We start from the raw sequence: 143,133 nt of genomic DNA, 5'->3' as shown, positions 1-143,133 counted from the left end.
AAAGAGAACTCTAAACCAAAGCTGGTTCACTATTTTGTGACGTTTTAGTTGACCTAATAAAAAGCATTGTCCTATTTATATTTTGCAATCGTTTGGTGATAGCTTAAGCCTTAACATATACCGGTAAGAGTGACAAGGAAGGTGTGTTTTTCAAGATTTTGTTTTTTGTTTTGTTTTTTGGTAGTCCTCAGGACACAACCGAAGTGTCTTTTAAAACATAAATCAATCTGTATAAGTATATTTGAGTCTCTGTAGGTACAGACAGATTGATTTATTTTTTAAAAGAGCCTTCGGTTGTGTCTCGAGGACTTGGATTCGGAGGTATCTAAAATTAACTCAACATGTACAGCTGTGTTTCTCAAACTTTAGGTCACCATGCCCTAATGGGGAGGTCAGTGGCAAATCACATACTTTCCATGTAGAAGGCCCCAAGGTCACATCTCCTGCTAAACGATCCCAAGCAGCAGGCTGGGAATATCTGCCAGATAGCATGTTAGGTTGTTTTTAGGCAACTTCTTAGAATAAATTAGCTGAGTGGGTGCCTAGGAGTCTCAATTCAAAACACACTAGGCCTTAATGAAAATAACTAATACCCCCACACCTTATCTCTAAGCCTTCCCTTGATGCCAGTAATAATAAGCTTATATATTCTCCCTACAGAGGAAAGTACACCTGGCACCGTCATTAAACAGCTTCCAGCGAATGCCAAAGACTTACCTGTTTACCCTGACTTTTGACACTCGAGGTGTATGTTTTTGGGACCCACCTGGGACCTTAGGGTGAAGGGTGGATGGTGAAGAAGAAGAAGAAGAAGAAGAAGAAGAAGAAGAAGAAGAAGAAGAAGAAATCTGAACAAGTATAAGGAAGCTCCTTATAGGTTTCTGTTCTACTAAAACATTTTGTGCCCCATCTACACATCATGGTTTGCACCTTCTCTCAATCTGCCTTGTATTGCTTCACTTCCAGTCTAAGTGGCCCACGGCAGTCAGGGACTTGGCAGTCTCATTCTGGCAGGAGGGAACTGATTGTTTCTGAGACACGAAAGTGGCTTTAGAAAAAAAGTTTTGCTTCCTATGCCCCACACATACCTTTATCCTGTCTTGTGGTTGCTTTGAGTGCAGTGTGAAAAACCTGCTTACCCAAAAGCGATGCAGAAACCTGCTCACCCAATACAAAAGTGGGACGAGTGTACTTACAACAGGCATCAATCCCGCTTTTTACACCGCTTTCAACTTTCTAAAAGCAATTGCTGCCTTTGTTTCCAACCTCACACTAATACTGTGTACAGGTGGTTTTTTTTTTGTTTTTTTTTTGGAACATGGTCTGGCTGTTTGAGGCCCACTAATGTAACCTCCAAGTGTCATCGGAATTCCTGCAGCTGGTCCGTGGAGGCTGCTTCCCTTTGGGGCAGGAGGCAGGGAGGATGACAGGTGGTGGCGCCAGAGCCAACGACGGGCAGAGCCAGCGAGTTCTAGTTTTGTACCCATCACCCTGCTGAGTTCCACAAGGGCAAAACAGAGACCAAGGGGGAGGAAGGGGACAGGCATTGCCACCCCCTGGGCTGGTGGTAAGCAAGAAGGCAGGCAGATGAGGGGTGACTGAGGGTGGAATGAGTTTGATGGGGCAGTGAAGAAGAGTTTGGATTTGATATCCCTCTTTATCACTACCTGAAGGAGTCTCAAAGCGGCTAACATTCTCCTTTCCCTTCCTCCCCCACAACAAACACTCTGTGAGGTGAGTGGGGCTGAGAGACTTCAGAGAAGTGTGACTAGCCCAAGGTCACCCAGCAGCTGCATGTGGAGGAGCGGAGACCCGAACCCGGTTCCCCAGATAACGAGTCTACCGCTCTTAACCACTACGCCACACTGGCTCTCTTCACCCAAATGGACACAGTGCCCTCTTCACCCAAATGGACCAGCCTCTACTGACACACACACACACACACACACACACGGAAGGACCAAGAATGGGTGAGGCTGCAAGGTGCTCACCAGCACCACATTTGTGGACCCCAGAAGTAGACAATACTAGGCTAGATGGACAAAGAACCTGATCTGGTATAAGCTGGGTTCCTGTGTTTCCAACAACATGGGAGCATCCATTTTTAAACCATTTTTCTGTTCCCACATTTGTCACCCACCAGCAGCTTGTTTCATCTATCAGGCGCGACGTCCCAGGTGTCCCCTGACAACCTGTTTGGCAGAGGACTACCATGAACCTGGGGAGGTTGTGGAGCCAATGTGGTGTAGTGGTTAAGAGCGGCAGACTCGTAATCTGGGGAACCGGGTTCGCGTCTCCGCTCCTCCACATGCAGCTGCTGGGTGACCTTGGGCTAGTCACACTTCTTTGAAGTCTCTCAGCCCCACTCACCTCACAGAGTGTTTGTTGTGGGGGAGGAAGGGAGAGGAGAATGTTAGCCGCTTTGAGACTCCTTCGGGTAGTGATAAAGCGGGATATCAAATCCAAACTCCTCCTCCTGCTCCTCCTCCTCCTCTTCTCCGGTTTTTTAAAGCAGAGGTTGGATGACCATCCGCCACGCATTCCTGCATTGTGTGTGTGTGTGGGGGGGTGGACTGGATGACCCTCAAGCCAAGATCCAACTCTATGATTCTATGAAGCCTCAAGATATGCTGTGGTTCAGCAGTGGAGCATCTGCTTTGCAAGTAGGAGGTCCCAGGTTCAATCCCTGGCAATTCCATGCAGGTCTGGGAGAGACTCCCTGGCTGAAACCCTGGACAGCCACTGCCAGTCACTGTTGATAACACTGAGTTATCAATCAATGGTCTGACTTTAGTATAAGGCAGCTTCCTATGTCCCTATAAGTCCTGGGTGGAGTGGTGATGTTAAGGGGGAAGTCTAGGGGGCCTGAGCCCTAGGTCTTTTCCCCTAGATCTCCTTCCCCTTCTCTCTTTAAAAAAACACACACATTCTTGCATATACAGATGATACTCGAAAAATTAGAATATCGTGGAAAGTTAGTCATGTCCATTAATTTCAGTGAGTCAACCATGACTCCTCTTGGTTTGAACCCAATGAAAGTGATGCTGATGCTGATGCTGATAATGAATATCACATCAACGAAAGAACTGCCAATGTTAACTACAATTCATTTTATGAATGTGACATACCAAAGGGAGTAGCTGCATAACAGGAGGAGGTCCTTTCAGTGGCTCAGGCCAGCCCAATTAGATGAAACTTACAGGTGAAACTCGAAAAATTAGAATATCGTGGAAAGGTTCATTTCTCTCAGTAATTCAACTTAAAAGGTGAAACTAATATATGAGATAGACTCATGACATGCAAAGCAAGATATTTCAAGCCTTTATTTGTTATAATTGTGATGATTATAGCGTACAGCTGATAAGAACCCCAAATTAACAATCTCAGCTTCGGGGTTTTCATCAGCTGTATGCCATAATCATCACAATTATAACAAACAAAGACTTGACATATCTCGCTTTGCATGTCATGAGTCTATCTCATATATTAAAACTCAAGTAGCTAATGAAAACAATTGCTTACATAAATAGACTTTTCAACGATAGTCTAATTTTTCGACTTTCACCTGCATATTTGCTTACAGAAATCCACTTGTACAATAACGCATGCACATTTTATTCAAGTTTTATTTAAATTTGTCATGGGCCAATACGCTGAGCTGGTTAAGTACCTACCTAGCAATGCCCCTGCTTGGGGGGGGGATTGTTGGAGGTGTATTTGACTAGAAGAACATGATAGGAATCAAATCCCAATTCTCTTTTAGGCAGTGCTTTTTTTCCTAGAAAAATAGGTGCCGGTACTCACCATGAAGCGATTACAGTAAGTGCCACACTTTTTAAACAACGAAAAGGAAAAAAAGTGCTGGTACTGTGTACCCCTGGGGGGGGGGGGGGAAGGCACTGTTTTTAGGCATTATTAATTCTAGGTCCCTTCAGATTTCCTTTTTATAGCATATCCATGATGATTTGTGTTCATGGAACTACAGAGGATTCCTATGGGATCCCATTTCCAATGCTTTCCCCCCTGCACAAGGCAGCCACAACTTCCTGCCGAAATGCTGGAACTTTTCATGCCACATGCTTTTGTTGTGCTGTAGCCCCTCCGGACGACAACAACATCGTAGCAGTGGAGAAGCATTGCGGACTGAACCCGCCACTAACACACGGTTACTGTGTCGAGAACATGCTGCAGAATACACCCGCAATAAAACAGCAGTCTGGAGGGTCTCTGTGGGTGGCGTTAATTTTCGGATAACTTGTTATTTTAGGACATAACTTGTTATTTTATGGACATAAATCTGATATCAGGAATCACAAGACAGAGAAACCAGTAGGAGAACACTTCAATCTCCCAGGACATTCTATAAAAGATCTCAAAGTAGCTGTCTTAATACAAAGAAATTTCAGAAATAGACTGGAAAGAGAAGTGGCTGAATTGCAACTAATCACCAAACTTAAAACCATGGAGAAACCTGGTTTGAACAAAGACATTGGATTCTTATCTCATTATACATAACATAGCCATCTTTAGCCATCTCACCCCTTGCCTTTCCCTGCAAGACTAATTGCAGCCGTTTAGAGTCGTCAACAGGTTTTCCACACCCATCAGCTGATCACCCATTCCCACCACCCTTCTGAGTAATACCCCTCCCCACTCCCTCACTATATTTAAGGATCTGGTGACTTCTGTTTCAGTGTATCTGAAGAAGTGTGCGTGCACACGAAAGCTCATACCAAGAACAAACTCAGTTGGTCTCTAAGGTGCTACTGGAAAGAATTCTCTGTTTTGTTTCGACTATGGCAGACCAACACGGCTACCCACCTGTAATTGTTATTTTAGGACATGGTGGCATAGGACTGTTTTCAAGAGTTGGCTTGCACATATAGAGCCTGGCATAGTGTAGGGACTAAGAGACGGAGCCATGAACCAGGAAGTCTGTCCCAGCTTGAATCTCTATGAACACACTGTACTTTAAGTAAGCCCTTAAGAAAGCCGTTCCCACTAAGCCTTGGGTACCTGCACACACACACAGAGACACAGAATTATAGAACCACTTGTTTACTAGATGACATGAAATATAGGAACACTGCACTCACCAGTGGCATTGCACAAATGCACTTGATTTAAACTTTCTAAATAGCGGGTGGCGATGTGGTCTAAACCACAGAGTCTAGGGCTTGCCGATCAGAAGGTTGGCGGTTCGAATCCCCGCAACGGAATGAGCTCCTGTTGCTCCGTCCCTGCTCCTGCCCACCTAGCAGTTTGAAAGCACATCAAAGTGCAAATAGATAAATAGGTACCACTCTGGTGGAAAGGTAAACGGCGTTTCTGTGTGATGCTCTGGTTCGCCAGAAGCGGCTTAGTCATGCTGGCCACATGACCAGAAGCTGTACGCCGGCTCCCTCGGCCAATAAAGCGAGATGAGCGCCGCAACCCCAGAGTCGTCCGCGACTGGACCTAACGGTCAGGGGTCCCTTTACATTTACCTTAAACAGCGTCCAGGCAGAATTTGCAGAAATCATGTCTGGGAAAACCAGGGCGTATGGCAACCCATGTCAGAAGTGTTCATTTTATTTTATTGCGAATCTCCTAAAAAATAGCTCCAAAACTTAAAAAAAAAGAAAATTGGCTCAACAGCTTTTGTGCACGGATGTTCACTTTTTGAAATACGGCAACCCTAGGTTGTAAATAATGTCTGGGTTCGACTGCAGCAAAAAACAACATGTACAAAATGCTTGTCCATGCGTCTGCGAGTTCTGTTCTTTATGCATTTCTGTGCATAGCACCACCTTGCGGCCAACCAGTCACATAGCTTTGTAGTGTCACGCAGCTTTATGGTACCGGTATGTGTGTGTGCTTGGGAGGGGATTTTGTGCCTCCCTGTGTCCTTTACTCAGATCCCAGGCTTTCCTTTCCCTCCACGGTTTTGTAAACCTTGCAGATGGCCATCATCTCTCATTATTCAATCCTTGGAAAGCGCTGCTCAGGATGTTGGATTTCTTTTGGATAGGTATATATGCCCAGAGCTTTGCCTTGGCTGCAAAGCAAACTCTGAGGGCTCTTAACAGTTCTTGTTTAGGAATACTGTTTGAATAAATATCGCCACTTAGCAGCTGTTTGTGTCTGGTGGTTCAACTGTCCCCCAGCTGTGTGAGAAGGCAAGCATTAGGAATGTTAATCCTTTCAAAACATCTTGTCAGCAAGAAGAATGTGCCTTTTCATGTAAGCATTGCAGCAAATTTGTCTGGTATTTATGAGGGGCTGGAGAGTTTCCCAAACAAAAACCTTGGCCTTTCAGAAACTTTAGGCCAGACGGGAACCTAATTCTCACACCTCCAGCATCACAAGCAAGTGGGCAGTGTGTAAATCAGCTCCTTCTGTGGCAACTATATTCTTTCTGTTGGGTTGCGGGGCGGACTCTACGATTAGTATTCTAAGAATTCTTGGGCGAAAAATATGAGCAGGGGGTGCTAGAATTCTTTCCCTCAACGCTTTACCATTTAAATGCATCTTTTAAGATTTTGAGAAACTGTTTTAAATTTATTACCGGATGGAATTCCTCTGTGGAGTTCTGAATTTGCCCTCTCCCTTGCGTGAAAAATGAAAAGAGAGGTGTGAGGGCAAAACACCTGCTAAACTTGGGTAGGAATCTGAGATGTCAGAGATTTGGGCTGCAATTGTATGCACACTTAGGGCATTTCCAGACTGCCGTTCTTTTCAGGTAGGGTTCGGTCACATCCTTGGAAATTTAGGTTGTGCAATTATAGTTGTTTTGGTGCTGCTGTGCAACAAACTGACCTCCCTTAAAGCTCGGACTTCTTTGACGACAGGGAAATGTACTGGAAAGTGTGGGATAATGCTTCCTTTGATGCAACAGTCATGTTAAAGGTAAAGGTAAAGGGACCCCTGACCATTAGGTCCAGTCGTGTCCGACTCTGGGGCTGCGGCGCTCATCTCGCTCTATAGGCCAAGGGAGCCGGCGTTTGTCCGCAGACAGCTTCCGGGTCATGTGGCCAGCATGACAAAACCGCTTTCTGGCGAACCAGAGCAGCGCACAGAAACGCCGTTTACCTTCCCGCCAGAGCGGTCCCTATTTATCTACTTGCACTTTGACATGCTTTCGAACTGCTAGGTCATGTTACTTCCCCCTAAACAAATCAGAATGGATGCTCATTAAATAGCCAACATTGTCTAATCTTCCTTCAAACAAATAAGGATGAATGCTCCATAAACAGGTCATTTGGAAGCGCCTTGATCTCAGAATTACTCCCACAGGGTTCTGTGAGCGCACTGTACCCCTTAAAGGTAAGGGTAAAGGGACCCCTGACCGTTACGTCCAGCCATGGACGACTCTGTGGTTGCAGCACTCATCTCACTTTAGTGGCCGAGGGAGCCGGTATACAGCTTCTGGGTCATGTGGCCAGCATGACTAAGCCGCTTCTGGCAAACCAGAGCAGCGCGCGGAAACACCGTTTACCTTCCTGCCGGAGTGGTACCTATTTATCTACTTTCACTTTGATGTGCTTTCGAAATGCTAGGTTGGCAGGAGCAGGGACCAAACAACAGGAGCTCACCCCGTCGTGGGGATTCGAACCGCCAACCTTCTGATCGGCAAGCCCTAGGCTCTGGTTTAGACCTAACTAGGCTACAATTTTCACCACCCTTAACAAAGTACAGCTCCCGTGGTTCTTTGGGAGAAGCCATGTGCTTTAAATGTTGGTGTGTACTCAGGCCTGGTCTTTGGCTGTGTACACACCTCCATTTACTCTGCATCCAGTGTGCTCCCAACACTGGTTTTGGAGGTGGTCTGCATGCGATTAGCCACAGTCCATACCTATTGTGCATTTTTGTGTGTGCTCCTGACAAGGGAGGTACAGGAGGTGCTGACATGAGAAAGGACCTTTTAAGTGGTGACTCCCCATTTATGGAATACTCTCCCCAGGCCTGATTTTATTTATCCAGGCCTTCAGCCATTAGTTTAGGAGGCACTTAGGTATGTGTATGGCCTCTATTTTGAGCCCATCCATTTATGCAGGGGTCGCTAGCCCTCAAACCAAACATGGCTCACTAGCCCTCTGTAGCCTATTGGTCTGCTTTCAGGTATGGGGCAGGTGAGGGTGGTATTTCAAAGGAACAACAGGGAGCTTAAAGATCCCGGTTGTTCCTTGGATCCAGGAAGGCACGCTCCTTTCTGCCCATCAGCTGATGAAAGGATTGGACCATGTCTTCAATCCTGTCCCTGCCGAGCATCTCTTTCAGACCACTGATATTTGAAGGGGAGATGCAGGGAGGCGTTGGGTGCTGAAATACCTTTGTAAGCAGCCCTGTGGGGGGAATGTTTTCAAAGGGAAGCATAATCTGACATAAGGTGATAAAACAGGTCAGCTTTGGCTTGCCAGGGTTGAGGGAGATTAAAAAAAAAAAGCTTTAGTTCTCTGGACAGAAAAGGGTCCCTGATCTGGTTCTGTGGGTTGGATGTGTCCTTTTTCATATGTATCCTTTCGGATCAGCATTTTAGGTCCTTGTTTCATTGCTGCCCTTATGTGTGGCTTCAGGGACGTAGCCAGGATCAAAACTAGGGGGGGGGGGGCAAGCCATCGTCGTTCAGGTTGTGACATTTCAGGACGGAAAGGCGAATGAAACCAAAATTTTAGGAAAATTATATATAATTATAGCAGTGCTTTATCACGGTAGTTATTACAATTATTTGCTTGATTTCTTTTAATTTTTATTCTAGTTACATTTCTTATACCAGGGGTGGCCAACTCCCAAGAGACTGATCTACTTTCAGCAGTGATCTACCCCTGTTTTTTGTCATTCAGCTCAAAGTTGTTGACCTTTTTTGGGGATGAGGAATGCCCCGTTTTTTAGGGGTTCAGTTCGTTTTTAGATTACTGACCACATTATGTAAACAACAAACAAAAACAGCTTCAAAAAACAGAAAAACTCCCCCCCCCAAACAGAAAGCCCCAAATGGCTGAAAAACTCAGTTTCCCAGGATCCTCAGCCCTCGCAAAGGAACTACTCAACATGCAAGGGAACTCAGTTTCCAAAGCTCCCTTGCAACGATCAGCCGGCGCAACACACACACACATAGTGTTGGCCAAGAGCTCAATTGTTATTGAGATTTTGGGAGGGGGAGAAAGACCAGTAGCTGAGCTTTTTTAGGAGAGCTTTTTTTTCCTTTTAGGCTGCCGATAACCATTTAATTATTATTTTTTTGCTTCAGGGGGACAGCTGCCCCCCCCTGCCCCCCTGGGTACGCCTATGCATGGCTTTAAATTTCCTTTTTCCTCCATTTCTGTCCTTGCCTTCTAAGTCGCTTTGAGACACTTCTGCGCGAAAAGCGACAAATGAATATAAAATAATGATAAACATTCTCCGAGCGCACCCATTTGGGCTGATGGGAGGAGCAGTTTTCAAGCTCCTCTGCTAGACGCTTCCAGAGACAAGGCTCACACACAAAGCCACCAGAGCTGCTGGACCTGAATCACTAGCAACTTCATTGATGTGAATATCGGGGTGGAGAGGGAGGGAGGGAGGGAGAGAGAGAGAGAGAGAGAGAGAGAGAGAGATGGCCTTCAGGGCAAAGCCGTGGAGGCCAGGAATGTAGCAAGGGGGGCAGTGGGGCGCCCTGTGTTCCATAATGGAGGGGGTGACAAATTATCAAGGAACATTTTTGGGGGGGGGGAATTGGAATTTTTTTTTTTTTAATTTTATTTTAAATGCCTGCTCCGAAGGTCTTATCTTACTATACTAGGGATTATATAGCTATATATGAAATTTCATGCATATCGGTTAATATATTGACCCTCCTCCACCAAAATAGCTGTTCACTTGGCTGTTTTCCTATGTCATGGAGGCTGAAATTTCAGTTCAGAGAACACTTACTGTTCCCAACCCTAACTCTGTGGAAAGCCATCTAATTAGACTTTAATTTGATTTTGAGATGTTTTTAGGAGGTAATTTAATTATTGTTTGATTTTATACCAATGTTATGTATCTGATGTTAGCCACCCTGATCCCGACTTTGGCCGGGGAGGATGGAATATAAATAAAAGTTTTTTTATTATTATTACTTGTTATTATTCCTTTGTAAGAAAATATGAAATAACGTAAAACCATTTTTGCGGGTGGGGGGGAATCAATAGGGGGGTTGACAAGAAATTTTCCGCACCGGGTACCACCTGACCTTCCCATGCCTGGGAGGGGGGGTGTGACAAAAATTTTTTTGCCCCCGGGTACCAATTTACCTTGCTACGCCCCTGGTGGAAGCTGCTCTATTAGGGCGAACAAGACCCTGCCCTACAAACCTCTGTCTGCCCTCAGCCAGTTCCCACCTGCTTATGTACATCCAGTCCACTAGGGGGCACTGCCAGTCAGCTTCCCCCTCCTTAGCCTCCTTGCAGAACTCAGCAGGGAGCATAATGGGGGCAAGAGTAGAATTAGTTGGCTTCTGCCTGCCACTGGCTCTGGCTCCACCTCATCTTGGCCTTCCTACCTTCCGCCCCACCAGTCTCACTGGTTGCCAGCCAGCACGGCGGAAAAGGAAGCTGCGTTCGCTGAGTGACAAGTGTTCTGGCCCAGCCCTGTATGAGTGATGGAGCTGCAGATCTGACGCTTGAATAATCGAGGGTGCGCTCTGCCTTAGTTTCCCCCCTTACGTTTTGAATCAGCATACACATTTCAGCCAACGGTGGCATTTCCACGTCGATAATACCCACCACTGTATAATTTCCATTTGTTGGGTTTTAACTTCCAGAATTTTCCTCCCTCCCCCTTTTCTTCTTCTTTTGCTCTCTTACATTGGTGATTGTGTGCATCTGACTCGGCCTCTCCTTGGCCAGGCTAACTGTTCCAGGGCCAGTTAACTGCATTTCCAGATGGTATTAACTGCTGGGACTGGAAGCGTTCACACAGTTTTTTTCCGTAGTGGGGATATCCCTAAGAAAAAAAGAAATCCCTCCCTTTCTCCTGGGAAACTTCCTGCAGTCGGGCACATAGCCAGAAACTTGGGAAGCAGCTGTGTAGACAAGCCTGCAGCAGAGCAGGGATGGCTAACCTTTTCTGGTGGCTTGAGGGCCACAATTACCCTTGGGTGTGGTCACCCCACATTTCCTCTCTCTCCCATGCAGGGCGCATGTGAACACACAGCACCCTTCCCACCCTAGATGCTCCATGCAGATCAACTGAAGGTGGATGCTACTGCCCCCTCCTTGCCTATCAAATCATTGATGGCTGGGAAAAGGGATGCTTTGCATTAGGGCATTGGGTGGAGAGCTTTAAATCTCTCTGCACAGCCTTGCATAGCTGCCAAGTCTCCCTTTTCTGCGGGAAACTCCCTTATCCCAAGCCGTTTCCCGCTGCTATCCCTTATTGTTGATATCCCTTAAATTTTCCTTATTTACGGGAAGGAGAGTTGGAGTCTGGGGACTCCTTGGGTCCCTGCATTTCTCAGCCCTGCCTGCCTGCCTACCTACCTCACAGGACTGTTGTGGGGATTAAATGAGGACAAGGACCAGGGAGCTCCTTGGAGAAAAAGGTGGAATATAAATACCTAATAACAAACAGACAGACAGACAGATATATAAAGAAGAAGATAAAATAGACGAATGTTTCTCAGCAACAGGTGCTCAGATTAAGCATTGCTGCCCCTAACTGGAGGCAGGACAGAGCAGAGCCAACCTGGCCAGAAGCCATCAGTGGTCCTCTCCTCCTGCATGAATTTGCCTAATCCTTTTCTAAAGCCATCCAAGTTGGTGGCCATTGCTGCTCCCTGTGGCAGGGAGTTCCAGAGGTTAAGCGTGTGCTGCGTGAATAAGTGCTTTCTTTCCTCTGCCCCGATTTCTCTTTTCTGGTGCAAATTAATTTGTAGCCTGGGGGGATTACCGCGGCGTGGACTGTCCCTGAGAACCGTAGACTGACCCCGGGACAGGTGAGGGTGCTGATCCCTTATTTTAAAATCCGAAACTTGACAGCTATGCAGCCTTGTGCCATGCCTACTTTAACCCCCCCCCCCCCCCGTTTTTGCTACCACCACCACCAAAACCAGTGAGATCTTGTGGGGCCAAACACATTTACCGGTACTCGGTAGTTCAAGTCAGACCCCTAATCCTACTGTCAAGAGAATGCTTTCATTTTACTAGTGTGGTTGAGTCACTGCTAGAATCTGAAGGTCGGCAGCAAAGCTTTTCTCATGTAAATTTCCCAATTAAAAACGAAATGTCAGAATATATTGCAAAGGCTGTAGGTATTTGGATAGGTATTAGGCTGCAATCCTATATCCATTTATCTGGCAGAAAGCTCCATTAAGCTCCTTGGGACACTGAAGACACACTGGTTTAAGCGTCATTCCTTCGCCCAGACAATCATGGGAATTGTAAAGAGTAAAAGCGGTTGTGCTGGTCCATAAAAAATCCACAGGCAGGCAGCATCTTAGGACCAGCCAAACTAGCAAGCAAGTGTTTCAGTTCTTATGAGTTCTCCAAGAGGCTGGATGTTAAAGCAGGAAGAAGGGAACAGGCTTGATGTTAAATACATGCTAAAGTCTGGTCAGTTTCAAAACAAGCTAACATTAAACCACATGTTATGAAGCTATATTGTTAAACAAGCCAGAGTTTGTTATAAATCCACAACCCCTGGTTTGCACGCAGCAAGCCAAGAGTCATTGACAATTAAAAGAAAAACTGCTGAAATTATCATCCCTACAGTGTGGAAGATTTACTGTGATATGAGAATATGGCAATTCTTTCCTCTTCCTTCTCTTCCTCTAATCCTGCTAAACCCTGGTTTAATGTGACATGAGAATGCAGCCACTCTCTCTCTCTTCTGTTCCTTTACCTCAGCCTCTTCGTATTTGATTAAAAAAAAAAGCAAGCAAATGTTCTGATACTACTTTTTCAATCAGGCTTCAGTAAAGCTGTGACTCACTAGTAGGTCCAAGTCCACTGGCTGAAGAGCAACAATCTGTAATAACTTCAAAACAAAATGTGCCATCAAATGCCAACAGTGCCCTTCAGCTCTCTATACCAGACAAACAGGCCAAACCCTACACCAAAGGGTAAATGGACATAAATCTGACATCAGGAATCACAAGACAGAGAAACCAGTAGGAGAACACTTCAATCTCCCAAGACATTCTATACAAGATCTCAAAGTAGCTGTCTTATTACAAAAGAATTTCAGAAATAGACTGGAAAGAGTTGTTGTTGAATTGCAGCTTATTATCAAACTTAAAACCATGCAGAGACCTGGTCTGAATAGAGACATTGGATTCTTATCTTATTGAAACAAAATTAAAAATTAAAAAAATCCTTCCAGTAGCACCTTAGAGACCAACTAAGTTTGTTATTGATATGAGCTTTCTTCTGCATGCACACTTCTTCAGATACTATTTTTAGCCATCTCACCCCTTGCTTTTTCCTGTAAGACCAATTGCAGTCGTTAACAGTCGTCAACAGGTTTACCACACCCATCAGCCAATCACCCATTCCCACCACCCTTCTGAGTAATACCCCTCCCCACCCTCTCACTATATATAAGGGTCTGGTGACTTCTGTTTCAGTGTATCTGTAGAAGTGTGCATGCACACGAAAGCTCATACCAAGAACAAACTTAGTTGGTCTCTAAGGTGCTACTGGAAGGATTTTTTTAAATTTTGTTTCGACTGTGGCAGACCAAAACAGCTACCTACCTGTAACTTGTAATATCTTCATTTGTGTTGTGTTGGTTTCCCTAAAAGTGACCAGCTGTTAATGTATGAATGAAAGCTTGTCTTCTGATAAAGGGATTTGTCTCACTCAGACGCATACTGGTACTGAAGCTCTTTGGGTTCACGGCAACATTTTGACATGGATACAGAAGAGGAAAAACTACTTTTGCCATTCCAGTGGTATCAGCAGGTTGCAATTTATTGTGCCAGTGTTCAGAGGCCTATGAATGTCATGTTGGAAAGAATGCATAGTAGTACTGACCCAGTACGGACCATTTTCTCCCTTGGAAAGTACATAGGGCAGGAGGCAGAGTCTGGAAAAGTGCTTGCTTGCTTCCTCTTTCAAGGCTTAGATTAATTCTACTGGATCGGACGTTGACCCAGATCTTTTGGGAAAGTGAAGGATTCACACACTTCCTTCCTTTGTCTCTGTTTCTGGGAGGTGGTGGTGGTGGGGATGGTCTGGGAAGGGAGAGAGAAGTGACCTGAAGGGTTGGTGCCAACAGCAGTTGGTCCGAAATCCAAACATGCCCATGGGCCTAAGAAAGCTGGTGACTCTGCCCCTCCACCCCACATTTCTTCCCATTCATAATTTGCTTACTGCAACAACATCTCTAAACTGAAGGCACCAGCTAACCTCAGTTCTGAGGGCATGTCACTTCAAGGTTCCCAGTTTTACTACCACAGTGACCAATGAGAATATTGCAAAACTTAAAATTGGTGCCAAACTTGCTGTTTTCGCTTGCTGGAAAATAAATAGCACGACACCGTAGGAGCAATTCTGCCACCTAACGGACAGTCCAAAAATTGCTTTCAAAATAATTGGGGGGGGGGGGCTATTGGGCACATGGCTGGATTTCCATTTGGTTCGGTGTAGTGGTTAAGAGCGGTAGACTCGTAAAAGAGCAGCAGACTCGTAATCTGGGGAACTGGGTTTGCGTCTCCGCTCCTCCACATGTAGCAGCTGGGTGACCTTGGGCTAGTCACACTTCTTTGAAGTCTCTCAGCCCCACTCACCCCACAGAGTGTTTGTTGTGGGGGAGGAAGGGAAAGGAGAATGTTAGCCGCTTTGAGACTCCTTCGGGTATCAAATCCAAACTTCTTCTTCTTCTTCTTCTTCTTCTTCTTCTTCTTCTTCTTCTTCTTCTTCTTCTTCTTCTTCTTCTTCTGGCTAAGAGGCACGTTCAATAATGATACAACCATGCAGCGAGAAGACCACCTTTTCTCTTAAGTTTTTATTCAGCTCCTAGCCAAAAGATGTTTCCTCAAAGGGCAATGGTGGCTGGAAAAGTTTGTTTCATCTGCTTTTGAAGACTATTGACGGCTTCACTGGGAGTTAAGACTGAAACCACTGGACCATTGGAATATGGGGGGGGGAGTAGATGATTTGTAGAGGAAGTGATGATGCTTTTAAGCAGCGATGGGGAACCTCAAATATACTACCCCCCGGCCTCTCCTTGAGACTCTCCCCAGGTCACACCTGCTATCTGTCATGGGCTTGTGACACCAACCAGGATGAGGTGGCAGGTAGGGTTGGTGGTACAGAAACAGAGTGACTTGGATCCTCACCCTGCCTCTTAAGAAAGATGTTCTGGGGTAGTTGAGGAGCTGTTGGCCAATTGGCTGGCCAGCACTACACAGGATCCTTTGGAATGATACTTTTATTTAATGAGTGAAATGACTGTAAGAATCCTTTATGTCAGGCATAGGCAAACTCGGCCCACCAGATGTTTTGGGACTACAACTCCCATGATCCCTAGCTAACAGGACCAGTGGTCAGGGATGATGGGAGTTGTAGTCCCAAAACATCTGGAGGGCCGAGTTTGCCCATGCCTGCTTTATGTTAACAGGTTATTGGACTTCTGGATGGGGTGCGAAATTCCTTTTGTTGTTACTCCTCCTCCTTGTATTATTTTCTGCAGGAGAGGGGTGTGTGTCAGAAAAAAGTTCCCTGCCCCTGCTTTAGAGACTAGCATGGACTAGGGGCACCCATATTCAACTTGTACATTAGTAAATAAACCCTGTAACAGGGGTGCCAATTTGAAAAGAATATTGTGGGGGCCTAAGTAAACCCTGCCCTGCATAACTGATCACATGATGCAGTGCACACACACCATTTGAATGGGAATGCTCATCAACTTTGTGGGGGCCTGGCCCCCTCAAATATTTTATTATGGGGGCTGAAGCCCCCATGACCCCTAGGAGTTGGCTCCCATGCTCTGTAATATTCCAGTGCCGCCTTCTCACAATAAAATGGACCTTGTAGTTAACTCGCCTGAACTTCCTGCTACGTTAGGGAAGTGGAGAGCTCGGAAATAAAATTATTGATACAGTAATAGTGTGCACTATGTACTGCCCCAAAAGTTTTGAAAGGCTTCGTATTTAATTTTTTCGTATTTAATTTTCTACTCAGAAGTTGGTCTTATTTAATTTAATAGGGCTAATGGGACTAGAATCACAGCTTTATTGCGTATACAGCCTTTGCAGCCTTTAAAAAGGTTCTTATTTCCTGAATCCAGCAATTTATTAAAGCTAGATCCAACAAGGAGTGCAAGAAAATGGACCTTGAAGTTGAATGCCCTTGAAAATTACTACTTTTCAGGCCAGTAGAGAGCTGCGCAAGAAAATCAGCATCATAATCCTAACAATCACCGTCATCATAGCAGCACAATCACTATAAGTTGTCCAAAAGGTAAAAAGGTAAAGGTAAAGGACCCCTGACAGTTAAGTCCAGTCACGGACAACTCTGGGGTTGCGGCGCTCATCTTGCTTTACAGGCCGAGGGAGCTGGCATTTGTCTGCGGACAGTTTTTCTGGGTCATGCGGCCAGCATGACTAAGCCGCTTCTGGCGAAACCAGAGCAGCAGACTGAAACACTGTTTACCTTCCCGCCGGAGCGGTACCTATTTATCTACTTGCACTTTGACGTGGTTTCGAACTGCTAGGTTGGCAGGAGCTGAGACCGAGCAATGGGAGCTCACCCCGACACGGGGATTCAAACTGCCGACTTTCTGATCAGCAAGCCCTAGGCTCAGTGGTTTAGACCACAGCGCCACCCACATCCCTCCCAAAAGTTAAAAAGGCCCCTTTTAATATTTACCCTGCAATCCTGTTCATGTCTGTTCCATTCAGTTCAATGGAGCTCACTCCCAGGCAAGTGGGGCTAGGATTGCAGCCTTACTGCATATATTATTACAGCCTTTGAAAAGGCTCTTATTTCTTGAATCCAGCAATTTATTAGAACTAGATGCAACAGAAAAAGCAGATGTGCAAATGATTCATGCACCTCCTTTTGTCAGTGATGTTGTCGTGGCCAAAGAAAGAAGTCATGCGCCTCCCCCAGTGAAGAGAAGATGCAGTAACATGTTGCGTATCCCAACTTCCCTTTTTCATTGTTGCACCAGAAGTACACAGGGCAAATGAACTGAACATTATGACTAAAAACTAAATACAGGGGGTTGGGGAATTCAGGGGTGCTTTTTAATATATCAGCTAAATTTAGGGTGGGGAAGAAGAAGAAGAGTTTGGATTTGATATCCCGCTTTATCACTACCCGAAGGAGTCTCAAAGCGGCTAACAATCTCCTTTCCCTTCCTCCCCCACAACAAACACTCTGTGAGGCGAGTGGGGCTGAGAGACTTCAGAGAAGTGTGACTAGCCCAAGGTCACCCAGCAGCTGCATGTGGAGGAACGGGGACGCAAACCCGGTTCACCAGATTACGAGTCTACTGCTCTTAACTGCTACACCACACTGGCTCTCCAAAGACTGGCGGATCACCCAAAAAAAAAAAAAAAAAAGAGCTCAACAACTAACTTTGGTCTCTTTTTTTAAAAAAAGCTCTGCCCCAGGTGCTGGTAGTGCTACACCACTGAGTTAAACTAACCCCTTTTGTGTGACACACCTGACACACTAATGTTGCGGCACACTGTTTGGAAAGCTCTGTCCTATACCAAATGTATAATATTAATGAGCAAGATTCAGACTGCTATGGGAGAGGATGTGTGGCATTTTTATCTTTGGTTGTTACAATGCCTGTCACAAATTACTATACTGCAGTGTGGAGTGCTTCTGCCCTTTTCCAGGATACTCCATTTCATTTCCGCATCCTATTGTTTCCTTACTCTACCCCACCCTGTGAGTCAATCAGCAATCCATTGCTACTGAACATGCTCGGGCCCAGAGTGCTTTAAATGTATGTTGCGGGTGGGACCAAAGGGGTCACCAGCTGTGTCTTGCACAACTGGAACTTGTAACCATTCCAAGAGGGTGCTTAGACATACAGCAGTGCCAACTTGAATAAACTATTGGAGGGGCCCGGGTGAGCCCTGCCCTGCATAATCCATCACATGACATGGCACATGCATACTGCTTGAATGGCAATGCCCATCAGCTCTGGGTGTGTGTGCCCCCCTCAAATATTTTATCGGGGTGCAGGTGGGGCGAAGGGACCTCGGCTCTTAGAAGCTGGCTCCTATGTACACATAAAAGGTATACCAAAAATGGTAAGAAATGTTATTTTATTACAGCTGCCCGATTTGACACAACAAAAACATGGCAGCGCAACCATGGATAAAATCTCCACCCCATATTAAAGGTGTGATTTGGGATGATTTCTTAGGAAAGTGGCTCCCATTACTGCAATGGGATAGCTCAGTGGGTGGAGTGTGAGTCTCTTAATCTCAGGATCATCTATTAATTTCAGGATCGTGACACTCCGTGGGCGACAACGTACAGAAATAGAAAGCGATGGGCAGGCCTCCGGCCTGCCCATCACTTTCTATTTTTGTACGTTGTCGCCCACGGAGCGCAACTATGCTCAAATTGACAAAGAGACATGTCCATTCCCTCTGATGCAGATCTGATATATATATAATGGGGGGGGGGGGGTTTGCACATGTGCCCATCAAGCTGTGTGTGGGAATTATCCCTCTGTGTGTGGTGCTGTCAGGAGGGGGTCGTGCAAATGCTGTGCGTTGTGCAGAATGGAAATATTTAGGTGCGATGTTCTATGCATGGATGCAGCTTGTAGAGGGGAAATTCCAGAGGGCGAGGGAGCATGGGTCCGCTGTGGGGAGCGGAGCGCATTTCTTGCGCACGGGTGCCTGCCTGCAGAAGGGATTTGTGCTGCTGTAGCCTTATTGCAGGCCTTTCCGTTAACCTTGGGTTCTTTGTTGCACCCGGGGGGGTGAGGGAGGAAGGAGTCAAAAAAAGACACTGAGGATTTGAAATAGAGAAAGAGTTTTTATTCCTGTCATTTAGAATGGCAGGAAGGCACCCGCGTGATAATTCACAGCGAACTGCCCCGAGCATCAGTTGCATACAGTTTATATAATCTTCAAACCCCTCTTTCCCCCTCCCCAGGAATCTGCTTCTTGCACGTCACACCATTAGTACCATCCTTGAAAATTCCTGTTCTTACAATCTTATCTTTAGGCCAAAAGGTCACTTAGGTTGAGTTCGTTCCTGGTGCCTGCCTGTCTCCTTGAGTGGGCCCCTCTTGATCTATTCCTTTCCTGGCTTAATATGCCAGTAAGGAATGCACTACTAATCAAGGTTCATATCTATCAGAAAAGGTTTCATCTAAACAGGTTACAGAAAAGCTTTTACTTAAAGGGTTTCAGCCTTGAGTTCATTATTGGGTGAAAATTCCTGCCTCACACTCTTATCTCAAAGTGGGGGTTAAGCAGCCCCTGGCTGCCCCTGGTACCTCCCGCCTTTCCCTAAGAATTATCCTGTCTCTGGCTGTCTGGCAACTCTCACATCCCTCGGCCAGGAATTCCTGTGCCATCCAGGGAAGGGGGCGCTCCAGCGAAGGGGCGCTTTTCATTGACTAATGATATGCCAGAGAGGTATGCACTAAGAGAATAAGTTGCACAAAGACAGAGCTTACAGTAAAAGCTAAATATTATGCCAATAACATAGAAATATTAAAAAGGCCATGCAAATAGTATCAAATAAAAGCCAGGCAAATAGTATCAAATAAAAGGGGCTACAGACAAAAGCCAAAGTTTTACAAACTCAGGTAAAGCCTAAATACCATTTATAGAGAGGCTAGGAATGCTACACATCAGTAGAAGCTACATGTCAAATAAAAGAACTTAAAAAGCATTAGAGAGAGAGAGACAAAGAATCTCAGTTTAATAAGGCTTAAAAAGGGAGAGAAGGAAGATCAGTTAAAAGGACTTAATTGCATAGAGAAGAAGGTAAAAGCATAGAGAAGAAGGTTAGTTGCATAGAGAAGAAGGTAAAACTTACATAGAAGAAAGAAGATCAAACTATCCAGGGGAGGCTTCCAGAACTCCAGTTATTCAGAGAAGGCTTTCCGTCTAAATATCAGTTAAAAAGACTGACTTTCAGCTCAGAAAACTGAGAACTCCAGAGTAAGTTGAAAAACTCCTATTCAGAAAAAAAGCTTGCGTCTGTATACTGACTTTCACAGAATAACTGAAAGCTCCAGTTATTCAGGGGGGCCTCCTCGTTCAACTCAGAGCCAGGTATGAGATAAGGAGAGGAGAGAGAGAAGGAGAAAGGGGGAGGAAGCCCCCTCCCTTAGCTGCCCGCTTCTGGATTAACAGTATGTCAGTAAAGAATGCATTAGCAGACAAGCTCTTAGCTAAAAACTTCCCCCCCCCAACTTATACAGAGAGAGAGAAAGCTAACCAAGAAAGCTTGGTTACAAACAGACTTATAAACTTATAAACTAGAGAATTAAAACTCTCCCTCTTCATTCCCTCCTCTTCTTTTGGACAGCCTTACGGCTCGTCCTTGGGAAATGACCGATATTCTCTAGCAAGGGCAATAAGCTGTAGAATCCATGACACAACTTTGTGAATCATTATATGCACACATTGCATTAAGCAGGGAATACAGAAGCGTAAAAGCAATAAAACAGCAAGGGGACTTTCTAATATAATGAAAATACCCCTGAATCATCCTAGATTGGTTAACCTATCTGTAACTGGTCAACACAAATTAAGGCAATACAATCGTCCGGTCCTCCCATTCAGTGTTCTTTTCTTCCCTTTCTTCTATAGGCGTGCGCAGGGCCAATGGCTCCCGGTGCATTGGCAGCAGGCCTTTGTTGCCTCTGGAGACCGTGCTCTGACCCACTCCCGGTGGGGTCAGAGACAGGGTTTCTCTGGATCTTCAGCTTCTAGGGATATTCCGGCACACTGCGGCAGATTCACTTTCTGCATGAGCAGGGAGACACCTCATCCACTTAGATTTCAGAGCCGCTGCATAGGGATAAACTGGCTTATCAAAACTACACGGCGTGCATTAGAGGGTTTTCCTGTTAAAAGAATAGAAGACACGTGACAGAGATAATATCTGCACTTGGAGGGTACGATCGATAATGGCCACACCTCAGTCCTTCTACCTGTTTGAGGTAAGCTAGAATACTCTAAACAAATAAGGATGGCCTCCCATACACTCACAAGGTAAAGCTGACCATGTCAGATCACTATCTCCTCGAAATACAATGTTCTTCCGCAATGATTATCCCATAGCTCCACCCCTTGATCTTACATGGTCTACTCTTTGGCCCAGGGAAATAATTTGGTTCATTTTCCCAATCCATGCAAACACTCTAAACTTAGAATACACACAAATATAAACAAATACACAATACCACATATTTTTAGCCATTTCCCATCTATATTGATATTCAAGATAATATGTCTTCTATCTGTTAATACCTTCAGCACTTCCACTTGAATATCACATTCCAATCTTCATAGATGTGCAGTAGGGTAGATCTTGCCCTTAATGTCTATTGCTGCTGTCTAATCATATTGATTAGTTAATATTTTATTATAACCTTTATATCTTGAATCAACACACCAGCTTCCTGCAATATTTATCATTTCAAGATGACCACCTAAAAATGCCAGTTTATTATCCAGAACTTTTAAACCCATAGCATTAATAACTCCAACTCCTGCAAATCAGATTGATATATAAATATATAAGTTATATATTCTTATCCATTCGTTAACCCTTCAGTCATCCCACAGGGGATTGATTCCATTCCATAATACCAAATTTTATAATAGTTGATACCTTTATTAGACAAATATCCATACACTGAAAGGTAACATTCTATTATTATTATTATTATTATTATTATTATTATTATTATTATTATTATTCAGCCCAGTTTAGCATAAAACTCTGCTGATGTCAAGGAACAGAAAGATACAATCTCTCCCAGATAAGCTCCATTTCCTATCCCAATTATATTATCGGTTCCAACAGCTATATCAGAGATTAACTTTCCCTCCTCTTCTGTTTGCCTGCATCCAAACAGACTGGAGAGTCCGTGTCAGCTAAGACACAATGCCTCCATCACCTGTGGATGACAGGTGTATTCAATTACTCAGAAATCTGCTTTACACCTGAATCATGCCCAGCTGGATCTTGGTACAATCCGCCTGTATGAGCAATGAGAATCTGCAAATCCCGCCCAGGGACATTATTACCCACTCTTCAATAAAAAACAAAACATGGGAGAGAGACTGCACTTTGTGACGTATGCATGTCTCCTGAAACCACCAGCCCATTGTTGATCCTCAGGAGAACTTAGGGTAGGATCTGCAAACAGGACAGTAGGGAATAAGTTTGACAGACTTGGGTTGCCAGACAGAACTTGGCCTATTTATTTCGCTTCAGAGCCATCAATAGGTCGCTCTCATCATCTCACGCTGCGTGGCGGCCAGCTTAGGAAGGTTGCCAACTCCGCACAACAGTGTTTCATTTGGACAATGGAGTTAAAACCTCGATGTGCTCATTCAAAGGGTGACAATTTTCAGGGTTCTTTTAGGTAACAACAAATTATGGACAGGGCAATAGGGAGAGCCCCTGTCTATTTAAAACAGTCTTTGAAGGGTTTGCTATATCTTACCACCTCTGAAATATCAGAGCCATCTCCAGACTCCTCTCATCGTCCCATGCTTCCACAGCAGCAGCTTGGCAGGCCGCCAACTCCTTGCCGGGCCACCAGCTCCTCTCCATGGTGCCTTGTTTGGGCGATGGAGTCACCCCTGAGATGTGCTCTGCAACCTGGGCACGGCGGGTGGTGAAGCACACTTCAAATCTGTAGGAGATAAATATTGCCTTCAATGTGCACACACATTCTCTTTGCCATCATCTTTTTTTCTTCCAATCATTCCAAATTTCTGCCCCCTTTTCTCCTGAGGTTCAAAATTTCCCAAATCCTCACAGTGTCAGGGCTCCTGTTGCAATTACTGCTTGCCACGAGCCCTTCCTATTCTGCTTTTAACATTCCTTTTTTTCTTTATTCCACATACTATATCTTCAAAAACTTCCTAGATAAACTTAAGACCTGGGATATAAAATAAAACTTTTCCTCTAATCAACCTTTAGTGAAGATCATCAGCCTGCTTAGAAGACATATCACCTCCCCTCAAGCCGGTAGGAGAGCCAATTCCCTTCCAAGGTTTGCTGCTGTGAAGAGAATTTTTTTTTTTTTTTGCTCTTTAAAAATGAGGCTTTTTGCTTTTTTTTTTTTAAAAAATGAGGCTTTTCTGTTTCCCCCGCTCCCCCTCCTTTCCATTCCTGCTAGCAAGCTTTTGTTAGAGATTGTGGCGATCTCCCTGCCACATTCCTTTAGTGAGCACGTTACTCCTTTATAACTTAACAAATGTCAATTAAGAAACAAACAAGGACTGTATTAGCTTCAAAAACAAACAAACAAACAAGCAGCCCTCCTTTCAATGCAAAACACACTCACATTCACCTAAACCTTGCAGAGAAATAGACTTTTACAGCCTGTTCTATTGAATATACAAGCCTTGGCATACAAACAGTTTATAAAACACACTCACCAAACCCTAGGTTCAAACAGATTCCTCGAAAGGAAGCAGGACATAAAAACAAAACATATACAAAGGGACTGTCACTGTGCAGACACACGTCAATTTCAAATCCCTCTGAGAAAGCTGCTGTTGTGCAGCCACATATACAAAAAAACCAATGGACAAGACAAAGGTCAACTTACAAGGATAAAAAGGAGATTGGGGAAAGCCAACCCCCCTTCATACACAGAGATAGAGCTTTGCAGGAGGGTTGACTTTAATGAAAATAAATCTTCTCTCCTCTATCCCAGCTCTTCACTGAGACCCGAAGTTCTGTCTTCGACGCAAAACACAGTTGTGTTAAGGCAAAGAGAGAAAGGAAAAACAAACAAACAAACCCACACACACAGAGAGAGCCTGCAGCAACTTAGCCCCCTTTTGGCTAATTCCTGCTGGCACACACACAGTATGAATGATCACTAATTATTGGAGGGGTTGTGAGGCCCCCCCTTCTTCTTCTTCCCTCTTGCTTAGATTGTTATGTAAGAGGGGCTTCATGACAAAATAAAAACTAGAAATGAGAAACACAACACAATAGGTAAACAGGTGCAACTTGCTTCCAAAGTCAAAGAAACACACAACCAGAAGGTGTAAGTTGTCGTGGAGGTTTCAAAGACCATGCTCCCACAACAACGTGCACACAGATAGCCTGGCAGCCCGTAGCTCTCCCCCCTTCCAAGGCAGGGTCTGGGAATTTGATGGGGATGCGGGAACAAGCAGGTATACTGCTTGCTTTGGGGACACACAGTTCTATTCACACACTCTCTAAGGAGGTGGCAGCCCTCCCTTTTCACTTACTTAATGCCAAACGCTTGGGGCTGCCCTCTGCACCCCCTGTTCTGAATGAAATGCAAGCCTCAAACAGAAAAGAAACCTCCATAATTTTTGCAAAAAGCAATAAGGAGACAATGCAAGCCACACAGAAAGCAGAATAAAACTGAGAAGGGTGGGGGCAGATGCCACCTGCCACCCCAATCATTCACAGAGATCTGGAAGAAATAGGAGGAAAGGCAGGTGCCACCTGCACCCCCCACTCACTCACACACACATTGAGAGGAAAAGGAGGAGGAGGAGGAGGAGGGCAAGAGGACAGGCAATCCCTGTCCACTAGACAACTGGAGAAAAAAATTTCCCCTCTTTCCAAGGATAACACTTGGAAAGAAAGCATGGAAATAATCTCTCCCGTCCCAGTTTTTCACTGGAACCTACACACAGAGGCAACAGAAATTCACCCAGATAGGCTAATCTCCTAGAAACCCGCACAGACCCACACATAAAAAAAATTCATTTCACAAGGCATACTGGATTAGCAGTCAAAACAGCCTCTTGTGGCATCACTGCAGACACAGACAGACTCATACAAAATCACACAGCATGGCATCTTTGAGACACAGACAGGCACATACACACACAAGAGGAAATTCACAATATCATAACATTATTACAAATCATAAATTTTTACACAGCAACAAAAATTCCAATTGACCTGGGACACTCCCCCCACCTAACCAAATTTCTCTCACGCCCACATTCACATTAAAGACCAACATTTCGCCTTGCCAGTGACTCTGAGTCCTAGCGTCTCATTCACTCAAACCATTCATTGGAGTGTCCCCATACACCCATTCACTTGAACAAAGTAAACCTCCCCTCTATTCCCTTCTTCCCAAAAACCAGCGGCATTTGCTGCACACTGCTGGCCCTGGCGGCACGCCATGTGCTCACTGCCAGGTTAAAGGCGGCACTCACTGCTCACTGCCTTTGTGGGGTTGATCAAGCCCCGTACCTCCCAACCTCTGGAGCTTACCTTTTCCCTCCAGATTTCCCCCCTGTGCGGCCGCTCTCTTTCTCTCATCTCTTGCAGCGTCTCCACTCAAGAACGGAGTGGCTGGCTCCTCCTACAAACTGGTAGGTGCGCGCAGGAGCGCCAAGCCGAACTGAGCTGTTCGCCTTGCAGAGATGCCTCAGACCTAGTCCCTCAACCCCGGGGAACGCCAAATCCCGGACGAGCCCCCAGGAAAATGTAGCCTTATTGCAGGCCTTTCCGTTAACCTTGGGTTCTTTGTTGCACCCGGGGGGGTGAGGGAGGAAGGAGTCAAAAAAAGACACTGAGGATTTGAAATAGAGAAAGAGTTTTTATTCCTGTCATTTAGAATGGCAGGAAGGCACCCGCGTGATAATTCACAGCGAACTGCCCCGAGCATCAGTTGCATACAGTTTATATAATCTTCAAACCCCTCTTTCCCCCTCCCCAGGAATCTGCTTCTTGCACGTCACACCATTAGTACCATCCTTGAAAATTCCTGTTCTTACAATCTTATCTTTAGGCCAAAAGGTCACTTAGGTTGAGTTCGTTCCTGGTGCCTGCCTGTCTCCTTGAGTGGGCCCCTCTTGATCTATTCCTTTCCTGGCTTAATATGCCAGTAAGGAATGCACTACTAATCAAGGTTCATATCTATCAGAAAAGGTTTCATCTAAACAGGTTACAGAAAAGCTTTTACTTAAAGGGTTTCAGCCTTGAGTTCATTATTGGGTGAAAATTCCTGCCTCACACTCTTATCTCAAAGTGGGGGTTAAGCAGCCCCTGGCTGCCCCTGGTACCTCCCGCCTTTCCCTAAGAATTATCCTGTCTCTGGCTGTCTGGCAACTCTCACATCCCTCGGCCAGGAATTCCTGTGCCATCCAGGGAAGGGGGCGCTCCAGCGAAGGGGCGCTTTTCATTGACTAATGATATGCCAGAGAGGTATGCACTAAGAGAATAAGTTGCACAAAGACAGAGCTTACAGTAAAAGCTAAATATTATGCCAATAACATAGAAATATTAAAAAGGCCATGCAAATAGTATCAAATAAAAGCCAGGCAAATAGTATCAAATAAAAGGGGCTACAGACAAAAGCCAAAGTTTTACAAACTCAGGTAAAGCCTAAATACCATTTATAGAGAGGCTAGGAATGCTACACATCAGTAGAAGCTACATGTCAAATAAAAGAACTTAAAAAGCATTAGAGAGAGAGAGACAAAGAATCTCAGTTTAATAAGGCTTAAAAAGGGAGAGAAGGAAGATCAGTTAAAAGGACTTAATTGCATAGAGAAGAAGGTAAAAGCATAGAGAAGAAGGTTAGTTGCATAGAGAAGAAGGTAAAACTTACATAGAAGAAAGAAGATCAAACTATCCAGGGGAGGCTTCCAGAACTCCAGTTATTCAGAGAAGGCTTTCCGTCTAAATATCAGTTAAAAAGACTGACTTTCAGCTCAGAAAACTGAGAACTCCAGAGTAAGTTGAAAAACTCCTATTCAGAAAAAAAGCTTGCGTCTGTATACTGACTTTCACAGAATAACTGAAAGCTCCAGTTATTCAGGGGGGCCTCCTCGTTCAACTCAGAGCCAGGTATGAGATAAGGAGAGGAGAGAGAGAAGGAGAAAGGGGGAGGAAGCCCCCTCCCTTAGCTGCCCGCTTCTGGATTAACAGTATGTCAGTAAAGAATGCATTAGCAGACAAGCTCTTAGCTAAAAACTTCCCCCCCCCCAACTTATACAGAGAGAGAGAAAGCTAACCAAGAAAGCTTGGTTACAAACAGACTTATAAACTTATAAACTAGAGAATTAAAACTCTCCCTCTTCACTGCGGAGCTGTTGTGGGAAATGCCTATGTGGTTGTGTTGACAGGTGTGCAAAGGAGGGGTGCAGAAGCTAAAGGTATCTGTCTATATGGCCTTTCCAAAGGCCAAGTTGTGCAGTCAGCTGGGGTTTGTAAAAAGCCAGGCCGGGAGCCACCTTAAGTTGAGGCTGCATAGGCCTTGTGGTGCATGTGATTCACATTCTATTCAGTTGACCCTCTGGTTACAAAGTTGACATTTTTTAGCAATGCTCCCCTAGTGATCATTCTTTTGTTCACTTCTTTTTATTTCGAGGCAGTGCACACCTATGTTTGTGGAACTGCAAGCCTTTCCAGTCATGTGTTACTCTAGTCAAATCCCACATATGAATGTGGAGAAAGATGATGGTGTGTTGCCTGGTGTAAATTAATTTGCAGCCTGGGGGGATTACCACAGCGTAGACTGTCCCTGAGGGTGAGGGTGCTGATCCCTTATTTTCAAATCCGAAACTTGACAGCTATGTAATTGTATAAAACAAAATTTATAGTAAGTCAAATAATATGGAGAAAGTAAAGTTTAACCGTGTATTTAAGGAATTTGCAAGAGGAAGATTAGAGGTCTTAACACATTTAATCACAAATGGATGTACAAAGCAAGCATTAGTAAAGAATGAATAACCGTTTATTTTTTTTATTTCTCATTTTGCCTACAATATCTATTGTGCACTTCTGTTATAAAGTTTTCAATCAATAAAGCACTCAAAAGCAAAGAAGAAGAAGAATATATTTTAAGGATGTTTAAATAGGTATTCTAAATTGTAGAGCAGAATATTTAATAAATTTTAATATATTAATATTTTTTTAAAATTAAAAAAACCCCTCAACTTGGAATAATTTAGGTCTCCCAACTCGGGAGCTCCAGGCGGCGCGCTGAAGCCGGCAACGAGGCGGCGCCGACCCGCCTGCCTCCTGGGCCGTCCCCGCCCCACTGAGGCGGCGGCGGCGGCAGGTCTCCCTTTTTCCGAGCGCCAGGCCAGGCGGAGCCGGAAGCCGGCCGAGGCTGAGCCAGCAGCGGCTGAGGAGAGCGAAGGGAGGCGGCGGCGGCGGCGGCTCCTCTTTCCTCATGGCGCTGAACCTGAGCCGGAACGGGCCGGCGCTGCAGGAGGCCTACGGGCAGGTCGTGGCGTCGGCCAGCCCCACGGACTGGTGAGTCGCCTCTTCCTTTCTCGCCGGGGACCCTCGCCGGCTGCACCCCACCCGGCGCTCGGCTGACGGGAGGGCTGCCTCGCTGCTTGGCGCCGGGCCTGCGAGGAGGCGTGGGGCTGGGAGGAAGGCTCCGGCGCGCGAGGGGATGGCGGGCCTGGGGGGCGGGTGAGACGGGAGGATGGGGCGCACGTGAAACGGGGGTGCTGTTGTTGTGTGTGGGGGGGTGTCTTGGGCAGAAGAAGGCAAGTGTGGGGCTCAGGTGGGGCTGCCTAGGTTGCGGCTCCCTGGGGCTCTGCACCCACACAAGGGGACGGGCACCCACACTTTTCGGCGCCAGGGCCATGCACGTGGGGCTGCCTAGGTTGGGGCTCTGGGGGGCCGGGCACCCACACATTCTGGCGCTGCACGGCACCCAACGCCCCCTGGCACCCACGATCGCGCGGTTCCAAGCTGTGGCACCCCTGGCATCCACGGCGTGGGGCCGGGCCACGCGAGCCCCGGGCTGTGGGTGCGGGGAGAAGTTGGGTGCAACTCTGCACGCCAGGAAGGGCGTGGTGGGAGAAGGAGAGAGGAAGGTGAGATCGTGCAAGATCGTGGTGGTTTTTCATTTTGTTTTTTTTGGGGTGCGTGTGCAATTATGCACAGAAGGGAGCTGGCCTATCTGTTACTTCTTGAAATTTATACACCGCTCAATTGGGGGGGGGGACAACAATACCCCCCTCAAAGAGAAGATGGCATGGCATTGTGGGTTCTGCAGGGAGGTTGCAGGGTGGGCGTGGGGCAAGAGAGACGCATGGGCTGGTGCCTTTGGAGTGGGGAGTGGCAGTGCGGAAGGGTTTAGCCTTCACAGGGATTGGTTTGTGGATGGGTGTCGTTCCTAGAATGGGTGAGGAGCTGGCCAGGGCTTGACCTATGTGAAAACTCCAGAGATGCTAAAGGTAAAGGACCCCCTGGACAACCGTCTGGTTAAAGGCGACTATGGCGTTGTGACGCTCATCTCACTGTCAGGCCAAGGGAGCCAACGTTTGTCCACAGACAGCTTTCCAGGTCATGTGGCCAGCATGACTAAACCGCTTCTGGCGCAACAGAGCACCATGAATGAAACCAGAGTGCACGGAAACGCCGTTTACCTTCCTTCTGCAGCAGTACCTCTTTATCAATTTGCACTGGTGTGCTTTCGAACTGCTTAGTTGGCAGGAGCTGGGACAGAGTGGCTCGTATATCCGGAAGATGCATTGCCTTGCATCTACAAGGTGCCTGCACCTGTTTCTCCTCCTTAATTATCCCAGCCTTTTTATCAGTCCTTTCCAAGTACGCAGGCAGCACCGTCCATTTGCCTTACTCTACTCTTTGGAGTATTTAGAGGATTAGGCCTAGAGGGAGATGGCGAGCAAATGCCAAAGCAGTGCCCACTGATGTCCCACCCCTCAAAATCTGCATTTGACCCTATTCTTAGGGTACATTATGCAATTGCTGATCTTCTAACAGTAACTTGCCCCTCGGGTCAGCCTCTATACCTGAGGGCTGGAAAGTGGCCAGTGAAACTCCAGTTAAAAACAACAACTATGAACCAGGGGACCCTGGAAATTACAGGCCAGTTAGCTTAATTAACATCTGTCCTGGGGAAACTGGCAAAAAGTATTGCTCAAGATAAAATAAGCAAGCATATAGAAGAACAAGCTTTACTGAAGCAGAACTAGCATGGCTTTGGTAAGAGCAAGTCCTGTCTCTTCAACTTACTACAGTTATTTGTGAATGTTACCAAGCATATAGAAAGAGTTGATAGGTTTGAGAATAGTGTACTGTATTGGGACTTTCCAACAGCTTTCAACAACGTACTTCCCCAAAGGCTACTGAGTAAGCTTAGAAGTCGTGGGATAAGAAGAGAGGTCTGTTTGTGGATCAAGAATTGGTTAAGTAGCCAGAACCAAAGAGTAGGAATAAATGGACATTTCTCTGAATGGAGAGATGTAGAAAGTGGGGTGAGCAGTGAGGCGGCCAAGTTTGTTGATGATACAGTACTAATTTGTTCAGGGCTGTTAAAGCAAAAAGAGATTGTGAAGATCTTCAAAAGGGTTTATCCTAGCTGAGCATTTTCCAAAATCAGCTACTTATGACCCAGTGAAGACGTGACCAAGTTAAAGAAAAATACAACTTTCGAGCCACCTGGCCCCCAAATGGCAACTAGACACTCTGTTTTGGCAACTGTACCCCTGGTTTAAGGAGGTATTTGAGGCCTAATGCAGTGTTTTTCAACCTTTTTTGGGCAAAGGCACACTTGTTTCATGAAAAAAATCATGAGGCACACCACCATTAGAAAATGTTAAAAAATTTAACTCTGTGTCTATATTGACTATATATAAAGTAATTCTCTTGAATAGGAATCAAATAAACAAATTTTTCCCACAGCACACCAGGCAACATCTTGCGGCACACTAGTGTGCCGCGGAACAGTGGTTGAAAAACACTGGCCTAATGTATCTGAGTTTCTAACACTGAGTGAGTGAACGGAAAAAGAAAATCTCATTTTCACATATATGTTTATGTTTATGGGATCTCAGCTGGTGATGACTGATCAGGAATGAGACCTTGGGGATATTGTGGAGAGCTCTGTGAAAATGTTGCCCTAATGAAAAAAGGCAAAATCTATGCTAGGGATCACTAGGAAAGGAATTGTAAATAAAACTGCTGATACAGTGCAAATCTATGGTATGACTGCATTTGGAATACAATACTGTGTTCTCTTCTGATCTCACCTCACCTCAGAGTGGATAGTTGGAAAAGGTTCAGAAAAGGGCAACCCAAATGTTCAAGGGGGTGGAGCAACTCCCCTATGAGGAAAGGTTGCAGCATCTGGGGCATTTTAGAGAAAAGGCTAGCAAGAACTGACATGATGGAAGTCTTTAATATAATGCATGGGACTGAGGAAGTGGATAGAGAAAAGTTTTTTCTCAAATAGCATTAGAACTCATGGACATGCAATGAAGCTGAAAGTTGGAAGATTCAGGACAGCTTTTTTTTTAAAGTACTTTTTAATGCAGTTGCATAGTTAAGCTACAGGAGGCAGTGATGACCTCCAACATGGATGGCTTTCAAAGATGGTTGGGTAAATTCACGGAGGGTAAGGCTATCCGTGGCTACTAGCCATGAAGGCTAGCAGCATCCGTGGCCAGAGGCACTAATGCTAGTTTCTGGAAACCACAGAGAGGCAGAGTAATCTTGTGCTCGGGTCCTCTTTGCGGGTTTTCTAACAGGATCTGGTTGGCCACTGTGAGAGCAGGATGCCGGACTGGATGGACCATTTGCTTGAAACTAAGTGAGGTTACGAAGCAGGTGACGACTTGGGTTGAGGCTGTGCCACAATGCGATGTGGCCGGACAAAAGGCAACTCTATTTCACTCACGGTTGCAGTACAGCAGGGGTGGCCAACTTCCAAGAGACTGTGATCTACTCACAGAGTTAAAAACTGGCAGTGATCTACCCCCTTTTGGGGGGTTCAGGTCCAAGTTGTTGAGATTTTTTTAGGAAGGAAAGCCCTGTTTTGGTGGTTTAGGTCATTTTAGGAGTGCAGGGCAAAGATGTTGAGTTTTTTTAGGGTAGACAAAGTTTTTAGCTGCTTTGGGGGAGCCACTGATCTACCGCAGACATCCAGTGATCTACCAGTAGATCATGATCTACCTGTTGGACATGCCTGCAGTACAGTATGAGGTATAGAAGCAAGCCCCTTGAGGCTGTTCCAGGTCAGCAATGCAGACGATTTCTGCTGTTCAAGATTAGAATTCCATCTTTTTCTAGCCTTGCTTGAAGCTTCTGTCATGCACAGTTGGGTTTCTAAAGGGACTTGCGTTTTAATATAAATTGCAGTGCAGCACAGTTGCAGTTGAATTATGGCTGAGAATTGATAATGTCATGTGCATATAAGCATACAGTCCGTTGCTGTCTGAGAATTATTTGCAAACAATATAAATCAAAGCAAAAAAACAAACCACATGCAAACAAAAGCATGTGCTCTGCACATTTTTTAATGTTTGTTTGTGGTGGGGAGGGAGCTGCTGACTACTTCTGAGGTAGATTGTCTGGTGTAATGTGTTCAGTAACACAGGATGCAGGACTGGGAAAGGTCTGACCGCTTGAGCCTCATTGGAAGGTAGCTGTTACTTCTCTTCCATTAGGGTATGAGTGCCTTTAAGAGCTGCACAGCAGGAATAAATGAAGTGTGTGGCGCTTTACCCTTCGAATTTTTGCCTGCAATGCAGCTATTGAGAGCACACGAATCCTGTCAGAAAATGTGCAAGTCCAACATGGGAGCATCTTGTAGCTATACAGTGGGATGTTGCCTTGGCCATGTAGTCACAGTCTTAGGGCTGGTTCACACAAACGCCAGGTGTGTAGTTCATCCATGTGTTGGAGTGCAGGAGTAAGCCTGCAAGTGAGAACTGGCAACAGGTCATGCACTGGCCTTTAGATGTCCAAAGCTGCTGTGGCAGGCAGTTCAGGAAAAAAACCCCAGTAACTACACGGGATGGGTGGCAAAAAAGTTTTGTTGGGAATTCTGCATGGTGAGGAGATGCAGTAATAACACTGGATTTGAAATTATTTATTATTACCATCATCATGTATTTAATTTGCACTCCATCCTTCTACCAAATGGTGCTCAAGGTGACTCTGTAGCTGGGGCAGTGCTGGAGAAGTGGGTATTTGTCAGGAGGAGGTAAGAAATTATGAGGCAGAGAGGCGATGGAGTAGTGGAAATGATGCAAGGAGTTGCAGATCCACAACTGGAATACAGGTGAAACTCAAAAAAATAGAATATCGTGGAAAAGTTCATTTATTTCAGTCATTTAACCTTTATTTATTTTCATGAGCTTTCATGGAGTAGAATCCTCTTCATCAGATGCATGAAATGTTATCTTGGATTAAGCAGTTCCCTTTAATCTCATCCTTTGCCTTTTTGTTTTCAGGGCTCTGTTTACCTATGAGGGCAACAGCAATGACCTGAGAGTGGCTGGGACAGGAGGTGAGTGCATTATGAGAAGTGTGCTTTTTACTATATAAGTGGCCTGGGGATTTTATTTTTGTGATAGTCTGTGTTCCCGTGTTTATAGAGAAGATTGCATTTATTTCTGGAGGAGTGCTGCTTGACAAGCTGCTTTCTGTTACTCAAATGCAACATGCCCTGTGGCCCAGTTAGTCTTATCTCTCTTGACATTGTTCTAAAAGCATCTCCCTTTTCTGCATGCACCATGAAAAGACCAGTTTCTTGAGTGTTTTGCCTGTTTTTGCTCATTCAGAAACAAGCAGGATTCTGGGAAGTGTTCAGTAAAATGGAGCGTGGGAGGCAATGTGGAACGACACCTCCACTCTGTCAAGGGAAAGGAAGCAAGGCATTCTATCTCGAGTGTGTTTTCAATACAGTATGGAAGTGAAGCGGTGAGGTTAATAGTTTACATGGCCATTTTGAAAATAAATTAAACCTTTTGTGTGTGCTTCAGTGTCTGAAACAGAAACTCCAGAGGAAGAAAGTTAACTACTAGGCAGAATGCCTGATTTAAGATTAAATACAGTATGTGAGGAATTCTGTATAAAATGGCAATTTCAAACAACTTAACTCCTTGGCAAGCACACTTATTTTTCAGCAATGCCTGCATAGAAACCTTAAAGTAAAAGTGAGGCAGGCTAGGATATGTTTTTGCATCTTTTCTCTCAGCATAACAGGATCAATTGTCAAAACGGTGTAGATGTCCAAAGGCAAAATATTTCTGTTACTGGTGAAATTTTCACTTATCTTCTCAGTACTTATGCCCTGTGGCATAAATTACATGCAGTAGTGGAGGTTAAGGAATCCTTTCTGCTTTGCCATGATTTATGAATTGGTAATCCATGGTTTGTGCTCAGCTAGCAAATCCAGTTGGTTCAGCCTGGGTTTGCAAGCTGTGGCATACTTAGAAGCATTCAGGCTCCCCCCCCCTATTTATTATTGTAGTTTATTTCATTTATTATAAATATTATAGTCATGGGAGTGTTAATACTATATACAGCTGGTTAATGTTAAAGGTTAGCTGCCTTTCAATTAGTAAAAATGTAAGTCTAGAAGAGAGTAAGGCTGCAAACCTATCCGTACTTAGTAAGCCCCATTGTATTTAGTGGGACTTACTTCTGAGTAGACAGGGAAACCAAAAGCAAACACATTTCTAAATCATAATTTGCTCAGTGTTTTCAAGCCATGATGTGGATTCTAAACTATGGTTAGGGCTAAGCCATGTTTTGGTTATGTCTGAACCAAGTCGGAGGAAAGGTTTCAAGTCAATAACCCTTGATGGTTCCAATAAAAAAAGTTTAATTTGCCTGAGACCAGTCTTTCTTGCGCTTTTAATAGGTGTGTGGGAAATAGAATGATGGAAGGTGCAATTTCTTCATTAGTGACTGTTTTATTTATCATAAAGCTTCAAGGACAGAAGCAATTTTCCTTCTGTCAAGCTATGAAGGGCAGAGACCACAGTTCCTGGAAATCTTAATAGGAAGGCAGTAGAAAAGGAGAAGCTCCATGTTGAAGACAGCTCATCTAAAACATCTTCTCCTTCAGCTGTAGAAAAAGGGAAGCAGCTTGCTTGGTTGGGGTGGGGGGGGTGGGGAAGCGATTTGATGGGTGAGAAAGAATTAAAGTTCAGCTGTGGTCTGGGCCTGAGAAGTTAGCTTCTTCAAATTTGACCTGTGTTTTGAGATGACTGGTTCCTACATAAGGGAATTAAAATATGTGACTGTCAAAAGAAAACAGCTTTAAGACGAACCTGTTAACTGTAAAATTAAAAAGTTTCTCAAATAAAAGGTAGCATATCTGATGAGGGCATAAGGAGTAGCACTTTGTGGAAAAGTGAACTTTGCCTTCGAAATTGTTGCAGCAGCAAAATTGCAGGGGCAAATTATGAGTGGATAGACTTGCATTCTGAAGTGTGGGATATGTCAACGGAACATGTTTTTGCTTTGTTCAGTGTAACTGCTGTTCAGGGCACAGAATGCATGTTTCTGCCATATTTTAAAATGTCTATCTTCACCCTATGCTTTCCTAAGGGTTCAACTCCTGAGATCATTTAAACTGGCAGTAAGTCCTATTGAACATGGTGAGACTTGTTTCTGCTGAGCTCTGCAAAGTTGTGAATGCACAAGTAATAGAAACCATCCAAATAGGTAGAAGGTGTGCTTTCTTGCTGTAATTTTTTGTTAGTGGTGAGAACTGGCAGGCTTAGTGCTGAGAGAGAATGGGACAGGGTGGTGTTGGAAGTAAAGGGGTAAGATCCTGCACCTACTGAAGCGTGTCCTTAACTACGCTCTGGATTGTGCTGTAGTGTTTTGCCCAATCTCCAAAGTACAGGTATCTGTAACTGTTAGATTCTGCTTCTGAACTGAGTTCCCCAAGCGTTCTTTGCAAGAATTCTGGGAAAACAGCAGGATCCTAAATGTCTTCATGCTTTCAGCTAATGTGCTTCCTGAATATTTTATGGTGGAGTAATATTTCTAGACGAACGTTCTGTCCTTCCTCAGTGGTTCAATTTACCAACAATGTTCCTTTGGTTACCTTGGAATTTGTATTTGCTCTTCCGATAGCAGCTTTCATATAATTCTGCTTATTATTCTGGTAGAAATCCATAGGAGATAATGACTCTGTTATCTTTTGTTTTAATTGTATGCTGAAAAGAGCTAAAGAAACAACATAATTTACGATTCCTAATACCATTGTTCTATCAAATTTATGTGACGGTCTGGCCTGCGAGCAATTCTTGGCCTGGCCTGGAGTCCATTGTGACCCATAAGGCAGTTTTTTGCTCAGCCGTGCCCGCTTGTCAATATGGTGACATCACCTTCACCCCCTGTCAATCATCTGTGGTCATTTGCATTGTTTCTGCGTTGCTGCAGCAATGTCCGGTGTTGATTGCCCTTTCTGCTGCAAAAGAATGAGCCTTACATTCTCAGCCGTGTGAGGTAGATTAGGCTGAGAGAGACTGGTTTATTTTTGGTATCTTCCAGTGAGGTTTGTAATTGAACAGGGATTTGGAGCAGAGTTTCCCATGTCCAAATCCCAGCATTTTGTCTGCTACATTACCTCTGCATGTTGTAGAAGGCCAATTGTGTTAGTAGGTTTATATAAACAAAGGCTAGGCTCCAAATAACCATGGAACTAGTTCTGTGTATCCAGTGGGCTTTAGACTTGGGCTTTCTTGAATAGAAGACACCCCAAATGCTGCATATCAAGCGTTTTGAAACTGAATGGAGTTTCGAAAGCTTCAGTGAGGGCAGTTTTGTGAGCTGCGTGGGGACCATCTTTTCACAGCAAAGAAAGAAAGAAGCCACGCATTTCACTGCACTAATGCAAGTATGAGCAGTCTTAATGTGTGACATTGTATTTCAGCCCCTACCTTTATAAACACTTTGAGCTAATGGATGTTACCTCTTATGCAGTGTGGTTTAATCTTTGTCCTGTCCTTGCATACTGGATTTTGTTGACAAAGTTAATCCGTTGCTTTGACTTTTACCTGTCATTCTTCTTGTCAAACAATACTATACAGATGGTGGCCTGGAGGAGATGGTGGAAGAGCTCAATAGTGGGAAAGTGATGTATGCTTTCTGCAGAGTGAAAGATCCGAACTCTGGCTTGCCTAAATATGTGCTCATCAATTGGGTATGTAGAATATGGTTCTGTTTGGCTATGGAAGTTAGGGGATGTATCCTTCGTTATGAAAACGATGAAGCCCTTTCACAGTAAGGCACCAGTGTTAGAAAATCCAGCACCTAAGATCCCAGCTGTATAACACGTACCAATGCGGCTGTTCAGGTGCAACCCTAATCCAGGGTCTTTCCTCTTTCCCCTCATGCACAGAGATCAGTACCAATCCTAGTTTGTGACAGTTGTTTGCAGATTGTCCAAACAGACTCTTTTTTTGTGCCTGCCTGCAAATGAATGTTTGGTCCTGCTTTGCAGGCAAGTGTGCTTGCTTGTGTGAAACATTGATCTATGGCTTGCCACAAATAGGGAACTGGAAATGGCTAATCTCCATGTGCAAGGGGAGGAGAGAGCCTCCAGCATTTGCCTTGATGATGAAAAAGCCACCAACACGGGCTGCAGTCCTGTGCAAAGTTATCTATGATGTTAGTCCTATTTTAACTTAACTTTCTTAACAAAGATGTATAAAATCAAATGTTTTAATTGCAATCACTATATATATATATATATATATATACACACACACACACACACATGTATATATATATAATCTATAAGCAGTCATTTTATATTGCCAAATAGGGCCTTGCAAAGCTGCTGCAAATTCTCTGCACAAATGTTAAGGAAACTTCAGTGAAAGAGCAAACAGCTGACTAGAAGGAAAACAAGATAGCAGAAAGTGGGGCAAAAGTTGTAGGAAGTATGATCAGCCTTATGGAAACTGCCAGCCGCTACCACTAAGACTTCTCTGGAAAAACCACATTAATATGAAATGTGTAGCTGATGTCATAAACTGTGTTTTGCTTTTTTCAATATACTTATATGGATAGCTGGAGTGTTTAGGTTAACATTTAGATTGACAGAAATTATTAACTAAAACTGTTTCATTAACTTTTTAATCTGAGAATTTAGTGGGGAGTTTTTACACCAGTGATATTTAGAATTCAGGCTCTGCAAACTTTCAACCTTTTTTGCCTCCTAGTTCAGACTGCTGTGCATCCTTTTCACCCCATTCTTTGTGGTCTACAGCCGAGGAGCTGGATCTTGTAATGATAAATGGCTCTCTTAGAATAGTTAACATAAACAGTTTGTAGAGAAGTGCCATTGGAGTCCAGTCCCTTCAGCAATTCTATTTTGGTCAAACTTCAATGTCTATACTAGGACAACGGCTTTATTAGGCCAGCCAAAATGTCGCAAAATAGTTTTCAAACTTTCTTTTTTTTTTTTATAAGAATTTTATTAAATTTTCCAATAATAAAAGTAGAAATAGAAATAGAAAAAACAGCATTACTCAGTATACATTACCATACACATTATACATAAAAGAAGAAGAAGAAAAGAAAAAAAAAAGAAAGAAAAAGAAAAAAGGAAAAGACAAAAAAGAAAAATATCTCATATATCTTATCTTATTTTATATCCTATAAAGGACCTCCTCCACCCTTTCTTCAGCGTTCCATTCTAATATACTGTAGTAACTTTGTAACTATTACCTTACATTCACCTTAAATCTTCCTAGTCTAGCAATATTAACATCTCCTCATAAGCTTATCATAGTAAACATAATTTCAAAACTCATTACCATCACTAATCAATAACCATTATATCAAAACAAATCATCTTTATCTTGTCTCTATAAGCTTAATTCCATAATCTATCTTCTTACTTTAATACAAAATTTTAATTTCTTCTTTGCTATTTTACACTAACAATCCACTGCTATAGCCTCTTATAATGTCTGATTTCACTTAAATATCTAACTTTTCACGTTGTTTCAAATAGTCTTTAAATTTCTTCCAATCCTCTTGCACCTTCTCCTCCCTCTGGTCACGGAGCTTCGCGGTCAGTTCAGCCAGTTCCATAAAGTCTATCAATTTCATTTGCCAGTCTTCAACTGTAGGTAGCTCTTCACCTTTCCACATTTTTGCGATGAGAATTCTAGCTGCTGTTGTGGCATACATAAAGAAAACTTTATCTTTCCTGGGTATCTCATGATTGGTTATGCCCAAAAGAAAGGCCTCTGGTTTCTTAGAAAAGGTGTACTTAAACACTCTTTTAAGCTCATTATAAATTTTCTCCCAGAAGTCCTTTACTCTCGGGCACGTCCACCACATGTGATAGAAGGTACCTTCTACTTTCTTACATTTCCAACATTCATTACTCATACCATGATACATCTTAGCAAGTTTTACTGGAGTTAAATACCATCTATATATCATTTTCATTATATTTTCTCTCAAAGCATTAGATGCCGTAAATTTGATACCTTCTTTCCATAACTTCTCCCAATCCTCCATCATTATATTATGACCCACATCTTTCGCCCAGTCAATCATCACCGATTTTACCATTTCCTCCTTAGTATGCCATTCTAGCAGCAAATTGTACATTCTGGAAAGGTTTTTAGAGTCCTGTTCTATCAATACTGTTTCCAATTTGGATTTTTCTAATTGAAAGCCAATTTTCTTATCTTCTTTAAAAACTTCGTTAATTTGATGATACTGCAACCAGTCCGAGACCCCCTCTTTTACTTGTTCATAGTTTTTCATCTTGAAGGTTTGGCCTTCCTGTTGCAGTATATCCGCATATTTCAGCCATTTTGCAGACATATTTGGTCTCTTATACGCCTTCGCCTCTACTGGAGAAATCCATCTGGGGGTTTTTCTTTCTAGTAAGTCTTTGTTTCGAACCCAAACCTGATACAAGGCATTTCTAACAATATGATTTTTAAACGCCTTGTGGGCTTTAACCTTTCCATACCATAGGTACGCATGCCATCCAAACACATTATCATGTCCTTCCAAGTCTAACACATCTGTGTTTTCAAGTTTAAACCAGTCTTTCAACCAACAGAAGGCTGCTGCTTCAAAATAAATCCTCAAGTCTGGCAGGGAGAATCCCCCTCTCTCCTTAGAGTCTATCAGAATTTTATACTTAATTCGGGGTTTCTTCCCTTGCCAGATAAATTTCGATATATCTTTTTGCCATTTCTTAAAGCAGTCCATTCTGTCGATTATTGGTAACACTTGGAATAGAAACAACATCCTTGGCAGTACGTTCATCTTTATTGCTGCAATCCTTCCCAACAAGGAAAGTTTCAGTCTTGTCCAAATCTCCAAGTCATTTTTAACTTCATTCCACAATTTTTCGTAGTTGTCCTTGAACAAATTTGTGTTCTTTGAAGTCATATTCACCCCCAAATATTTCACCTTTTTGACAAAATTTAGTCCAGTTTGATCTTGTAATTTTCGTATCTGCATTTGTGACATATTTTTTGTTAAGACTTTCGTTTTGGCTTTATTCAATTTGAAACCTGCTACTTTGCCAAATTTATCAATAGTCTCTAAGGCCTTTGGAAGGCTATTCTCAGGATCTTGTAGGGATAAAACCACATCATCAGCAAATGCTCTGAGCTTATACTCTTTCTCTCCCACCGTTATTCCTTTTATCGAATTGTCCATTCTAATCACATTCAGGAGGACCTCCAGGACTGTAATAAAAAGTAGGGGGGAGATAGGGCAGCCCTGTCTTGTACCTTTTTCAATCCTTATTTCCTCTGATATTACACTATTTACTATTATTTTTGCCTTTTGTTCTGTATAGATGGCATTTATGCCATTCAGAAATTTTTGACCGACTCCCATTCTCTCCAAATTTTTCTTCATAAAATTCCAAGAAATGTTATCAAAGGCTTTCTCCGCATCAATAAACATTAATGTTGCCTCGGTATTAATCTTCTTTTCCAATCTTTCTAAAATATCCACAATGTTTCTTGTATTACTACTAATATGTCTTCCAGGCAAAAAGCCTGCTTGATCTTTGTGGATATAATCCTTCAGCAACCTCTTCAGTCTCTTGGCCATAACATTAGCAAAGATCTTATAGTCCACATTTAGCAATGATATTGGTCGGTAATTTTTCATTTGTGTTTTATCTGAGTCCGGCTTTAAAATAAGTGTAATATACGCTTCCTTCCATGTATCAGGAGCCCTATCTCCCTCCAATAAACCATTGCATACGTCTCTTAACGGCTGGACTAGCCATTCTTTCAATGTTTTATAGTACTTAGCTGTCAAACCATCTGGTCCTGGGGCCTTCCCTATTTGCATTTCATTAATTGCATCTTCTATTTCCTGTATTGTTATTGGGTGGTTGAGAATTGATATTTTATCTTCTTCTGGGACTCTACGCAAACCATTATTCTCCAAGTATTGCTCGATCTCTTTCTCCTCTATTGGATCTTTTTTATACAACTTTTTGTAGAATTTCTGAAAACATTTCCTAATTTCCTCCGGACTCTCCACATTTTTTCCATTTTCTTTTAAATTCGTGATGGTATTTGCTTTTTGTCTCTTTTTAAGCTGCCAGGCAAGCATTTTGCCGCATTTATTAGCTGAATCAAAAGTTCTTTGTTTCATTAATCTAATTTTCCATTCAATTTCCTGGTTCAGAATTTTAGAATATTGGGACTGCAAGATTTTTATTTCTTTCTGAATTTGTACGTTTTTTGGGTGTCCTCTTAATTTCCTTTCTTTCTCTTTAATCTCGACCAATAATTTTTCTTTTTCCCAATTCTGCTGTTTCTTCTTTTTCGCTTTTTCACTTATTAGGAACCCTCTCATTACTGCTTTACTTGCGTCCCACACAATCCTCTTCTCCACTCCTTGATTAAGATTTAGCTGAAAATAGTCTCTTATCTTATTAACTGCGGCTTCCGCTAGCCTGGAGTCTCTAAACAGTGTGTCGTCCATCCTCCATCTAAATGAGTCCTTTGGGTGGAGTTTTAAATCCAATTGTACTGCATTATGATCTGAGCAAGTCTTGGGGCAAATAACTGCCTTTTGAATTTTTGATGCTAGGCTATTCGATATCCAAATATAATCGAGCCTCGACCACGACTGTTGTGGTTCTGAAAAATAAGTTGCTTCTGTTTCTAACGGGTTCTTTAATCTCCATGCATCAACTAATTCCAGATTATCAATCATTTGAAAGAAAGTTTTTGGCAGTTTCCCTTCATTTGTAATTTTGGTTCTTTGTGATCTGTCCATCAGAGTGGAAACTGCGCCATTGAAATCTCCTAAGCAAATAATATTATAGTCCAAATAATCTAACAACAAATCGTGGATCTTTTTATAAACTTTCTAGTTCATGGTTTCCCAAGCTTCTCAGTTCATGGACCCCTTGATCAGTTTATAAAGTTGTCATCAACCCCAAACCAAATTCTTAAGAGCGTAGATGAAATGATGCCAAGAAATATCAATATATAATCAACATTTATTAACCATAAATCACCATTGCTAAGAGTCAAAACTTGAAAAAAATAAAGTACAACTAAAATATAAAAAGTAAACGTGCACCTGTATGCATGTTTTTTTTCAGTAAAGCAGCATGGTCTGAGAAAACTGTTGTATTACAGAATCATTAAATACAGAGGTTCCTCATTGGCAAGAGGGGAGCTCTTTGTACATGTGCATATTCTTTATTTCTGAGGCTCACGTTTCTCATTAATTTTTTGCACTGTATCTTGCAAACTTCCTTTCTACCTCAGGCCCTTTTTGACCCTATGGTCTTTATTCGTAGTCCCATGGACTCCAGGGTGTCAATCTCAACTGCAGTACTTGGGGAAGCATAGTGCTAGATGATAAACCAAGCAGGATGGAGCTGAAAAGAACCATGCCTGCTGTTGAAGCCATGGCATCTGCATCCGGTCATGGACTCAAGATGGAATGCCACAAGAGGCACAAGAGTCAGGGAAAGGAGGCTCTGTTAGATGATATTCTGGTTTCAGTTTACACCAAGACCTGTGGAGAAGAAGGAACATAAAATGATTTATCAGCAACTCCCCCCACCCAAAAAAGCTCTCTGGAAATATAAAATCCAGCTGTTACCCACGTCTGTCTCCATGTGTGTTCAAAATGTTTCTTTCCTCCTCCCATCTTCAATTGCCAGTTGGCAACTATTGAAGTAAAGTAAATAACCCGTGATATGTGGTGTCTCTCCCCCCCCCCCCACTCCCCACTTAAGCTCCTCATGTTTTCTTTTCATAGTTTGGTGAAGGCGTTAATGATGTGAGAAAGGGAGCCTGCGCCAACCATGTCAGCTCTGTAGCAAACTTCCTAAAGGTATTTAATCTTCAGTTTTATTTTCCATCTTTGCCTTTCCTTTCAGCTGTATGCCCTCCCATATAGATGGCTCTGTGGTCAAGTTGTATCAGGGGTTTGGGGTGTGTGGACCTCTGTGCTCCCTGAGTGGTAGGAGGTTTTGTGGGGTGACCTCCTATGAGTCACTTTTTGGGGTGGGGGAGAGCACTGGAGACTTAACAGTGCTCTGTAATTCCCGATTAGAAATCAAGCAGTAGGGAATAGGCAGCTCCCAGACAGGCGGTGCTAGTCTTGAAACCTAATTGGACCCCAGCTGCAAAACTAGATGGAACTTTAATCCAGGGGTCCCCAAACTAAGGCCCACGGGCCGGATAAGGCCGGAGGGACTTATCTGGCCCGCGACAACCCCCACTGCCCACTGCCACTGCCAGCTCTTACCCGCGGTGCACTGCGTGGCTGCCCACTTCCGGGTCGGAGGAGCACTGGAAATAGCTTGTGCGCATGCGCAAGTGTTATTTCCGGTGCACATCCGGGTCAGAGGAGGCCCGTGCACATGTGCACAAGCTATTTCTGGTGCTCCTCCGACCCGGATGTGCACCGGAAATAGCGTGTGCGCACGCATATGGGCGCACGCTCCCAGCGATCGGCGCTGGAGACACCGGCCCTAGGCGTGGTAAGTTTGCTGACCCCTGCTTAATCTGATGTGGCAGAACTGCTCTTGCAACTTGGAATAGCCACTAACCAGTCGGAAGCCATTCAGTAAGCATCCTTCCTGCAGGACAGCAATCCTCCATATATTTCCCCGTTATCACATCCACACAGTTTGAGCTCCTTGAAACTTTCTTGTATTCATCTGTTTTTAATTTCCTGACCCACATACAAAGCACTTGGGGTAGGGCAAGATTTATCCATACGGATTTTTCTCCTCGCAGCAGGAGTGGATTAGACTAAGGGTTTTAGTAATTTATATGTCTGAGCCCAGTTGCGCCCCTAACTTCTGTTGTCTTATGCTCTGGTAACCTCTAGGTTAGATTACTGCGGTTTGTTATACATGGGGCTGGCTCCAAAGATTGTTCAGAAACTTCAGCCGGTGCATAATTTAGTGGCCAGGTGGGGCAGGATGGTTTGAGCATTTGACACCCATCCTGGCCCGTCTGCACTGGCTTCCATTTAGTTTCCAGACCCAATTCGAAGCCCTGATTTTGACCTATAAAGCCTTAAACAGCTCAGGACCACAATACCTCCAAATACAGTGGTGCCCCGCTAGACGAAAATAATTCGTTCTGCGAAAATTTTCGTCAAGTGGTTTTTTCCTCTAGCGAAGTGGCAATGACAGCCGCGCTCCGCTAAACGAAAAAAAAAAAAGACAAACATTTTTCGTCTTGCGAGGCAGCCCCATAGACTTTTTCGTCTAGCGGGGCAGCCTTCCGCAAGACGAATGCCTTCGTCTAGCGAGTTTTTCGTCTAGCGAGGCATTCATCTTGCGGGGCACCACTGTATGTATCCGCACAAGATTGACATTTGTAGGAAATAGGTTCGAATGTAGTGAGGTTCTCAGACCATTGCATACAGGCAACTTGCAATTTGCATTGCTCTTGTGATTCACTTACCTCTGCAGGAGGCAGGGGTTTGCTGAGCCGGCAGAGTTAACGGGGGTTGCATGAGTCGAGAGAAGCATTGGCTGGCTTCGCGTTTTTTCAAACATTGTGATTTTTGCATAGCACACACATATATTGCCAGGTCAAAAATTATGAAACAGTTATCACGATACGGACTTCAAACGGTTTTGGACTATATAGCAATACATCACCCAGCCCTACTTTCATCACCCAGCAGCTCACCTAAAGCACAACTGGAAACTTCTGATTTCTCATCCCCAGTCTCTGCACAGTGCAGTCCTAGGGGATATGGGTGGTGGAGACTAAGACATTTGCAGCTGAGTTACTGCTTATTGCCAGAAGTCAGGAATGCAAGATGAGATTAAAGTAGCGGAAAAGCTACAAAAAGTTGGAGCTTATGGGGAAGGAAATACCACTTCAGAGCATTCAGGTACTTTTTGGAAGGGGAGGGAACATGGAAACGACCCTAGTGAAATTGTTTTTATGCAAGCCACCTTTGGGGGGGGGGGTCCTTTTGTGTTGGAACGTTCTGGCAGAAAAGAGAGAGAGAGTCCACAGATTGCTCTTCGCTAGAGCAGGACTTAGTCTTGCACTGACTGATGATGCTCTCCTGCCCTCTAGCTTTCCCTTCTCTGCATCTCATTTCAGGGTGCTCATGTGACAATAAATGCTCGGGCCGACGAGGATGTGGAGCCGGATACCATCACAGAGAAAGTGGCCAAGGCTTCTGGAGCAAACTACAACTTTCATAAAGAAGGCAGCAAGTTCCAGGAGGCAGGTCCTCAGACTCCAGTGGTGAGTTGCTCTGAGCTCTTGGTAGCTCTTGGTTGTGGAACATTGTGGTGATTGGACTGGTCGGGCTGCTGAGAACTTATTGTTGGCCCTTGAGCTAAAATAAATACCCTACACCGAAGGCTTATCGCATGGCATAGTTTGTATGGCATGTGTTGCTTCACAGAAGCAGCTTGTCTTGGAGCCTTAACTTAGGAGCTCGTGTTGTGAAGAGACAAGGGATTAGATTTTGTCAGATTTTTTTTTTAAAAAAAACATCGGGGAATCTGGGGGCTCGCAGTGCTTCTGGCAGGCCTACCTCTTCCGTTCCAAGTCATTCCCAGTGAGAAGTGAGGGTCATGGAGAGGTTTTTGGAAGGTGTCCCAGGGAGAGCAGGCATAGGGAAGAGCTCTTTGCAAGGATGGAGTCTTCAGAAACAATGCTTTAAATATTACTATTATTTGGTTTCAATAAGCATGCAAAAAAAACCAAACTGAAAGTGAAGAATAGCCATTCCACCATAAAGCCAGTACATAAAGGATATACTGTATAAAGAAATCCCTAAGGTAGCGTTTGTTGCAGGAGGTTTAAATGAGGCAACTGATTTATTAACGTAAGGTGACAGAAAAAACCCATATAGTCTCAAATCTTACCTTTTTAAAGCTTAGACCCCTCACAGTGCTATTTTCCAGCCTCTTGATAACCTCTTGGAAATCCCAGCTGATAAAAAAGCCACCAGGATTCATGCTTTCAAAAGGTATCCGTGCTTGAGGAGGGGAGGCAGCCCTCGCCCTGATGGATCGAGAGGGCAGAATGCAACTAGGTTGCTGTGTATGAATTGTATGTGTGTTATGTTTGTGAGTTTGGGTTGAATGAGGGGGCTGGGGGTGGGTGGGGTAGACATGAATGACTTGAAGGAATGCCTCCTCCCACATCGACCTGCCTAGGTGTTAAGATCAGCAGGGAGACCCTGTTGTTACTGCCATTGCCCTCTGTGGTTTGAGGGGCAGTGGTACACAGGAGGGCTTTTTGTGTGGAATGCCTTGGCCTCTGATGTGTGCCCTCCACTACTGTTGTTTGGTTTTTCACCGCTGGTTAGGGTGCACTTCTTTACCCAGGCCTTTTGGCGGGTGTTTCCTCTCCTCCTGCGAGGATGCTGCTGTTTTGTCATTGGTGTGTTTTGTGTTTTCACGGGTGGGTTTGCATTTCATTTAAAAACGTTCCTTTTTTAACCAGGCCTTTGGTTGATTTGATTGACATCCTATGCCCTTTAAAAATGTGGTTTTTTGGGGTGGGGTGGGGGTATTGGGTTGTTTATTATTTATTTATTTATTTTGTGGTTTTCTATTCTGTAGTACAGGCCTGTCCAAAAGGTAGATCGTGATCTACCGGTAGATCACTGGACGTCTGTGGTTGATCACCAGTAGATCAGTGGCTCCCCCCAAAGAAGCTAAAAAACTTTGGCTCCCCTAAAAAGAATCTCACCATCTTTGCCCTGCACCCCTAAAATGACCTGTACCACCAAAAACAGGGCTTTCCTCCCTAAAAACGCTCACCATCGCTTTCCTCTTCCCTAAAGGGAAGTTTTTTAACTGTGATATTTTAAATGCATTTTAATGTTTGACGGAAGCCGCCCAGAGTGGCTGGGGAGACCCAGCCAGATGGGCGGGGTACAAATAATAATAATAATATATTATTATTATTATTATTATTATTATTATTATTATTATTATTAATTAAGAAGCTCAACAACTTTTGCGTGAACCCCCCAAAACAGGGTTTTCCTTCCTAAAAAAAAGCTCAACAACTTTGACCTGAACCCCCCAAAAGGGGGTAGATCACTGCCAGTTTTTAACTCTGTGAGTAGATCACAGTCTCTTGGAAGTTGGCCACCCCTGCAGTATATTATACATATTATTATGTATATTATACATATAATTATGTATTTTGTGGTTTTATATTCTGATTATATTATGTGAACCATCCTGAGACTTGCAGGTAAAAGACGGTATAGAAATTCAGTTGTTAATAATAATAATAATAATAATAATAATAATAAATAAATAAATAAATAAATAAATAAATAAATAATGCAAACTGAATTTGTTTTAACTGTGACATTTTTGCGACCCACTCTTTGGTGCAGAGCAGGCTATACATAAAAGTAATAAAAAATAAAATAAATGTGTGGGGGCAGGGGGGGGTTGTTTTAAGTAAATTATCACCATAATTTAAGAACACCCTCTATGCACTCTCATTCTCTTAAGAAATTCTTAAGAATCTTAAAAAGAGAAATTGCGTGAGATAGAATGTGTGTTTGTAGGACGGTGTTAGTCTCACTTCCTACCCACATGCAACCCCTTACGGCCACAAAGGTGGCAATGCCTTCAGTGGGGGGTTGGGAGACTCACCATTCCTGGTTTTAAGGGAAACCGGTATTTTTCAGATCTCCAGAGAAATATATACTGACATGACAAATTCTACAAGAATACGTTGGGATCTGATGGGTAGCATAACCTTATTTACTGTATAGAATTGGTTATGAAAATCTCCTCTGTCAGAGATTATGTTTTCATAAAAATCCAAGGCTGTTACTTCAGACAGGTGGAATTAGGGCTCCCTTCCTCTTCTGAAGATGCAGGTGAATATGCTATTGAGAATAGGTGTAGAAAGATGCAGCAGGACATGGGATGCCTCTGGACCAGTATCTTCAGTTCAGATACTCCTGTTATCTCAAGACTACCACTTGGGCAACCTACCCGTTTGCTGCAGCACAATCTGACTTTTCCTCACTGAATTATCAAAACTGAATACATAATGGTGCAAGTAGCTAATATTGCAGTAACACATTAGTTTGTTATTGGTATATTTTTGTTACAAAACTGTAGGAAGTGGACTTAGCAAAGACACACAAAAGAGGGCACATGGGAAACCCCTGGAATTCAGTGTACCGGTATTAGTATTCTTAAACTGGAACTCTTCCTCTCTCCCTCTGACATGCTTCCAGATAGCTGCTGGCGTGTTAACACCAGCAAAGCAAGTCTTAATTGATTAGTCATAAAATCCTCTCTGCGGGAAACAGTGTGCACCTAGAGACCTTTCCTTCCACCTTTTTTTGGGGGGGGGGCAGGGCAGGCATACGTGCCCCATAATTCTTGCATTCTGGTCCTTTTGTTGGAAAAATTCACAAGGAAGCTTTAAAATGTCAAATGCATTTCGTTGACCAGGATTACCCAATCTATCTACATCGCTCATTAGATGTTGGGAGCATTTAGCTATGCAAAAATTAAGACATCAGGTTTAGGAAGCGCTTGGTCAATAGTAAATTGTCTTTCCTTCTCTTGTTAGGTTTCTATTTGTAATATTTTTTTGGAAGATTTTAGGTTTTAAAATTAATTGCCTGTTTTAATCAACTTCTCACATGCTCTCAGATTAATTTATTTAATATCTGGACGAGTTATTTTTGAGATTGTGTTTATAGGAGTTAAATTCGGCCTTCCAACAAACTGTTTTGGAAGATGAAACCGATTGTAGGTGGAAGAATGTGGAAATTAAGAAGAAATTTGCAAAAAGGAAATGGACGTTTACAAATTCAGTACCTGCATCCTAGAGAGAGAGTTTATGCTTTTGCTTTGTGACTTCTGAATGGATCTGGAAAATGCTGCTGATCCTGTTTGGAGTTCACAACTGCCCTTGCCCCACATGTGTGCTCTGAGTCGGCCGCTGGTGTGACTGCTTGCATTTTTTTTAAACCTTATTTGTACTGGAAGATTTGCAGAAAGCAAAGATACTTTTTTTTGCTCATTGATCAGTGAAGCACTTCCCGCTGCAAATATTTCCCTCCTCCTTTTCTTGCTCTTTTGAAGTTTTGTTGCCTCTTCCCCTTGAAAAAATCTTATCTCTGTTCTTTTCCTCTTTAGCAGCTACATTTTCACATCCTGGCAAGCCACTAACCACCATTTACTGTGAATGAGCATTGTGCTAATGCATACAGTCATACCTCGTGTTGCGTACGCTCCGTGTTGCATACGTTCGACTTACGGACCTCCGCGACCCAGAAGTCCTCTGTGGAGTGCGCGTGATGCACGGGTGCGCAGAAGCGCAAAAACGTGCGAACTTCCGGGTTTTTCCCTTTGGGGGGGCGTTTGTGTTACGCACGCCCGTGTTACATAGAGCGATCTGGAACGGATCACATGCTTAACACGAGGTACCACTGTACTCTTGAATTGTATTTGTTTGCAGTCTCTAACCAGTCATATGGGTGGCATATAAATAATACTATTATTACTGCTATTTCTATTTCTATTACTTTTAGTATGTAGATGGGCAGACTGGCTAGTAAAATTACTTGGCCCTGTAATGCTTGCACTTTCCTGCGTAGCTGAGCTCACAGATGGGAGTTAAAAAGTGGCTTAATGCATTCTTATTACCTCCTTCCCCAAGACCTTTGCAGCTAGGGAATAGTCTCAATTTGAATGTCCTCTGTAATGGTTTGAGTAGAATATACGAAATATTTTGTTAACACTTCCCAAATTCAGTATAATGTGGCTCTAAGAAGTATAGACTTAGCAGCTTCCATGCATTTTATTTAAGAACTAAAAGCAACTAAGGATGTTTTTTAAATTCTGTGATCCTCTTACACAACAGGGCTCAGTCTACCAGAAAACTAATGCCATGTCCGAGATCAAAAGAGTCAGCAAAGATAGCTTCTGGGCCAAAGCAGAGGTATGTACTTAATTCGAACAACTTCCATGTGGTTGAGATGCCTGTTTTTGCTGGGGTGGTCTTGCAGTTCCCTCATGTTTTCCTTGCATGCTTTATCTCATTCCTTGCAAAGCAAAAGCAATTAGTTTCAAACCAGTGGAGCACAGTCTGTTTGAAACTAATCTGTATCAGAGAGGCTGTAAAGCGTTTTGGTTACATTTTCATTTATATTAGTGCTTCCTGCCCAAAGTATTTTCCGGCATCCGCAGAAAGGGTGTTGTGCCAGCAGTCCCTTTGCACTGGCTTTCTGTTCACTTTCAGGCACAATTAAAGCAGCTGGGTATGACCCGTGGAGCCCTGAATGACTTAGACTCCATTAAAATCTCTGAGATCCACTCAAGACACCCCTCTTAATGACAACAACTCTTTGTCTGGTTCAGATAGAAAAGGTGAGAACAGCAGTAGGTTGTTCACTACTGTCAGAACTCCCTTCTCAATGCAAATTCTCTAAAGTCCAAGCCCTGGACAATTTTCGGAACACCGATTTTCAGAGCAGTCTACTGAGCCCAGTAGATGGACTAGTTTTGGGAGCTAAGTTTTAACTTGGGCATTGAGAAAAAAATCAAAAATGTTGTGCAGATAAATTATTTGAGTGGTGGGTGAGGATATGGAGCATTGTTCTGTTTATACGTCCTGAACCTTCAGGATGTGATGGGCTATTTAAAAAATAGAAATTATTTGTCCTACTGTGAAAGAGGCACGTTGAAGCACCTTCCAGGGGAGGGCCCTGGAAATAAAGAAATTACCATTCATGGTGGAGTTCTGTATTGTGCTGACCTCATAGAGCTGCGCATGAGTTATTTGTAAGGTGCGTTAGAATAAGGAGAACAAGGTGATAAGTCGACTTGTCGGCATTAAAAATGGAAAAGAACTAAGGTGCAACCATTGAATACAACATAATTTTGAACCTCTAACTTGGCCACCATAGGCAAATTAGATGCTTCACCCAGGCAAGTGGCCAGGCGGCCATAAGAGGTATGGAAACGCCCAGCACTTTCTTCTGGAGTCCACTGCATTTCTGTGCTGCGTAGTGAAGAAGGAAGGATCCCTCCTTTTTATCTAGCAGGCTAACAGCGGAGACAGAAATCACCCCATCCTTTCTCCAGCAAGACACAGAGTGGCTGAAGCGCTCTCTTCCAATTCAAGCATCGAAACCAAGAGGCCTGCCACCAGCCTGCTCTGTTACTGTGCTAGACACCCAGCAGACGAACCTCTGGCACATCAAATATAGAAACATACTGGGCTTGTGCCAAAGAGACAGAACAGTCTGTTCCTTCACCGCTAGCCCACTGCTGCCAGTTAGTGTAGGCCAGGCTTTCCCAAACTCGGATTTCCCATCAATTTTTTGGACTACAACTCCCATCATCCCTAGCTAGCAGGACCAGTGGTCAGGAATGATGGGAATTGTAGTCCAAAGGAAGAAAAAAAAAAAACCTGATGGAGAACCAAGTTTAGGAAACCCTGGTGTAGACAATACTGAGCTGGATGGACCAATGGTCTGACTTGGTATAAGGCAAATTTCCATGTTCCTGTACTGGACAAGCAGAGTACGACTTCACCTCATGCGCAGCTGCCATAGAAACAGGGCAGGCTAGTGGAGAAGGGATAGATCAATCCTTTTCTTTGTTTCTATGTGGATGCACAAAAAGGTGAAGTCCACTCCTGCATAAACAGCACAGAAACTCAGTGGGCGGGTGGCAGAGGCACAGATCCCTTCCTCCATTCCTCCCCCATTGTGCTTCTACATTAGACATGACAGAGGCAAAGCTAGTAATTTTGAGGGGCTGGGTGAATTTTTCAACATAGTGTGACTAGACTGTGATTCACGTCTGGTGGAAGGGGGGAAGTAACTTATTCTTCAAAGGTGCCTGCTTCTAATTTGGACTTGTTGCACTCACCCTTTCAGAAAGATGAGGAGAACCGCCGACTAGAAGAGAAGAGGAAAGCAGAGGAGGAGCGTCAGCGTCTGGAGAAAGAGCGCCGAGAGCGGGAATTGCAGGAAGCAACTTTGCGCGAGCGAAGATTTAAGGAGCGAGCCAGTGAGATAGATGCTCAGAAGTGAGTCTGTTTAATTTTAACAAAAGCCACATTAATTGCTACCTCAATTGAGCAAAGATATATTGGCACTCTAATTTCTGCAAAGAGAAAATTGCTCTGGAGAAGTACCACTTACACCTCTGTGAATCCAGCCTGAGAATTTACGGCTTCAGTTTAATTATTTTTGTCTCGCAAGATTGGAGTCACATGTATTCAGAATATATGTGGCTGGGGTGCTGACCTAGCTCATTCATATCACTGCTCCTTTTCCCTCAACCCACCCAAAACCACACAGGAAGCCCCACATAATGAGGCAAGCAGTGCAGTTTGTGAACCCAAGCTAACACATTGAGTTTTTTCATTTACTTGCCCAAGCGTATTTCCTGTGAGTTCTGTTGTTACAGATCCGGAGGAAGTCGTCAATGCAATGGCCTATGGCAGTCTTTCTGATGCACTGCTTTCTGATGACCGTAAAATTCCTCCCAGTGTTGTCCCCGGAGCTCAGAGCAGTGCTTTAGCATCTCAACAATGATGAGAATAGTTGGGCTGAGAGTGTGACCTTCCAAGGTGCCACACAGTAAATTTCATAGTTGGGGAGGTGATTTGAAACTTCACAACACTCTGCAGAAATATTTCTTTTCTCTTTGGAACAGGAGTGAGTGTTAAATATTTAAAAGATATATAGCCCTGGTTTTTTTAGGTTGTAGTTTTAAATCAAATTATCTCCAGTACAGATAAATAAAGTTATAGTGGTACCTCAGTTTTTGAGCGTCTCGGAAGCTGAACGTTTTGATTTTCGAACGCTGAAAACCCAGAAATAAATGCTTCTGTCTTTGAATGTGCTTTGGAAGTCAAACAGCTTCTGCTGAGCCCCCCCCCCCCAATTTTCTACATTGAAATTGCAGCCGCCCTTTGCACCTCAGGTTTTGAACATTTGGGGAGCCGAACGGTCTTCCGCAACGGATTACGTTCGAAAACTGAGGTACCACTGTACTTTAAAGAGGCGGCAGAACAGCATCTGCTATAAATAACAGTAAGCAGCAAAAAAGAGAGAATCTCACACTCTTCAGAAAATGGAGCACTTAACAGCACTCTCAAAAGAGTAGACCCCTTGAGGACACCCTGTGACAATCCCTGATGAAATCATGTCCCCCTCTCCCCATCCGCACTTCCCCTGAAGTGCCCTGCCAACGCCAGAAGTAATTGTCTCTTGAGAGCAGGGCTTAGGTCAGGTGGTATGTTGTTTCTGGCTTACATCTCAGTGTTGTGGCAGCAAATTGATTTGGGGTGGGGGATATGATGTTAAAAGTCCTGTGGTGTTCCTGTCACCAGACTTCAGTGAGCCCAGGGGAAATAGCCCTGAAGTGCGCAGCCAAAATTAACCTGGCTCTGTAGAGACACATCTTTAGGGCAAGGATAGGCAAACTCTGGCCCTTCAGATGTTTGGGACTACAATTCCCATCATCCCTAGCTAACAGGACCAGTGGTCAGGGATGATGGGAATTGTAGTCCCAAACATCTGAAGGGCCGGAGTTTGCCTATGCCTGCTTTAGGGGGGACTTCCTTGTACTGTAGTTCTTTTCAAAAGTATTTCTGCTCCAAAGGTTGAGGAAACTGTTCTGTGGCATAATGCGCTAAAAATTGAATTTGAGCTTGCTGATTGTTTTCCTGTTTCACTCATTTAAACTTAGTTTTGAGTTAGCAAAAAGTGTAAAATAAATACATGCCCGCTACATAAAAATAGCAGAATACATAAAAACTGAAGTATCTGGAAAAGACAGAGTATAACTTGGTATAATATTCCATATAACCATAAAAATGTATTTTTGGGTTATAATAATAGGTTAGCATTGGAGTTAAGTGCGGAATGGGATATGGGATTATTACTGTGTGTGTTAACTTCAGCTAAATGTGCACAGCTGCGAGTGTAGGGTAATGTTTTATGGATGACATGGATCCATTATGAAAGAAAGAAGGAAAGAATTGCCATGACGTTGGCAGTGTGTTGGATTTTATTCATAAACCATTTTAAATGCTAGTTTTCAGGATAGCATTCTATTTTTACATATATATATATATCGTGTGTGTATATATGTGGTTTGTCTTCTTGGAATTTGTATATTATGAAAATAAAAAGTCTGAAGAATCTTGGTTAAAAAAAGCAGCACTAACAAATAAAAGCCTTCTTAAAGATCCAGTTCTGGGTGGGAGGCTGGTTTACCTTGGGAAGTAATTCTATAACCATGGCACTCTCTAATTGAAAAGTCTTTTCTGAGCACTCACTTCATTTCTGAATCAGAGTTGGAAGGGACCCCAAGTGTAATCTAGTCCAATACTCTGCTAATGCAGGAAATCTGGAATGTAGGAAGCTCCATTAACAGTGAGTCAGATTTTTGCCTGTCTAGTCCAGGATTGTCTTTCTTCCCCAGCAGCCCTGGGAGGTGCTAACAAATTAAACCTGGGTCTTTCTACATGCAAAGCATTTTTTTTAAATATAAAAAAGTTTATCATTACATTTATTATATTCCTCCTTTTTTCCAAGGAGCTCACAGTAGTGTTAATTTTTCCGCACCCCTCCATTTTATACTCACGGCAACTTGTGAGGGGTAGGTTAGGCTGAGAGAAAGTGACTGCTCCAAGGCCACCCAATGAATTTCAGGGCTGAGTTGGAATTTGAATCCTCGTCTCCCAAGTCCTAGTCTGATGCAGTAGTAGTAGTAGTAGTAGTAGTAATAATGATGATGATGATGATGATGATGATGATGATGATGATGATGATTTATTTATACCCCACCCTCCCCGGCCAGGGCTGGCTAACACAAAATATAAATTACAATAAAACGTAATAGAAAACAACAAACAAACAAACAGTTAATTAAAATATGGCTTAAATGCAGCCTCGTTTTAGTAGTAGCCCATAAATCAAGACCATAAAGTGAGGAAACATCAGATATTCACCCGAGCTGGTCCTACATGGGCCAGCAAAAAAGCCAAGGGAAAATTTATATACCAAATCCCATATAAGGGGTCATAGTGAGTCTGAGCCGAAGGCCAGGCGGAACAGCTCCGTCTTGCAGGCCCTGCAGAAAGATGTAAAATCCCGCAGGGCCCTGGTCTCTTGTGACAGAGCGTTCCACCAAGTCGGGGCCAGTGCTGAAAAGGCCCTGGCCCTAGTTGAAACCAATCTAACCTTGAGGCTTGGGACCTCCAAAGTGTTATTTATGGACCTTAAGGTCCTCCGCAGGGCATACCAGGAGAGGCGGTCCCGTAGGTACGAGGGTCCTAGGCCACATATGGCTTTAAAGGTCTAAACCAGCACCTTAAAACTGACCCTGTACTCCACTGGGAGCCAGTGCAGCTGGTAAAGCACTGGATGAATGTGATCCCACGGCAAGGACCCCATGAGGAGCCTCGCTACAGTCTGCGCTGTGCTCAGCCGCAGTCTGTCCTCATCTACTGTTACGGCACCCATGATGGCTGGTCATCCAGCCTCTGTTTTAGAGTCCTCTGTTGAAGGAGAGTCCACCACCTTCAGACAGCGCACACCATCAGGGAGTTTCTCCTGATGTTCCTTTGTAATCCCCTTTTAAGAGGGGAGCAATGAGTTGTGCACCAGTGTAGTGATCCTGGCCCCAGATCATTTAAGTCTTTAAAGCTGAACACTAGCTTCTTAAATGGGGCCTGGGGACAAAATTGGTTATGTTGGGTAATAGGAATGGGTGCAAACTCTTGGGTTTCTATCCCAGTTGAAAGCCAGGCTGAGTTTGAATACAGAGCAGCACTTTTATGTTGAATATTTGAACCGTCATTGACATAACTTCGTTTAACTGTGGAGGTTTTTGTTTTCGTTTTAATTTGCAGGAAATTCCAACAACAGCAGGAAACGGAGTCAGTCAATAAAGAAAAACAACAATGGGTAAGGTCTGAAATTGTCACTTTTCCTGTTGGTCTAAGTGTTCTTTTAAAAATACTTATGAATACATAGGGAGCTGTGTTGCTTGCAAAGATAACACAGAACAGCGTCAAGTCCTGTCTTGATACTTGCAGGCAAGCACTGGGCTCTAACTGTGAGTCTCTAATGCTTCTTATGCTGTTCATCATTCACGGCTTAAAGGTCCATTTCATTTTTAAGTGTGGTATGGAGAGCTGGATTCGGTGGTGTCTGTTGGTCATAATTTTCTTAGGCAGGCTGCATGACTGGGCAAAGCAGTTCAGAGCAAAGGCTGATCTTTATGTTCATATACCCAAGTCTCATTCCTCTTGAGTTGGTTCCATCTTCCAGAGTGCAGACGTATAGCCTGAGAACTGCCTCTGCTTGACCTTACCATGGGTGTAAGGGAGTCATCTTATATTACAGAAGGAGCAGGAAGAAGATCTCAGCAAGATGCAGAAGGGTTTCCGAAGGAGGAGTGAGTCTGTGGAGAAAGCTCAGGTACATGAGAGAAAGATCCTTGACAGTCCTACTTCGTTCTTAGACAGGCTTTTTAACTCCTTAGCATTCAGAGTGATCTGCATCTCCAAATTTGTTCTTTTCACATTGCTTCTCAATACGGGGTCGAAGCAGCAATAGCAACTGCTTTGTTGAAAGGACTATAATCCATCTGTCCCAGTACACTCACTGTTTTCTACACTGCATGCTTCTGTCAAAATAAATAAATAAAATGCTTTATATATGGATCAGAAAGAACCTGCATACCTTTGCAAAACCCCTTATTGGTTTGGATAGCCTGATCATTCATATAGAATCTTCCATTCTTTCTTATTTCTTGGTCTTCAGCACATCTTGAGGCAATGAGTTCCACAATCTGCCTACACTCAGGTGTGTGGGGATTTCTATGGAGGTGGTAGCTTCCAGTGTATTTTCCTGACCACTTACGATTGTATATGCCAATCACCACTTTTTCTTGATTCACTTCTGTGGCTTCTTCTCAGTTTTGCAATTGCTCTTCTGAAGAAGCAGGGTAGCAGTAGTCTTTCAGTGCTCAAATCATGACACACACACACATGCAATTTCCACCATACACTTCTTGGCCAAGCCTTCACCAAGATTATGAAACCTTGGTTCTGTTCTTAACAGTGACCACAACTATTGAGCACAACTATTTCTCACCTCATGTATTACTTGTAAATAAGTCCACCAAAGTTACCAGCTTCCAGAATGCTTGCCAGCCTGCTTTTACCCACAAGAGGGTCCGGCTAACAGAGTTCTTGGTCCCTTCTCTGCAAGCCCACCTTGAACTTTTGCAAGGTTAGTTTCCGGACTGTGTGTGCAGGAGGAAGAGAGCGCTTTGCTTTCTTCACGCCCAGTAAGAAATGTGGTGCTAAAGGGAGGAATGGAGCACTCTGTGTCTCCTCATCCTGCAACTCACTGGCAGCCAGGCAAGTAGTGAAATTCAAGACTTTGTATAACTGCTGCAATGGCAGCATAATGTTTTATAAACCATAACCTCAAGTTTGGGGATATTCCACAAGAAGTTATAATGCAGTAGCTATGCACACACACATGTGTTTTTGCGCATATGTGCTTTTGGATTCTCGTTAGCATGAAGGTCCAGAATCTATTATTAAAGCCATCCTCCAGTCGAATGGCTCTTGCAAACTTGTCAGCTGAACTCCCTGTAAGGATTACTGCCTGCACTGCTGTTCCGTTAGAATGACATAGGCTGGGTCTTCTCCTCTGGTGGTGGTCTTGGGTGATATCTCTTAGCTGGATCCACTCTTCGTCTCTTGGATCTCTTCTTCACCTTTTTGGAACTCTGACTTGGACTCTCTTAAGACTTGCCCAGTTGCATGTGGGGCTCCTGATAACTTCCTGTTTCCTCTTTCCCTTTCAGAGGAGCATGGACTGTTTCTTGAGAAATCTCTTTTTACTGCAAGATGGCTGCTTTTCTCATGGGCACCTGTACTCCCTTTGAGCTTCTTGAACTGCATGTTATGCCTTTTTGCTAACACTTATTACGCCTCAGCAAATTTGTGAGGGTCTTTCTCTTTTTTGACAAGGTTGCTTCTGAATCTTCCTCATAGTGGAACTAATTCAAAATCCAGCTTGCTCCATTAAGCAACTCTAGATCAACCCTCAATAATGAGCATAGTTAAAGGATATACACATGGTGGTTGTGTTTTGCATGAGAACCTCTCATTTCTGACCAGCCTTACTATCTGACCTTGAAATAGTGAAATATCTTTGCAGGGCCAGGATAAGTGTGTACTGCTCTAAAAACAAGGCCAAAACTGTGATGCACAGAAGTTTGCTTTTCATCAGGGTAACCAATTTAACCTGATAAAAATGTCCAGGGAATTTTAGCAAATCAACCTGTGGAAGTGTTTCCTCATTTTTTCCTGTGACGTGCCGAGTCTTCTAGCCCTAAAAGAAACCATGAAGACTTTTCTAACGCATTCCTGTATCCCTGGATTTTGCCGGTGAATTGGTTAGTGATGATGAATGAACAGTAATATATTGGCAGCCAACGACAGCACTTCCCCTTGCATGTTGGAGTCAGGTGGAAGCATTGATGCTATTTCTAACCCCGCCCCCCAATTGCTATGTTTCCTCGGGACTCAGTAAATCTTTCTCTCTGCACAGGAAGCAGCATCAATAATAGGACAAAGATCAGTGAATCCTCGTGACATCTTCAAACAAAAGGAGAGGTCCATGTCCACAGATGGTGCAGTCGTCAGTTCCCAGCCAGGTATCTCAAAGAGCAATCCTATACTGGTATTACGCTGGGACAGGAGATTCATTGCAGATACACCTGCGGAATGGCCTTTGTATCTGAAACATGCTTAGTCCCTTCAGCACATTGTGTGGTATTTGTCTCCCCCACCCTCACAGACAGTGAGCAAGAGCCCCTACATGAGTCAACAAGCCCCTTTTGCTCTCTCCTCTCACTGTTGGCTCTCGGGACCAGTTCAGTATCCTGCTGCTTTGCATAGTATGTCTTCCCCTCTCCTTCCTTTGAGGGATGCTCTATCCTGCCCCCATCCTAGTTGCTAGAGTGGGACTGAGCACTGGGTGTTTGGGCCTGGAGTCCCAAAGCAAGGTATATGTTGAAGTGGGGATGCAGGTGGTGCTCTGGTCTAAACCACTGAGCCTCTTGGGCTTGCCGATCAGAAGGTTGGTGGTTTGAATCCCTGCCACGGAGTGTGCTCCCGTTGCTCTGTCCCAGCTCCTGCCAGCCTAGCAGTTTGAAAGCATACAAGTAGATAAATAGGTACCACTGCAGCAGGAAGGTAAACAGTGTTTCTGTGCGCTCTGGTTTCCGTCATGGTGTTCTGTTGTGCCAGAAGCAGTTTAGTCATGCTGGCTAATGACCTGGAAAGCTGTCTGTGGACAAACGGCGGCTCCCTTGGCCTGAAAGCGGGATGAGCACAGCAACCTCATTGTCACCTTTGACTGGACTTAACCATCCAGGGGTCCTTTACCTTTTTTTTACCTTTTACACGTTGAGGTTCTAGGGTGTGGTTTCAATGTGCTCAGCTCTCTAGGCATGTTCCAGATACCAGTATGTCTTGTGCAAGTGTTCTCCATTTCGTTCTCCTCTCCCTTGTGAGCTCAAAGTGTGCACAACATGGGGACATTCAGAGCATTGTACGTTCCTCATCCCTGAATGGTTAAACAAGTATTTAAAAACAAAACAACAAACTATGGGGTTTTTTAGACACAGTGTCTGAACTAGCAAGCCATAGTTAATGGGACCAGAGTGCAGATATTAATTAAAAGAGCAGCATTCTAAACCATTCTATTTTTCTGTCTGTCTGTTCATTATAAAAAATGTGGATTATGTCTCTCTCTGTAATAGCTGACTGAGACAACTAACAGCTATAAAATGATAACACCACAATAAAAAAGTAGTACGGTGTATACTAAAATTATTATCGTGAAGGCAATAATGAACTAAATCACATGGGTTGTCTTAAGGGCTGCTTAGTGAATGGTCGCTGAAAGATGTGTGTATCTCACCATTTTGTGTGTTGTATTGATGTGCCCCCTTTCCTAGGCAAGCTGCGGAGCCCCTTTCTCCAGCAGAACAGTCAAGCAGAGGCTCCTGTATCCCCTGTCCACCCTGCCGTGCAAGATGTTCACCCTCCTCCTGTTGTCCGTTCGTCTGTACACGATACACCTCCAGTCTCTCCCGTTCCTGAACTTGGTAAAGCTAATATAAGAGAGCTTATGGGTTCAGTTCCATGATTGTGGCAGGTTTTCAATAGCTGAAGATGTTCAGGTAGTCACCCATGATCTATTTGTCCCAAGCATAGTGAAGGAGGAGTGCAAAACAAACACAACTTGAAATCTAGTTTCGTGGGGAGGTGTATACTTCACAATCTTTTCGTTTCTATTCTATTAAAATAAAACATTTCTCCCCTAAATATTCCTTTGGTGCTACCTAGCTACATTTTAAAAAAACTGGGTGGGTTTCCAAATCCTCCTTGCTGCAGCCCTTTAATGGCTAGTTGAAGAACAATAGGAGTTATATTTCTGCCCAGCTCAGCACTTTTACCTATGGAGGACAACATATGCTCAGGGCTGTTCAGTTTCCTTCATCTTGTATTTCAGCATCTTAAACGTCTCCCAAAAGTATAGGTGTAAGCCAGTGTTTTTCAAGCTTGGGTCCCCAGCTGTTGTTGGACGACAACTCCCATCATCCCTGACCACTGGTTCTGCTAGCTTGGGGTGATGGGAGTTGTAGTCCCACAGCTGTTTGAAAAACTCTAGTGTAAGCCATGCACATGTTTGTTTGGTTGTAAGTTGCTTTTGGTTTCCTTGGGCAAGGTAAAGCCACTAAAAAATAAAAATAAGAATAAAATAAAAACAAAAACAATCTATTCCCATGACTACTTTCCCAATGTTCCTTTTCCCCATCTCCATTTTCTTCTTTCGGAAGGTATATTACCAAGACTTTTGTGTATCTCAGCTCCCCAAAAGCTGGACTTGCCAGCTTCGGTATAGGCCTGGGTTCCTGTCTTTTCATCATCGCTTAGAAATTATGCTCTCATTGGCCTGTAGACCTTTCTTTTGACACTAGCTATTATGATACCAGAAGAAGTCTAGTGAGCCCAAATTCTGGTACGACATCTCCATCCTTTTTTATTTGCTCAGAGTCATCTTTCCTTAATCTAAAGCAGGTGTATGGATACAGCTATTACTGAACTGCAGCTCCCATCATTCCTGACCATTGATCATGCTTGCTGGGGCTGATGGGAGTTGTTGTTCAGCACCAGCTGGAAGGGCAAAAGTTCCCCACACCTTTCTAAAGAGACAGAAGTTTTCCCTCAGACTTCTATGTGTTTGGTTTTTGTCTGTAGAGCATTGTTGGTGTGGGTGTGTATACACACACACACACACACACACACACACACGTGTGTGTGTCTGCCTGCTGCTTGTATAAAATGTCCCTAAACCACTATATGTAGATCTTTATATTTTGCTCTAGGGAAGACAGTAGCTTTTGTAACGGGCAAGCTTAAAAAAGAGCTGATTATTTTTTTCAGTTGATTCAGGGAATTCCTGACATTTGTAAGAGTTTTAGTGGGTGGCTAAAGAAGAGAGAATGGGGAAGCAAGTAAAAAGCTACTAACCTGCCCAGAAAGGGGGGGATATAATTGCTTAGGCTGTTGTACTAAATCATCTGAGAAAGCTTGTATCCTCAAATACTACGAGGGAGGCACTGCAAGTTAAAATGGAAACCTGGTGGTGCCCATTGAATCATTGGGCTCATAATTGAGGCTGAACTTTGTCTACAATCGTCTTACATTTCGCTATAAAGATCTGCACGCTTAAGAATTAGATTCACCATATAGTGGTATCAGAAGAATATTTTAAAAAAAAACAGTTGAAGGATACTCTCATCGTGTGTGTGTGTGTGTGTTGCAAAGGGTAATTTTATCTTCATAAAGTACTAAAAAATGAAGAGTTGCTATACAGTACGTTTTGAAAAAGACAGTTCCCTAGTGACCTTGCAATTTAAATACTTAGTCGAAGGTAGGACAGGGGATGGGCAAAGGTCACAGCATGACTTTAGTTGATAGGAAGAAGTGAGGTATGGCAAAGGTGAATCCATATACCTATAGGGTGATCAGAACTGCAAAGAGATCCTGCAAAATTCCCTTTAAGGTTTAAAAAACCCATGTCTGGACTGCTGCTCTAAGCATGGGCAGACTTTTACATTCATATCTAATACCTAATAACGTTAGGGTGCCATCATCAAGCCATTCATTAATGGATCCTAATCATTCCATTTGAGTAGTATTTGAGATTGTGTGCAGTATTTGTGGCTTCTCTGAATGAAGACCCGTTCAGAAAAGATGAAATTGATAGCAAACCTAGTGGCTGAAGCCGAAGAGTGTGTTGTTCTTCCAGGTGATTCTGTCAGGCAGAACAACTACAAATCAGGCGCTCCAACCTACGAACCGGAAGAGAAACATGAAGCTGTGTACGAAGAACCCCCTAGTGAACGAGTTATCTATGATGAACCCCCTGAGGTTAGTCTCCATGCACACAAGATCATATCCTGCCTTAGTTATGCTGATCTGCTTCTTACATTCCGCTTGTGAGTGCTGTTGCTTATGTAGCCAGAGTGGAGCTACTCATGCGCAAGGGGAAGGGATCGGTAGGTGTGAAGGGAACCCAGAGGTTTGCATAATCCGAAAAAATGTTTGGGGTGGTGGAAAACTAGAGAAGAATCTCTAGTTCGTGTCCCTGTGCTCAGTTCATGTTCCTGTGCATGTGTATAACAAAAAAAACGAGAGGGGGAAGGGAAGATTGTGGAAGACGGCACGGGTAACTTGCTGGAACAGCCAGCATTGTCAGTGGTCAGGGATGATGAGAGTGGAAGTCTAGAGCAGCCAGAAGGCACCCCATTGGTCACCCTTGAGATAGTGCTTCAGCTCATATGCTCGGAAGAACAGACTGAATTCTTTTATTCAGTATATCAGTGATGGTGTCTCTAAAGACCCACCATTCACACATTCATCAGCCCTGGGATGAGTTATTGGGATACCTTTACACCACTTGCATTTTGTATCCTATACTCAATTTTTCTGTTTCTGTTTTGAGTAGACCATATGTTACCTGTATCTTGACGGAAGGTTGTCATTGCTGCTTGGGTTTTTAAATTTTGTTTTCCTTTAAAACATCAATAAATTTAAACGTGATACACTTAGTATTCCATAGCCTTTAGTCAACCTCCTCCAAGATAATGATGGTTGACCCTTATAGTTTGAGCAAGCCCTAATAAACTCAATAATAGGGAAAAATAGCCACCAATCTGTTTTGCTCCAGCAAAACATTGTTGTGCAAGGGAACGTAAAAGCAGATTGCGAATTTTGTATTTGTGCAATAGTTTGCTCAGTCTCTTGCATGACAAGTTTCTTCTTGTGCAGCTGTTGCTCTAGATTACCTGTCTGCCAGCACAAGAAGCCGTGCAGTAGCAGAGGGAGTATGCTTGCTCCAGACCCATATAAATGAATGAAGCTTGTATTCACATTACATCTGAACCCAGCATTGGGGTTTGTTTCTCCCTAACAAGCCAGGATCTCTGGCCACCCTTAAACCACCCTGGGTTATTAGGGAGAGACATGCCACCACCTTGGGTTCAGAGGTTTAAGTGTGATTTCCTGGTTCATTTCTCCACTCACACAAAGGGAGAGATGAAGCAGGAGCTGTCTGGAGTTCAGGCTAGTGCACTGCCCATGCCTAAGAAACCATGACAAGCCGAAACCCATGGTTTACTGTGGCACATGAATGCAGCCACTGTTGTTCTATCTACTTATTTCACCCTTCCATCTTCTGGCTCAGAATTCCACCCCCCCAAGCAAGCACCTTTAACATGTATAAACTGGCGTATATTTGGCGCATGGGTTTTGTTTGTTGGAGTTTAGCTGGAACTCCCTTGGTAGCTGTCAGTACCATTTGACATATCCTACTTCATTCTGTTAACTCTTCGTTTGCAGGAACAGCCCGAAGATACTAAATATGACTATGTTGATAGCTACCAACAAAACCTTAACTTGGAGGGAAAAGGCTTATGCGCTCGAGCTCTCTATGATTATCAAGCTGGTATGTTCTGTGTCGTTTGTTTTCTTCCAGTAACCGAAATGCTTGCCTCTGGGCATAGTCTGTTCCCACTTAAGTTAGATAGAAGTTACAAGATGTATTTTTCTCACATTGTGCCCCATATAGAGTAGATTAGGTCCTGTCCCAATTTAGTAGTTAAAGGATGGACAGGACAATAGGTGGCTGGTGTGATGGCCGGGGAAGAAGGAACCAAAAATGGTGAAGCATAAGTATCCTTTATTCTGGCTATCAGAAGCCCTACTTGAAACACACAGTTTTTAATCTGTGACATTTTAATGTATTTAATATTTGTTGGAAGCCGCCCAGAGTGGCTGGGAGGGACCCAGCCAGATGGGTGGGGTACAAATATAATAATAATAATAATAATAATAATAATAATAATAATAATAATAATAATAGTAATATAGTTGTTAGCATCTGTTGTCTAGTCTCCCTTTTTTAAAAAAAGAAATGTTGGGGAGATTCTTAGGAATTCTGATATGTGCATTTATTCTACAACAGGAAGGTCCCTTGACAGCCACAGAGACGGTAACTGGGGGCAATAGGTTTTAGTCACAGCACAAAGCATGTGTTGTAGGAAAGGGTCAAAGAGCACTTCTCTATGAACACTTGCTGTCTCTACTTGATTCATGGCTGGTATTTGCAGCTGATCTCAAAGCGCATGGCAGCGTTTTTGTCGGGGGGGGGGGGAATGCAGCCTCTTGCATATGTTGGGATGAAACCTTTTTCAAAAGAGGGTTCCATAAGTAAAACCAGCCCTGAAAAGTAGCACAGACACTGGTGCACTGAAGTAATGTTTCATGCTATCCCCCGCGAGTCATGACTGCTGTGCAGTATGACATCTAGAAATCTTTGATGGTTGTCAACGGCAGTCCCTTACGCAACGTATTACAGCACTTTAGCTTCAGCATCATATATTTTCTAACAACTGCAGGGCTGCTTCACAAATGAAGCCTCAACCTGCACTTGCTTTGGTATCGAAAGTTCTAGCAGAACCTGGTACCAAGACATCAGTCACCTTTCTTAAGGATGATGAACATTCCTAGTTCAGGATGTTGATAGGTCAAAGGAACATACAGTGGTGCCTCGCTAGACGAAAATAATTCGTTCTGCGAGTGTCTTAGTAGAGCGATTTTTTCGTCTTGCGAAGCACCAATGCAAACCGCTAGTTTTCGCTTTTAAAAAAAACCGTCTTGCGAGGCAGCCCCATTGACTTTTTCGTCTTGCGGGGCAGCCTACCGCTAGCGAATGCCGTTCGTCTAGCAAGGCATTCGTCTAGCGGGGCACCACTGTACCTCTGTGGTAGAGCTCTGCAGGCGGAAGTTCCCAGGTTCAGTCTCTGGCACCTCCAGTTAAAAATGGATCAGGTTGCAGGTGATATGAAAGGTCTTGACAGGAGACCCTAAAGAATTTCTGGCCATTGACTCAGTCACTACTAGGCTTAGATGGACAAGTGGTCTTTCATGGTATAAGGCCTTTTCCTGTTCGGGTGAGTTAAGTTCCATTCTATGTCATCTTTTTCCAGCCCACTAGAATCCCTGCAAAGACAGATATGCATTAATGTTGCCAAGCAAGGTGACATAGCCAGGATCTCTTAGCAGTTAAGGCATAACTAAACCGTGTCAAAGTGGTCCTGAGTATGCACTCTTGCTGGACTATATGCTCTCCTTAAACAAGTAGTTGTTTTTTCCCTGAAATCTTGTCTGTTCCCACCTTTCAGCTGATGACACGGAGATCTCTTTTGACCCTGAGAACATTATCACGAGCATTGAGATGATCGATGAGGGCTGGTGGCGTGGCTATGGTCCCGATGGTCACTTTGGGATGTTCCCTGCCAACTATGTAGAACTCATTGAATAATTGGCCTTTGCCGGAGGAAGAATGCAAGCAATACCTGAAAGAACAACTCTTATCAAATCCAATTCTTCAAGGTGGAATTGTGTGGCTTTTTAAGAGTGAAGTGCTCATTGCTCTGTGCCCCTGTCCCTGCCCAGTGAAGCAGACCTCTTCCTTTCCCTCCTTTTAATTTTCCTTAATGGGTACTTTTCAAGTGAAGGTAGGGAATCAGTCTTGACATCGCATAACACTTTCCTTCACTTTTTTAAATGGAAAAATTGCCCTTTAGCACATCCTCTTCAAACACGCAGAGAGACCATCTGAACACCAGTGTGGAGTATTTAGAAGATAGTGCTTAGCAGGAATAGATTCCTAACCTCCCCCTCTCCCCCATGCAAGCTGACTTTTTCATTCCGTGTGTTGCAACTTTCTAAGATAGCATAAGGAGGTATCTTAAGAAACATCTACTGTGTTTACTTAATAGCCTGTGTAACTTGTCTGTGTGATTTGGGCCTGCAGTCCACAGTTATTCCAGAGCGCTGCTTTGGAGAAAATGGATTGCGAGTTGCAGGCTTCTCTGCTCCCTTTTCTTTGAGATGCCAATCCACTAGGAACTGCTTCAGGGCAAGCCCTGTCGAAATGAATGGTTTTGTGTGATCACTCCCCAGTGTTCTTGTGCAACTCGCCTTCCATTTCAGTGGAGTCATTCCTGAATGGGAGATTGTGCCCTCAAACTACTTTAACCTTTGTGCAAGGACCAAGTTGCCTGGCTTTTAGGTTGTTAAGTCTATGTGGAAATTCCCCCCCCCATTGCTTTTAAAGTAAAAGCTTGCCATGTTTCTTGAGACATGGCTTCAGAGACAAACACCATTAAAGCAGGTAATAGACAAATGCCCTGCACGCAATGCTAGCTTTCAGCTGTGGTGCACATTGCTTTAAATACAATGCTCTGTGTGTACATGTTTGTGTGGTTTGGTTCATATGTGAGGGACTTGATTTCTGCATTATCTTTTCTGGGGTTTCTTTTTTAAGCTTTGTGTTGCTTTTACATAATATTTGGATTAATTCCTCCCCTCCCCTTTAATATTAAAATAAAACAGAACCTGAAAAGAAACCTCAGACACAACTGAGCACTCAGGAGTGTCCCAGATTTGTGCTGTGTAATTGCGTGACACTGTGCATCACTCTGATTGACACCAGCTGATAGTACTAAACTAGTAAGGGTGTTTGTGACTCTGCCTGGATTCAGGTGCTGCATCTTAAGTGGCTTCCATCAAACTCCCACTGACCACCACCTCTTTATGATGTACTAGCTACAGGAGTATGGTGTTGTTTTTTTAAACCAATTGGTCATTTTTTTACATTCCTTTTATTTGTCTTGCTCAAGGCAGCTTGGATAGGATTCTCAAGGAACTTCAAAAATGCATCTGAGGTAGAGAATGAGTATTATAAAGGTTAATCTATTTGCTTAGGATGTAAAAGAAATGGCCTTGCAAGGTTCAAGTCCTGTCTCCCCTGCTTTTATGCATGATGTGGTGGTGATTAAGGAACTAAGAGATTCTAAGGCAGTTCTCTGCTGATCTCCCAACTAAGTTGTATTCAGTGGCATTTTAGAAAGTGACAGGTGGGGTTTTTTTAAAAGATAGGGAGCAACTTCCAGAAAGTGGCTGTTTAATTTCCACATGCTTCTCCATTCTGGATCTGCAGAAGCTCAAGCTAAACTATCCATTCCATTTTAATTCAGCATTTCTGTCTTATGCCTCCACTCCAGGTAGTCAAAGTAGTGTTTTCCAGATGTTGTTGGACTGCATCTCCCATCAGCCCCGGCCAGCATGGCCAATGGCCAGAGTTGATGGGAGTTGTAATCTGGCAGCTCCTTGAGGGCACCATATTGGCTCAAGATGTAGTGGAAATCTTTTCAGAAGCGCTCCCCATGGTAACTCTCCATTACAAATGAATATGGGACTTCTTTTTCCCTGACAGCTTTGGGGGAATACTTTGAATGGACCATACTTTCATTTGTTTCCTTAATTCCATCTTTCCCGTTCAGGAACAATTAAGGCATGTTCCCTTTGGGATGTTTGCAGCAGGCGAGCCATGGCTTCACAGGGAATTCTTTAGAGTTGATTCTTATTAGAATTGCTAAATCATCATGCTGGAGGATCATTGCTATTTCGGTTGCTGCTGTTCACTGCATCTCCTGTTCAGATCTTCCTTTTTGCCAGCCTTCTGCCGTGCATGAAGATTTGGGAGTGGGGGAAAGCTTGTGACTTGTATCAGGATGATCTGAATAATAATAATAATAATAAAATGAAGTGATTTAAATTACTCCAGTGAATGGTGTGTGTTTGTTTCATGTGCGGTTTGCTCCCTGCCCTTTTCAAGGTCAAAGAAGGGCTTTGGTCTTGAGTTAACCATGGCCGCAACTGAGTATCTCATGTTAATACTGTAATGCAGTCGGGTGCAGTGTGCATGCCATTAATTATCTTTGGCTTTCTGGAGACTAGTCTTGGTTTCTATCAATTAGAGGAATCGTCCCACTGCAATTGCTTCATCCCTCTGTGGTCAAGTGCTTCTCTGAACAGGCTCTTCACATTTTTCTGCTACAAAATCTAGCCACCATATAACAAACAGTGGGGTACTTTGTGTAAGGACAGGCAAATCAAACCATTGATTCTCCCCATTTTTACATACCCTAAACATAGCATTGTGTGTTAGCCTTCTCCTTGTGATAGAATTCCCAAAGAATCTCATCTTGTGAATGGGTCTGCCATGCATTGGATTCCTAACCCACCATACAAATGGTACTTGTCAAAAAGTAACTTTGCTTGCATTTAGATCTCCCCCCCCCCAATAAACAAATGAAATTAAGTTTGCTTGTTGTAAGGTGGTCCGGAATCCAAATGCAAATTGGATATATTTTCAATACGAACAGCCAGGTTGATTGCAAAAATCACTTCACTTGGCAATAGTTCAAAGCATCCTTCCGCAACCTGCTGCCCTTCAGATATTTGGACTACAGCTTCCATCACTGCTGACCATTAGCTATGGCATGATGGGGCTGACAGAAGTTGCAGTCCAGAACATTCGGAGAGTACAGTGGTACCTTGGGTTAAGAACTTAATTCGTTCTGGAGGTCCGTTCTTAACCTGAAACTGTTCTTAACCTGAGGTGCCACTTTAGCTAATGGGACCTCACGCTGCTGCCGCACGATTTCTGTTCTCACCCTGAAGCAAAGTTCTTAACCCGAGGTGCTATTTCTGGGTTAGCAGAGTTGGTAACCTGAAGCGTCTGTAACCCAAGGTACAGGTTGCCTAAAGCAAATCCTCTGTGAGTGTTGTCTGTTTATATGTTCCTCTTATTCTTTGCTCCCAAAGGCTGCCTGGACTTCCCTCAACCTCATAACATAGATCTGGGGAAGCTGCTTGCCTTCTGGCATGTTGATCATACACGAGACCTCTTGCTGATAGCCAGAATGCAATATTTTTTTTCCTTCAGAGAGTGGACCAGTTGATTACAAAAATAAATAATAATGGTTGTGCATGGGGATGGCAGCAGCTGTGATGCAGGATCGAGTTAACCGGGTCAGGCAGTCACAGTGGGAATAGTGGCAGAGACAAGAGATGGATAATCGGATTGCAGTCTGGACCTCAAATTCATTTCCACTCTACCCCATTCCTTTAGCTTGTCTCCCCTGGGACACTCTGCCACCAGCTGAGGAATCATTTGTCTTAACATATAGCTGGCTTGGGATGTGCATCTCCACACAAGCTTTCCACCTCGCTTCTGAAGCACATTTAATGCTATTTGGAAAGATTTAGTAATGTTTCCTTGAGGGAGCAGTAATCTCTTACTTGCTCCAGGTCCTCTAGAGTGGAGACAGCTCAGGGGCAAGTAGGCATTACACTGCATGGGCCAATCCTGACAGCTGCCCCCTGTTTTCCTTGCACTGTAGTATTTAGCCTGCATTTACAGTGGACGTCTTCTGACCTGGAAACATGGGCTTATTTTGAGGGCTGTTGACCAATATATTGGATATATTTTCAATACGAACAGCCAGGTTGATTGGAAAAATCACTTCACTTGGCAATAATTCAGTGCAGTCCTAACCATGTCTTTTCAGAAGTAACTCCTGTTGAGTACATTGGGGCTCACTCCCAGAATGTTAGGATTGCAGACTTAAAATTAATGGTGGTCTAACATTGCATAGGAGTAAAAATAAGTTACAAACCTGAAAAGCATACTTTATTTTTAGGTGCCTCTGGATTTTATTTATTTTTGTGTTTCCGTTTGTTTATTTATCCTACCTTTCCTCCAAAAATTCAAGGTGATTTACATGGTCCCCATCTCATTTTGTCCTCACGCAACCATGAAAAGTAGTGACTGGTCTATGGTCACGCGGTGAGTTCTGTGGTTGAGTGGAGCTTTGACCCTGAATCTCCCTGGTCCTTGTCCTGCATTAACAACCATGTTATACTTTCACTGACTCGGTATGCCCATCGCACCCAGCATTCATCTGTATAAAAGGTAAAGGACCCCTTGACGGTTAAGTCCAGTCAAAGACAACTATGGAGTTGCAGCGCTCATCTCGCTTTCAGGCCAAGTCAAGTGGCCAGCATGCCTAAACTGCTTCTGACGCAATGGGACACCGTGACAGAAGCCAGAGCGCACAGAAACACCGTTAACCTTCCCGCCACAACAGTACCTATCTATCTACTTGCACTGGTGTGCTTTTGAACTGCTAGATTGGCAGAAGCTGGGACAGAGCAACGGGAGCTCACTGTTGTGGGGATTTGAACCGCAGGTGGTGCTGTGGTCTAAACCACTGAACCTCTTGGACTTGCCAGTCAAAAGGTCATCTGTATGAGTGTCTACTGGATCACCTAGCCAAGCATCCTGCTCTCACAGAGGCCAACCATATGCCTATGGCCCTATGGGAAACCTGCAAGGCAGGACCTGAGCACAGCAGCTCTCTTCCCTCCTTGTGATTCCCAGAAACGGGCATGCTGCCCGTGGAACACAGCCACTGTGCCTAGCTTTCTGGTAACTTAATGGCACATAATAATAATAATAATAATAATAATAATAATAATAATAATAAATTTGTTGTTTGTTTATGTATTTATTTATACCCCACCCATCTGGCTGGGTTTCCCAGCCACTTTGGGTGGTTCCCAACAAAATATTAAAAACATGATAGACCATCAAACATTAAAAACTTCCCTAAACAGGGCTGCGTTCAGATGTCTTCTAAAAGTCAAAACAAAATGAAAAATGAAAAAATCCTTCCAGTAGCACCTTAGAGACCAACTAAGTTTGTTCTTGGTATGAGCTTTCATGTGCATGCACACCTCTTCAGATAACTGGTATCTGAAGAAGTGTGCATGCACACGAAAGCTCATACCAAGAACAAACGTAGTTGGTCTCTAAGGTGTTACTGGAAGGATTTTTTCATTTTGTTTTGACTATAGCAGACCAACACGGCTACCTACCTGTTCTAAAAGTCAGATAGTTGTTTATTTCCTTGATATCTAATGGGAGGGTGTTCCACATGGCAGGCGCCACTACTGAGAAGGCCCTCTGCCTGGTTCCCTGTAACCTCAATTCTCGCAGTGAGGGAACCGCTGGAAGGCCCTCGGAGCTGGACCTCAGTGTCTGGGCAGAATGATGGGGGTGGAGACGCTCCTTCAGGTATACTGGAATCTTCTACTTTAAGATTATTTATTGTTTTCATCTGCTCCTGACTTGTAGCCACCCTGAAATTTTGCATTGAGGATGGGTTTATAAACGTTATAACAAATCACTTGGGACAACCTGTTCCTTTGTAGCTGGAGCTCTTGCAGAACGAACCTGGAAACCTTGCAAAATACGTGCTCTGAGCTATGCTGTCTCTCCCCATCCCACCCCCAGTTTAAAGATGCATTGGTTGATGAGTGACACGTCCCCTCGGGAGGGGCCCTCAGCTGAGGCCAGGGCCTAATGAGCCTTTGCAGGAGGCGGCCGTGAAATCATGTATGTTGTGAGGCTTCCTGACACCGGCTCTGCAGCAATCCTCTTAAAGGGATGAAATGGCATAATCCAGCGGGGGCGGAGAGGGAGGGCGGTGCTCCTCAATTGTGGGGGCTCAAACATCTGGGATGAAATTGTAGTTTGTGAGTCACACAGTCCGGGCTATTTTTATTAGTGGGGGCAGAAGGGGGCACCTTCTTTTTGCATTAGGTCTTTCTGAGCTGTCCGTCGAGAGAAGCCTTGGTCTCCGTCAGGCCCTCTGCAAGAAGTTGGTGTGTCTCAAAGGTGCTACCATTGCTTCATTGATTGCGTTACTTACCTGTTGGGCTGGTTTGAGTGGAAATCCAGAATGCCATCTACATCAGACACGCCAGTTTTCACATCCCTCCTGTGGCCTTTCCTGTTTTCAGTCTATCCTTCCCCCTCTCATTTATTCTTTGCTCGCCCCCCCCCCTCAACCACAAACAAGTGATTTGGATACCCAAATCTCCTGTCCCGGGATGAACTCTGGGCTTGAATCTAGGCTGCCTTATTTCCCTTTTCTCTGTGTGATAACTTGCCCCCCGCCCCGGAAATTATATGTTTCCGAGCACAATTCAAAGTGTTGGTGCTGACCTTTAAAGCCCTATATGGCCGCGATCCTGTATACCTGAAGGAGCATCCAGGACCGGTGCTAGGGCTTCTTGCGCCCTAGGCGAGACCACCTTCTGGCGCCCCACCCCCCCCACGCCAAAGCCTGCTTTAGCGGGAGGTGGGGGTGGTGGAGAGGCAAGCAGCAGTTTCTCTGCTGTAGCGGAGAAGCTGCTGCTCGCCCGTCCCGCCCCCCGCCACCGTCAAAGCCTTCTTTAGTGGGAGCCGGGGGGTGGTGTAGGGGGCAAGCAGTGCCTCTCCACTACAGCAGAGAAGCTGCTGCTAGCCTGCCCGCCCCCCGCCCAAGCCTGGCCAGCGCTCCCTCCATTTTGGCGCCCGAGGCAATTGCCTAGTTCGCCTTAATGGACGCACCGGCCCTGGGAGCGTCTCCACCGCTACCATTCAGCCCAGACACTGAGGTTCAGTGCCGAGGGCCTTCTGGCAGTTGCCTCATTGCAAGAAGTGAGGTTACAGGGAACCAGGCAAGAGGGCCTTCTCGGTAGTGGCGCCCGCCCTGTGGAACGCCCTCCCATCAGATGTCAAGGAAATAAACAACTATCTGACTTTTAGAAGACATCTGAAGGCAACCCTGTATCGGGAAATTTTTTATGTCTAAAGGTTTACAATTTTTAAATGTTGTAAGCTGCCCAGAGTGGCTGGGAAAACCAGATGGGCAGGGCATAAATATATTATCATTATTATTATTATTATTATTATTATTATTATTATTAATTTATTGAACCACTTTTTGATATTCTGAATGGTCACAAGCTTGCCTATTTGAGGTCAGTGTTCAGAAAAAACACTTTTCTGCGTGCAAATGGGCTTCTAATTTTCCCTTCTGTGGGTATTCCTATGATCCCACCTCAGACTTCTATGCCGGCGACTGTGACCACACAATCCTTCTCCGGCTGCCTCTTTCTTGAACTGTACATACCATATATTTAAAACACATTGCTTCCTCTGAAGAATCCTGGGAACTGTAGTTTACCCCTCACCAATCTACAATTCGCAGCAGCCTTAACAAAATCTACTTCCCATAATTCTTTGGGGGGAGTCACATGCCTTCAATGTCCGGTGTTTATGTACCATTGATTTCTTTTTTAGGTATAGCCATCATATAAAAATGCAATATAATTCAAAACAAAATGGATTGATTTAAACAGCAACATTAGAAGTAATTAAAGAGAGAGGCTACCTGTTAGTTAGGACAAAGGCTTCCATAACGTGTTGGTTTTCTTTTTTGTTGTTGTTTTTCATATAAATGAAAGCGAGGTCACGCCATTATGGTTAGAGTGTCAGACTGGGACCTTTGAGACCAGGATTCAAATCCCCACTGGGTCATGAAGATCACTGGGGATCCTTGGGCCAGTCACCATCTCTTAGCATGTCCTACCTCACGGGGTTGTGAGGATGAAATGAGGAAGAGGAGAGCCATGTACATCACCCTGAAATCCTTGGAAGATAAAGGTAGTATATAAACGTAATAACTAAATAAAAATAAATTAAGAGTTGAGGTCCATCTACCCTTCTGTGGAGCAGGTGTTCCGTTCTCTGGGGGCCACCACATAAAAGGTCCAGTCTCTATTGCCTGCCAGGCAGGCACTGAGTTGACCTTCTGGCCTTCATTTTTCCACAGATGCTCTCTCTTTCTCCCTCCATCACTTCTTCAACTTTTGTGCTTGCTTGCTGTAGGGCAAGAGCAAAGGTATTTCCTCACTCGGCGTAAGAAGCAACTGCAAAACACTGTTCTTTTGGGATAGCCATGTCGGAGATTCATTCCCCGTGTGCAGTCATGGGTTTGTTGTCTATCACATGATTGGGTATGTGTTTTGATTCCATAGTATGGGAAGGGACGAAGACAGGATGTTTGTCTTACTGTATTCTGTGAAGTGGGACTATTGTCCTTTGTTCTTTTCTCTTTGCTGTCTGATGCTTGAGAGAGAGGGAGCCATGTTGCAGTGCTCCATGTGTGTTTATATGTAAATAAAGTAAATTAGCCAAAATGCTGAGTTGCTGAGTTCTGTTACGCAACTGTGCAAACTCTGTGGATCCGTAAGTGTGCTGATGTCTTCTGGCATCAGTCGCTGTGATGTTCGGGCAGAATAATGCTTTGGAAGCTCCCCAATGATCACCCAGGAGGGAGGGAACATGCCAGTCGGGCATGTGTCTCTGCCAGGGTTCTACTCGTGAGTAGGACGCCTCCAGACAGCCATAGCCCCATCCACAGTATCAAAATTCTGAGTGAGCAGTGTCACAAATGCACACACATAAGCACACATCCTGCTTTGGTGGTTCGTGCCTCCTCTTCCCAAAACTTCAAAGGACGTTCCTTAGGTTTTGCTATAGCTATAGTAGTTTATTTGAAAGCAGTGCCAACTGGTACTCCATCAGTACAATGAGATTCGAGAAATTTGGAGGCATTTTCAAACACAGGCCAGATGTATATTTTCCACTACATCCTCGCCCCCCTCCCCATGAGCTTGGCTTCTGCTTTTGTTAATAGCACTCTGCTAACATTGGCATGCTATGCTGTAGCAAAATATGGGTGCAATGGAAGTGACTCATATGCCGATTATGTCCTGGGCATTCTGCCACTTCCTTGCCCATTCAGTTTTCTCTCCTGCAGCTCTTTGAGAAATGCACAAGGCATAATAAGGAGACGGCAAGGAATTTGCTGTAAATCTAGTCCAGTGCTCTGTTTTCCTACAGCAACCAGCTTCAGGACACTTGCACAAGATGAAAGGTGGTCTGTTGGTCATCCCAAGGAATTGTGCACTTCTCAATATGGCAGGCTAAAAATGTCACAATATTGGCGATTTGCTGATCATACACTCTTCGTCTTTGACTTCTTCCCCCAAACAGGAGCAATATGGCATCACAAGACTCAGGGCTCTGTGTTCCTGCATAAAGTGTTGTCAAAGTATGGGGCATTTAGTTTGGCATTTCACGATCCAGTGAGATGAGATGCTGGGAGATTTTAATTAAGAATAAATTTTGAAATCCAGAAACAGAAAAGTCCAGGAAGGGGCCCAAGACCCTGACCCTATGGTATATCCCTGCCTACTGTGGTCCTTCAGTCAGTCCCTCTCAGAAGACCACCCAGTTTATCACACTCTGGTACCACCCGACTGGCAAAAAGCAAGCCCCCATTTCATAGCTTCCTCAACAATCTGCTTTAAGAATTATTTGGGGGTGGGTTTTGTGTCCGCCCCTTCCCCGCACTGTTGAGAGCCCAGTGAGAAATAAGAGCCCCATAGTCTCGGTAACCATGGCCACGACCCCCAGTCTAGCTGGGCAGAGCAAGCCATCGAGCAGATTAATGGCTGCTTTGTCAGTCAGCATTGTTCTGCCTCCGAGCTTAGCGAGGCCCCGGCTGACCCTGTCACCCAAAATAGCAGCACCGGCCCCATCACTTCCTAAACAATCTCGCACACCCCAGCCGAGTCTCACCACCAAGGCACCCGAAAGGCGTCTGCTCAGTTGCCATGGCATCCTTGGGGGTTAATGTCTGCAGCCAGTAATGGAAGGGAAGGAGGCAGGACAAAGGGGACACACAAATATCTCTTCCTGTAACACCTGATTCTGAGGTTGCACGTTCAGAAGGACAACTCCAAGCACTGGGGGAACTGTCTGGACAGCCAGCCAGTGGCTTAATTTTCAGACGGGGCAGAGGAGGAGAAAAGGAACCAGAAATGATTTACGTGGGTTGGAAATCATTACAGGTTTTTATTTTTATGTGGTGGTGATGGTGGTGGGGGAACTAAGATCATTTTAGAACGAAGATTGTAGATTTAGGAAGCTAATATAATTCATCACAATTATCTCTCTTCGTGAACATAATCAGCATGGAGATTTAAAGGAATTTGACACGTGTTCTGTCACTGAAAGAGCACGATCGAAGCATTTTCTCCTTCCTCCCTTCCTTCAAATAGGCAGATTCCTAGAACAGGGATTCCCAAGCTGTGGCCTACAGATGAGCTCCATCCAGGTGGAGTTTATGTAAGGAACACACTTACAATTTGAACACTATGGAGTTCACAGTGTAATGCAACAAAATACAATATAAGAAATAAGAGAAGCAGTTAAAAATAACACAGCATATTAACACAGTGTGTTACAATTGTTACAACAGGCAGAAAAAGATGGTTATGCGGCCCGCCCAAACTGTTTGCAATTTTCAAGCGGTCCATGCAGGGGGAGTTTTAAGAACCGCCCTAAGACCCCCGGGTATAGGTGGTGTATTAATTCTAATAGTAGTAGTAATAGTAATAATAATAATAATAATAATAATAATAATAATAATAATAATAATAATCCTATTATTCCTAATAATATGCACTGTCCTAGAAGACAGCAACATCTAGGTAAGAGAATGTTGACATCTAGGTAGTATGTTCAAAGCATCCATTCTAATGCTCAGGGTGTGTCTGATATCTTAATCCAGGAACGACCAACTGCCCCCCTTTCTGATTCTGTACAGCTTATGTCCCAAATTCACCCAGGAAATGATGTCACCACAGGCTGCATCAGACGTAGCCAGTGCAACTCCTCATATGATGTAGGAACACATCTCAGATTGAAATCAGCACACCCGGTCTCTTGTATGTTCAATATATCTTATGCGCATGCATTATTTCCTCTCTTTCCAATGTTCAGAAGTGATTGCGGTTTCCTGTGTAGACAAAACAGTATACCATTTGTGCACAAGGAGGAAGTATAAGCAGATTTGGGGGAAATCCAAGGTATACAGAATATTTAGAAAGTATTTAGAAGAGGAAGAACCTAACGAAGACATGCTCAGTGGCCATGCAACATTGACTGAATGTGTGGTCAGTTCTCCTACCTGGAGAAGGGCACATCTGACTGACTGAAGTGCTGAACTGAGCACCCTACACTGCAACATTTTGTTACAGGCCCAGTGCTTTTTTTCTTGGGGTACTAGAGTATTCAGTACTGGCACCATTGCTAATTATTATTATTATTATTATTATTATTATTATTAAAGGTTAAAAGTGTGGCATTTACTGCAACACCTTCATGGTGAGTACCGGCACCCTTTCCCTTAAAAAATAAATAAATCTCTTTTTTATAGAAAGAGCACTGGACAGGCCCTACTTATTCTAGTGTAAAGTCCAAGTTCAGTCCTCAGTATCTCCAGCTGAAGGGTTGAGAAAACCTCTCTGTTCAACCACCTCTGCAGTCACGGTCATGTTAAATGTTTATTGTGCCCCTACATAATATTTCATACAATTCAGTTAGTTTCCAATGCTTAGTCTAGGGATGGGAAACCGGTTGGCCTTCTCAATGATGCTGGACTCCCACCTCCCATCAGCCCAAGCCAGCATGGCCAGTGGTTAGGCCTGATGGGGGTTGTATTCCCCCCCATCAGCCCCAACCATTGGATTACACCGTGATTGAGATCTGCTTTCTCACCTGAGTTTCCAAACGATCTGATGTACGGTGGGGTGTGTTTTGGGAGGGGGGAGGCTTCCTATTTCTCTAGGTTTGAGGATAGGCAAATGTGGGAAGGAGCAGCTATTCTGAACAAAAATCTCCACAAGATCACAGAGGATTTTTTCTTTCTTTTTCTTTTAATGATTAACTGCATCCTTCTAGGATGGCAGAGCTGGTGCTCTCTGATGCTTTCAAAATACTCACCCCTCTCTCTGTGTGTATACATTTCCATTCATAAAATACTGACCATTTAAATAACCACAAGGAACAGAACATGAAAATAGCCCCTGACAATATTAATCTGAAATACGCTTCCTCTGAAATCTTCCAGCATCCCATCTCTAGGCTATTAAGGAAGCATAAAAAACCCAAAGAGGGAGAGGGGGGGAGTCAGCAGCCAGAGGCAATAATAGTTAAGTGCAAAGGCAGGAGATGCTTGCAGCTGTTTATTAAGTTGTGCAAAGCAGATTACAGTCGCCGCCAGAGTCTCTGCAGAGCTAGCTGGGCTTGGCTTGGATGGAGTGGGATTGGATGGGGAGGGGTCTTAGCTGCTGAGATTTAGCCCCACGCTAGGAATGGGTGGTTTGAGCAGCCCCGTTCCAGAGAGCATCACCGGCTGGCTCTGCCGGAGGATTCCCTCCACTGAAGGCAGAGCGGAATTGGAGCAAAGTTCTTCTTGGGGGACCAGTCAGGAGGAGGGGAGCGTGTTGGCCCTTCTGAACACGTGAGTAACAGCTCCCGTTTTAGGATCCTAGGATGGTAACTCCTGTAAATCCCCAAGCGCTTCCAGTTGGAAGAGGCAAATTGGAAGCCGGAAAAGACAGAAAGAGAGGAAAGCGAATCCTGTGGGAATGAGGGAAGGGGGCTGGTGAGCCTGAATGGCTGCTTTACTTCTTGGAAAATGACAGTCTGTCACACACCCAATAGTGATATTTCTGGTCAAGGTGGAGAGGAAACATCCTTCTCTAATAGACAGTTCCTTAAGAGTATGGGCAGGGTGTGTGTACCAACCTCTAATGAATGAGGTTAGCCCCTGTGTATATTAAAAATAACAACAACTATATATGTAAAAGTCTCAATAGGTTTGCCTTTGCAACAAGCCTGTGAAATCAGTCATGTTGCCGTTTTGCAGATGGGATACAGAGGCAGACAGATAGTGACAGGGACTCCTCCTTAGACCTCCTAGATGCATGGTCCATGAATCTGTGCTGGAATTTCTGGCCTTTATGAACAGGGACCATTGTTTCAGAATGGCGATGACCCACTGAAACAACACCAGGAACCTGTAATCCCAGAGAGGGGGAAACTGACTGGGAAAGGCCACACCCGGGGTAGCTAGAGGAGTGCTGTTCCGATGTTGTTGCTCTACTGTACTCTAGCTTCCATTAGCCCTACTCTGCACAGCCAGTGGTCAGAGATGATGGCAGCTGTGGTCCAACAACATCTTGAGGACTCCATGCTGGCTGCCCCAGTGCTCAGTCTCTGAAATCAGGGGTGCTTTGCCCACCCATTGTTAAAAGCTACAGGGCCAAACAATGTGTCTTTGTGTGGCCTCTAGTTTTGCTTTTGTTGTTGTTGGGGAGCAGAAATGGCAAGGGTTGGTAGGCAGGCGAACAGTTCTTTTCCAGTTTCTGCCAAGGATCAACTCGCCTGTTTTGGGGGACTGGCACAGACTGTGCAGAGTTGGCCCTAACAATTCATTCACTCATAATCTTTAAGTGTCTGTGTAGTTGTGTGTGTACGACTCTGCAGACACAGCGTGGGCACTTTCAGACTTTCGCTCATTTGCCGTGGGATTCAATTACATCCTAGCAAATTTAAATTGCTTGATTTTTTTGATTGTGCAACAAATGTGCTTCGCATAAGACGGGGCTTTTTAACACTTAAGGAAGGTGTTGGGGAAATGTGCAGGACCGTGTCGGAAACTGCTTCCTTTGACGCAATCTCATCTAACCTCCCCACAAACAAATCAGAGCAATTGCTCCCTGACTATTTAATGCCATCTAATCTCCCTGCAAACAAATCAGGATGAATGCTCAGCAAACGGGTTGCCTGGGAGCATGTGGGATAGGAAGGGGTCTCAGCTTCCCTGCCCACCACACCCTGAATCTCACGGCTCCAGGCTCAGTCTATTTGCCTTGTCTCCGGTTTTCTCTTTGTCCATCTTTGCTGGTGTGACGGCAGCAACAGGCAGAACAGGACAAAAGCAAATCGTTCTCTCTTCATACGGTCCTTTTTGACTGTGGACCTTCCCCAAACTCTAAAAACAAAACAAAATAAAAACCAAAAGTGGAGGTTTATTTGCAGTTCTTTTTTTGCAACCTTAAATTTTTTTTTTAAAGGAGCACATTGTTGCTTTGTAAAATAAACTAGTTCTAACAACATTTAGTAGACATAAGAGAGTGTGAAAAGCACAAAAGGATTTTGTTGTAGCCGAGCCCTGATATTTTATCATGTGTTGTTATGGGATGCTGCCAAATGCCCCAGTGCTGCTGGATAATATGCTAAGAGCTGTGCTGGCAACTCTGACTAAAATTTCCTTGCAATTCAGCAGCTTTCTCTCTTGTAGTTTCCTTTCCTATCCTTATAAATCTCCTCTTTCTCTACACGCTACCCAAGCCAAGCCAAACTAAGCACTCTGCCACAATCTGCTCTCAACGCGCACAAGGCCTTTCATGAAGATCGTTTTGATTTAAGGCTCATCAACACTTTGCTTGTCCTGTACCTAGAAATCGAAGGTCCAAGTGGTTTTCTGTTTGCCTCTTTGATTCCCCTGGGAAAACCCACTCTGTAGCTACTGCTGAGCAAACATCAATTTGCTCAGATTCAGAGGCAAGGAGCAGGTTTTTCCAGGGGGAAATGGTGGGGAAAATGGGAGTGTGGACAGGCCTTTTTTTACTTTGTATTCCACACTTCCTGATGCCACTAGTTGTGAAGATAAAGGTGAGAATCACATATTTGTTGCCTTGGGCTTCTTGGAGAAAGGATGGGGATGCAGGGATGAGTTTGGAAATGTTGATGTTAACTGCTAGAAAGAAGTACATACAGGTAGCTTAGTCTGGTTTACTTGTCAAACGATTCCATAGGAAGACTCTGACCTCTCTCTGTTTCAGCCATTTCCTCCATTGAGGCTCTGATGCGGGAGGTGACGTTTGCAGCTGGAGGAATGCATTTGTGCCCACGTCCCAACCTCAGGAACGAAACGGCAGCTTTTCTAGATCCCCAGCCTGGAATCGGAGCTTACGGCAAGGCTTTTCAAACAAAATCAGCGAGAATGGCTGGATTGTGAAGGCTGCTTTTGGAGCCGTTCATTTTAGACTTGGGAGAATTGGTGAGCCAGGGGGGCCTACTCAAAGCAGCGTTGTTTTGCTAACTAGATGGAGACTGGGAAAGGGCATTTGCCCAAGAAACTTCCCATGAAGCAACGCCGCCAGCTGGAATGCAGGCAGGAGACTAAGCTGTTGCCTTTCCCTGGGTTCTTGGTTCTGCTCCTGCTGCTGCTGCTTCTGGCTTTGCCATCCTTTGCCCATCCTGGGCCCACTCCCACCGATGAGAGCGGAGAGATTGTGGTAAGTCGTTCCTGGAGTATGGTACCCCAGATCCAATGTTCTCTGCCAGCTAGCGTGAGTTTTAAGGTTGTGCAGCAACCGAAGAATCCAATGCAACGTTTGCTCGAACGGAAATTTGTGCGAAGGATTGAAAGCGGATTGTTTACTGATTCTTTTTAAAACAATGCACTCTCTGCCTTTCCAAATACAGTGGTACCTCAGGTTAAGAACTTAATTCGTTCTGGAGGGCCGTTCTTAACTTGAAACTGTTCTTAACCCGAGGTACCACTTTAGCTAATGGGGCCTACCACTGCCGTGCGATTTCTGTTCTCATCCTGAAGCAAAGTTCTTAACCCGAGTTACTATTTCTGGGTTAGCGGAATCTGTAACCTGAAGCGTCTGTAACCTGAAGCATCTGTAACCCGAGGTACCACTGTAAACCCTCTCAAGGTAGGGTTCCAATATTCCGGGACCCCAAAACTCGGGCAACTTTGGGGCACCTCCCCGCCACCCTGCAGCTCCCTTGCTCACCCCCTCCCTGCCAATGACATTGCCCGCCTTCTCACCACCTTCTCCCCTCCCCTCACTTACCTTCTCTGTCTTTGGTCTCCTGCTCTCTGAAAGATGAGGGGCTGAGCAGGCCCAGGAAGCCTGTGCCAGGAAAACACGCTCCACCCCCGTTGGCTGCTTGTTCTGCCCCTGGCTGCAGGGCGTGCGTGCTGCTCCATGCACCCAAGCGGCTATCCCGCGCCTGGGAGGGCACCCTCCGCGCCCCTCGCCCCTCAAGAGAGTGCCCACCCTAGGGCATATGCTCCGCTGCTGCAACCCAGGAGTAATAAAATACACACTCAGCAGATATCAGGTTTCGTTTTTGGTGAATAATTTTACTGGCACCACAACTTTTGAGGTGGCCAAATTTCTTTTTTTTGGCCCTTAAACAGCGTAAGGTCAAAATCGATAGTATCGATATGGGTTTTTATGTATAATTTACTTTTAGTGTATGTTCTAGTGTAAACCCCTCTGAGCTGTCTCAGGTTTTAAAATTTGTATGGATGATTGTGTTCTGACTGACGGTCGAATAAATTGTTATTGTTATTGTTATTGATATCAGAAAATTTAATTTCCACAAATTCAACTCTTATCAAGGGGCACCATAGCAAAATAGGTATCAATGTGCAGAACCACTTGAAACAGAGAGGTCTTCAAAGACTTCCTAAAAGACTGGAATGTGGTACTTTCTTGGCTTTCCATAGGCATCTAGCTGGCTGCTTTGAGAACAGGATGTTGGATTTGACAGGCCTTTCTTTGCTTGGTATATTCTAGCCTTCTCTGACTTGGTCCCTTCCAGATATAGCCAATGGGCAGGGATGAAGGGAGTTGTTCACATCATCTGATGATATATTCTGCTAGTGAGTTTTTCTGCGTGGGCACGTGCCACGTGCAATTTGCGAAGAGCTGTTTCAAGTGCCTGCTTTCTGCGTCTCATGATTTTTCATGAATTTGTGAAACAGACAAATAACACAAAAGGAAAAGGACTTCGGCTTAGAGGATTTGAGATCTTGGAAGGAAAGGTGAGAAAGCTACATTGACCAGAGTTCTTTACCTGTTGTGTTTTCCCCTAGGAGTGGCTGACCCAGTATGGATACCTTCCTCCAGCGGATCCCATAACAGGCCAGTTGCAGACTTGGGAGGCAGTGACCAGTGCCATCCGTGTAATGCAACGTTTTGCAGGCATTGCGGAGACTGGGATTCCAGGTATAGTTATATTTTTAAAAAGCAACTCTTAAGAATTCTAGTTCCTGCTATTTCTCACCGGCTATGTTCACGCCAGACTTGTATTGAAGCACTAACCTTGTAGCTCGTAACGACATGCTGGCCAGTATGTGAGGTTTCACCATAGCTCATTCAGTAGAGCATGAGACTCTTGGTTGTGAGTTCGAACCCCGCGTTGGGTAAAAGATTCCTGCATTGCATGGACTTTGACTGGCTCCTCTTTTGGCACCTACTTTATGGGTGGGAAAGTAAGACCTCCCTCCCAGCCCAGCCCTTTTAAATTCCTAATTTTAAAATCTAAATTCAGTTTTAATTGTTTCCTGGTGTCGCTGTGAGATTTCGTTACCCTGATTTTATTCTCTGCTTTATAGTTTGTTATTTATAGAAATCTGTCTATTGATTGATTGATTGATCTATCAATCAATCAATCTCCCAACTGGGATAGCTCAGTCAGTGGAGCATGAGACTTTTAATTTCAGGGTTGCATGTTCAAGCCCCACATTGGACAAAAGATTTGAGCATTGCAGGGGGTTGGACTTGATGACCCTCGTGGTCCCTTCCAACTCTATAATTCTTTTTGATCATTCTGTTCTATCATATATATAAATAGTTGCCCACAAAACTTTGATATTGTTAGTAAACCAACAGATAGATAATGAACAGCTCTAAAGCCGGATTCCAAAAAACTCCAGTTGTATCCCATATAAGTGAGCTCTGCAGATGTAATCCCTTGAATCTGGAATTGATCCAAGCACAGATAAGATCAGGATTTATGCTCAGAAAGGCTAGACTAAAGTAGAATTCCAGGACGTTGGGGGGGTCAGAATATGCACCCCCCAAAAAACAAAACCTTTAATCTCCTAAGGCAGGCGTAGTCAATGTGATTCCTGGCCCACCAACTTTTGGGACTACAGCTTCCATCATCCCTGACCATTGGCCTTCTGTCTGGGACTGCTGGGAATTGTAGTCCCAAACCATGCTGCCTAACCCTGTTTGAAGAAAACTACGCATAGTTTTCCACTGTTACTCCAAGTCTGCAAGATACTCTTGAGGCCAAGTTGAATTGATGAGTTTCAGAGGGTTTTCAGAGATGACCAGAATCTTAAACATCATGGCATCCAAATCCAGACTTATGGTCTGTTCCCCTTGGCTGGAACGCAAGTTTTGTTCTTGGCTTATTGCTTGCGGCTTGTTTGGAGGAAACAAGCCCAGATTTGGAATACCAGAACACACCAGACTCTGGGAGCAAAATGAGCTGTGTTTGAGCACACTGTATGAGCACACCCGTAATTTGCATTAAACCACAGTTTGCGTTTTAATTATGGTTCAACGTTTGCATGCAAGCCAACTCTGTGCCCGGGTTGTGCCACTTCAGATTTTACGTGGGCGTGCACACAACAAATACTCCTTGGTCCCAAAATGTAACTGTGAGCATTCGCCTGCAGTCTGCTGTGGTAAATCCCAGGCACTGATTCCCTACATTGGTAAAAACTAGGCTCAGCTAGGCAACACGGAGACCTCCTGATGAGTGCATTCCCACCAGCCCCAACCGTATGTACATATGCATGATGGGAGCTGTAGTCTATTATCATCTGGATGGCACCATATTGGTGACCCCTAAACTTGAGGGATGCAAAATTCTGGACTAGGAACATAGGAAGCTTCTACTGAGTCAGACTGTTGGTCCATCTAGCTCAGTATTGTCTACATTGACTCACAACAGCCATCCAGGATTCCAGACAGGAGTCCCTCCTAGCCCTGCCCGGGCATGCTGGAGACTGACCCTTGGACCTTCTGCATGCACCGCAGATGTTCTACACACTCAGCTACATTTCTATCAGCGCCAGATTTAGGGTGGTGCGGGTGGTTCCCCCTCACAGGGCACCAAGCCCAGGGGGCACAAAACAACAACAACCATCTATATTTATATTGGTAGCTACCTGCGGGGGTTCTTTGGCTGGAGCCTCCCGCGCACAGGACAAGGTCAACTGCACGCGGGATACCAGTTGCTGGGGGATCTGTGGCCAGCGCCTCACGTGCGCCCTTGCACGGAGCACCGGCCAAGCCTGCGGACGGGACGGCCGGTAATTCCGGAGCCCAGCTCACACCGTGCCGTGAAGAAGGTTGTCCGCCAGGCTGAATCTGAAGGATGAGTGAGTCGTTGGGATGAATGAATGCCTCGTAGATGGATCTGCAGGCGCTTGCGACCTCTTAAGTTGTTCCCGAAAGTAAAGCACCAAAATAAAGGTGGCCAAAACGACGGCCAAATAATAAACTGGTAAACGGTAAAATTTAAACTAAAATGAAATCAAGACTCTGACCATGGTCTCTTTTAAGACGGCTTTGGCTGACCCTGCGTGGGTTGTTTCGATCTCTCTGTACCTTGCCACGCAACCTTCTCTCTGGGCTTGTCCGTTCCACCGTCTTCCACGCTAGCTAGCTCTCGTACACCTTTTACACACACTACCTGTCTCTGTTTACACACTCTATCTATCTAACTAACTAACTAACTGCCCAGCACAGGGAGCCGCAGCCTTTTATTGACAAGAACAAACAACGTCATGATCAATACTTTTACTAATCAGAACACTGTTGCTGCCCTTGAAAAGGGCGGGAAGCAGATTAACTGACCATTAAACAATTTAAACTTGGAGCCTAAAAGTCCCGGCGGAGGGATCTCAGCGGCAAGTCGCCTGCTGGATCCTCCTTTCACTTTCTTGCGGAGGAATACATTAAATAACGCATAATTAATAATAAACAAACATAAACAGCCATAGATGCAAATGCATCCACGAAGTGTATTCCCACAGCTACCGGTACTCAAAGTTTGGTGTGTGTGTGTGTGTATGTTGTCCTCGTTCATGGCACCATATTACACAGTCCTCCCCTGTTTCTATTTCCCTTGAACTCAAACAGACGATGCCACGTTGGCTCTGATCCGAATGCCCCGCTGTTCGCTTCCTGACGTTATCAGCACCTTCCCAGAGAAGCTTCCTCTGCGGAAGAGCAGGAGCAGGAAAAGGCGGAAGAGAAGGAAGAGTCGGAGCAAGCGGAGCGCAGGCTCGGTTTGGACGAAGCGGAACATTTCCTGGAAGTGGGTATCAGCATTGTCGTTGCCAGTTTATTTATTTACCCCATTTCTCACTAGTAATTGTTGTTGCACTGCATCTGGCATCAGCCTTGACAGAGGCTGATGAAAGCCCAGCAATATCTGGAAGGCTTCAGGGTCCCCACCCTTGTTTTGTTATGCCTGAAAGATGAAGTGAGATGGAAAGAAGGTAAAGTCCCTACCAGAGCAGAATGGCAGATCAAGTTGATGGATTATGCAAAAATGGCTAAAATGACCAGAAGAATCAGAAATCAGGAAGACCAAAATTTTAATAAGGAATTGGGAAAAATTTATAACATTAAAAACCATTGTAAACAATTAAAATCGCTAGTAGGATCAAAATATCACTTGTAGCTTAATGGTGAATTTTAGACACAATGGAGATGTAAAAGATTTGGATTCTCATGAAAGATGCAGGAGGGAATGATTAGCAATAGAACCCATAAAGGGGAGGAGGGAAGTCCAGGAGATTCCTTGGAATCTTGTTTTTATGTTGGATATGTGATTGTAAAACTTTAACCTGGGAAACCAAATAAATAAAAGAGAAAAATAAAGATGAAGCAAGCTGGTGGTGTGTGACACACATGAAAACAAAAAAGGTTTTCTGCCTGCTAGATGGTCTACAAGTTCATTATGTGGGCCTTCACCTGTAACTTGTAACTAGTCTTTTACTGGCATAAGTTAAAACAGTATAGGAGCACTGTAAACATTAAATGATGTTAGCAGACCTAGAGTAACATTTGTGATGTAATTAGGAAAAGATATTAATAAGGGAAGTGAGTGAATTAGATAAAGGCACAAAGACGCAGAAAAGATGAGACAATGAATGGAAACTGGGGGGGGGGGAAATCCGGGGTTGAAAAAACCTCTTAAAGATATCGCTTGGTGTTTTGGAATGAATGCAAATATCAATGTAAGCAAAAAAACTTTTAAAATAAAATATTTTTTAAAAGTTTAAACAGTATAATCATAAAATCATACAAAGTCATCCAAATACAGCCAAACCTCGGTTACCGAACATCTCCATTATCGTACGCTTCGGCTCCCGAACGCCGGAAACCCGGAAGTAACTGCTCCAGTTTTCAAACGATTTTCGGAAGCCGAATGTGCTACACGACTTCCATTTTGTGTTTCCCTATTGTATTGAGGTTTCCGCTTTCAGTTTTCGGTTGTCGAATATTTGGGAAGTCGAACAGTCTTCCAGAATGGATTACGTTCGACAATCGAGGTTTGACTGTATTGTACATAATCCAAACACATACAATATATAAAAGACTAGATAACCAGCATTGAATAAACCAGGCAACTTTAGATTTAGCTTTAAAGATCTTTGCTAAGTACCCCAAAACAATATTGGCTTAAGACTCTTTGCAAATCAATATTTTTGAGCTGTGAGGGTGTCACTAGGAGATCTCTGCGATGGGCCTTTACCAATGGGCCTTCCCTTAGATTAGTTTTTTTATTTGATTCAAGAAGGGTCTCCTCACCTTCCATTCTGTGTCTGGTCCAGGCCAAATAGCCGAGGGATCTGGTTGCTTCCCATCTCTACATTGTCTCCAACACAGAGTGAAGACCTACCCACGGGAAGCCCGCCTCAGCCGAGAGACCATTCGCGTATTGATGTATTATGCCTTGAAGGTATGGAGTGAAGCTACACCCTTGAACTTCCACGAGGTGGGCAGCCACACGGCTGACATCTCTGTGGAGTTCCTCCGCCTGGACCACCATGATGGCTACCCTTTCGACGGGCCGGGTGGAATGGTCGCTCATGCCTTCTTTCCTGGAGACCCTCAGAGGGCTGGCAACGTCCACTTTGATGGCGACGAGGAATGGACGTTCCGTTCACCAGGTGAATTGGCTTTCTCTGCTTGGTCGGTTGGGGATGGAAAAGCCAAGGTGCATTTCACCATAAAGAGAAGGGAAACAGTGACAGTGGAGGCAGGGCCGCTGCCACAACTAGAAGAGGGATTTGTCTTCCCAATTTCCTTTTGGGATATTTACCGGTAGTCACTATCCACTTGATGGTTGAGGCTCACAAAGCATTTTGCACTGGGCTTTGCGAGCACCGACCATCAGTTGACATCAGTGTGATGTCATGAGACGGGCCTTCTCTGCAGTGGCTCCCCACCTGCAGAGGCGCAGCAAGGTGGGGGCGGGTGCCCCGGGTGTCATCCCTGAGGGAGGTGACAATGCCATGGGTGGCACCCTCCGGGACACTCCCCACCACCTGCACACCTACGCAGGACGCGTGCCGCCGCTGGTGCACCCCCCTGGGATGCATGCCGCCAGCTGCTCCTTTGCTCGTCCCTATGGGTGCTCCGTCCCTAGCCACTATGGGTGCCACGCGGGGTGCCCTGCCCCTATGGGCAGTTCACCAGATGGGCTGGGTACAAATAAATTATTATTATTATTATTATTATTATTATTATTATTCGCACTGCCCCTGGGCACACCGCCCTAGGTGCCCGAGAGGCTTCCTCTACCACTGCCCATCTGTGGAATGCTCTCCCCAGGGAAGTTTGCCTGGCACCTTCATTATACACCTTTAGGCGCCAGGCAAAAACGTTCCTCTTTAACCTGGCATTTGGTTGATCTCATTGACATCCTAAGCCCTTTTAAAATGTGGCTCTTTTGTTGTTGTTGCTGCTGCGTGTTAGCGTGTGAGTGCGTGTTATTGGGTTGTTGTTTTTATTTTCATTATATATAGCGTGGTTTTTATGTTGTTCTTTTCTGCGAACCTGTCTGAGACTTCCAGATATAGGGCGGTATATAAATTCAATAAGTAATAATAATAATAATAATAATAAGACTGCTACATGGTCACCTGTTCAACTGGAGACGAGAATCTGGCCCACCAGCCGGACCCAGTTCCACACCCCTGATTTGATGGATGGCAGTTCTGTCACGGTTGGGATCCACCACTGGAGAATTGTGGGGGAGGAGCCCATTGTTATCATTCTTATTGAAACTTAGATCTCAACCTTCATTGGCGCTAAGACCAGGGTGGGGTACTACATAAAATAAATGGCAGATAGCCAAATTTTAAACACTCGAATGAGCTCGGGTGGGTGGGGAATTAACGTGGATCGAAGCAGATGAACACAGCAGAGCTGGCGAAATAGTCACCCACTTAGAATCACTTAAACTGCCTGGGTATTTAACTCGGTGCTGAAGTGATAGGAGCGTTGGTGTCTGGTGCATTGGGAAGGTTGACGAGGGCTTCCTTGCCCCATTCGCTCTGCAGACACCTTTTCAGCAGTTCATCTGCTCTTGATTGTTTTGCACCTGTCTGGGACCCTTCAGGTCTTCCGCTGGTGCTTGTGAGGACTCCCCGCCACCCTCTTAGTGGTGACGGTTACCTTTTCCTTCCTCAAAAAGCACAGAGAGCTTCCTCTTTCAGCTCTATGCACTTTTCAAGGCTCAGATTCCTTCTAGCACAGGGGAGGTTAGTCTCTGTGTGCATGCTTTCTCTCCTTCTGTTTTTCAGGGGTAGGGAGCTGTTCTGGGGTTAGGAAGCAGAGAAGCAGCCACATGGGGTGGGGCCTATGGCACTCATTCAAAAATCTAAATGTGCCCATGGATCTCATCTCAGCCATCATTACTGAATGGACATGTATGCCTTGTGCAAGCGAATGGGCTAAATGGACTTCTGTTCTTTCTTTCTTTCTTTCTTTCTTTCTTTCTTTCTTTCTTTCTTTCTTTCTTTCTTTCCAGTTTCCATGTTTTAAATTTATGCTTTTCAAGTTTATACATTTCACTAATTTTATACATTTCAATAATTTTACAATCATTTTGACATTTCAAAACTTGAATTCCTTCCCTCTCTTCCTGCGGTTCCTCAAATTTATTTTTAATATCTTCTGCGTATCCAAATTAACTTAATTTACTCATTTATTCATCTTCTTTAAATATATACTCTTAAAAACCTGCAGGTTGTTACAATAATCCTGCCAATGTCCTTATCTGTTTACAGTTTGTTTGTAAATATTCAATAAACCATTTCCATTCTTTCGTTACCTTGGTTTCTAATACTTCCGGTAAGTTTCGCCATTTCTGCATATTCCATAAGTTTTTGTATCCATTCTTCCTTCTGCTTCTTTCCATATTTGGGCAAGTAATATTCTTGCCGCTGTAGTTTCTTTACTACATAAGTTTCTTTACATTTTAGGTAGTTCTGCCCCTGTAATTCCCAAAATAATGTTTTTTGTTGTTGTTTTTTTACAAAGGTTATTCTGTGGTTGGTTTGCCCTGGCAATGTGTCTGTGATTCTCTCGATAAGTTATGCTCTTCTTTTGGCAGATGACTTTGGCACCGACCTTTTTGCTGTGGCAGTTCACGAGTTTGGCCACAGCCTTGGGCTAGCACATTCACCCTCCAAGCATTCCATCATGCGCCCATACTACCAGGGACCAGTGGGAGACCCACTGCAATACCAGCTGCATGCGGATGACCGGACTGAGATACAGAAGCTTTATGGTATGTGCAGTGGGGGGATCGCTGAGCATCATGGACCTACTTTAGGAAGGACTTCATCTAAGTCTCTCTAGATCCTTGGGACCTACTGAGAGGTCTCTGGCTGATTTGTAGTAGATCGGCAAGGATTTCTGACTCCCAGTTGCTGTGCATTTTGCGACAAAGGCCACATTTGCACCACACATTTTAAACACTACGACACTGCTTTAACAGCAATAGCTTCTCCCAAAGAATCATGGGAACTGTAGTTTGTTAAGGGTGTTGAGAGTTGTTAGGAGACCCCTGTTCCCCTCGCAGAGCTGCAATTCCCAAAGTGGTTTAACCATCAATCTCTGGGAACTGTGTGGGCGAGGGTCTCCTAACACCTCTGTAATGATAACTAGAAGTATACAAAGGTAAAGTTAATTTTCACGATCTTTACCTTTAACTAGATAAGAAGCTTACCCAAACTGATCAGAACAGATGTCTTCATCTGCCTGTCCTAGATAGGGTTGCCATGTTTTTTAAAAAGTAAAAACAACAAGGACACCCTGAAAGTGTTTTTTTAGCTTTGGGAGGGGGGACTCAAAGGTTTTCAGCCTTTTTAAGAAAAACCCCAAAGTTGTTTACAAAAATGCCCCAAAATCGTGACTTTTCAGTTTGCTCGCCAAAGATCCAAGACAAACCATCGCCCTCGTCCTGGAGAATGAGGCTGGATCTAGACTCATCAAAGAAGCATTTCAGTTAAACACGTTTTAAGCTTTGTAGGAGAAATTGAGTTAGCAAAAACGGACCTCCACAGCGCCATCTGGTGTCACAGTGTTAGAATGCATAAACAGAGCATATAAAGCGTTTTTTCTTTACCATTGTAGCTGAGTCCTGACTTCTTCTTCTTCATCCTTTACTGCCAGCACTGGACCAAATCATCCCACTGCTGCTTTCTGAGGCAGACAGAGGCGGAAGCTGCAGATCCATTCCAGCCTTTCTATTCTGCCTGCGTCTCTCTCATGTCTGCTTCCTTCCTCCTCCCTTCATCTCTTCCCCCACTGCTGCTTCCCTGCAGGTCACAACTACTGATGGGGGTGAGTTGCCCTTTGGCACTCTCTCCTCCTTGCCATGACCCCTGGCTTTTTGAAACATTACTGTGTGTCTGGGCACCCCCAGCACTCACCAGTGCATGTCTATGTACACTGCTTAAAGACTTCAGTAATTAAGCAGTATATAAATACCTAGAATAAATATATCTTGGGGTTCTGGGAAGAAACAAAACAGATCTCACTGGACTGAAGCCTGTCCTCCCCTTCTCTAGACAACATATTGCAGTGGGTCAAATAGGCCTCTTAAAGAGGATTAGGGCCAAAGAGTGTTAATCTTGCCCATCTTTGATCCGTCAAACTGTATGCCCGTATTTGGTCCAGCTGGGCAAATTCCTAACAGAGCTGCACTTAGATTAATAGACTTACCGTTTTCCCCTAAGATCCATGGAAAGGCCTATTAGGATTGCCCAGTCTGCTCTTCTATAGTCAGAGAATCCTGACATCTCCTTCAGTGAGTTGCAGAAAAACACGTGCAGGCTGGGAAAAACTAGTCCCAAATCTGGTTTGGAAAATGAAATCATTGTTCTTTTGGAAAGACGTCTTTAGGGATGTGAAAAAGCAGAGCCGTGCTTGTATTCCAGAGTGTCAATTTCTCACACTCTGGCAGATGAAATGGGATATTTTTCCTTTGGCTGTATCTTCCTCTTCTTTGGCGATCACTCGTAGTCGAGTAAGATTGTCTTCCAGAAACATGGTCTTAACAGTGAGTCCATAAGTGATTGTGGAGGCCAATTCTGGATCCACACGTCCTTCCACAGTGGGGACATAGGTTTCCAGGCAGGAGTTGATCAGAGTGTGGATTTGCCAAGCATGCCTTCCTCTTAGCATGTTTCTCCCTTTTGTCCTGAGTTTGAATATCTTCAAAGCCCATGACACCTTTGGTAAAGACTGTTCTCCAATTGGAGCACTCACAGGCCAGTGTTTCCCAGTTGTCAGTGTTTATACTACATTTTTTTAGATTTGCCTTGAGAGAGTTTTTAAACCTCTTTTGTTGTCCACCAGCATTACGTTTTCCATTATTTTATTTTATTTTTTAATAAATATTTTTATTAGTTTTTACACATATTTTCCAGCATAACATTCTTTTAAACATAGTTTTGAATTTTTTGGCTATCACAGCTTGAGACTTCCTTCAACCTCGACTGATGGTTTTCTAAAGTCTTTCTAATTATGCATTTTGTTACTATAGTCATTGCTATAAACTCAAATTTCTAATACATCTATTCTTAATTCTCTTCACAATAATTTATAAATTACTCCTTACAAAACTTCTTTTAACCCTACAAGCGATGTCAGTTGATTACAATTGCTTTCCAGATATGTCAAAAACTTCTTCCATTCCTTTAGGAAAGTCTGGTCCTCCTGCTTCCGAATTTTCCCTGTTAGTCTCGCCATCTCGGCATAGTTCATCAATTTCTCTTGCCACTCTTCTTTAGTTGGTATTTCTTCTTGTTTCCATCTTGGGGCTAATAGTGTCCTTGCTGCAGTTATTGCATATAAAAACAGGTGTTTTTTTAAACCATTCTTGTGAATTTCTGCACCCACAATACCCAATAGAAGGGCTTCTGGGTTTTTTTTTTAACAAATGTATATTTCAACATTTTTTTTCATCTCATTATAAATCATTTCCCAGAAGTCCTTCACTTTCTTACATTCCCATCTTTCCATTTTTAAGTTTGAAATAGAGTACAGTGGTGCCCCGCTAGACGAAAATAATTCGTTCTGCGAATTTTTTCGTCTAGCGGTTTTTTCATCTAGCGAAGTGGCAATGACAGCCGCGCTCTGCTAAACGGAAAAAAAAGATGAAAATTTTTCGTCTTGCGAAGCAGCCCCATTGACTTTTTCGTCTTGCGGGGCACCTTCCGCTAGATGAATGCCGTTCGTCTAGCGTGTTTTTCGTCTAGCGAGGCATTCGTCTAGAGGGGCACCACTGTAGTTGCTTTGGAAGACGATAATCAGGCATCCGCACAACATGACCAGTCCAACGAAGTTATAGCTGTATCAGAACCTATCAGCACATAGGCTGTAGCTCTGGGCTAGAGTATCTATCTTGCATGCACAACGCCCAAGGTTCAATCCTCTGTATCTTCAGGTAAGGATGAGACAGAAACTTGTCTAAAAATCCTGGAGAGCCACTGTCAGTCAGCTAGATGGGTCAACGGCAGCTCCCTGCGTTCCTGCGTGCCTGTAAAGTTTGCTCTGAGAATCCTGCTTCTATGATTTTAGTGCATCAGAATCTGGAGCAGTTCCAACGCAGATTTTAGAAATGGCTTCCTATCTCCTCAGGCCGTACTTGGCCAAGCAGTAAGGATAGTAACTGATAGGCCTCACTCTTTCATTTGTCCTGGACCTCTTCCAGATAAATCAAAATATCTATTTGAACTGGAAATATCTCTGCACTTTCCTCTTTCTATGAAATATATCACATAAAACAGGGAGCAGGAAACCTTTTTCCTAGGAAGAGCCCATGAACCACAGGAAACATCACACGGTGAGGCAAAGACCCAGCCAGTGCAACCAATGGCCAGGGATGTTTGGAGTTTTAGCCCAGATTTATCACTCCTGGTTTGGCTCACTGCTTTTCAAATAATAATAATAATAATAATAATAATAATAATAATAATAATAATAATTTATTTGTACCCCACCCATCTGGCTGGGTCTCCCCAGCCACTCTGGGCGGCTTCCAACAAATATTAAAATACATTAAAATATCACAGATTAAAAACTTCCCTAAACAGGGCTGCCTTCAGCCTCTCAGACAACAATCCTATGCACATTTACTTAGGGGGTGTCCTAAGAAATGCAGTTTCTACGAGCAGATATCACAGAATGGGGCTGTGTACCAGCAGAAAATATGTGCTTTGAGTGTGACTGGTAAAAGCACCTCTGAAACCACCCTGTGATAAATTCGTAACTGCTAACGCTGCAACCAGCCTTATATTCCCAAACAAATCCCTCACATTTTGAGATGCAGACTAAGAAGTGAGTTTGGACAATGAAAAAGCAAATCACGAGCCATAGCCGATGGATGGGCAGTGCTAGAGTAGGTGACATTTAAAGCTCCGCAGGACCGCAGAATTCAACCTTCGCCAACCCCTCTAAAGCAGGCTTCCTCAAACTCGACCCTCCAGATGTTTTTGGCCTACAACTCCCATGATTCCTAGCTAGCAGGACCAGTGGTCAGGGATGATGGGAATTGTAGTCTCCAAACATCTGGAGGGCCGAGTTTGAGGAAGCCTGCTCTAAAGGTTTCCGAATGTTTTCCAGTGCTGGGCTGGCTGATGGGGCTTGTTGTCTAAAACATCTGGAGGGTACCAGATCACATGATATTAGGCCGAGGGCCTGTATGCAGCTCAGGATGTGGGCAACCCGCTCCAGATACCCCTCACTCCAGTTTGGTGTAGCGGTAAGCTTGGCCATGAAGCTTGCTGGGTGCCCTTGGGCCAGCTGCCAACACTCAGCCCATACTACCTCACAGGGTTGTTGTGAAGATCATATGGAGCTGGGGGGGGGGGCAATGCACAGCACTCTGACCCCCTTGGAGGAAAGGTGGGATAGAAGATACCTAAATAAATAAATAAGCAAGCAAATTGTGTATTTACTTTTGCACATCCATGTTCTCTCTCTCTCTCTCTCTCTCTCTCTCTCTCTCTCTCTCTCTCTCTCTCTCTCAGGAAGTCGAGTTCTTCATTCTACGGAGGAGCCAGAGTTAACCTCGCTGCTCCCAGATCTTCTCTCCTTGCCGCACGACTTCCCTGCCCTCAGGTTAGAAAGGGCTCTTTCTACCACATACCTTGGGGCAAAAGGGATAGACAACGGGTTGTTTATGGCATATGCATGCGCTGGACCCCACTCGACTCCGGAGATGCTGTTCCCAGCAGCTATACATCTGCAGTATCGAGTGTGATGCTGCAAATGATGGCACAGAGCAGGTGTGCAGAGCCTTTGCCCGCCCCCCTCCCAGATGTGGCTGAGTTGCAGTGTCCATCATTGTTGGCCATTGGCCATGCTTGCAGGGGCTGAATTCAGCAACATGAGCTACATATAAAGTGTGCATGCACACAAAAGCTCATACCAAGAACAATCTTAGTTGGTCTCTAAGGTGCTACTGGAAGGATTTTTTTTATTTTTATTTTGGTTCGACTACTACATATAAAACATGTATGGCTAACTTGCAACGCAAGTATAGCTGCCTAATTGATTTCTGGCCCTCATTCACACACAATAATTCACCAGGCTGTGCTGGCCACACACACACACACAGTGGAACCTCACGCCATAAACCCAAAAGTAAATGGTTCCATTTTAGATTGCACCTCGGAAATCAAACTTCCAAGGCGGCTTCCGTATTTATTGAGTTTTTGGTTTTCGAACGTTTCGGAACTCAAATGGTCTTCCGGAACGGATTACGTTCGAAAACCATGGTTCCACTGTACACACACACACCCCAATCCTTTGTACAAAAGGTAGTCGTGTTGGTCTGCCGTAGTCAAAACAAAATAAACTAAGTTGGTCTCTAAGGTGCTACTGGAAGGATTTTTTATTTTTTATTTTGCTTTGTACAAAAGTTAAAATCACATTTGTTGCTCTGCCCACTTTTGGTTCTGGCCCTGTCTGCCATTGGCATGTGGCGCGCAGAAGGCTGCCCAGGGGGGAATTTTGGCCCTCAGGCTAAAAGAAGTTTACCTGTCTCTTCTTTAGATAGTTGAGGGTTGGGAGGCTTGACAGCCATCTGTCAGGAATGCTTTGATGGTGTTTTCTGCTTGGCAGGGGGTTGGACTGGATGGCCCTTGTGGTCTCTTCCAACTCTATGATTCTATGGGAGTCATGCATGCTTCTCCAATCGCAGCAGGAGAAGTTCAACAGACCTTCTGGTTCATGCATGCTCCTGTACTGAAGTGAGCCTCCAGGTTTGCTGTGTGAAATGTCGGACTGCTGTCTGTGGAGCACATGACATATAAAAATAAAAATAGGCATTGCAATGTTTTTCATTGGGCAAGCATCTTGCCGTTTCTTGTGTTAACAGAGAATTCTGCATCATAAATCTTCCTCCTGTCTGAGGGTTTTATGGAGCTCAAAATCATACCCAACCCTACATTAACAAAAGGCTTTTTACTTATTTTTTTGTTAAGAAAATCACCTTAATAGTCTGTAGCTTTCCACAGTAGAATAATCCTTGTTTCCTATGGTGCTGTGTATGGACAACTTCCTAGGCTTCTCTCAGTAGACCGGGAGTCTGGGAAGATGATCAAATGGGCACCTTTCAAATTCTGGGTTTGTCTATATGTGCCATTGGAACTTTAAGCCCCTGTGTTGGTCCCATGGTCACTGCTAACCTTGGTGTAAACAGGCATGGCAGAGTCATCAGTACATCTGGACTGTGGGAGGATGCAAATCTGTCCTCTTCCCTTCAAAACCGCTGTATTGATTCACTGCTTGGGTAGATCAGCATTCCTTTCATAGCTCTGCGGTTTGGAAGATCAAGATGTTGCTGCATCCCTTTTCATTGCCCCAAATTCTTTCTTGGCCTGGATATTTTTTTTAAAAGTGTCTGGAGTGAAATAACTTCCTCTATGTGGAGATCACTGTCTCTCAACCTAACCTCCCTCCCAGGGTTATTGTGAGGATAAAACAGGGAAGAACAATGTATAGCCCTTGAGGTCCTATTGCCCATGGGAGGGATGTGAACACGAATGGAGAAGGAGAGGCCAACCTTTCCTCCTTGATAAATGTAAAAACACCGCACTGAGTAGTCACATCGCTGCCTTTCCCCCACTTCATTTCAGGTCCGGGAAGGAATTCCCCGATCGCTGCTCCTCCAACATTGACGCTGTCACTCAGATCAGAGGTGAAACGTTCTTTTTCAAAGGTCTGTGGCGTTTTCTGTGACCTTGTTCTGTGAAGTCATTTCTTCCAGCAGTAGCTGAGTGGTATCAGAACGTGCCTGCTTTGCAGGCGGAAGAAGAAGAAGAAGAAAGCCCCAGATTCAAAACCTGGCAATGTCAGGGCCGGCAGGAAAAGAATCTTGTCTGAAATCCTCGAGAGCCAACCGCAGTCAGCAAACTCTGGAGCGGCCAATGGGATGTTTCTGGACTCCAGTTCCCAGCAGCCCCAATGAGTATGGCCTATAGAGTCAGGAATAATTGGAGCTGCAGCCCAGCCACAGGGGTCCAATCCATTGTCCTGTAACCAGATTTCAAAATAGTGTCTAGTCCAAAGTGATGCATGTTGGGGCAATTAAAAAAAAATCCAGCAGGACCTGCAGCCAAACTAAGTTCATTGTAGCTCACGTGCACCACCTTGCTCCCATGATTGAGCCCCCCCCATAGTGTGCTGATGTCACTCGTGCACATCACAAGGGACGTGGGTGGCACTGTGGTCTAAACCACTGAGCCTCTTTGGCTTGCCAATCAGAAGGTCGACGGTTTGAATCCCTGTGACGGAGTGAGCTCCCGTTGCTCTGTCCCAGCTCCTGCCAATCTAGCAGTCCGAAAGCACACCAGTGCAAGTAGATAAATAGGTACTGCTGTGGCGGGAAGGTAAACGGTGTTTCCGTGCGCTCTGGTTTCCGTCATGGTATTCCGTTGTGCCAGAACCGGTTTAGTCATGCTGGCCACATGACCCAGAAAGCTGTCTGTAGACAAACGCCGGCTCCCTCGGCCTGAAAGCGAGATGAGCACCGCAACCCCATAGTCGCCTTTGACTGGACTTAACTGTCCAAGGGACCTTTACATTTACTTTACCTAACTTGTGTACACTATGGGTCATGCTCCTGTGTTGCAGGGATGTTCCGTTGCTTGCGTGCATGATGTGAGCACGCCCCATGCCGTGTGTGCACAGCTGCCGTGGAACTTTGAGGGGGCCCGGCCACTTCATTGAATTTTATTTTGGGGGTTCTGCTCCATCCCTTACTTGGCATGCCTCTTGCAGCTTCTGGGAGCTCGTGACCTAGTGCTCAAGAACAGGCCTTGCAAATGGGCCCTTCCAGCTCTACGATTCTATGATACGGAAGCATCTTTTATGGCTACCCCAGAGATAGGCGGAACTAAGCTAAAAGGACCAATGTTCTGACTCTGTATGCAAGGCACATTCCGATGCTCCTGCTCTTTATGAAAAGCATGGATGGGTCATGCCTTTCCTTCCCCTCGGGCAAATCGAATCATCTAGTTGGAACAAGAGACTCTGCGTCCAGTAAGGATGTGTATGTCGTGTAATTCTAGTCAATATGATCCAGAGCAGAACTCCAACATATAGTTAGCAGAGTAAAAACTTAAACACGTTGCAGGACCAGAGGCAGTTATATTTCATCCAGCAGAGCTTGACTGCTACTGAAGGCAAATGAGCATAATGGTCACAAATCCAATACATTCAGGATTGGTCCATGAGTTGCAGCAGACTTTACTTAAACTTAAATAACTTATAATAAGACTAAAACTTAACACTAAGCATACAATATGCAGAACACCACACCAGAAAGGAAAAGAGATAGAAAGAGAAAAGTGAAAACCAGGCTCCTTCTGTCCTATTATTATAGTCAGCATGACTTAGACAGAAGAGATAACAGAACCAGTTTAAGCCAGCGGTAGTCAGCTTCTTTGAAGGAATAACCCAAACATCATGAACCTTCTGCTTGTTTCTTCCACACAGAGAAGCTTCCAGAACCCTCTTGAATTAATTAGAATAGGAAAGATCTCTACACATCAGATCCATACTTTCTTTCCCCCCCCCCATTTGTTATTTTATTACATTGAAAAATGTTCTCAATATGTTACACAGCCGTGACTATCCTGTGCCAGACTTCAGAATCGATTAAAATACAATGTGTGCCACCACAACCTGGCTACTTTCTGTACTATGAAATGCAAACTGAGGGTGTGTTATGTCTGAGGAAATCCTAGCTGCTCTCTCGCAATCTGTAGCAGTTAGAATGGTGTGTGTTTATGATAGAGTGCTTGGAATAGTGGAAGGTCAGCTCACAACATTATGTCATGTTGCAGAGTGACCAAGAGATATCAAGCTGCTTCTCCTAGCTCAGGGGTCCCCAAACTAAGGCCCAGGGGCTGGATGCGGCCCAATCGCCTTCTAAATGCAGCCCGCGGACGGTCCGGGAATCAGCGTGTTTTTACATGAGTAGAATGTGTCCTTTTATTTAAAATGCATCTCTGGGTTATTTGTGGGACCTGCTTGGTGTTTTTACATGAGTAGAATGTGTGCTTTTATTTAAAATGCATCTCTGGGTTATTTGTAGGGCCTGCCTGGTGTTTTTACATGAGTAGAATATGTGCTTTTATTTAAAATGCATCTCTGGGTTATTTGTGGGACATAGGAATTTGTTCATTTTTTTTTTCAAAATATAGTCCGGCCCCCCACAAGGTCTGAGGGACAGTGGACCGGCCCCCTGCTGAAAATGTTTGCTAACCCTTGTCCTAGCTGGAATGTGATGTTATATTTTTCCTAACCCCCCCCCCCAATATGGCAGGTCAGTACTTCTGGCGCCTGACTCAAGGTCGTCACCTCACCTCTCTGCGCCCAGCCTTGATCACCGGCTTCTGGCGAGGCCTGCCTTCCACCCTCCGCAAAGTAGACGCCGTTTATGAGAGACACATAGATCATCGCATCCTCTTCTTCAGCGGTAAGGGGGTGGGTGTTCCTGTGTGCGAGGCAACTGGGCTGCCTTTGAAGTCCAAACTAGGTCCATCTCCTAGAGCAGGGACATTCAACTCCCAATAGACTGCAATCTACTCACAATGTAAAAAAAAAAACTGGCGGTGATTTTAGGAAGCCAAAGTTGTGGAGATTTGGTTTTTCTTTTCTTTTCTGCTTTTCTGTAAGGAAATTGCTATGGGGCCGGAGATCAACCAGGATCTACCAGGAACACCCCGCAATCATCCAGTAGATTGTGATCTACCTGTTGGACATGCCTGTCCTAGAGCAAGTAATTCTTTGAAGGAGAAATTACCTGAAAACATGATTGACAGATGATATTTGACTCCGAGTAGGCTTGCTAAGATTTATAAGACAGAATCAGATAAGTGCTGGAAGTGTAAAGAGGTGGAGGGAACATTCCTTCATATGTGGTGGATGTGTAAAAGGGAAAAAGAGTATTGGGAAATGATTTATAATGAATTGAAAAAAAATGTTTAAAACTACTTTCCCCCCCAAAACCCCAGAGTCCTTTTTGCTGGGGATAACTCAGACTGAAATTCCCAGGTGTCAGAAAAGGTTATTTATGTATGCAACAACTGAGGCCCGTGTTTTGTTATCCCCCAAATGGAAAATGAGCAAGGTCCCAACCAAAGAAGATTGGCAACTTCAGTTGACAGAATATGCACAGCTTGCAAATTTAACATATAGAGTCAGAGAACAAGAAGAACATACATTTAGAGAAGATTGGAAAATGTTTATTGAGTATGTGGGGAAAAATTGTGTACAGCTGAAAACGCTGGCAGTGTTAAGATAAATTCAACACTGTAAACAAGTTTTGATGGATGCAATAATGGAAAACCAATTGGTATATTTTTTGTAAAATATGCAGGGATAGGAGATATGTAAAATGAACAATGGAAAGAGAAGAAGGGAAGTCATTGATATCTTAAGGATGTAAAATGTTTATCTGAAATTGTAAAGCAGAAAATTTAATAAAATCTTTAAAAAAAACAAAAAACAACTAGGTCCATCTCACATCCTGTTTCCAACTGATCAGAGCTGGATTCGCTATAATAAAATTGTTAGTTTTTGAGGCACTACAACTTGTTGTGTTTGCTGGGACATTAAAATAAATAAATTATGTATTCCCTTTATATCCCATGCTTTCGTCAAGCCGCTCAAGGTGTTGCATGTGCTTCTCCCTCTCTCCGTCCTCACAATGACCCTGTGAGGTAGGTTAGGTTGAGAGAGACAGACTGGGCCCAGCTCACTCTGTGAGCTTCATGGCTGGGTGGGAATTTGAGCCCTTGTCCCCTAGGTCCCGGGCCAACACACTAGCCACTACACAACACTGCCTTGCTATTGATGCCCTCTCTTTCTCTTCCCTGCTCAAGGACCTCTCTACTGGGTATTTAAGGACAACAGTGTTGAAGAGGGCTACCCCCGCCCTGTCACAGACTTTGGGCTGCCCCAGGGGGGCATCGATGGTGCTTTCTCGTGGCCTGCTGACAGGAAAACCTATTTCTTCAAGGGAGATCTGCACTGGTGCTATGATGAAGCCACAGCGCACATGGAAGAAGGATTCCCCGTCCACAGAGAACCCTGGGAGCACTTCCCCACCTCCGTAGATGCTGTGCTGAGTGAGAACGATGGTGAGCTTGTACTTAATTTATATACATACCGTACTTTTCCGTGTATAAGACTAGGTGTTTTTCTTTTAAAATTATGCTAAAAAGTGGGGGTTGTCTTATACATGGATAGTGCATAGTGTGGGTGTTTGATTGTTTGCTGCTGTGGCTGTCAGTGGCTATTGGGCGTGTTATTGGTTGCTGCGTCAACACTTGGTGTTGCTTGGCTGACGCTGTGGCAGTTGGGCAGGTGATTGGCAGCTTTTGCTGGCGATGGGACAGACGATTTTGCGACGCATGCTGGTGAGCGATTTTCGGCAATCCTCCCCAAAAGAAGCTCAACAACTCTGTGCCATCTCCCCCCAGTTTCTTAAATTTGAGTCTCCCAAAATAGGGGGTGTCTTATACACAGAAAAATACGGTAATTTTTATTAAATTTTCTGTTTTACAATTTAGAATACTCATTTAAACATCCTTAAGATATCAGTGACTTCCCTTCTTCTCTTTCTATGGTTCATTCTGCATATCACAAATCCCTGCATATTTTACATAAACTAAACCATTCAGTATTCCGTTATTACATCCATCAAAACTTATTTACACTGTTGAATTTATCTTAATGCTGCCAACGTTTTCAAGTGTACACAATTCCCCCCCTATTGTCAATAAGCATTTTCCAGTCTTCTTTAAATGTATGTTCTTCTTGTTCTCTTATTCTATATGTTAAGTCTGCAAACTGTGCATATTCCGTCAGCTTAAGTTGCCTTTCTTCTTTAATTGGGACCTTGCTTGTTTTCCATTTTGGGGCTAACAAAACATGGGCTGCAGTAGTGGCAAGCATGAATAACCTTCTTTGACACCTGGGAATTTCCATCTGAATTATCCCCAACAGAAAGGACTCTAGGTTGTTTGTTTGTGGGGGATTTTTGGGGAAAGTACCAGCTTGTCGATCAGAAGGTCGGTGGTTCGAATCCCCATGACGGGGTGAGCTCCTGTTGCTCGGTCCCTGCTCCTGCCAACTTAGCGGTTCGAAAGCACGTCAAAGTGCGAGTAGATAAATACCGGTAGGTACCGCTCTGGCGGGAATGTAAACGGCATTTCCATGTGCTGCTCTGGTTCACCAGAAGCGGCTAAGTCATGCTGGCCACACATGACCTGGAAGCTGTCTGTGGACAAACGCCGGCTTTCTCAGCCAGTAAAGCGAGATGAGCGCTGCAACCCCAGAGTCGTCCGCAACTGGACCTAATGATCAGGGGTCCCTTCACCCTTACCCTTTACTAAAGGGACCCCTGACCATCAGGTCCAGTTGTGTCCGACTCTGGGGTCACGGCGCTCATCTCGCTCTATAGGCCAAGGGAGCCGCCGTTTGTCCGCAGACAGCTTCCGGGTCATGTGGCCAGAATGACAAAGCCGCTTCCGGCGAACCAGAGCAGCGCACGGAAACACCGTTTACCTTCCCGCTGGAGCGGTCCCTATTTATCTACTTGCACTTTGACATGCTTTCGAACTGCTAGGTGGGCAGGAGCTGGGACCGAGCAGCGGGATCTCACCCCGTGGCAGGGATTCGAACCGCCGATCTTCTGATCAGCAAGCCCTAGGCTCTGTGGTTTAACCCACAGCGCCACCTGGGTCCCTTTTTACCCTTTACTAGCTTGTACTTAATTTATCACTGCATTTCACTGCAGTCCTGTCTAGTGGCTCCCAAATGGTGGAAACACGTTCCGATACTAATGCAATAGCATTGCCAAAGCAGCGCAGAACAACTAAGGAAGTGGAATGATCAATCCGCCGCTAATGCATTATTATCGCGTCAATGACATGTTGCAGAATACAACCCACAAAAAAACAGAAACCCTCTTTGGCGGGACCCTTTGTCCCGTCCTCTTAAATACCCCGCTTATTTGTTGCTGATGCCCCCTTCTGTCTTGCTGCAGGAACACTGTATGCCTTTAAGGGCAGGGAGTACTGGAAGTTTGAGCCACGCAACCTCAAGCCCCAGACTGGCTACCCTCGTTCCATAGCTAAGGACTGGCTGGATTGCACAGGAGAACTGTACCCTCCCCGGAGCCTGCCTACCAGCCCTGCGTCAGGAGCTGAACGCCAGCCAGACTTGCGGGGCCCGCAGCTCGAGGTGGAACGATGTGTGTGCTTTTGCTCCGCCTTCCGTGTGATGTCGTGGGGCTTGCTCAGCTGCCTGCTGGCGGCTCTCCTGGCACTGCAAGGATTTGCCTAGGAAGGAGACAGAACCTCGCCTGGTGATCACTTTGCTCCACAAGGATCCTCGGCAGCACCGACCCCAATTGCCACGTTGCGCGTCCGTGGGGGGGGGGAGGAAAAGAATAGGAAGAAAGAGAGGAAAGGGAGAGAGACATCCCCAATGAAGCAGGATGTGGGGAAGCAACTTGGATGCAAGGATGAGACTGCCGTCCTTCAGCGATAGGGGCAGCGGCTCTGCATATGGTTAAAGGAAATTCTTCAAACAGGAATCCTTTGGTGCAAACAGGAAAGGGGACACAATGCAAAAGGTTTTTCGGGATCCAGGAGCGTCCTATGTGGAACTGCTGCAGTGCTGCAGTGTTGACATCTGTCTGTCTCGAGAGACAGTGGGTTGCGCTTCCAGGGTGAATTCAAACCACTATGTTAGCAGCACCGAAGTGACCTCCCCAGGGCACAAACCTGGGCAGTATGTATGGAGGTCCTGGGCTGTCCCAGACAAGGAGGCCCCCCCCCCCCGCCTCACTGATGTAGTCCAAAGGAAAGCAGAGCAATATGTTGGGCACCAGTTTGGCTGCAAGGAGGCATGCAAGGCACCATGGAACCATCTTTGGGACTCCACTCTGGATTTGTGTAGGTTTTACTTTTGAGCCTTTTTCTCTCCTAAAGGTGTCCCCCAAGGCAGTGGAGGTTTAGGACCAGAGTTTTTCTTCTCCTGGATGGGCTACCTTCCCAGGTTGACAAGCCCCAGTTTGACCCCTATAGGCTGTCAATATTTTGCTGGGGGCGGGGATTCAGGAGCATAACTGGGAAATTTAAGTTTGCTCAATTAAACCGGATTAAACTGCTCTGTTGCCTGTCTGCAACATATCCGCTTTAAAACAACACATCAAAACAGACTTTTTGCAGTTTGGAAAGCGGTTGGGAAAGTCGTGTGGAAATATAATTAATGGGAAGACTTTTAAACGCCCCGTGAGCAAAACTGGGTGAATACAGGACAAATGCTTATTGACATATTAACGCCCCATAAACAAATCAGAACGAATACTCAATAAAGATTGGCTATAGAAGCTTTGTGAATGCAAACCAGGTTGTGTGGAGGAGCCCTTAGTGCTTGAAGATGACCATCCCTAGCTAGTCTTTCGTAGAATTTTTTTGTATGTCAAAAGGCAAAAAGGTGGCCTCCTTCTGTGATGATGCCTTTGCCCCCAAGCGCTTCACTGTGAGCCACTGGAACCAGGGACAGAATTTGTTGTTTTGGAAAGGAAACCATGAGTCACTTTTCACTCCGAGGAGCAGCTCATCGGCAGCCTCTTCCTGTGGTTGGGCCATTAGCGCAGCTGTGGAATGATTCAGAACCGCTTGCCGGGGCCTGCCGGGATGACTGACAAAGCGTCATTGTAGGCAGAATGCCACAGAGACTCTGTTGAAAAGAATGGGGCTGCCTAAGGCAAGGAGGGGTAAGGAGGGCCATTCAGCACCCGAGTCACTAGGCATTCCAGACTCTGTTGTAAATTGAGACTTTTATGAGCCGCTTTTAAGAGGACGTAAATCTGGTGTCCAATCCCCTCCACCCGAAACACACAGAGACCTGATCTCTGTAGATACCCCCCCCCCCAGCTTGCCCGTTGCTCACCTTTCTCGTATTGGATGGGCAATAGGGGCACCTAACCCAGGTTGTGCCTTGCCAGAGGTACAAAATGGGCACAAAGAGCCTTGGACATTTACCAGCAGTTATTAAAATTAATATCAAATCATGCCATTGTGGGTTTTTCTTTTTAAGTTATTGTTCATTTCAGTTCTGGAACAATCTAAGCCTGTTTTCATGGTATTTTATGAAAGAAATTTTTTTTTTACACTCCTGGAAAGCAGCAGGGTGTGGGGGTGGGGGAAACAACCTCAGGACATTAGTGTGAATTTCTGCTATTTTAGTATGCCTTTTTATCTAATATGCACAGTTGAGCAAAGCGATTTCCCCCAACACCATTCATTTTGTATGCCTTCCTCGTACACTTCCCCCGACTATATGCATTCTTGTGCACATTATTTGTCTGGACATCTGCGTTGCAAAATTCAGAGAAGGGCAAATTTTGGAGGCTTGCCATGTTTCAGTTCCTACATTGCTTCAGGAAGTGTGGGTTAGATAGATTCACCCTCAAATGCAAAGTGTAATAAAAAATTTCCCCCACCCCTAGCAGAGCCAGACCATTGCCCCATCTTGCCCAAAATTATTTACTCTGGCCAGCAGATGCTCTCCAGGGTCTTGGGCAAGTGGAGGTCTTTCACTTGTCCTTCAGCCTGAGATCCTTTTAAAGAAGAGATGCCAGGCACCGAACATGGGATGTTCTGCATGCAGAGCATATTCCCGGCCATGTGCCCCTTTTTCTGTGCCTGGAATGCTGCGAATGAGCAAAAACGTAACTTCAGTCCAAAGAAGAATGTTAGGCCACTGTGGCTCCGTTTTAATAAGGCATAATGGTCGATAACAGGGTAAGTAAGGCACATGCACGGAGTATCGCCAGCTCAGGATGTCGACTCGGTTTCACTTCCAGTTTACAAAAAATTGTTTGAAGAGAGGGCTTTCGCGGCCTTGGGGCAAGATTTCCACCTGGAAACAGGATAAAGGTGCGTGAGAAAAGGACACCCATGGCAGGTACCCATCTATTATGGGTCACCCACTCCTTCATCCCTGAACACTGGCCATACTGGCTGGGGCCAATGGGAGCTGGAATTCGGAACATCTGGAGGGTACCAAGTTGGATAGCCCTGGTGTAACGGTACACAAGCATTTGCTTTATTCCAACCCCTCCCCTCTTTTCCCTCCCTGGCAATGCCAAAGAAATGGGCAAAGCTGGTTCTAGGTTTGAGGGTCCCAGGGCAAGTTGCCCTCTGCTGGGCTCCCTCCTCTGGCCCTGGGCCCTGGCAGTGGACAGCTGCAATGCTCTAAAGCAGTGCCAACTTGTGGCATCTTGCCACTATTTGTATTTCCCGCAATGCCTCTTCTGTTGCCTCTAATATTATGAGAGAAAGCTCTTACAATACCCATTCTGTCTACATTATAGATGGTTTGCTCAGCCTCTATTATATCTACTGCTGACACCACGTTTTCCCAACCCGGTTCCTTCCAGAAGTTTTGGACCACCACGCTCATGGGCCCACATGATTTCCAGATAAGGCCGCATCACAGAATTGTATCAAAACATTGTGGCGTTAGGCATCTTTCCCCTCTTCGGTTTCAATAAGAGTCTCTCGCATGCCGTTTGCCCTTTTCACTGCCAGTGCACAGGGAGTTGATGTTTTCATTGGGCTAACCCAGCACAAACTCAAGATTTCATTTTCTGGTTAATCCTCACCGACTCAGCCAATATCACTGTATATGTGAAATGAGGGTGTTTTTCAAGCATCCTTTTCAAGCATGGCATCCATGGGCAGCTGCCAGGGTCCTGGCACGGTCCACAACTGATGCATGCTCTAGGATCACCACTTTAATAAAATAAAATAAAAAATCTGACCTGGCACTGTACCCATTGCCTGGCACTGTACCCATTGCCAAGACACGCTCCATCAGGCACCTCCTGCCCCTGAGCTGTTTCTATGCCAGCTGGTGATTATAAGAACTACTCTTCGAAAACTGGTGCCTGGGTTTGCTTTTTCTCCTCTTCCCTCCCTGTCCCCTTTCCTTTGTGTGTAATGGCTTAAGTTTAACTGCAGTACTCATTCTGGCCACCGTGGCTGCAGTTCTCACTCTGCCCACCGTGGCTGCGGTTTCCACTCAGGTCCCCCCAACATGCAAATGAAGGATTGAGAGTGGCGTTCACGGATTTGGTAGCTAGAGGGAGTTTGTTACTGTTGCGAGTTACTGAATACTATATAAGCCAGGCGGCTAAGCTGTTGTTCAGTCCAGGACTCAGAGCTGAAATAAAGAGTTGGTTATTTTAAGAGCTGTGTCTTCATCCATCTACCCACTCACTACTCAACACCTGGATTTGCTTTTTTCCTCTTCCCTCCCTGTCCCCTTTCCCTTGTGTGTCATGGTTTTTTTAGACTGTAAGCCTGTGGGCAGGAACTGTCTTGTTTTAATTGGCTGTATGTAAGCTGAACTGAGAGCCTTTTTGGCTTAAGAGTGGGGTACAAATGCTCTAAATAAATAAATGTTCACCAGTTGCCTAGAGCTGAGGAATCTGGCTGGGCAGGGGCGTAGGAAGGGGGGCTGCAGGGGCTGCGGTCTGCCCTGGGTGTCATCTTTGAGGGGGGCGACAAAATGGCACACCGCGGGGGGTGGCACTTACCTCGGGGCCTGGCCTGCAGTGTGCCCGAGCCATGCGTCTCTCCTGGTGGCTCGAGGCCCTGCACTGCCCGAAATGACAGCGTGGGGCCTGGACGGATCACTGGGGGCCACGGTGACCCCCATGGGCAGCTTGCCCCGCCTCTGCCGCACCGAGTGCTGGAGCAGCTAGCTATGCTCCTGTGGCTGAGCACTGTGTGAACCAGGCTCCCTTGCTAGATGGGCATTTGGTCAGTTCCATTAGGGCTGCTCTTAAGTTTTTAACAGCTTCACTGGTGATCAAGCACATTGCAACATTCCCAGGTCTCATTTGGTCATCCTAAGGCAGGGGTCTGCAACCTTTAAGACCAAAAGAGCCACTTGGACCCGTTTCCGAAGGGGAAAAAAAATCTGGGAGCCGCAAAACCACTGCGACATTTAAAACAAATATAACACTGCATTTTATTTTTAAAAATCCAATTTAAATAAAAAAAATCCGATTTAAATAAAAAAATCCTATTTAAATAAAAAAAATCCATTTTTTTTTTTTAAAAAAAAAATCATTCATTTTTATCCACCCTGGGGACCACTACCAGGTCACAGCCTGATCCAAGGTGGGTTGCAACAGCATACAAATATTTGATTTGTGTGTTTTTTAAAAAATGAGTCCTCAACTGCACACTTGTGTTAAATGTTTGTCCCATGTCTAATTGAAGACTGCTGGCTTTTACAATAATCTTAGTGTCTTTTACTCTTAATATTTCAGACCAGAGGCTATGTTCACCTCTTCCAACCTCCTCTCTTGCTAAATAAAGCACAGAATTGCACCAGAGAAGCCTGTGATGTTTGTGCTGACTTGCATACAGGTGGCTGTAGTAGTTCGTAGTGTTCAAACCTTTTTAGGGGAGTTCCCTGCCCCCTTAATGACAGTGGCGATAGATTTTGCACATGAACACAGATCCAAGTTAGGACTCCTCTCTTCCACGCCAACAGGTGCTTTGTCAAGGCTCCCCTAACACACACTCAGGAAAGAGGAAAAACTGCAAAACGTCCCGGCCTTGCTCCGGGGCGGAGAGAGACGCGCGCCCGCGAGAGCGCGGTCTGATGCTGCGAGCGGAACCAGGAGCGAAGGAGGCAGCGGCAGGGAAACAGGCACCGCTTCCTCGACCATTTTTAAAAAGAGGGCTTCCCCCCTCGCCCTCGCCTGCCACCTGCCGCCCCTGGCCCAGCCCACAGCTGCCTACCTCGTCGTCGCCTCAACGCAGCAGCCAGCAGCCTTCCGAGAGGAACCGCGGCCAGCCCGCCCCCGCGGTCCCACGACCCAGCCAAGGAGTCCTGGCCTCCAGTGCCCGTGCGGGCACGCGTCCAAAGGCCCCCTTCCTGCCCCCATCCTGTCCCGCCTCCCAGGTGCCTCTGGATGCCGCGGGGTCCCACATAGCTGCCGACCCCGGAGCTCCCCTGTCTGCCCCAAGGCCGCCTCCCACGCTAGGAAGACTCCCGGAGCTGGGCAGGGTTGGTCCCGCCAGGCAGGCTTGGGGGGGCGGCCTCTCCCATGGACGCCTGCTTCGGAGGCGGGGTCTTCAAAGTTCCCCCTCCCGCTCGCCCAGCTCCATCTCTTCCCGAAGGAGTGCACGCCAGAGCCCTCAGCTGAGCTGCGCCACCTCTACTGCGTCTCCACCGCCTCCGAGCCCCGCTGCCCCGCTGTTCAAGGCCATGTGATCCTGGGTACGCCCCTGAGTGCGCACCGAAGGAGTCCCCGCCAGAGCCCTCAGCTGAGCTGCGCCACCTCTACTGCGTCTCCACCGCCTCCGAGCCCCGCTGCCCCGCTGTTCAAGGCCATGTGATCCTGGGTACGCCCCTGAGCAGCGCCCTCAGCCTCCGGAGGACGGGCCGCCGGCCAGCTGGAGGGCGGTCGCTTCCGCTGGCCAGCTGGAGAAGTGGGCGCGCTTATCTGCCCCGGAGCCCCAGAGCCGCGGCAGCCGTGTAAAAGAGCCGCATGCGGCTCCGGAGCCACAGGTTGCTGACCCCCGTCCTAAGGAGATGCACACATTAAGGGCTCAAAGTGCAGCTAATTTCTTTTACCCCACTGCATTTTAAGTTGTATTTGCACGCTGCTGCACACACCAGAGGGGGGGGGGTCTTCACCTGAAGCACATTGCATGTTTGGTTTCCCCACACCTGCAACCCCTCCCAGCTCCTATTCACAAAGATGTCGCCTGCGCACGTGAAAAAGCTGTCTCAAATGTGCACACCTCAAGCTTAATGATGGCTTTCGTTTTCAAATCAGATGGAAGGTGGTTTGAGGGAAAATGCATCCAACAGCAGCATTCCTCAATAAACTACAGGATAGATGTGGGTTGTGGCTAATGTCATGTGTGCATGGCTTCAAATGCCCGTGGTGGGAGTGCACTGGAATCAGAGTAAATGGCAATGAAATTGCCATTCATTGCCTAAGTTTGGGGATATTTCCAGTGCCAGGTTTACATATAAGCTAAACAAGCTATAACTTAGGGCCCCACTCTCTTGGGGCCCCCCAAAAAAATTAAAGAAAAAAAAACCCTGGATGTACATTTCCAAAATAGAAGAGAAAAAACCAATAAAATAAAACCTACATACAGCAACAGTGTTTTGTGTTGTGTAGGCTCCTATTATGTAAGTAATGGGACCTGCCTGCTAGCCTGCTCCCTAAAATATCATTGGTTTGCTCATTTCTATGTATAGGGTGCCTACATTCTGCATATAGCATATATTCAACACAAACAACAACGACAATTTGTTGTTGACAAAGGACAGCTGGACATATAAAGGGCCCCATTACCTTCAGTATTTTAGGGCCTCATCAAACCTGAATCTGGCCCTGGATATTTCCTTCATTTAGTAGAGCCTTCTGGAAACTTTGATAAGGCTGCCCAGCCCCTGCTTGCTTACCTGTGTGTTCAGGGGATACTTCATCTGAGTGATGAAGTCCTCAGCTACCTTCAGGGCTGCCTGTTGTTCCTGCTCATTTGCTCGGAGCCCTGCTCAAGGAAAGATGGAAAAGGACAGGTCAGAAGAGCTGAGAGAGAGCATGTCTAATGCTGAGCAAGCAGAGAAGAGCTGGTGTTTACTGGGAAGGATGTGGGGGGGGGGAAACTAATATTATTAGGAAGGAAGAAAACCTCCTAAATGTGAACCATCTGTCACTAAACCATCATGGCTTCCTCCAAAGACTTCTAGGAACTGTGGTTAAGAGTGTTGAGAATTGTTAAGAGATCCCTTTCCGACTCACAGAGTCCCAACACCAAGTGTTGAGGCTGTTCTCATAGCAGTGCGTTGCGTGTCTCACCTTTCCAAACGTAGATTTTCCCACATAGCCCGTTGTCCAGGATGAAACAATCATCAGTAATGAGCTGGTCCTGGCGGAATGGACTGGACTCCGAGACCTTTGTCAGGCTCATTTTCCCCGTCATGTCCGATACCTGGGAGATGAGAAGAAAAGAGGAGCAAGTGCCTTCGTTGACATGAGACCATCCATGTGCGGCAGGACTACTTTGTTTATTACTGGATCCACCAAACAGAGCCAAGTGCCAAATGGCAGCTGGAGTGGTGGTGGAGCTGGATACAAAATGGCAGCTGGGGTGGTGGTGGGTCTAGATACAAAATGGCAGCTGGGGTGGTGGTGGAGCTGGATACAAAATGGCAGCTGGGGTGGTGGTGAAGCTGGATACAAAATGGCAGCTGGGAAATAATGGGAGAGCCTGAGCAACAGCTGACTGACACGTTGTCATTATAAAGCATTCCAGACCCTCCATCTCCCAGAACCTGGTGAGCCTTAAAAGTAGGAGAGCAAAGAGCTCAAAGACAGAGGGCAGGTAGCAGCACACGTAGAGGAAAGGATGAGAATGACAAATGAGGAAGTGGGAGAGATGGGGGTGGAGATTCACTCGGGACAACAACATTATCCAAGAGGCTGTGTTTTATAGCCTCTCTCTGTAAAGGTTTGAAATAAAAAAGGACAGTAAGAAACTTTCCCTTGTCTTTATACTTTTCTGGGCAACTAGCCAGGAGCTGCTGACAGCAGCCCAACAGGTTGTTACCTTATAAAGTACAGCGGCAACTGCATTTTTCCGATCAGCCATGACATCTTCCTCTGGACTGCCCTCTTTCAGAGCTGGTTTAGGACCCAGGACCTAGAAAAAGACAGCGGCAGGTCATGCTGACACCCAGCTTCCAGATGTTTCATTTCTGGGCTCAGAACTCCACCTCTGTGCATTGCTTGACAATGACAAAGGATGAGTTGCAGTGGCAGAGAGAAGGTCTTCTGTTCAATCCCTAGCAGGAGAGAAGGAGGGGTGGGATCCTGGAGACAGTACTAAACTAGATGGACCAGTGGGCTGATCTAGCATAAGGCAGCTTCCTAAAGTTGGGGAGAACATTGTTTGCACACAGAAGGTTCGGGTCCAATCCAGAGCATCTCTAGTGTTGTTGTTTGTAAAGGATCCAACTCCCATCAGCCCCAACAAAGCATTGCCAATGAGTAGGAATGATGAGAGTTGTAAACCAACAATATCTGGAGGGCCGCCAGCTCCCCACCCCTGAAATAGCAGATACAGTAATTAGAAAGGCCCTGCTCTGCTTCAGACCTTGGAAAGATGTTACCAGTCAGAGTAGACAATACTGAGCTGCATGGACAAACAATCCTATCTCCTATGTCCTGTAATAAGAAAAAAATCTGCCCTTATTCCCTTATGGGGTACACAAGAGCCCTTGCAAAGTCCCTTGCAGGTTCTCCATTGGTAGGAGTAATGTTATAAAAAAATAGGTTCGGCCCCAGATGGGAGTCCGCGAACCCAGAGAGAGAGCCTTAGCAGGGCTCCCTCCCTGTCAGATGCACAATGCAAAAAACAGACGATACTGAATCTCCCAAAGCAAGGATTGTTTATTAGAAACTGCTGCAGCAGGGTGTTTTGCAAGCAAAAGACCTCAAACAATGGCGCGCAAGCTCCTATATAGACTTTTGAAATTGCCCCCCTCCAGCTCAAGACCACCCCTCCATACATCATACATACATCACAAATTGGGAGGGTCCGTTAGCAGTGATTTGAGCATCCTGGACCCTGCCCCCATGTCTCCTCTTGCCCTCCACCAAAAACCCATCAAGTGAAACAAAAGATATTTACATTTCCCTATTTCCCAGCCAAGTTAATCACACCCTTTTGTCTGGCACTCAGGTATCAGGATGCCAGAGATTATCACTCAGGCAGAGGGCTGCTGAGTAGCTGGAGGGGCAACCCCCCCCTTTCGTTCCTGAGACAAAGAAATGCTTGGTCAGTTGGGAGTCAAAAATGGAGTGAGGCCTGTCTTTTGGTACATTAATAACAATTATTATATATAAATAAAATACCTTAAAATTCTTACAACAGTAAAAAACAGAGGGCCAACCAGAGAAGATTGAGAAGCAAAGTAGCTAGTAAGCTTGATCTTTATTGAAGCTGTTGCAACAACGGTGTTTCTCAGGGGAAAAGACCCTATTCCTATTTGGAGCCAGAGGGTCCCCAGGCAGAGGCCGTCCTCTTTTCCCTGGGGTGGGGGTGGGGTTAGATGGAGGCTGCTGGACAGGAGCCTCCCAGGATAAAGAACAGGATTCTCATTCTGTCTTTCTACACGGTTATATTGTTTGCAACTCAAGGAAAAAGCACATTTTGGAACATTTCTGTCCTTTTGCAGGCTCCTGCTGAATACCTCTGAACCATGCCCCCCTCCCCCTTTAACCTTTCTGTTTTGGTGTATAGAAATATTTGACTTGTATGGTTTTTTTTCACCAGGTCTTAGCTGCTATGTTAATTTAAAAGTCGTGTTTGGTGTTTATTGTCTGAATAAAGTTGTCCCATTTTTGTAAAAAAAAAAAAAAAAAAAAAAGTAGGATAGTTTCTTATTTCCATGACGTCTGATGGGAGAGCGTTTCACAGGGCAGGCCCATATCTCAGACCCTCCTTTGGCAGTGGCTTTTATATCCCACCAAATTAAGACAGGTCCCACCTCCAGCTTGATGCCGAGAACTTGATTAATGCCCATCTGCTTCCTAGACACCAACCCACAGCTTCCCCAAAACGTTTTCCTCTCTTGCAAGGAACTTACCGCTATCATCTCAGCCGGCTCTTCGCCATCTGCAATTATCTCCACTTTGGCTTTCCCCTTCCTCTCGCTATCCCGAATTGCCGTTGCTAAATCCCTGGCTTTGTTGCGCTCTAAGATGTTGGATTTGCCGCCACACCAAGTGAAGATGTTCTGGAAGGAGAGGCCAAGAGGAGAAACCTCAATCCATTTGTGGCCAGAATACCATGCCTCATGCAGCTCATCCATGTGCTTCCCACACCCACCCCACATCCAGAACACCCACCGTGATCCTACACAAAGGAGCACATTTCTTTCCACCCAATGTACGTGGTTGTGCACTCTCCCAACTAGGGATGTTTGAGAATTCTGTCGGGAATGGAATCAGGAGCGGGGCTTGCTGCAATTCTCATTTTTGTCAGGGGTCAGTAATGAAAACGACCCAGGAGAGTACGAGCATTTGCTATCGTTTTCTTAGTTTGTAAACATCATATAAATAATTACATTGTTTTCTGCTTTGTCTTTGATGCTTCCCTTCCACTGAAATTTATTATGCCATTAAGTGCGTCAGTTTCAGATATACCAAATAGCAAGACAAACTATGTAGGTCTTAGGGGAAGCTGAATTGCAGTGGAAAGAGGGCTGATGGTAATGAACACAAAACTGGGATGCAAAGAGCTGCCTCCTTCCATCCCTATTCACAGGGCATTAGCAGACCATGCTGGCCCATCTTCCAAACATGTATGTTCCCTCTCTCATCCCCACAGCACCATCAACATTGTCCATGATGGAGGCAGTAATGGTTCTGAATACCAATTGCTGGAAACTGCAGGAGGAGAGATTGTTCTTACACTCCGGTCCACGGGCATCTGGTTGGCCACTGTGAGAACAGGATGCCGGACTAGATGGCCCATTGGCCTGATCCAGCAGGCTCCTCTTATGCTCTTAACATTATTTAATTTATGTGCCACTGAAACGCCAAAATAGCAGTTTGCGTGTGAAAAACAATTGGAGCAAACATTAAAAGATAAGCAACCGTAATTAAAACACACACACACACACACAAAATGTTGAAACATAAACGTTTGTAATTAAAATACAGTGGCACCTTGGGTTATGAACCGTCCTACTTACGAACGCTTCGATTAAGAACTCCGCAAACCTGGAAGTAGGTGCTCCGGGTTGCGAACTTTGCTTCCTGGGCCGCAGGAGGCCTATGTAGGGAATGCGTGCCTCGGGTTAAGAACGCTTCAGGTTAAGAATGACTTCCGGAACGAATTAACCCGAGGTACCACTGTATGCAAAAAACCCCACCAAAACCACACATTAAAAACAACACAGCAATTATAAATAGGATACACAGGTCAAGAGAGGTTTCCCCTCCTCCTCTTTTCAGGCTCACCTCTCCTAGATCCAGGATAAAGCAGTCGCCGGTGTTAAAACTAGCCCAGCTCAATTCTTTTTCAGTGGCCCGGATATTCTTTTTCCCCTTCACCTGGTAGAGTTTGCGAATAGGACTGGGTTGCTGGCTGGCCTGGGTTCTGTTAAAGGCAGATTCCACACCTCCTTCCTGTGGAACACAGACAAAAGAGGTTGAGCTCTACAAGGAAGCAGGAGGATGCTGGAGTTTGGGGTGGTGAAGGGGGTAGGCTCCTTGGGATAAGCTGCTTGTTTGTTTATTGCGAGAGGCAGTGACTGGCCCGAGGTCACCCAGGGAGCTTCATGGACAAGCAGGGATCCAAACCCTGGTCTCCAAGGTCCAACACTCTAACCACTAAACCATGGTATTTTATATCTTTTGAATTCCAAATTATCTAATGCCACATTCTAGATAGACTTAAAGAGGCAATTTCTGAGTCGTTTACAGGTGGCGCTGCTGTTACACTATTCCATATGCCCTGAATTTGGCAGATTTGGCTAGAATAAGGGTACTGCTTTCCACAGTTTCGTACGTTGCGATTTTTGTGATATTACTAGACCACAGAAGAAGACCAGTTCCTGGTCAAAATGCATCAGTTGTTTGTCATTTCATCTAGAGAAGTGTTTCCCAACGTTGGGTCTTCTGCTGTTTTTGGACTACAACTCCCATCATCCCTAGCTAGCAAGACCGGTAGTCAGAGATGACAGGAATTGTAGTCTGAAAACAGCTGGAGACCCAAGGTTGGGAAACACTGCTCTAGAACAACCTTTGCCCCCCCCCCGGACCCCTCCAGGTGTTTGGACTACAACTCCTGTCAGCCCCAGCCAGTGTAGGGAGTTGTAGTCAAAACATCTGGATGGTACCAGGGTGGCGAAAGGCTGCTGTAGAGACACAAGGAGCTGCTTGCTTTGAAGGTTTGCGACTGTAGGCTTTGTCATATGAGTTTGTGCGGTGTTTGTGAAATTCGTTATTTACTTATTTTGATTTTGCCCACCCAGTGCTTCCCCCCCCCCGGGGTACTCAAGACAGTACTGACACATTTTTCCCCCTAGAAGAAAAGCACTTTGCACACCCCAACTTTTCTGTTTCTCTTGAGCAGGGGTCAGCAAACTTTTTCAGCAGGGGGCTTGTCCACCGTCCCTCAGACCTTGTGGGGGTACGGACTATATTTTGAAGAAAAAAAATTAATGAAGAAATTCCTATTCCCCACAAATAACCCAGAGATGCATTTTAAATAAAAGGACACATTCTACTCATGTAAAAACACCAGGCAGGCCCCACAAATAACCCAGAGATGCATATACAATAATAAAGTGCAAGTGTCTCTGCGTCCAGTCCCTGTGTCCGTGGGATTGCGCTACTGTGCATGTGCTCCGCGGGCAGCTGTTGGGACTTGGAGCGCAGAGACTTCGGGCGCCGCGTGCCGCTCAGCGACCCCGAGAGCAACTACGGCGCCTACCAGGTGGGAGCAAGGGAGCGCAGGGGCCCCGGGATCTCCGAGAGATTGAGCAGAAACCCCCAGGCGGTTCTTTCCTGGGGGCGGCCCAGCCACAAAGCATGGCGGGCGAGGCAGAGAGGGAGCCAGTGGGCGGAACAGAAAGGCCGCACGGTGAGGGAGCTGGGGGGACCCATGGTGGGAGCAAGCGCGGCTGGGCGGAAGACTGGAAGGTAGCTGAGGGAGCACGGGTGGAAGCAAAGCGGCGGAGGAGAGAGAGCGATGGAGGAAACGCCGGAAGGAATGTTCTAGTGCCCGTTAATTTAACGGGTTTAATGTCTACTAGTTATAAATAAAAGGACACATTCTACTCATGTAAAAACACGCTGCTTCGCGGGCCGGATTGTGAAGGCGATTGGGCCAAATCCGGCCCCTGGGCCTTAGGTTGCCTACCCCTGCTCTTGAGCATCTTTATGGCCTCCGTGCCCTCCAAAGATGTCAAGTTGGCAGGTGTGGGTTTCTTGCCCTCCTCATATCATCCTCACAACATCCCTAGGAGGTAGGTTAGACTGAATTATGGCTTCTCATATGCATATTTATCCGGCCTGGGCAGATAAATGTGGAACGAATGAGCATGTGATTTGTTGCCTAAGCTTTCTTTCATAAGGTGACTGTGCTCACGATTGGCAGCGGTTCTCCCAGGTGATCGAAGCAGCAACTTGAAAAACTGGTTAGGTCGGGCCTGTCTTACCTGGTATTTGATGCCGTGGGGGAAGTACTCCATGAAAATGTCGGACTCATTGCCCTGCACCTCCCGGTACTGGATAGGCTTTTCTTTCAGGAAGAAGTTGAGGTTGGTGGAGAGCAGAGCACAGGCTCCCTGCTCATCTCGGGAGGAGTTCTGGCCTGGGTGACAGGGAGAGAGCAGTTATTTGATAGGAATCGTTCCAGCTCCACTTCTGATGGATATTCCAGGATAATTATCGTGTATACCACTCTCTCAAATAGCAAACTTGGGTGTTGAGCACTGACAGAAACGAGACCAAAATAGGGCCACTGGAAAACAAGAGGGTAGCATGAGCATGCTCAGATAAACTTTCAGGACTGCAGAAGTTGAAAAGGAGCATTTGAAAAACCCCAAGGGGGAGGCCACAGCTCATTGAGAACTAAGAAGGACTTGGGGTGCACACAGGGGGAGGAGGAAAAAGTCTTGTTACACAAGCATAAATCCTTATGCCGACAGGACATGTTAGTTGGATACTGCCTAACAACAAGAACAACAACATGGAAGAGAGATTTCCCTAAACTCCAGTAGGCACGACCTGTGTCACACATGTCATGGTGTCTTAAGATCTAGTGTTGAAAAAAAAAGGCTCAGCAACTTTTTGGGTGATCTTGAAATATGGCAACCCTATATGATCACTTTTTTCATATCCTGATGTGTGTCTGTCACTTCCTCATATTTTAATATTTGGCTCAGGAGAAAGTGCGGATGGAGGCTGCTTTCCTACTGAATCAACCCACAGATGGGTTCTGCATATGGATAATTCATCTCAACTCTGCCAAGCCTTGCTGCTTACCAATCCAGATGTGCACACTGGACTGCTCATCAGGCCCATTGTGAAGAACCAGGTAAGAATCCCCGGAATAGAAGATGCCTTTCATCTCTTCTGGTACCGACACAGGCTTCATCTTCTCCACTCGCCAGATGTGGAGGCCTGGCTCCTTTACCGAAGCATCGAAGGGCGAGCCACTGACATGCAAAAAAGGAAGAAAGCAATGAATTGGATAGGATGAGACCAAAGGAAAAGGCAGTAAGATGCAAGTGGAGAAGGAGGAGCAAAAAGAAAGAGAGACAAGATGAAAAGGGATGGATCAGCATTGGGGAACCTGTGCTCTAGATGTTGTTGGACTATAACTATCCATCATTCTTAATCATCGACCATAGTAGCTGGGACAGATGATGTTGGAAGTACAACAGCAGGGATTATTCAGTTTGTCGCTTAAGGGTTAATTCTGTTGACAGTCAACCGACCAGGGGGTGGTGGAGGAAATGCTGCCTTGCAACCAGTCAGAATGTCATGATCCTTGCTGAGGTCATTTGTGCTCTGTGTAGTTCTGAGGGAGTATGTGCTGAGGAATGTCTAGCCCTACTCTGAACAAGGCCTGTAAATAAGGCAAGAAATCTCTGTTTATTTCTTCCCATATTATTTATTGCTTTTTTGCTGTTTACCCAATAAAGTATGATCAGTTTCTTTTCTCTCTGGACTCCGCCTGCATTATTCAAGTAACTCTGATACCAGATGAGAGCTGGAGACACATTTTTTAAAAAAGTTTCAGGAAAACCTCCTAATGGGAAATCACATTGGAGAAAGACAGAACTCAACAGCGCCATCTGGTGTCACAGTGTTAGAATGCATTTAAAACGCCTTTTCTTTACTAATGTAGCTGAATCGCATGTCTGGAGAAGCACCATTTCTCTGCCCTTGAGATACAAGGTGAATCCAGGTGAGGAGAGAGGATGAGGGAGGAAAGAGGGAGACCAGACTGTTTACATGATGCATGTTGGGATCTACTTTGTTGTTTGTTTAATTAGCATCTCAAGGTCCATGAGCTGGAGTCAGATGCAAAATGGTAGCACAGTGGTAGAGCCAATTACCTTCTGAACCTCAAACTGGGGAACCTTCCACTGAGTAACAAACTATGGGTGCTTCCTGATGACCTGTTTATTGAAATTTCATCCAAATTTGTCTGCAGGGAGATTTGAAGACATCAACCATTCAATTAGGATTTCTTCTTATTTGTTTGCAGGGAGATTTGATGACATTGTGTCAAAACAAGACTTGTTCCATTTCGGGGGAGTGGGTTTGTTGCACAAAACCTCCCAACCAATTATAATTGTGCGACTTAAATTTACCGGGTTTGTGATTACATCCCACCCAAAAACAGCAACAGTCTGGGAGTGCCCTACATAGCAAACAAGCTTAATAATAATAATAATAATAATAATAATAATAATAATAATAATAATAATTTTTAAGGTGTTTAAACAGTTTCAGGGAGCCTGTCTGGAAAATGCTATTGGATGGGCAGTGAAAAAAAGTTCATTACCTTTTGGGGATTGCTGTGTACATGGTTCTGGGATCTGCAGAGAAAGAAAAATCTCAGGGTTATCATGCTTGGAACAGAGCAGTCCACCCACAGATTGCTACCACCCTGAATGAGACAGAGGGGACATAGCTCACTGAGAAATGCATGCTTGGCAAGGAGAATATTGAAGGTTGACTGTTGAATCAGTGGTGCGGTTAAGCAATTTTTGATTTTGGACCATATATCTCTTTGGGTGTTTGAGGGCACTTGAGATGACAATGTGTATCAAATATCAGAGAAAAAAACCCCACACCCTTCCCTACATTCCCTCCTGCATGTTAAGATCAGCAGAGGGCACCTTCTCATAGTTCATCTGCCCTTGAAAGCTCAGGGATAGCTGACCTAGGACAGGGGCTTCCTTGTGGCAATCCCTTAGCTGTGGAATTCCCTACCTACAGAGTTGTGTCACTATACAGCCTTTGTCAATTTCTGGAGATACAGCTCTCTTACTGGCCTTTGACACCTAATATATATGTGTGAGTATAAACTGATTGCAAATTGCTTCAACTGATATTACACACACACACACACACACACACACACACCGTATATAATTTCTATTTATTACAATATTGTAGCTTTATATTATTGTAACTGGGACCTAATAGTGAAGACCTGGTAAGAAATCCAATTGATGCTGATGATACAACTGGAACATCCCAAGTTCCCCATCCTTGGTCTAGTCTCTTTCTTGGTCTTTCTTCCTCCATTATGTAAAATATTCTGTGCAGCATGGAATACTTGACTGCTAACATTGCTGGCAAATAAACCTATGGAAAGTAGTGAGGTCCACTGGCTCAGAGGGATTTCGGATGGGGATTAGACAACTTCCCAGAGTATTGGTTTACTTCAATTAATTAATTCATCATTCATTCATGAATCGCTTCCCATGAAACATCCCAAAGGGACTCAACAATAAAAAACCCAATCAACAATAAAAACATATATATAAATACAGTTCCTAGCCCGATGAAGAAAAAAGGTGGGATAATAAATCTCCACTGGTTGCAAATGGTAGGTCCAAAAGGCACTAAAAAGGAACAAATATGGCCCTATCTGAGATAAGAAGGCTGATCGCCGAAGAATTGATGCTTTTGAATTATGGTGCTGGAGGAGACTCTTGAGAGTCCCATGGACTGCAAGAAGATCAAACCTATCCATTCTCAAAGAAATCAGCCCTGAGTGCTCACTAGAAGGACAGATCCTGAAGTTGAGGCTCCAGTACTTTGGCCACCTCATGAGAAGAGAAGACTCCCTAGAAAAGACCCTGATGTTGGGAAAGATGGAGGGCACAAGGAGAAGGGGACGACAGAGGATGAGATGGTTGGACAGTGTTCTCGAAGCTACTAACATGAGTTTGGCCAAACTGCGGGAGGCAGTGAAGGATAGGCGTGCCTGGCGTGCTCTGGTCCATGAAGTCACGAAGAGTCGGACACGACTGAACGACTGAACAACAACAACATCTGAGATAAAATGAGAGGGAGTTCTGAAGGGTGGGTTTCATCTCACTAAAAGGTCCCATAACTATATCATACAGAACAGGCTTCCTGGTGCGATGGTATTTGAGGTGGCCTTCTCTCCTGTAGAGCACAGTGATCAGTTGGGTACATAGGGGGTGGCATTTTAGGGATCCTCCTCCTGAGGTGTATAAGGCTTTTAGCACCTTGAACTTAGCCCAGCAAGAAATTGGCCGCCAGTGTGCTTTCAGCAGTGCTGCAATATTCTGCCCCAATGATCAGTCAGAACATGCAATTTTGCACTAGGTGCAGCTTCTGGGTCAACCTAAGGGGCAGCCCCACATAGGGTGCACTGCGGTAGTCCAGCCTGGAGGTTACTAGCACACGGATGACAGTGGCCAGGTTTGTTTGTGATCATTGGCTACAATGGCTAAATGTCAAGGTCAAGGGGAGCATTTTTGCACTCCATTGCGTGGGGGTGGGGATGATCTTCATGCTACCCTTAGAATTTCCTTGAACCATTTGACTGGTTGCCGTGGGAGGCAAGAGGCCGGGCCAAAAAGACCTCCATCTAATTCAGCAGGGCTCATCTTCCTAAGTCCTTGTTTAAATACTGCCTTTCAGCTTGCTGAAGCAATTCATTTGCAAAGTTAGCAGCCAGCTGTGGCTGATCATGTCCCAGGGCCATGGAAATGACTCAAGCAGCCAGCCTTGGGTTTTGTAATGCGCTTTAAGCTCAGAAAAGTATGCTCAAGTCACATGCCACCCATTGCCACATTGATAGCTTCTGATGTGTGTGTGGGGGGGGATGCCAATCTGTTGCAATGGGGAAGGGCAGTTGGGCCAGTTTATGCTAACTTCCCCATTTATTTATTTAAAAGCAAGAAAGCTCTCAGCTGGAACAGATGCCTAGATCAGGGGCAGATCTCATGCTCTGTGCGTTGTATTTAGGCAAAGATCCTCTTCACACCTAATAGGGGAAGGGTCACTGGAGGCTGGCACATTAAGTCAAAACTCTTTCTCTTCATCTCTTGTTGTTGTTCAGTCGTTCAGTCGTGTCCGACTCTTCGTGACCCCATGGACCAGAGCACGCCAGGCACCCCTATCCTCCACTGCCTCCCGCAGTTTGGCCAAACTCATTCTAGTCGCTTCGAGAACACTGTCCAACCATCTCATCCTCTGTCGTCCCCTTCTCCTTATGCCCTCCATCTTTCCCAACATCAGGGTCTTTTCCAGGGAGTCTTTTCTTCTCATGAGGTGGCCAAAGTACTGGAGCCTCAGCTTCAGGATCTGACCTTCCAGTGAGCACTCAGGGCCGATTTCCTTGAGAATGGATAGGTTTGATCTTCTTGCAGTCCATGGGACTCTCAAGAGTCTCCTCCAGCACCATAATCCTTCATCTCCTACCTGATGCTTTTAATACAGTGGCGAAAGGCCTACAGGAATAGTAACAAAGTAAACTGGTCCCATCTGACCCCATCTGCACTGAGCTAAGGAGCTCCTCTTGTTCTAAGCTACTGCTTGGAAATGGGGATAAACCGCAAAATTTTGTTGCAGGTCCCCACTTGTTTCCATCTGTTCTAATGAATCAGTCAGGCACAAAAATGGAAATACAGGTGGAGGTTATGCTAGTACTTGAATTACCAAGGGTAGAAAAATGACAGGGGCAGGCAGCCCCCCCCCTTTTGTGATGGTCCCAATAGCTACTGTTTTTAGAAAGTTTAAAGGAGGGAGGAATGATTGACTACAACTGGAAGGAGTTGCAGGGTGGCTTGTGAATTAAATTGCCCCACCCTACACACACACACACACACACACACACACACTTTTCCCCTCAGAATATTGACTGGGGATTTGCTGAAGGAAGGAGACGTTGCACGCACCAAACATTTAAAGTGCACCCCCTGCAATGAATCCTGGGAACTGTAGTTTACTCCTCCCAGAGGTACAATTCCAAGAATGCTTGACAAGCTACCGTTCCCAGGATTCTTGGGGAGGGATGTGTGAGGTGTTGAAAGACTTGTGCAAATTCAGCCGGGCTGTTTGCAAATATCTTTGCCTGCAAGCCTAATCTTTTCCACAGCCACCACGGCACAAGCAGCCTTTCAGCCCTAGCTTAAGCTTTAAACATCTGCAAGGCACAGGAGAAGAGGTTTGCATCCACTCACCAAGACGGGTCCACTCCCCGGCAGCCTCTGCTAAAGCAAAACTTTTCAGAAGAAGGGATGTAGTATTAGATTTCCTGGGCGGGGACTTTCCTGCCTATTGAAGCTTTTCATTGCTTCACTTCTTTCGTGGCTGCAGGGGGAAGGAAAAAAAATGTGGGCAAGGAGAAGAGTGACTCACTTCACTTCTGATCTGCCATCATTCTGCTCTTCCTGTCCTGCGTCCTGCGGGCTTCGCTTGCTTTGCTGATGCCCTTTGACCCTGCCAGCATCACTTTGCCATAGGGTAGCTGCGGACAGTGGTCAAGGTCGCCTCGAACAATGTCCAGCCGCAAAGCCTTGTCGTTTGCTCGAGCGGAGACTGGGGCTCGCCTCTTTATGCATGCCACCAAAGTGGAACAGTTACAAACATCCTGCAATTTTTATGCCAGGAAACGAGAGACTTCTCCCTCGCAAAGCCAAGAGTGGAAACCCAATCGGCTCGCGTTTCAGGTCTCCTCTTTAAGCGTCATCACATTCCAGGGTTGTTGTTTTTTTGCACACCTATATTCAGAGCCTCACCTCACCGTAGATAACATGAAAATATTTACAGAGAGCCTGTGGGGGGGAGCATATTTTGTTGAAAATATTATTGAAAAACATTGAAAGTACTCAATAATCTGAGGTTCTGTGTCCCCCCAGCAGAAACCTGCTCCCCACAATGTCCTATTTATTTCTACCTGTGATTTTCCAGGAAAAGCTCAACAACTTTGGCTGCCCCCCCCCCAAATCCCGTCTATGTCCATGAGAGAGCCTGGCCAAAGACACCACCAGGACTCATTCATCGCCTCAGGAAAGTTGACTTATGTTTCAATAGTTCCTGCTCACACAATAAACTAGAGGTCCAGTAACAAGAACTGAGCCCACAGAAGGTATTGACTTACGTGTTTTGTTGTATCTCTTATTTTCTGGGCTCAACACCACATCACCATTTGCTGCCCAGGACTGGTTCAAACTATTTTGCTGCCCGAAGCAAAAATAATGGCTTGTATCCAACCCATTTTATACTCCAGGTTGACCTATTAAAATTGACAGACACAACTAACTTAGGCCTATTAGTTTCAGTGGATTTGCTCTGGGTAGGTGTTAGTTGGATACAACTCTGTAATTTTACTCTCCTTCATCTTGTTTGTGGGTGTCAGGCTCGGGGTTTGGGGCACTGACCAGGAGCCTTAGAAGCTGCCAAGGTCACCTCCCTGGTCTGACCACCTCCCTGGGCCCCCAGAAGAAGCGGCATAGGGAGCCCTGCCAGCAGCTGGGGTGGGGGGGTCGGCAGACACACTGCGCCATGGGGACGGGGCACGCATGGGAGTGGGGTGCACACCAGAGCGACTTAGCATTCCTTACCTCAACTGGCGCAGCTACGTTGAAGGGCAGCTGTCGCCTTTGTGGGCATGGTGAGGGTTGCATCTGCAGCACAGCAGAGAGATTGGGTCAATCTCAAACTTGGGTCTCCAGCTGTTTTTGGACTACAACTCCCATCATCTATAGATAGCAGGACCAGTGGTCAGGGATGATGGAGACTCACGTTTGAGAAACACTTCACTGGGCCAATTGTCTGAAAGTTCTCCTTTGTCTGAAAGTTCTCCTGGTGGTGCTTGAGGAAGTAGCAAGGGACAGCCCAGATCCTGCTGCCTAGAGTCCTTTTGTCCCTGTGATTTATGACACCAACCCACAAATTTCTATGGCTTTCGGTTGCCGCTGATAGAAAAATGACTGCTTATGTGTTTCTCAGCACCATGAAGGTCCAGATGCTCTTGGATGCTGGAGCCAGGTACCCTTCTGCAGAAATGGTAGTGGGTCTTTGAAAGGGAGAGAAACTAAAATTAACAGATTTGTCCTTCCCTATGTTAAACTAAGAGGGGAAAGTTTGTAAGGCAGAAAACAGGTTCCTGGACTTGCATGTGGATCGGAATGAACTTAACAATTAAACTGTTCCTGCTCTGAATTTTGCAATGCACATTCAGTTCAAAAATACAAAAATATGTGTTAAAGTGCATAGAAATGTATATTTTAGGAGAAAGTAGGTACAAAATGTGTACAATTTGTGATTTTCCCCCCTTTCCATTTTTTTAAAGCTGAAATTGCTGCAGAACAGACTTTTGATTGATCGCAGGTAAAGCTTGCATGGAACAGAAATATGCTGTTCTAACCATCCCTGGCCTGAAGACTTTAAATCTTGAGAGGGCAATGGAAGAAACTCCTGCAGTCTTACTAGGATAAGACCTGAGCCTAAGCCTGCTTCAACAACAGAATTGTAGTAATAGTAGTCGTTGTCACCGTCTAACAACATCTGGAATGCCACAGGTTCTTCACTCCTTGTGTAGGCACAGACTTCGGAAAAAGCAGCCTGGGGGGAACAATATGCAAGAGGTTCAGCCCCCAGCATCTCCAGGTGAAGCCCTGGAGAGCTGCTGCCGGTCAGTGCTGACAATACAGAGCTAGGAAGCTTCCTAAGGCTTCTCCCACACTTCCCATCCTACAGCTGCCTGCAGTTGATCATGTCACATTTCCACCCACATGGTCATATATGCATTTCTGAGAAGGAGGGTAAAACTACGTAATTATTTCCGCCCCTTTAAGTGTAGTGAAAAGCTGAGCAACCACATCATGATGGAGTGTATCAGAACAACAAAACGTACTGGTGGTACTCACACCTCAGCTGTGGGTATGAACTTCCTTGTACAAAAATCAGGCACGAAATTCAATCCTCTCCCCAGACATCTTTAAAAGGGCTGTTCACATCATGGCTGTGCTTTAAAATATATATATATATACTTTTCAGATTTATACATTTCACTGGTTTTACAATCATTTCGACATTTCCTTCCCGCTTTTTCTGAGGTTCCTTAAATTTATTTTTCATATCTTCTGCCTATCCAAATTAACTTAATTTGTTCATTTATTCATCTTCTTTAAAGATAAAACTGCAGGTTATTACAAGAATCCTGCCAATATTCTTATGTGTTTAGTTTATTTACAGGTAGGTAGCCGTGTTGGTCTGCCATAGTCAAAACAAAATATAAAATCAAAAATCAAAAATTCTTTCCAGTAGCACCTTAGAAACCAACTAAGTTTGTTCTTGGTATGAGCTTTTGTGTGCATGCACACTTCTTCAGATACACTTCAGCTCATACCAAGAACGAACTTAGTTGGTCTCTAAGGTGCTACTGGAAGGATTTTTTGATTTTTGATTTTATATTTTGTTTTGACTACAGTTTATTTGTCAATATTCAATAAACCTTTTCCATTCTTTTATAAAAAGTTTGCTGTGCTACTATCCTGTGACCACGAGGTGTCGCCCTCCCCCTAAGGAGAAGAGCTAGACCAGTGAAATCGATATTGCCTGATAATGTCAGGACTGTCTGTGTGATGGATGCGATAGAAGAAGACTCTGTCTCTTTTGCATTTGAGGACTGTTCCTTATATTACTTCAAATCCATGGTGTCTCTCCTCTCTTCTCTCTTCTCAGATGATTCCCATCTTCCTTGCACGCAAGGCCATCTGAACTGTCTCATGTCTACATATGCACTGGATCACTTCTAACCTTTGAAATTTGGGCATCCTCCTAAACATAGCCTGTCTTTAATTCTTCTTCCATGCAGAGGTGTGCATAAGCACCTCACCGCAACATTATGATGATTAAAAAAGGGAAAGGAACCCCTGGACGGTTAAGTCCAGTCAAAGGCGACTATGGGGTTGCAGTGCTCATCTCGCTTTCAGGTCAAGGGAGCCGGAGTTTGTCCAAAGACAGCTTTCCGGGTCATGTGGCCAGCAGGACTAAAACGCTTCTGGCACAACGGAACACTGTGACAGAAACCAAAGCGCACAGAAACACCGTTTACCTTCTTGCCGCAGCGATACCTATTTATCTACTTGTGCTGGTGTGCTTTTGAACTGCTAGGTTGGTAGGAGCTGGGACCGAGCAACGGGAGCTCACTCCGCCGCGGGGATTCGAACCGCCGACCTTCTGATCGGCAAGCCCAAGAGGCTCAGTGGTTTAGACCACAGTGGCACCCACGTCCCTGTGTTATTATGATTGTTTGTTGACATCCGTCATCTTGAGAAACAATGGAGTGCGCCTCCATGGATGAAGTTAAACCTGTTGCGTTAACAGCACCGGAGCAACTTCCCTGGGGTGCAAGCCTGGGCAGTATGTATGGAGCTCTTTGGTTGAAAGGAAAGCAGAGCAATACGTTTGGCACCAGCATGGCTGCAGAAGTTGCCTAAAGGAGCCGTACCTGATGCCACCCAATTGTATTAGGGACTCCACTCTGGATGTGTGTACGGTTTATTCCTTAGTATTTTCTCTCTCCCCCCCCCCAAAGATATTCCACAGGGCAGCAGAGTTTTAAGATCAGATTTTTCATTCTCCTAGATGGGCTACCTATCCAGGTTGATGACCCCCCATTGGCCCTTTACTTCCCTCTTTGGCACATGCAGAAACTGCCTTCATCATCATCATCATCATCAATTTATTTATACCCCTCCCATCTGGCTGGGTTTCCCCAGCCACTCTGGGCGGTTTCCAACAAAAGATTAAAAATACATTAAAACACCAGTCATTAAAAACTTCCCTAAACACTTCTTGGCCATTGGACAATGATCACTATTATTCTCTTCCGCTCAATCTGCTGTCTTCACATGCAGGGGAAATCCCTAACCCACTGAGGGTTCGAGACCCATTGGCTACCCTCGCCTGGTTTAGCCGTTCCCAGGAGAAATGGGAGGTTCTGCTCCTTGGAAGAAGGGTGATTATTTTAAAAATGTGATGAGTACTTTCCTTCAGGTGTGGGGAACTTGTGGCCCTCCAGATGCAGGGACAGCCTCCGGTTCCCCACCCCAGCTCTCATTTAAAAAATGGCTACCCCATTGTCAAGAACATAAGGAGGACCTGCTGGATGAAACCAAAGTCCAATCTATTCCACTGCCCTCTTCTCATTGTCACCAACGAGATGCTTCAAAGCAGGACCTAAGTGCAGGGCTCATTCCCCACTTATGATCCCCAGCATCTGGCACCAGCACCATGCTCCTGGATATGGAGGCTCTGTAGCTATTATGCTGAATGGCTGGCTATAGACAAACACACTCTCTGTGGGTTTTTCTGCAGGCTGTCCCAGTGGCGGAGAAGCAAAGAAGCCATCGGCAAAGGAGGGTTTGAAAGCAGGTGCTAATCTACACTGGTTTGGATATAACGTTAACAATGTGTTATAAAAATGTGACACTAGAGGGCGCTGCAGAGCAGCGATCCATCAGCAATTGCATTGAGAGCTATATGATTTTTTAAAAATAGCCTTTAATAGCATTTTTACAGATCAGTGTAGATCCAACCTAAGACACCTGGCAGGATAAAAGGAACCAGATGGGAACAGAGCAGCAGTGGCCGTGAGAGGGGTCCGGGTTCTCATAGGTCCAGGTGCAGACTCGGGATTAAGAGCAGCTGGCATGGAGGGGGATGCCGTGTGGATGAGAAAGGCAGGAAATTAGATGACAAGTGGTCTGGCTGGTCAGAGCAGGTCATCTGAGTGCCCCATTATATCTTGAGCCCATCTCAGGTGGAGGAAGCTGAAGCAAGATCATCTACCCAGGGCTTGAACATGAGTTTTGCTGGGAGATCTGGTTCTCTCTCTAGCAGGGAGAGGGGGGAAGGGAGGGCAAGCAGCAAGAGGCTTCTCTTCCCACATCACATGCAGAGCGGCATCCTGGTAAGGAGGGATGCGGGCATGGAGACGTTTCATGTGGCTCGAGCAGAGATGCCAGCAGCCTTTATTAAAAGCAGGAGCAAACAATGAGCGCTAAACCACAAAGCAGCTGCAGGGCTGAGATGGAACCAGCCTCCTCGAAACAGAAATGTAAGTGGACCTACTTTACACCTGTAGTAAACATCCGAAGCACATTTCCTTTTTTTTTTTATAAGATTTTTATTATTTTCCATTAAGACAAAAGAGAACATACCGTTAACATAAACACCAACATTAACACTATAAAAACACAATACATAAACACAATCAAACAATAACAATAAAAAGAAACATATACAAACCTTAAACTAACACTTATTTTCTTACTTTTCTTGGTACTATCTTCTCTGTTTTGGGGGCTTCCCCCGTTCCCTCCACTGTCTTCAAAATCATATCTATCTTCTAGGTAGCTTTGTATCTTATTCCATTAACATTTGCCCAATTTTTAATATGCTTAACTTTACTTAATCAGATACCTAATCAAATATAAATCTTAACTTAAACACCAAATCTTAACATATTTTCTAGCAAATAAATCATCACACAAAAAAATTTCTTCCTAACAAATTTATCTAACATAAACCTACTAAAGCCGATCTTCTATTTAATTCTGCTCAAATGTTCAATTTTACTGATTTAACTAAGTAGTCTTTGAATTTTTTCCAATCTTGTGACACCTTCTCCTCCCTCTGGTCCCGGATTCTGGCGGTCAGTTCTGCGAGTTCCATATAGTCCATCATCTTCATTTGCCATTCTTCCACTGTTGGTACCTCCTCACCTTTCCATGTTCTTGCCAATAGTATTCTGGCTGCTGTTGTGGCATACATAAAAACACTCTATCCTGACTGGGTATCTCTTCATTGGTTATGCTCAGGAGGAATGCCTCTGGTTTCTTGCTAAAGGTAACTTTCATTACCTTTTTAAGCTCATTATAAATCTTATCCCAGAAGGCATTAACCGTTGGGCACAACCACCACATATGAAAAAGGTACCTTTCGCATGTTTACATTTCCAACACACATCTGACATTTTGGTATTCATCTTGGCTATCTTAACTGGTGTCAAATACCATCTATATACCATTTTCATTATATTTTCTCTTAAACTATTACAAGCAGTGAATTTGATACCTTTCTGCCACAGTCTCTCCCAGTCATCCATCATAATATTATGACCTACATCTTTCGCCCAATCTATCATTGTCGATTTGACCAGCTCATCTTTCGTATGCCACTCTAGCAAAAGATTATACATTTTAGAAAGGTTCTTAAAGTTGGATTCTATCAGTTCTGTTTCCAGTTTCGATTTTTCTACTTGAAAACCAATTTTTCTGTCCATTTTAAATGTTTCATACACCTGGTGATATTGCAGCCAGTCGGGGACCTGATTTTTAACTTGGTCGTAACTTTTCAACTTAAATGAGTCCCCTTCCTGCTGCAATATATCCATGTATCGTAACCAACTTGCAGACATATTCGGTCTCTTATAGGCCTTGGCCTCCACTGGTGAGATCCATCTAGGAGTCTTTCTCTCCAATAGGTCTTTGTACCTAGTCCAGACCTGATACAGGGATTTTCTAACAATATGAGTCTTAAAGGTTCTGTGAATTTTAACCTTGTCATACCAAAGGTATGCATGCCATCCAAACATATTATCGTGTCCTTCCAAGTCCAACACATCAACGTTCTCTAATTTAAACCAGTCCTTCAACCAGCAAAAGGCCGCTGCTTCAAAATAAAGTCTTAAATCCGGCAGGGCAAAGCCTCCTCTCTCTTTAGAGTCTGTTAGTATCTTAAACTTAATTCTAGGCTTTTTGCCCTGCCATATAAACTTCGATAGGTCCTTTTGCCATTTCTTAAAACAGTCCAATTTATCCAAAATTGGTATGGCTTGGAATAAAAACAGCATCCTTGGTAGGACATTCATTTTAACCACTGCTATTCTTCCCATTAACGACAGTTTTAGTCTTGTCCATATTTCCATATCTTTCTTTATCTCTATCCACAGTTTTTCGTAATTATCCTTGTACAGGTTCAGATTCTTAGCTGTGAGATTGATACCTAGATATTTTACAGTTTTAACAAAATTGAGGCCAGTGCCTTCTTGTATTCTTTGGGTCTGTTCTGCACTCAAGTTTTTACCTAAAACTTTGGTTTTCTGCTTATTTAATTTGAAGCCAGCTACACGTCCAAATTGTTCAATTACTTCCAAGACTTTGGGGACACTGCTTTCCGGTTCCTGCAGGGATAACATCAAATCGTCTGCGAAGGCGCGTAATTTGTATTCTTTCTCTCCCACTCTAATTCCTTTTATCTGTTTGTCTTTTCGTATCATATTTAGGAGGACTTCCAGGACCGTAATAAATAGTAAAGGGGAGATAGGGCACCCTTGTCTTGTTCCTTTCTCAACTTCAATCTCCTCCGATATCACACTGTTTACTATTACCTTTGCTCTTTGTTCTGTATAGATGGCCTTAATGCCATTTAAAAAATTTTCTCCAACTCCCATCTTTTCCAAATTCTTTTTCATAAATGTCCAAGATACTTTGTCAAATGCTTTCTCTGCATCAACAAACAATAGTGCCGCATCTGTATTTATGTCTCTCTCCAGTTTTTCTAAAATGTCCACAATAATTCTCGTGTTATTACTTATTTGTCTTCCTGGTAAGAAACCTGCTTGGTCTCTATGTATATAGTCCTTCAGCACTCTTTTCAACCTAGTAGCCAAAGCACATTTCCTCCCCTCAAGGACTTCTGGGCGCTGCAGTTTAACCATGGAGTTACAACTCCCAGCAATCCTTAACAGTACCCAGAATTCTTTGGAGGCTGAGAGGTAGTGCCTCAAATGTGCTTTAAGGGCAGCCTTACCTACCGAGTGCATCTAGCTCCGTATTGTCTGCACTGACTGGCAGGAGATGGTCCAGGGTTATAGACGGGGTGTGTGAATGAATTGCTGAGGCTTAGCTACCTGTGATACTGAAGGTTTTAAAAAAAAGAGAGTAAAGGACCCCTGGATGGTTAAATCTAGTCAAAGGTGACTATGGGGTTGCAGCGCTCATCTCCCTTTCAGGCCGAGGGAGCCGGCGTTTGTCCACAGACAGCTTTCCGGGTCATGTGGCCAGCACAACTAAACTGCTTGTGATGGAAACCAGAGCGCATGAAAATGCCATTTACCTTCCCACCTATTTATCTACTTGCACTGGCGTGCTTTCAAACTGCTAGGTTGGCAGGACTGGGACAGAGCAACGGGAGCTCGCCCTGTCATGGGGATTCGAACCGCCGACCTTCTGATCGACAAGCCCGAGAGGCTCAGTGGTTTAGACCACAGCGCCACCCGCTGGTGATACTGAACCAGCACCTTGATGCCCAGGTACTGTCTGGCCTGCCTGTGGAACCAGGAATGTCTGACCTCCCTATCACCTCTCCTGGATGGTTGGCATCCGTAGGACTCTTGTGGACTTACGGGGACGTCTTTTTCATTGTTATCCTCAGCCCTTTAATGCAAAGTAGCACGGGTCCAACGCAGATTGGGGAGCGCCCTTGCAAAGTCTGACTGGGAGGTGACCTGTCATGAGTGGCATGCCTTTGCTTCTAAAACAGGGATTGGCAAGCTTTACCTTGCCTGGGCCAGTTCACTCCAGCAGAGATCCCTCCGTGGGCTGGATCATGTGCATGCCCATGATTTCCGGTGTCTGCATCTGCACAGACACGATTTCTGGCGGAAGCAAGTCCCCAAGCCGTGCTGTGCCAGTTTAGCGCAGCGCATGGGGACTCGCCGAGCGGGTAGCTTGGTTCAGGGTGGCTCGGGGGCCGGTTAAATGACCCCTGTGGGCCGCTTGTGCCCATGGGCCTTAGGTTGCCGGCCCCTGTTCTAAAACTTCCCATTCCCTAGTAAAAAGAACCATATCGGCATATTTCTTCTGCCTGCAAGGGCTAGCTGGCTTTGACTCCAGAGGGATGAGGGGGCACTGTGAGCTCTCTGAGAGAATGAGCCAGAGCCATGTTGGCCAGCTGTTATGAAAACAAACATTAGGATGCAGAGAGCAACGGGAGGTGGCATCGCAACAGATGCAACAGAGCAGCCAGCCAGGATGCCTGTTCTAAGCAGCTATTGACATTTTTCTTTCAGACCTTTTGGCTTGTTCATAACCACCCAGAGGACACTTGCTGTGATGCATCTCAGAGCCAACTCAAATGTTACTCTTCTTTAGCAGAGCAGTTCCACCCGCCCCCGCCCCCCCTTGCTTCTAATTCCCATGACTGTATACATGGAAAATTGTTCTGCATGAATTCGTGAGACACGCGACTGAGTCATTCACAGATCCTCATGATTTCTCAGCCCGTTTGGAGATGCAGATTTCTGCAAATGTGTCCCATGTGAGTCTGGCCTAGGACTGCTCTCTTTATTCAAAGATGCCCACTAATGCTGCCAGGATAGGACTTTGGGTTCAGGCCCCCACTCAGCAAAATGAGCTGGAGGGCCCCGGAAATGGGCTGGCTTACCGCAATTTGAAGTGAGTGGAGTAGTGTACATTGCCATCTAAAGAGGGAGACGCTGGTGGAATCTAGACACATATTAAAACAAAACAACAACAACAAAAAAACACGCTGTGAGAATGCATTTAAAAAAAAATCTTGAAAAATATATTGAATTTGCCATACTGTACTTTATTTGATGTATGGTCTGAAGCTCAACATCAAAAAAACTAAGATCATGGCCACTGGTCCCATCACCTCCTGGCAAATAGAAGGGGAAGAAATGGAGGCAGTGAGAGATTTCACTTTCTTGGGTTCCATGATCACTGCAGATGGTGACAGCAGTCACGAAATTAGAAGACGCCTGCTTCTTGGGAGAAAAGCAATGACAAACCTAGACAGCATCTTAAAAAGCAAAGACATCACCTTGCCAACAAAGGTCCGTATAGTTAAAGCTATGGTTTTCCCAGTAGTAATGTACGGAAGTGAGAGCTGGACCATAAAGAAGGCTGATCGCCGTAGAATTGATGCTTTTGAATTATGGTGCTGGAGGAGACTCTTGAGAGTCCCATGGACTGCAAGAAGATCAAACCTATCCATTCTCAAAGAAATCAGCCCTGAGTGCTCACTAGAAGGACAGATCCTGAAGTTGAGGCTCCAGTACTTTGGCCACCTCATGAGAAGAGAAGACTCCCTGGAAAAGACCCTGATGTTGGGAAAGATGGAGGGCACAAGGAGAAGGGGACGACAGAGGATGAGATGGTTGGACAGTGTTCTCGAAGCTACTAACATGAGTTTGGCCAAACTGCGAGAGGCAGTGAAGGATAGGCGTGCCTGGCGTGCTCTGGTCCATGGGGTCACGAAGAGTCGGACACGACTGAACGACTGAACAACAACTTTACCGGTATTTGAACTCACCACCGCCATCTAGTGTCACATTTGAATAATGCACTTAACACACACTTAAAATGTTATACTTGCAACTGTACCTGTAGAGCTGAGTCCCCCATTGAGATCGTCTGAAACAATTGAAGCCTTACACCGAGTGCAGGAGACCTCAGGACTGGGGACTAAATGTGACCAGTGGCGTCGCAATGGGGGTGGGGTGGGTGGTGTGCCCCGGGTGCCATGTCTGGGAGGGGGGTGACAAGAAGGCACCCCGTGGGGGCTCCCGGCAGCGTGAGCAGCCATCGTGCCACCGCAGCCTCTGTTCGTGGCTGCATCTGTACAGCACTGTATGTAAATCCGGCCCTGCTCCAGATCACTCTGCCCCTTGGCATTCCCCCTAGGCCACACCCCCTTCTGCAGGCCACACCTTCATTGAGTTCTTTTGCCTGGCTGGAATATAGGAAGTTGCCTTACACCTGGTCAGGCCATTGGTCCATCTAACTCAGTACAGTGGACCCTCCGGATACAAACTAAATTCGTTCTGGGGGTCCGTCCGCAACCCGAAAAGTCCATAGGCAGAGGTGCTGCTTCTGCGCACTCACGCAGCATGCAGATCGCTTCTGTGCATTGCGCGCGGTACGAAACCTGGAAGTATACACTTCTGGGTTTGCCACGTCCATAACCTGAAAGTTACGTATCCAGAGTGGTACATAACTAGAGGGTCCACTGTATTGTCTACACTGACTGGCAGCAGCTCTCCAGGGTTTCAGGCAGGGGACAGGTCCAGCCCTACCTGGAAATGCCAAGGATTGAAACAACAACAACAACAACAACAACAACAACAACAACAACAACAGCAACTATTATTTGCAGCAGCAGCAGCAGTAGTATTTTATTTATGATTTTCAATTTTATACATTTCAATAATTTTACAATCATTTTAACATTTCAAAACTTGACTTCCTTCCCCCTCTTTCTGCGGTTCCTTAAATTTATTTTAATATTTTCTGCATATCCAAATTAACTTAATTTGCTCATTTATTCATCTACTTTAAATATATACTCTTATAGAACGGCAGGTTTTTACAATAGTCCTGCCGATGTTCTTATCTGTTAACAGTTTATTTGTAAATATTCAATAAACCATTTCCATTCTTTCATTAAAAGTTTATCTTGATTTCTTATTTTTTGCCATTTCTGCATATTCCATAAGTTTTTATATCCATTCTTCCTTCCCTGGGACTTCTTCTTCTTTCCATTTTTGGGCAAGTAACATTCTTGCTGCTGTAGTCGCATGCATGAATAAATTTCTATGCAGTTTGGGTAGTTCTGTCCCTATAATTCCCAAAAGGAAAGCTTCTGAGTTGTTTTTTTTTTTTTACAAATGTTATTTTAAACATCTTTTTCAATTCATTATATATCATTTCCCAGTAAGCTTTAACCTTATTACAATGCCAAGGATTGAAACGGAAACCTTCTGCATTCAAAACAGGTGCTCTAACATCAAGCTAGGACCCTTCCTAATGAATGTATTTCATTGTCATTGGAATTCTCTGACTTCCTTTCCAAGAGCTGCTAAAAAGATAGAATAGTATAATTCTGTATCGGCTCTTTTAATCATATACTTTATCCCACCCCTCCTCTTATCCCTTGAGCCTGGTCATTATGTCTTGTTCTTCCATTGGACAAAGGAACATTAGCACAGATGTTCAGTTAGGCAAGCAAACAGCTCATGGTGTCAATGAACTGTTTATAGACAAGCAACGCTGCTGGGGTTTTGTTTTCTGGGCGGCAGTGGATTCCCTTGACATTCCATCCCTCCCAAAGAGCAACGTGAAATGTTGTGTTTTTTTTAAAAAAATGCTGCTTCCTGCTGTGAACAAAGCAAATCTTTATATTTTTAGGTACTGCAAAACATCTGTCAATTCCAAGCATGCGTTTTCTTGGGAAATGTGAGCCTGGACTAAGAGAAAAATATGGCTGGTGGATCAAGCGACTCTGTGAAGGCTCATATAATAATAATAATAATAATAATAATAATAATAATAATAATAATAATAATAATATATTTATGCCACACCCATCTGGTTTCCCCAGCCACTCTGGGTGCCTTACAGCACATAAAAAAGCCGTAAACCTTTAGACATTAAAAATTTCCCGATACAGGGTTGCCTTCAGATGTCTTCTAAAAGTCAGATAGTTGTTTATTTCCTTGACATCTGATGGGAGGGCATTCCAGAGGGCAGGCACCACTACCGAGAAGGCCCTCTGCCTGGTTCCCGGTAGCCTCACTTCTTACAGCGAGGGAACCGCCAGAAGGCCCTCGGAGCTGGACCTCTGTGTCTGGGCTGAATGATGGGGGAAATCTTGGCTCTCTTGGATTAGTTTATAAAGCTCTGGCTTCATAACTCCCTCATTAGCCTGGACAAGTTATTCCTATATACATGCTTTGTGCGTGGTGGGGGAATCTTTGGCCCTGCAGATGTTTGTGAACTACAATTCCCACCAGCCACAGAAAGTAATCCCAATGACCAGGGATGATAGGAGTTGTAGTTCACCAACATCCACAAGGCCAAGTTTCCTCACACCTGTCATACACCAATAGGCAACTCAGTCTGCTCTAACCACTGCACCACACTGACCTTGCTTTTCTCCTGCTGTCTTGCCTAGGATTGGTCCAGAGTTCAGTACTTCAACCAGAATGCTCTTCAAAGTTCAGCAGAAATGCCTGGAACTGATCATGTTCCTTTCTTTTTCTTCTTCTTCCGTTGCTTTTGTTGAACGACAAAGTAAACAGCTTGGCCTGCAGGATTTTTGGAGCTGATTGCTGTAAACAAGAGCGCCTCTGAGGGCAAGGCTCCCAACAAGAATTTCTAGTCAGCAGGTTCCCCGTCACGGGTGCAGCGGAAGAGGCTGCCAGCGCTGCAGAAAGCAAGCGTGTATTAGTAAATTCTCAGTCTGTAAGTATGCAAATTCCACATCCCATAAGAATATAAGAACATAAGATTTGGTCCAGCATCCTGTTCTTAAAGTGGCCAACCAGATGCCTGTGGGAAACATCAGCAGGATCCAAGCACTCTCCCCTTCTTCCGACCCCAGTACAGACGCGCTGCAGTACCACTTGGTTGTAAACCCCCACCCCAAAAAACCTACCGTATATACCTGAGTATAAGCCAACCCAAATATAAACCGAGGCACCTAATTTTCCTACAAAAACCTGGGAAAGCTTATTGACTCGAGTATAAGCCGGTTCACCTTTGCTGCTGTGGAGGAGGAGGAACGAGCAGCCCGAAAGCAGCCCTTTGGGCTGCTCCTTCCTCATCCTCCTTTGCCGCTGTGCAGCTCACCCCGTCGCGGGGTTTTGAACTGCCATTCTTCTGATCGGCAAGCCCTAGGGCTCTGTGGTTTAACCCACAGCGCAATGTTCCCTTGTGTTATACAGAGAAGGCTGGGATCCTGTCCTGTTTTAGCAGGAGCCAGGGAAAGTGAGCACCTGTGGGGTTTTAATACTTCCTTAACTGATAGGCTTTGTGCCTTCTGGAGTCTAAAGTTTGCATTTATGTGAGCAGTTCAGGAATGGAACAAGCTGCCTGGGGAGAGTAAAGAACCACCGTTCTTGTACGCTTCTTAAGGAATGGTTGACTGGGGAGAGTGGGTGGTGGCATGAGCAGAGAGAAAGGGCTTCTTTCTCGCCGCCCCCACCGTGCGCCTCACTCGAGTATAAGCCGAGGGCAGCTTTTTCAGCACAAAAAATGTGCTGAAAAACTAGGCTTATACTCAAGTATATACAGTATATACACCGGGAACTCAGTTCTGTACAATACTTGGAATGAACTAGTTCAGTTTAGCAACTTTTACTTAATTACTTCAAGAATCTGGGACCAGATTTGCCTGGCAGATTTGCCAAAAGATTTCAGGAGGAGAAGGAAGTTGTTGTACTGTAGTTGTCATTATATTATTCCAAGGGTGCTGGAACTGCTTTGTAATAATGATTGACTGCCTGTGTATTTATTTAAGCAATCCCATATCAATTTAAGGAATGCTCAGAATGAGTGAAGTTCATTGATTTAATTAAAAAAATCTCTGAACTACACCTGAAAGTAGTTCCTCTAATTTCCAGGTGAACTGAAGTTTGTTTTGGGGTGGAACTTTGAATGTTTTCTGCTTCATGTTTGAGTTTGTTTTCTTACATGTGTACAGTTTTGACTCTTTGGGCCTTTAAACATACAGAGCATAATTGTTGGGGAACATAAATCAAATAATTCACATTCCACTGTGGGTGTGTTTTGATGTTTTCCTAATCTTTTAAAGCATATTTTATACTTCAGTGCAGCAGTTTCCAGCATTCTAAATGCAGATTTTTTTTCCTTCTTGCTGAGGATAATTTGGATGCACTTGAATTGAATTGTGAACCGAATATAAACCAAGCTAGTTCATTTTGTAACAGGACAAACATGAACTGGAATTAGTTCCTTTTTGGACGTGTTGAACTTGCACCAGAACTAGTTTCTTTTAAAATTGAACTGTCCCAGCTCTGGTCCTGTAGCAACATCAAAGGGCTTTTAATATACACAAATTCTCCCATCCATGTCACGTTTCTTACCAAGATGTACCATTTTGTCTCCAAACGCTGCCAGTGTGAACTCAAAATAAATCCAAGGTCAAGTTCACTATTTCTTTCTTTTCCTTAAATTAGTTTTCATTAAGGATTTTTTGTGTTACACAACAGATAAACAGGGAAAGGGACACCTACTGTTTCCACTTTCAATTTATAGAATCTTTTTCAAAGTTCGTTTACATTTACTGAGAGACACTTTTGTCATAGACATCTTGCAGTTGGGGTGAAAGAATCACAAGATGGAGCTGGAAGGGACCCAAAGGTTCATTCATTCCAACCCCCTGTAATGCAGGAATCTCAACTAAAGCATCCATGACAGATGGCCATCCAACCTCTCCTTAAAAACCTCCAAGCAGGGCTTTTTTTCAGGGGGAACTCCCCAGAACTCAGTTCCTCTCAGGTGGGTGGCACTGCCAGTTTATGAGAAAGAGGGAGGTGTTCATGGTGAGTTCCGGCACCCCTTTTTCTAGAAAAATAGCATTGCCCCCAGGGGAGTCCACAACCTCCCAAGGGAGACTGTTCCACCGTTGAACAGCTCTTACTGTCAGAAAGTTTTCCGAATGTTTAGTCGGAATCTCCTTTCTTGTAGCTTGGAGGCATTGGTTCAAGTCCTACCCTCCAGAGCAAGAGAAAACAAGATTGTTCCCTCTTCCATGTGACAGCCCTTGAAATATTTGAAGATGGCTATTGTTATGTATTGGGTTTAACACATGTTATGATTCTAACCAATCGTAGAAGCGTAGGTGGACGAAAGTTCTAATGGCAAGCTCTGTCAACTGTCAACTGCCAACTGGCAGTTCTTGTTGGGGCTTTCAGAGTGTGTTCTTGTTTGGCTGGGGCGCGAGGTGTCTTGTCATAGCCTGTGTCAGCTCATCGAAAGTGCAGGCCTCTATGTCCCTGGGTGCCATCAGACCTTCCAGTAGAGTGATGGCGGAACTTCCCAGCACTGTCAATAGCACATCCACCTTGTCTGCCTCCCTAGTGAAGCCTTGTAGTTGGACGTAGCTCCTTATTCGGTGGAGCCACTGTGGCCATTCTGCAGGATGGCTCATATCGAAGTCCGGTGGTGGCCGACTATGACTGGTGGCCATCCTCAGAGCTGAAGTAGTCGCTTGTGCGATTATGGGTGGTTGCGAAGACGCGGCAGGCACGGTCTCGTTTCCGGGGCTTCGCAGGCAGCTGTGCTGCGTTGCAGTCTCAGGCTTCTGGTATCTAGCGGGAGCTCATGAATCCCATCCTCGTCACCAATATTAAATATTCAGGAAAAGTCAGAAGCCCGATGTAACTTCGTTTATTCAACAGCTCACTCCCATATTAAAGAAGAACACACTCTGAAAGCCCCAACAAGAACTGCCAGTTGGCAGTCGACAGTTGACAGAGCTTGCCATTAGAACTTTCGTCCACCTACGCTTCTACGATTGGTTAGAATCATAACATGTGTTAAACCCAATACATAACAGCTATCATATCTCAGTCTCCTCTTTTCCAGGCTAAACATACCCAGCTCTTTCAACCGCTCCTCATCAGGCTTGGTTTCCAGACCCTTGATTATCTTGGTTGCCCTCCTCTGCACATGTTCCAGCTTGTCAACATCCTTCTTAAATTGTGGTGCTCAGAATCGGATGCAATATTCCAGGTGTGGTTTGACCAAGGCAGAATAGATGGGGAAGAGGGGGGGGGAGATGGGGGGGTATTGTTCTTTTGTTCTGCTGCCTGGTGTTAGTGTAGGGGTTTATGTCAGCATCACATGGGTAGGTGACTCGTAGGCAGAAGCTGAATGTTGGAAGGTTCAGGACAGATAAAAGAAAGTTGTTTTTGTATTTTGTAGTATGTTTGTATTTTCTTTGGCTTATTTGATTTGTGTGGAAATACCAATAAATTCTTTATATATATATATATATATATAAAAGAAAGTCTTCCTTCATGCAGCGCAAAGTTAAGGTAAAGGTAAAGGACCCCTGGGACCGTTACGTGCAGTCAAAGGTGACTATGGGGTTGCAGCGCTCATCTTGCTTTCAGGCCAAGAAAGCTGCTGTTTGTCCGCAGACAGCTTTCTGGGTAATGTGGCCAGCAGGACTAAACCACTTCTGGTGCAACGGAACATTGTGACGGAAGCCAGAGCGCACAGAAGCGCCGTTTACCTTCCTGCTGCAGTGGTACCTATTTTTCTACTTGCGCTGGTGTGCTTTTGAACTGCTAGGTTGGCAGGAGCTGGGACAGAGCAACGGGAGCTCACCTTGTCAAGGGGATTCGAACCGCCGACCTTCCAATCGGCAAGCCCAAGAGGCTTGGTGGTTTAGACCACAGCGCCACCCACGTCCCACAGGAGGCAGGGATGGCCATCAACTTGGATGGTTTTAAAAGAGGATTGGACAAATTCACGGAGGATAAGAATAACGATGGCTACTAGCCTTCATGACATGCTCTGCCTTCAGAGTCAGAGGCTTCCAATTGCTGGAAACCACGGGACAATGGGCGGGGGGAAGCTTGCTCTTGTGCTCAGGTCCTGTTGTGTTGATA

At 44.8% G+C, this 143,133-nt stretch overlaps 3 protein-coding genes across 6 annotated transcripts; 2 read left to right on the top strand and 1 right to left on the bottom strand.

Annotated features, from left to right (window-relative positions):
• Nucleotides 1-28,203: 28,203 nt before the first annotated feature.
• DBNL (drebrin like) lies at nt 28,204-66,451 on the top strand. 3 transcript variants are annotated; one of them, XM_033171428.1, is made up of 14 exons: nt 28,210-28,388; nt 33,350-33,405; nt 36,950-37,062; nt 43,149-43,223; nt 45,470-45,616; nt 50,240-50,317; nt 52,263-52,414; nt 56,255-56,309; nt 56,751-56,825; nt 58,977-59,082; nt 60,391-60,540; nt 62,751-62,872; nt 64,343-64,448; nt 66,187-66,451. In XM_033171428.1, exons 1-14 carry the CDS (start codon nt 28,306-28,308, stop codon nt 66,324-66,326), a joined length of 1,458 nt encoding a protein of 485 aa, XP_033027319.1. In that variant the 5' UTR covers nt 28,210-28,305; the 3' UTR covers nt 66,327-66,451. The 3 variants fall into 3 exon arrangements, with proteins under 3 accessions (XP_033027321.1, XP_033027319.1, XP_033027320.1); XM_033171430.1 differs by lacking the exon at nt 60,391-60,540 and having other exon boundaries at nt 28,204-28,388; XM_033171429.1 differs by lacking the exon at nt 56,751-56,825 and having other exon boundaries at nt 28,211-28,388.
• Nucleotides 66,452-79,028: 12,577 nt separating this feature from the next.
• LOC117060164 (matrix metalloproteinase-17-like) lies at nt 79,029-104,975 on the top strand. The gene is made up of 11 exons (XM_033172331.1): nt 79,029-79,122; nt 81,512-81,967; nt 83,569-83,701; nt 86,636-86,813; nt 88,394-88,677; nt 91,128-91,304; nt 96,055-96,145; nt 98,167-98,249; nt 100,860-101,012; nt 102,421-102,678; nt 104,589-104,975. Exons 2-11 carry the CDS (start codon nt 81,776-81,778, stop codon nt 104,885-104,887), a joined length of 1,848 nt encoding a protein of 615 aa, XP_033028222.1. The 5' UTR covers nt 79,029-79,122; nt 81,512-81,775; the 3' UTR covers nt 104,888-104,975.
• Nucleotides 104,976-107,302: 2,327 nt separating this feature from the next.
• On the bottom strand, nt 107,303-125,154 carry CAPG (capping actin protein, gelsolin like). 2 transcript variants are annotated; one of them, XM_033172219.1, is made up of 10 exons: nt 125,034-125,154; nt 121,192-121,225; nt 119,661-119,833; nt 118,832-118,986; nt 116,628-116,795; nt 115,250-115,399; nt 113,209-113,301; nt 112,458-112,590; nt 112,061-112,149; nt 107,303-107,476 (listed from the first exon to the last, which is right to left on the bottom strand). In XM_033172219.1, exons 2-10 carry the CDS (start codon nt 121,212-121,214, stop codon nt 107,411-107,413), a joined length of 1,050 nt encoding a protein of 349 aa, XP_033028110.1. In that variant the 5' UTR covers nt 121,215-121,225; nt 125,034-125,154; the 3' UTR covers nt 107,303-107,410. The 2 variants fall into 2 exon arrangements, with proteins under 2 accessions (XP_033028110.1, XP_033028109.1); XM_033172218.1 differs by lacking the exon at nt 125,034-125,154 and adding an exon at nt 124,856-124,987.
• Nucleotides 125,155-143,133: the final 17,979 nt, after the last annotated feature.

The sequence above is a fragment of the Lacerta agilis genome, chromosome 15, assembly GCF_009819535.1.
Source record: "Lacerta agilis isolate rLacAgi1 chromosome 15, rLacAgi1.pri, whole genome shotgun sequence".
Classification (NCBI taxonomy): Eukaryota; Metazoa; Chordata; class Lepidosauria; order Squamata; family Lacertidae; genus Lacerta; species Lacerta agilis.
The sequence above is the reverse complement of the archived record's forward strand: the minus strand, read 5'-3'. Positions and strand labels throughout refer to the sequence as shown.

What these genes read in the sequence shown, in the direction of transcription:
- DBNL (XM_033171428.1), top strand. Translation starts at nt 28,306, where the DNA reads ATGGCGCTGAACCTGAGCCGGAACGGGCCGGCGCTGCAGGAGGCCTAC. An exon ending in TCGGCCAGCCCCACGGACTG is followed by an intron (nt 28,389 to 33,349) that starts GTGAGTCGCCTC and finishes TTTTGTTTTCAG; the next exon opens with GGCTCTGTTTACCTATGAGG. An exon ending in CTCTCCCGTTCCTGAACTTG is followed by an intron (nt 60,541 to 62,750) that starts GTAAAGCTAATA and finishes TTGTTCTTCCAG; the next exon opens with GTGATTCTGTCAGGCAGAAC.
- LOC117060164 (XM_033172331.1), top strand. Translation starts at nt 81,776, where the DNA reads ATGGAGACTGGGAAAGGGCATTTGCCCAAGAAACTTCCCATGAAGCAA. An exon ending in TGAGATACAGAAGCTTTATG is followed by an intron (nt 91,305 to 96,054) that starts GTATGTGCAGTG and finishes TCTCTCTCTCAG; the next exon opens with GAAGTCGAGTTCTTCATTCT. An exon ending in TGAAACGTTCTTTTTCAAAG is followed by an intron (nt 98,250 to 100,859) that starts GTCTGTGGCGTT and finishes CCAATATGGCAG; the next exon opens with GTCAGTACTTCTGGCGCCTG.
- CAPG (XM_033172219.1), bottom strand. Translation starts at nt 121,214, where the DNA reads ATGTACACAGCAATCCCCAAAAG. An exon ending in CCCACGGCATCAAATACCAG is followed by an intron (nt 116,796 to 118,831) that starts GTAAGACAGGCC and finishes TGTGTTCCACAG; the next exon opens with GAAGGAGGTGTGGAATCTGC. An exon ending in GAAAATCTACGTTTGGAAAG is followed by an intron (nt 112,150 to 112,457) that starts GTGAGACACGCA and finishes TTCCTTGAGCAG; the next exon opens with GGCTCCGAGCAAATGAGCAG.